The following is a 144,179-nucleotide window of genomic DNA, read 5'->3' on the forward strand; positions in this document are numbered from 1 at the left end:
ATCAGGTATTTCAACATAAAACTTATTAGTTTATAAATAACAGCTGGAATAAGTTAAATTTACTCACTTGAGTTTAAAAAGCTTTTTACCCCTCCTGTTTTTTTTTTTTAATTCAGTTTTAAATTCTACTAATTAACCCAAGGCCATAGTCTCAGGCAATGTGGGTTGTGTTTGCATTTCAAGGACATGATAACAGTTATAACCTTTCTCTTAGGAATACTTTTGTTCTCTTGGAGTCAGAGGTTTTTTTTTTGTTTTTTGGGTTTTTTTGGCTGCGTTGGGTCTTTGTTGCTGCATGTGGGCTTTACCTAGTTGCCGTGAGCAGGGGCTACTTTTCATTGCAGTGCGTGGGCTTCTCACTGTGGTTGCTTCTCTTGTTGTGGAGCATGGGCTCTAAGTACACGGGCTTCAGTAGTTGTGGCACATGGGCTCAGCAGTTGTGGCTCGTGGGTTTTAGAGCACAGGCTCAGTAGTTGTGGCACAAGGGCTTAGCTGCTCCACAGCATGTGGGATCTTCCCGGACCAAGGCTTGAATCCGTGCCCCCTGCATTGGCAGGCGGATTCTTAACCACTGCACCACCAGGGAAGCCCAGGGTCAGAGTTTTGAAAAAATATATATTTTTTTTTTTTTTTTTTTTTTTTTTTTTGCGGTATGCGGGCCTCTCACTGCTGTGGCCCCTCCCGTTGCGGAGCGCAGGCTCCGGATGCGCAGGCCCAGCGGCCATGGCTCACGGGCCCAGCCGCTCCGCGGCATATGGGATTCTCCCAGACCGGGGCACGAACCCGTATCCCCTGCATCGGCAGGCGGACTCTCAACCACTGCGCCACCAGGGAGGCCCTGAAAAAATATTTTATCAAGTCATTTTCCTCCAAAGTCTAAAGAATACTGTGGCTACATGGTGTTAAAAAGAAATCATCTTCTTTCTTTTCATAGAAGCATAGCTGAAAATTTCCCAATTTTGTAAAATACGCCCTAGGGGACTACAAGATGGAATAGAGATCTAATTTCCCATTTTTTCTTTCATATGGCTTGTATTACCAGAACTAGACAGACCAGCACCAGGCAACCCAGTGCTCAGCAGCCTCTCAAGGTCACACTTACCTAGTATGAGAATGAAGGATTTCCTACCTACTATTCCAGATGACAGTGCAGACGAGCCCAGGTCTAAAAGGGAGTTTCACTCGATGGTGCTGGATGACCGAGAAACTCCTTGGCCCAGAGAGGAAAATCAAATGAAAATGGTGCTCCACGGGGTCTTCCCTGGTAAAGGGGGCTTCCCTGGTGGCACAGTGGTGGAGAGTCCGCCTGCCGATGCATGGGATACGGGTTTGTGCCCCGGTCTGGGAAGATCCCACATGCCGCGGAGTGGCTGGGCCCGTGAGCCGTGGCCGCTGGGCCTGCGCGTCCGGAGCCTGTGCTCCGCAACGGGAGAGGCCACAACACTGAGAGGCCCGTGTACTGCAAAAAAAAAAAAAAAAAAAAAAGGAAAAAATAAAATGGTGCTCCACCTGGGGACCAGAACCAGATGACCAAGTCCTATGCCTTCTCCCTCTCAAAAGGAAAACTTCCAGTCAAGGCAACCCAGGAGGGAAGAATATCCTGGTGTCATCACATGTGAGGTTCCACCACTTACCACAGATGTCTTACAAAACAAGACCAGAACCTTGTTTCCTTCAACCGAAAATTGAAAGTGCTGTGGGCCAGTAATGCTTGTTTAGAAGCAAGTGCTCATTGGTATCCATGAGACAAAGGTGCTCAGGCAGCTGCTGGACAGGATCTGAGAGCTGCCACTGGCCGGACACTCACTTAGGTTGGGAGTCCCTTCATGGTTGCCAAAAGTTTTACCTAACTGAACTTGGGCCTGTTCGCCGGATGCACAGCAAAGCCAATTTACTGACACCAGGCTGTGGTGAAGGGAAGTACAGAGTTTATTGTAGGTTGCCAAGCAATGAGAATGGGCCATTTGTGCTCAAAATACACAAACTCCCCAAAGGCCTTTAGGGAAAAGTTTTTAAAGGTAACATTAGGCATGTATGTTGCAGAGTACCTGATCAGCTTGTGCACAGTTCTCTGACTGGTTGATGGTGAGGTCACAGGGTGATGATTCTGGAATCTCATTCATTAACCTCCTGGTTCCAACCGATATGGGGTCTACGTGCTGATGGTCAGCATGCAGTTAACTTCTTTCACCTGGTGGAGGTTTTAGTATCTGCCAAACAACTCAAGGATATGGCTCAGGATCTAATCTATAGCCCTTGAGGAGGAACTAAAAGTCCTTGACTTTGTTTTACGGCTAAACTATTATTATTTGGTCTTGCTTGATTGCTTTCCTTTGTTTCTGCATTTTCTTACTTCTCTGATTAAATTTGTTCTTTGGAACTTAGGAAGGCCTAGGAGGCTAAAGCTTTTCTATACACAAGAGGTGGGGGACAAAGGGGATCTCTCCCTGGGACGGCCTGAGACCTGCTCAGTTTCATTAGGACTTAGATTAAATCTACACTCTTTACTCGAGTCCACATAACCTCTGACCAAGCCCCAATCACCTCCCCTATCCCATCCATGGACATTCTCCCTTCTGCCAGCTCTCCTTCAGCCACAGTAGCCTCTTTCCCTGCTTCACACACCCCAAGCTTGTTCCAACCTCAAGACCTTTGCACTAGCTGTTTTCTTTGCCTAGAATGTACTTCCTCATAATCTTGGCATGAGAACTTCTGTCTTGGCCTTCAGATCTTAGTTTAACTGTCACTTCTTCATAGATGTTCTTAACTGTCCACAATGTATTTTTCACTAACTAATATTTTTGATCTTTAAAAAAATTGTCTAGTCTCATTTCCCCTCTACTAGAATGTAAGCTCTTTGGGAACAGGGATCTGTGTCTTCTATTTGCTGAATCATTAATACCTATAGAAGAGCTTGGCTTATAGTGGGTGCTCAATAAATATTTGTTGGATGCATGAAAGTTACTCAAATAATTTTTAAGCTGGTCTTCCTCAATATGTGGGTGAAACTAACATGTGAGCTTTAGGGATGCAAAACATAGCTTCCAACCTTGATGAGCTGGCTGGAGAGCAATGAAGTGAGGAGGTAAGGTGGCAGATCAAAGATAGATAGTCAGAAGATGGGAAAGGACCAGGAAACCAGGCTCATATATTTATGGAACCACCAAGTGATGAAGTTTGTGACTTTGGCAGGCAGCCCATGCTTAATCACTACATAAAGGAGTAGGGCGACACTGCCCTATTCTCTAACACTTCAGGTTGTCATTGCTTCCTTAAACAATTTGTGAGCACCTGTTATAGACTACATTAGCCTTTGGAGCCCCTGGATTAGGAACTTAGTCTTGCTTGACTGCTTTCCTTTGTTTCTGCATTTTCTTCCTTCTCAGATTAAATTTGCTCATACATATCTGTGTAGTTAAGTGAAATAATGTCTAGCACATAATAGGCATTCAATAAGGGGGAATTTTATTACCCCATTGCCCGGGTATAACCGTCCCTCTCAGGGTACCAGGAGAAAAGGGCCTTTCTGGATACTGGAAGGTGAGGGTGTGAGGTGTCAACAAGGTGGAGAAGGAATACTGACCAGCCAGGGCCACTGTGTTAGTTTTGTATGTCATGCACCACCTGTACTGTTTTCCTCAGTGTGTCTTGGCCCAGCAGGTGTTGGTGTTCTCTCTTCTCTAGTACATATTTAACCATGCAAGATCCAGAGTCTACAAGCCACTGCTAAGTGAAGGGCAAAATAAAAAGCCACAGATGTTGCCCTCTGTTTCTCAGAGAGCTGAGGCTATTGACAGGGGTCCTCAAGACTTAAGAGAACTTGGAAGTTTGTGCACTTTATTGACTGACTTGCTCTGTCTGAAAGAAACTATTAAGCCCCAGAATTTATATTTTCCCTTCTTAATTCACTCATATATTGAGTGCTTCCTGTGTTCCAGGTTCTGCACTAGGTGCTTGGGATACATCAGTGAATAAAATAGACAGAAGTCCCTGCCCTCATGGAGCCAGTATTCTATTGGAGAATCTCACAGTAAGCAGTAGCATAATGTATAAGTTAATTACATAGTATATTAGAAGGTAATAGGCTTATGATGAAAACTAATGCAGTTTAAGAGGGATCAGTAGTGCCTGGAGGTGGGATAGGGAAGGTTATGGTATTAAATAGAGTAGTCAGCCTCATTGAAAAAGGGAGATTTCATCAAAGTCTTAAAGGAGGTGGGTAATTAGACAGTGGACATTTGGGGGCGTGGAGAGAATTCCAGGTAGAGAAAACAGGTAGACTCTATGGTGGAATCATTCTTCGTGTGTTTGAGGAGCAGAATGCCAGTGTGGCTGGAGAATGAACGAGGAGGAGAGAAGTAGGAGACAGAGTTGAGAGGTAAGAGGGGACCAGATTGTGTAGGGCTTTTGTAAGCCATTAGATGGACTTTGGCTTTCACTCTTATGGAATGGGGAGCCTGTGAAGAATTTTGAGCAGAAACATCTCATGATTTGACTTATGTTTTCAAAAGGACCACTGCAGCTGCTATATTGAGAATAAGTCGTAGGGAAGCCAAGGGCCGGAGTCCAGGGACCAGGTTGGAAGTTGTTGTGGTATCCCAGGTGAGAGATGATGTGTGTCTGATCAGGGTGGTAGAAGCGGAGGTGCTGAGAAGTGGTTGGATTCTCAGTATACTTTAAAGGTAGAACTAGGGAATTCCCTGACGGTCCAGTGGTTAGGACTCAGCGTTTTCACCACTGGGGCCGGCATTCAATCCCTTGTAGGGGAACTAAGATCCCGCAAGCTGCACGATGTAGCAAAAAAATAAAAATAAATAAATAAAAAATTAAGGTAAAGCTAACCTGATTGCCTTTCTTTCTTTTTTTTTATTTAAATTTTCTTTCTTCCTTTCTTTCTTTCTTTGGCCGTGCCACGCAGCATGTGTGATCTTAATTCCTCAGCCAGGGATCGAAACCTTGTACCCTCTAGTAGAAGCATGGATTCTTAATCACTGGCCCATCAGGGAAGTCCTTAACCTGATTTCCTAATGGATTGGATGTGGGGTTGAAAGAAAAGGAGGAATCAAGTTTTTGGCTTGAACAACTAGAAGGATAAAGTTGCCATCAACAACGATGGGAAAAGCAGGCTTTTGCGGGGGGTGGGGCATTCAACAGTAAATAGGACTGAACTATATATACACACAATAACTTGGATGAATCACAAAGGCATTTTGTTGAATGGAAAAAGCTAGTCCAAAAAATTTCCATAGTGTATGATTTTTATGACACTCTGGAAAATATAAAACTGTGAAAGACAAACAAATCAGTATTTTCCAGTGGTTCAGGTTGAAGGGTAGGTTTGACTACAAAGAGGCAGTGTGAGGGAATTTGGTTGTGATTAACTGTTCTTTATCTTAATTGTGTTAGTAGTTTCATGAATTAATATCTGTTAAAGTTCATAAACTGCACGTCAAAGCAAAGTTAATTTTATAGTATGTCAACTTAAAGACAAATATTAAAACTTTTATAAATATTATGTAGGTGTTTCAGAAATTTATATTAGTTATCTCTATATAGTAATATTTGTGGAATTTTTCAGCTTTTAAAAATTATAATTTGATTTCTTATTTGAAGTATTCATTTTTGCACCTGATTTTTGTTCATAATATTTGTACTGTTTTTTTTTGTGTGTGTGTGGTATGTGGGCCTCTCACTGCTGTGGCCTTTCCCATTGTGGAGCACAGGCTCTGGACGCGCAGGCTCAGCGGCCATGGCTCACGGGACTAGCCGCTCCGCGGCATGTGGGATCTTTCCAGACCGGGGCACGAACCCGTGTCCCCTGCATCAGCAGGCGGACTCTCAACCACTGAGCCAACAGGGAAACCCCTGTATTGTTTTTCTTAAAGTGGTTGTTTAATTAGGTAGGCCTCAGGCCCCCCAAAACCATCATCTATCCCTGTGGTGCTGAAACAGACATCAGACTGGAGACCCTGTGCAGTAAGAGGTTCGTTATTGGCTTGTATTTCTCTGCTAGGGGCTGTACTTTTATCAGTCAATTTCACTGTCAATGACTGTGGATGCAGAAGGTGGATTTAGGGGATACTCTTAGACACTAGGACACAACAGGCAGAGCTCTGCTGGGACACATGCAATGAGAGCTTAGGCAAAAGGACAGGGTTTAGTGGTGACAGAACAGCGGAGATGCTGATGCCATACAACATCTATTTCTAGGAGGAGCCTTCCTTGGACATGCCACAGAAAGTGCCTCTCAAGGGCTTTAACCACAAGCATGGTCTGGGGGACATTCAGGGCTATGGCAGCACATATGGATGGAGGAAACTGCTAGGATGATTTCCATTTTAGGCAGGTGAAGTGTGAGATGTCTGTTAGGCATCAGAGTAGAAACGTTGAGTAGAGGGTTGAATATATTGTCTAGTTCAGGGGAAAGATAGGGCTTCAAATATAAATTTTGGAGTCAACCTTTATATGGTATTTATTTCTGATCCAGACCTTGCTCTGAACAGTGAGCACTGCCCTGTGTTGATTCTCTCTTTCCTTTCTGTTTTTTACTGTCATATGTTATACTTTGGCCTTTACTTCCCCATGCCTCCAACAATTCAGCCAAGGAAAGGAAAAGGACCCAAAGGAGAGACAAATGATTTGGAGGTACAGGATGAGCAGACTACACACTACTATACACTCTCCCTCCCCAGGTAGGAAAGGAAGCCTCAGGGCAGGGAAAGAGGTAAAGATGGGAGCGGAACCAATGAGAGCTTTCTTGTTAAGCAGGTTATGGAGACCTGATTTCCCACCAGACTGAGTTCGAAGGATGAGGTATAAGTTGACACCCCACCTCCCCAATAAATAGCTTTGTGAGATATAAGAAAAGGGGAGAACTATGTCTCCTCTTCTGGGTATAGCTGTTGGAGGTAGCATGACAGTATAAAAGAAATGGTTATGTGGTATACATATTAGATAAGATTTGAACAGCCTCTCAGAGTTCTCCGAGCCCCAGTGACTCCAGAAAAAACAGAATATTTTCAATGCATCCAAGAGTGCCCCTGAGGTAGACTGGAGTATTTAGAATGCTTCTGTATGGAAGTAATAAAAAATCCAAGTCAAACTGATTTAGACAATAAATGGGTTTTATTAGCTCAGTAATAAAGCTCAGAAATAGGGTGATTTGATCAGGCACTGGCTCCATTTCTGTTCTCTTATGGGTATTGGCTTTGTCCTCAGGCTGGCTTCCCTCCTAACAGCAAAATGTCTGTATCAGTTCCAGGCCTTACATATCTACCTGTTCAGAAAGAGAACTTCTCTTTTCCCAACCATGGAAAAATACTCCTGGACCAACCTCAGTAACATATTCATCCCTAAAAAACCACTATGGGGAATTCCCTGGTGGTCCAGTGATTAGGACTCGGTGCTTCCACTGCCGAAGGCCTGGGTTCAATCTGGTTGGGGAACGGAGATCCCACAAGCTGTCAGGCGCTGCCAAAAAAAAAAAAAAAAAAAATGAAAGAAAGAAAGAGAAAAAGAAGCACTGTGGCTATCGAATTGCCATCAAGGCAAGAAGGATGGGATTATGCCTGAGCCAGTCAAGATCTGCTAGTGGAACTTGTTGGGGGGGGTGGCTTATGTCAATCCCACCCCACTCACCTGGCTACTACATAATGGGGAGACATCACATGGATCCTGGAGCAGCAACCAAAAATGTACACCATGTAGATGGAGAGAGCCTTACTCCTAAAAGAGCTTTGTGGGTAGGAGTAAGGACCTGCTCAGTAGCAACTTTGTGGACAGTTGGCTGGGGACAAAAAGGGGATGATGGACATCTCAGCAGATGTCAGAATCTGTTGATAATGACTGAGGACTAGATTCCCTACCTATCCTATCCCCAACGCCTTGGCATTAATATTATTTACTTTATGGAACTTAGATACAACTATGGAAAAAGAGGGGCTCTCAGCAGTTACTAAAATTAAGTCTCTACTACCTCAGCATAGTGAGAACTTGGAGTAGAAATTAAAATATAGAAAGTAAGGTTCTGGGAATTCCCTGGCAGTCCAGTGGTTAGGACTTGGTGCTTTCACTGCTAGGGCCTGGGGTTCAATCCCTGGTCAGAGAACTAAGATCCTGCAAGCCATTAGGCGTGCCCCCCCCCAAAAAAAGTAGAAAATAAGGTTCCATTTCTTACCCATCAGAGTTTAAGGACTAAGACTCATACCTGCTGTGTCAATTAACACTCTGACCTGCAGAGACAACTTCTAACAAATCCAGGTTCACATGTTGGGCATGAAAGAGTCCTTCCTCACATTATCTATTGAGATTCTTCTTGTCCTTCAAGGCTTAGCTTAAATGAGACCTTTTCTGTGAAGGCTTCCCCACCCAGCCAACCAGAAGCCGTCCTCTGCACTTTATTTTTATCCCTCTTGTTGCAGGACATCTTTGGAAGCCCCAAAGTCTCTTACTGATATATGCCTCTGATCTTAAAAGGCATTGTGTTCAGAATATAGTATCTGAGAGCTTTCTGGAAATATCTCCACCTGTTATTTTTGTGTTTATCAAATGGCTGCAAAAATGTGAGTTAATGACTCTTAAAATATCTTATAGGCCATCTTGTAGTCTAAGAGCCAGAAGAGAAAATGCTTCCTTTGTAGGTCAATTGAGGATCTCTTTTGGGGCAGGTAGAGTTTCATGTCATCTTGCCCCCAATTTTATGATTTTCAATGCCTATACCTTTGACTGCTTTAACTTTCTCATTTCCTCAACTGAGCTCTGTGAGATATAGTAACTCTGTGAAACAAAAGATGTGGACCACTCATGGGGGCCATTCATGAGCAAACCCATTATCATTTTAGGAAAAATCAAAGGCAAAATTTTGAGCATGCCTTCAGATGTGAATATAAAATTTAGTTCTGCTATATGGGTTTTGTGTGTCCAGAGACAATCATAAGTAGTTAGCAAAATTCCAAACTGTGAATTGCCATTTTCTGTATTCTAGTTTAGTTTCTTTTGTACAACAAAATCAAGGGATTAAAATTTGGAAGACAAACAAGCAAAAAACAGTCTGCTATGTCCTGGCATTTTCTCTTTCAATTATAAAGTACATGTGTTGAAAGAAGATAGGGAAAATGCAACATATGTCTAAGAGCCAGAAAGAATGGTAAGAAAAGCAGTGATGTTTTTATTCCTTCAGAGTGAGCAAAGAGTTTATACACTGTAGGAAAAGAAGTGACTTAAAGCAGGATGGGTTTATTTCTTATAGGAAGGAAAGACTGTGTTTCTCTCTGACAGGTGATTGTGTGTGTGTGCACGTGAGCTCAGGTGGAAGTGGGTGGTTAGTACATGGAGAAATGTAAGAAGGGAAATAAAATTTATTAGCCATTATGTTCCAGTGCCAGATACTACTGAGAGCTTTATGTTATCTCATTTAATCTGTAAGCTGTCCTTTGAAGTAGGTGTTTCTTTTCATTCTCATTTTATATGTGAGGAAACTGAGCCTCAGAGAGATGTGTCTGAAGCACACATCTCTTGTGTACTTTGGTTATGGAACAAGATTCAAAACAAGATTGCATGTCTCCAAGACCCAATCTCCTCATTTCATCACTTCACGCCGCCTCTTTAAATATCCATATTTTCAGGAGTCAAGTATAAGGAAGCTATACCAAAGGAGCTTAGAAAACTAAAGGACATATTTGAAAGTTGCTAAGAGACTAGATCTTAAAAGTTAACATCAAAAGAAAAAACTTTTTATAACTATGTGTGGTGATAGGTGTTAACTAGACTTATTGTGGTGATCATTTCACAATATAAATAAATGTCGAATCATTATGTTGCACACTTTATTAAAAAGAAACAACAGGCCCCAAATAGAGTCACTGCGTTAAGGCCCTATGTCAGCAAAACAAACTTAATATCTAAACTAATTGCAGTTACAGCCTCTCCCAGGAAACTAACCTTTAACCAGTCAATCTGGAATTACCTAGTCAGCACTAATCAGATAGTCCACCCAATAGGCCCCTTCTTTTTCCCCTTAGGAGGGTGACCTTGCCTAAAACAACACATTCTTTGCTAATAATTTCCTTTTTTTCTGCTCCCTCTCTGCCTTTAAAACCTTTCGTTTTCTGCAGCTTGACGGAGCTTCTTTCTATTTGCTGGGTGAGATGCTGCCTGATCCATGAGTCATTTAATAAAGTCAATTGGATCTTCAAATTTACCTGGTTGAATTTTTATTTAACAGATTTGGTGGCAGTGGTGGGATCTGAAGCGAACTTGACAGCATTTGGGGACAATGAGAAACACAGGCATGGTACCCCTCAAACCCTTTGAGTTCACTTTCTTGCCATTTTTGAGGGCTGTGTGTAAGTCCCTCTCAGTTATGAGTTCTGCTCTCTTTGCACTGAGCTCCTGATCTAATTGGCTTTTCTTTACCGTGCAGGTCAGCTTGAGCTGGCAGACGGTTCTGCCAGGTGCCCCACTGAGCTGGTAGTTCTGCCAAAAGCCCAGTCCCTAGCCTTTTAGACTGCAATTCCCAGCGCTTGATTCTGCCCAAAGATCCCTGTGGGAATAGTTAGTGCCGGTGCGCAGTTCCCCATCAATGTGGAGCCCCCAGTTTGCAGTCCTCATTTGTTGAGGTCTGCTGGTTCAATCCTTTTCCTCAGTCCAGAGTTCCATGGGAATTGGTGGTGGTTACCAGCCGGAGTTGGACTGGATTCTACTTAAAAATCAGACTTTGTTGGTTTGATTTGAGTGGACTGGGTCTAGTGCACGATGTCTTAGGTGAATACAATTTTGTTTTAAGTAAAATATGGGATTCTTAAAATCCAAAGAGTTAAGCATACCATCTTCCTGCACATCTGCTAATTTTATGTCTAAGATCTGTGGTCCTGAAAGTTATGAATATCTACAAAAATGACAAAAATCTGCCCTGAGTGCTTGGCTTGGTAACCTCCAGGTAGGGGACCCTAAGATATGGCTGGACAGACATGTGGGTTATACCCCATTTGTGGCTAACCATAGCTGGACATAAATATGGATTGTGAAATAAAATTCATATTTTATAGCAAGACAAGAAAAATTTAAACAAAAACTTTCTCTCCCCTTTGATCTCCTCTCTCCCCTCACTGTGCACGTGTGTACCTGCATTAGGCATCCACCAAACCTCCCCCATTGGCAGAAATACCTGCTCATCCATGAAGGGAAACATTCTCCTAGCATCAACAAGACAACTCCTTAAAGATAACATTCCTTCTTGATCTTGTAAGGAGTCATATGGTACTTAGATCTGGATTGCATAAACTGTCAATAATACATCATTTGATGTAGTCCCCTGTCTCAAAAAACTTATATAACTGTGCCTTGACTTCTTTATTTTTGTTTTTTTGTTTATTTATTTGGCTATGCCGGGTCTTTAGTTGCGGCACACGGGATCTCTGTTGCTGCGTGCCGGATCTTCGTTGCGGTATGCGGGATATTTAGGTGTGGCATGCGAACTCTTAGTTCCGGCATATGGGATCTAGTTCTCTCACCAGGGATCAAACCCCGGCCCCCTGCATTGGGAGCGCAGAGTCTTAGCCACTGGACCACCAGGGAAGTCCCTGTGCCTTGACTTCTTTTTTAAAATTTATTTATTTATTTATTTATTTATTGGGGTATAGTTGTTTTACAATGTTGTGTTAGTTTCTACTGTACAGAGAAGTGTAGTTCCCTGTGCTATACAGCAGGTTCTTATTAGTTATCTATTTTATACATATTAATGTATATATATCAATCCCAGTCTTCCAATTCATCTTCCCCCCACCCCAACCCCCATCCCTGCCTTGACTTCTAGAGCTTTCTGAGTTCTCAGAGCAGTTCTCAGAGCTTTCCGAGATGCTCTTCCTGGCATATAATCCTCAAGTTTGGCTTGAATAAAAAGTTCCATTTCTTTCTTAGATTGATTAATTTTTTGTTGACAGGATTCAACTCCATTTACTACCAAACTGCTGCCAGCACTTGAAAATTACAAACTAGAATTACAATGACCATTATGAGGAACACTCTAATTAGATAACATAATTTAAGAAGTGCACTTAAAAGAAGAGATACCTATGACATGCAGAAGCTGCCACAAGGCTTCAAAATTCCAAAATAGTTTCTTTGAAAATTTTGCTCTAAAGGCTAATGAAAAATTATAGATATAAAAGGTACCCAAAACAAAAGACTATAGGACTGATGTAATTCCTACTTCTCCCCACTAGCTTCCTGTATTTGAGTATTCATTTTAGTAATCCTCTGTGTAAATTGCCTTTCCACTTTGAAGAGACTATTAAACAGTTCCTTTTTTAAAAATAAAAGCTTGGCTTGGCTTTCTGCCTGCTCGGGACATGCAGGCTGTCAGTTCTTTCTTTTGGTTTTCTTTGGGGGTGACTCTGGATCTTGGGAAGGTAGGAACTCTGCACCCACTTTGAGAATGCCTTTTGGGCCCATGGAGTTATTTACTCCTGCCAGGAATATTTACTGTTCATCCTGCCTGAAACCTGATAAGATATTGGAAGCTGATATTGGAGCCTAATAAGAACTTTTTCTTTTTAAGGCCTCCTCTTCTAAGACAAGTATCTGTGCTTTTGTGATGTAAATATTCTACAAACTACAGAAAGGTAATTCTTATCAGAAGGAGAACAAAAGGGGGAAAAGTTATTTGAAATTTAGGTGAATGAAAAATCATGTGTCTTCTCCACAAATATTAGTAGAAAAAGTTTTAGCCATCTGAGCGTATAAACTTAACTTATTCCAACTGTTCTTTTGTAACTAGTGAATTTTACATGATCATACCTGTCTTATGGCTAAAATTTAAAAACTAAACTATCAGTTTGTGCCTGTCTGTATATTCATGTGTGTCTATATATGTGTGTGTGTGTGTGTGTGTGTGTGTGTGTGTTGTAGCTGTGTGGTATTTTCTACCTCCAGACGATATTACCAAAATTAACCTGTAAAAGAGCTCTATGTAATTGGCTTAAACAAACAAGCGCTTATATAAATTTATTATTCATAAAAATTCTCAGAAATATAGTGAAAACTAACCCAAGTGCTTTTCGGGTTCATGTGATCTGGAAAAATATTTGGTACTGAAACTAGTTTAGTTTGTTGGTTTAATTAAAATAGGCATGTCTTCAAAGTTATCAACACTAAATATAAAAAAGATAAACAACTTTTATTCTACCTGAGTTTATTTAAAAATTTTTTTTATAATTTTTAGTTTTTTCTTTCTTTTTTTAGAATTGATTTATTTTTGGCTGTGTTGGGTCTTCGTTGCTGCATGTGGGCTTTCTCTAGTTGCAGAGAGCGGGGGCTACTCTTCGTTGTGGTGCGCATACTTCTCATTGTGGTGGCTTCTCTTATTGTGGAGCACGGGCTCTAGGTGCGCAGGCTTCAGTAGTTGTGGTACGTGGGCTCTGTAGTTGTGGCTTGTGGGCTCTAGAGCACAGACTCAGTAGTTATGGCACATGGGCTTAGTTGCTCTGTGGCATGTGGAATCTTCCAGAGTAGGGATTGAACCCATGTCCCCTGCATTGGCAGGCGGATTCTTAACCACTGTGCCACCAGGGAAGTCCTCTACCTGAGTTTATTAGTCAGATGAGTTCATGTCATCCCTTACAAAATTTGTCAGCAAAAAAAATTAGCTTGGGTTGATGGCTGACTTTGCCTAATGTTTCGTGAAGTTTTTGTGGGTAATCTAAATATGTGTTAAGAACAAATGAATTAAATAGATGTAACGTAAGAGTTTGTAGATGAAATTTTAGCAATGATTGTTTTATGATATTTCTACTTAAATAGTTTCCCAAATCTCTGTGGTAACTCATACCCTTAAAATTTTGCTAAGTGAAATGATGGGAATTTATTGAATGGCTAGATCATTTCCAAATAAGGTAAAACACTAAAACATTAATTACTGAATATAAGGTTATCCACTTTTGGCTTCTTCTTACAGAGAAACTAAAGATATTTGAGAGAGATATTAATAAACTCAGATATGACCAGACAGCTTTAAGCAACTGCTTGGAAAAATCGGCCTGTTACCTTGCTTACAAGGTTCCAGCAAAACAGTGTTTAAGAAGAGCTTATATGGTCATTCACAATTTTTGCTGCACTTATGTAAATAATCAGGCCAAGTTTAATGCAAACAAATTAGTTTCACTGTGATTACCCTTAGAAAAAAGAAATGGGAATAATTGTAGAGAGGAAAGTTATGTTTGCACCATTGTCTATATTAGATTCTAATCCTGTTCATTGTCTTTGAGGTTTTTTTATATACGTGTAAATTGGACTGGATCCTGAATTTTTCTAATTTCCTCAAATATTTGGCTATGACTCTCCAAACTAACATTTCCAATTTTCTCTCACCCTCCTGATTTGGAATCAGTAGGAATAAAGACTATCCTTAAATGTCTTTGGAAGGGGACTTCCCTGGCAGTTCAGTGGTTAAGACTCCGCCCTTCCAATGCTGGGGGCACGGGCTCAATCCCTGGTCAGGGAGCTAAGATCCCACATGCAGTGCAGTGTGGCCAAAAAAAAAAAAAAAGCCTTTTGAAGGAACTGTAGCAGGTCCTCCTCACTACTCAGATGGCAGCCAAACCTCAAGGACTTGAGCCTTGGCTACACATCTTACAGCTAAAAAGGCTCCACCTTACATCTGGTCTTGTACAAATTCTGGAGACCTCCAAATCCAATTGACTAGGAAGAAAAGTAGCTGACATCGAGGTAGACTGCTTCCTCCCAAGACACTGGGTCAAGACTTCATACTTTAAATATTATAAACCCTTTCTTAGTCCCCTTATTTTCTTTACTCTGGCATTGGCCTGGAAAGATAACACCATCATCCATATCTCCCAGTCTATTACTAATGAGGGTAACCTCTGGAATTTAGAACAACTTTTTCATTTCAGGCTAGGATAAAACCTGACTGATCCCTGGCTTGAAGAGACAAATGTAACAATGCCTGTGAATGTGTACCACCTTAGTGGAAGTTGTTTGTGCCTGAAAGGATTTATCTTAGTCTGTGGTGGTTATCATTCTCCTTGGGCCTGTAAATGACTAGGTAGGTAGCACACAGATGAGCCTTGTCCCTTAACTTATCTAACTGTGCCTCTAAATGTTCACAAATGAACTGGGATACCTCACTAGTCAACTTCCCTGAATTTACACGGTCAAGTTGTAAAGAACCTGCCAGGAGGTGTACATGATTCAGGATTCACTTCCTTTTGCAGGTCGTACTTCCCTGGTCAGGATTAATGTAAATGAGAATATGATCAGAAATCTCTCCTTAATTCTTAACGATATTACAGAATCTGTTGCTAAGACAGTAGCTGCCCAACATGAATCTTTAGTCTCTGGCCAAAGTTGTTCTTATTTATTTTTTTAAGGTACATTAATAAAAATTGAGGTATAGCTGATGTACAATATTATATGTTACAGGTATACAATATAGTGATTCACAATTTTTAAAGGTTATACTCCATGTATAATTATTATAAAATATTGGCTATATTCTCTATGTTGTACAATAGATCCTTGTAGCATATTTATTTTATACATAATAGTTTGGACCTCTTAATGCCTTACCCCTGTCTTGCCCCTCCCTCTTCCCTCTCCCCAGTGTTTACCACTAGTTTTATCTTTATATCTGTGAGTCTGCTTCTTTTTTGTTATATTCACTAGTGTTGTTTTATTTTTTAGATTTCACATATTAGTGATATCAAATAGTATTTGTCTTTCTCTGTCTGACTTATTTCACTTAGCATAATACCCTCCAAGTCCATTTATGTTGTTGCAAATGGCAAAATTTCATTTTGTTTTATGGCTGAGTAGTATTCCATTGTGTTTACATATAAGTGTGTGTGTGTGTGTGTATATATATATATATATATATATATATATATATAAACCACATCTTCTTTATCCATTCTTTTGTTGATGGACATTTAGGTTGCTTCTATATCTTGGCTATTGTGAATAGTGCTGCTATGAATATTGGGGTACATGTATCTTTTCAAATTTATGTTTTCATTTTCTGGAGATATATACCCAGAAGTGGAAATGCTGGGTCTTATGATAGTTCTATTTCAGTTTTTTGAGAAACCTCCATACTGTTTTCCACAGTGGTTGCTCCAATTTACATTCTCACCAACAGTGTACAAGGGTTCCCTTTTCTCCACATCCTTACCAACATTTGTTGGTGTTCTTTTTGATGATAGCCATTCTGACAGGAGTGAGTTTATATATCATTGTGGTTTTAATTTGCATTTAACTGATGATTAACAATGTTGAGCATCTTTTCATACACCTGTTGGCCATCTGTATGTCTTCTTGGGAAAAATGTCTATTTGGCTCTTCTGCACATTTTTTTTTTTTTTTTTTTTTTTTTTTGCGGTACGCGGGCCTCTCACTGTTGTGGCCTCTCCCGTTGAGGAGCACAGGCTCCATATGCGCAGGCTCAGCGGCCATGGCTCATGGGCCCAGCCGCTCCGCGGCATGTGGGATCCTCCCGGACCGGGGCACAAACCTGTGTCCCCTGCGTCGGCAGGCGGACTCTCAACCACTGCGCCACCAGGGAAGCCCCTTCTGCACATTTTTAAATTGGGTTGTTTATTTTTTTGATGTTGAGTTGTATGAGCTGTTTATATATTTTGCATATTAACCCCTTATTGGTCATATCATTTGCAAATATTTTCTCCCATTCAGTAGTTTGTCTTTTTGATTTGTTGATGGCTTCCTTTGCTGTCTGAAAGCTTTTAAGTTTAATTAGGTTCCATTTATTTATTTTTGCTTTTATTTCCTTTGCTTTAGGAGACAGATCCAAAAAAATATTGCTACAATTTATATCAAAGAGTGTTCTGCCAATGTTTTCCTCCAGGAATTTTACGGTTCTTTGTCTTACATTTAGGTGTTTAATCCATTTTTTTTAAAGCCCCGGGGTTCTTTTTTATTCTTTTCCTCTAAGTTTTTTTTTTAAATAGATCTTTATTGGAGTATAATTGCTTCACAACACTGCGTTAGTTACTGTTGTACACCAAAGTGAATCAGCCATATGCATACACATGCCTCCATATACCCTCCCTCTTGAACCTCCTTCCCATCCTCCCTATCCCACCCCTCTAGGTCATCGTAAAGTGCCGAGCTAATCTGCCTGTGCTCTTCTGCTGCTTCCCACTAGCTAATTATTTTACGTTCAGTAGTGTATAGATGTCAATGCTACTCTCACTTTGCCCCAGCTTCCCCCTCCCAACCCGTGTCCGCAAGTCCATTCTCTATGTCTACATCTTTATTCCTGCCCTGCAACTAGATTCATCAGTACCATCTTTTTTTTTTTTTTTTTAGATTCCATATATATGCGTTAGCATACAGTATCGTTTTTCTCTTTCTGACTTACTCCACTCTGTATGACAGACACTAAGTCCATCTACCTCACTATAAATAACTCAATTTTGTTTCTTTTTATGGCTGAATAATACTCCATTTTATATATGTGCCACATCTTCTTTATCCATCCATCTGTCAATGGATATTTAGATTGGTTCCATGACCTGGCTATTGTAAATAGTGGATGTTGTGGTACATGACTCTTTTTGAATTAATGGTTTTCTCAGGGTATATGCCCAGTAGTGGGATTGTTGGGTCATATGGTAGTTCTATGTTTAGTTTTTTAAGGAACCTCCATACTGTTTTCCATAGTGGTTGTATCATTTTACATTCCCACCAACAGTGCAGGAGGGTTCCCTTTTCACCACACCCTTTCCAGCACTTATTGTTTCTAGATTTTTTGATAATGGCCATTCTGACCAGTGTGAGGTGATACCTCACTGTAGTTGTGATTTGCATTTCTCTAATAATTAGTGATGTTGAGCATCTTTTCATGTGCCTCTTGGCCATCTGTATGTCTTCTTTGGAGAAATGTCTGTTTAGGTCTTCCACGCATTTTTTAAATTGGATTGTTTTTTTTTTTTTTTGATATTGAGCTCCATGAGCTGTTTGTATATTTTGGAGACTAATTCTTTGTCTCTTGTTTCATTTGCAAATATTTTCTCCCATTCTGAGGGTTGTCTTTATGTCTTGTTTATGGTTTCCTTTGCTGTGCAAAAGCTTTTAAGTTTAATTAAGTCCCATCTGTTTTTGTTTTTTATTTCCATTACTCTAGGAGGTGGGTTAAAAAAGATCTTGCTGTGGTTTATGTCAAAGAGTGTTTTTCCTATGTTTTCTTCCAAGAGTTTTATAATGTCTTGTCTTACATTTAGGCCTTTAATCCATTTGGAGTTTATTTTTGTGTATGGTGTTAGGGAGTGTTCTAATTTCATTCTTTTACATGTAGCTGTCCAGTTTTCCCAGCACCACTTACTGAAGGGCTGTCTTTTCTCCATTGTACGTTCTTGCCTTGTTTGTCATAAATTAGATAACCATATGTGCGTGGGTTAATCTCTGGGTATTCTATCCTGTATCATACATCTATATTTCTGTTTTTGTGCCAGTACCATACTGTCTTGGTTACTGTAGCTTTGTGGTATAGTTTGAAGTCAGGGAGCCTGATTCCTCCAGCTCTGTTTTTCTTTCTCAAGATTTCTTTGGCTATTCGGGGTCTTTTGTGTTTCTATACGAATTGTAAAATTTTTTGTTCTAATTCTGTGAAGAATGCCATTGGTAGTTTGATAGGGATTGCACTGAATCTGTAGATTGCTTTGGGTAATATAGTCATTTGCACAATATTGATTCTACCCATCCAAGAACATGGTATATTTCTCCATCTGTTTATGTCATGTTTGATTTCTTTCATCAGTGTTTTATAGTTTTGTGAGTACAGGTCTTTCGCCTCTTTAGGCAGGTTTATTCCTAGGTTTTTTTTTTTTTTTTTTTTTTTTCTTTCTTTTTGCGGTATGCGGGCCTCTCACTGTTGTGGCCTCCCCCGTCGCGGAGCACAGGCTCCGGACGCGCAGGCTCCAGACGCGCAGGCTCAGCGGCCATGGCTCACGGGCCCAGCCGCCCCGCGGCATATGGGATCCTCCCAGACCGGGGCACGAACCCTCATCCCCTGCATCGGCAGGCGGACTCCCAACCACTTGCGCCACCAGGGAGGCCCTATTCCTAGGTATTTTTGTTGTTGTTGGTATTGCTATCGTAAATGGGAGTTTTTCCTTAATTTCTCTTTCAGATTTTTTGTTGTTGGTATATAGGAATGCCAGAGATTTCTGTGCATTAATTTTGTATCCTGAAACTGTACCAAATTCACTGATTAGTTCTAGTAATTTTCTGGTGGCATTTTTAGGATTTTCTATGTATAGTATCATGTCATCTGCAAACAATGACAGTTTTGCTTCTTCTTTTCCAATTCGTATTCCTTTTATTTCTTTTTCTTCTCTGATTGCCATGGCTAGGACTTCCAAAACCATGTTGAATAAGAGTGGTGTGAGGACATCCTTGTCTTGTTCCTGATCTTAGTGGAAATGCTTTCAGTTTTTCACCATTGAGTATGACGCTTGCTGTGGGTTTGTCATATATGGCCTTTATTATATTGAAGTAGGTTCCCTCTATGCCCATTTTCTAGAGAGTTTTTATCATAAATGGGTGTTGAATTTTTCAAAAGCTTTTTCTGCATCTATTTTAATGATCATATGGTTTTTATTCTTCAGTTTGTTGATGTGGAGTATCATATTGACTGATTTGTGTATACTGAAGAATCTTTGCATCCCTGGGAAAAATCCCACTTGATCATGGTGTATGATCCTTTTAATGTGTTGTTGGATGCTGTTTGCTAGTAGTTTCCTCAGGATTTTTACATCTATGTTCATCAGTGATATTGGTCTATAATTTTCTTTTTTTGTGATATCTTTTTCTGGTTTTGGTATCAGGGTGATGGTGGCTTTGTAGAATGAATTTGGGAGTGTTCCTCCCTCTGCTATATTTTGGAAGAGTTTGAGAAGGATTGGTGTTAGCTCTTCTCTAAATGTTTGGTAGAATTCACCTGTGAAGCCATCTGGTCCTGGACTTTTGTTTGTTGAAAGATTTTTAATTATGGTTTCAATTTCATTACTTGTGATAGGTCTGTTTATATTTTCTAATTCTTCCTGGTTCAGTCTTGGAAAATTGTACCTTTCCAGGAATTTGTCCATTTCTTCGTGGTTGTCCATTTTATTGGTGTATAGTTGTTTGTAGTAGTCTCTTATAATCCTTCGCATTTCTGTGGTGCCTCTTGTGATTTCTCCTTTCTAATTTCTAATTTTATTGATTTGCATCCTCTCCCTTTTTTTCTTGATGAGTCTGGCTAAGGTTTTATCAATTTTGTTTATCTTCTCAAAGAAGCAGCTTTTAGTTTTATTTATCTTTGCTATTGTTTTCTTTTCTTTTCTTTTGTGGTATGCAGGCCTCTCACTGTTGTGGCCTCTCCCATTGCAGAGCACAGGCTCCAGATGCACAGGCTCAGCGGCCATGGCTCACGGGCCTAGCCACTCAGTGGCATGTGGGATCTTCCCAGACCAGGGCACGAACCCATGTCCCCTGCATTGGCAGGCAGACTATCAACCACTGCGCCACCAGGGAAGCCCTGCTATTGTTTTCTTCATTTCTATTTCATTTATTTCTGCTCTGATATTTATGATTTCTTTCCTTCTACTGACTTTGGGTTTTCTTTGTTCTTCTTTCTCTGGTTGTTTTAAGTGTAGGGTTATATGGTTTATTTGAGATTTTTCCTGTTTCTTGAGGTGAGATTGAATTGCTATAAACTTCCCTCTTAGAACTGCTTTTGCTGCATCCCATAGATTTTGGTTTGTCGTGTTTTCATTGTCATTTGTTTCTATGTATTTTTAAATTTCTTCTTTGATTTCTTCAGTAGTCTCTTGGTTATTTAGTAGCGCGTTGTTTAGCCTCCATGTATTTGTGTTTTTTTACAGTTTTTTTTTCCTGTAATTGATTTCCAATGTCATAGCGTTGTGGTCAGAAAAGATGCTTGATATGATTTCAATTTTCTTAAATTATCCAAGGCTTGATTTGTGACCCAAGATGTGACCTGTCCTGGAGAATGTTCCACGTACACTTGAGAAGAAAGTGTATTCTGCCACATTTGAGTGGGATGTTCTATAAATATCAATTAAATCTATCCCGTCTACTGTGTCATTTAAAGCTTGTGTTTCTTTATTTATTTTCTGTTTGGATGATCTGTCCATTGGTGTAAGTGGGGTGTTAAAGTCCCCTACTATTATTGTGTTCCTGTCGATTTCTCCTTTCATGGTTGTTTATGTTACAGGGTTTATCCTGTATGGGATTCTCTGTGCTTCCTGGACTTGGGTGACTATTTCCTTCCCCATGTCAGGGAACTTTTCAACTATAATCTCTTCAAATATTTTCTCAGACCCTTTCTTTTTTCTCTACATCTTCTGGGACCCCTATAATTCGAATGTTGGTGCATTTAGTGTTGTCCCAGTGGTCTCTGAGGTTGTCCTCATTTCTTTTCATTCTTTTTTCTTTCTTCTGCTCCTCAGCAGTTATTTCCACCATTTTGTCTTCAGCTCACATATTCTTTCTTCTGCCTCAATTATTCTGCTATTGATTCCTTCTAGTGTATTTTTCATTTCAGTTATTGTGTTGTTCATCTCTGTTTGTGTGTTTTTTAGTTCTTCTAGATCTTTGTTAAACATTTCTTGTATTTTCTCAATCTGTGCCTCCATTCTATTTCCGAGATTCTACATCATTTTTACTTCATTCCTCTGAATTCTTTTTCAGGTAGATTGCCTGTTTCCTCTTCATTTTTTTGGTCTTGTAGTTTTTTACCTTGCTCCTTCATCTGTGACATTTTTTTTGCCATCTCTCTCTCTCTCTTTTTTTTTTTACCAAAAAAAATAAAAAGTGGAATTGTGTCCCTGCCTTACTGGTTGCTTGGCCTGAGGCTTCCAACACTGGAGTTTGTAGGCTATTGGGTAGAGCTGGGTCCTGGTGCTGAGATGAGGGCCTCTGTGAAACCTTACTCTGATGAATATTCCCTGGGGTCTGAGTTTCTCTGTTAGTCCAGTGGTTTGGACTTGGAGGTTCCACTAGAGGAGTTTCAGCTTGACCCCTGGCTCGTGAGCCAAGAGCCTGCAAGGTGCATAGGGTGGCAAAAAGAAAAAAGAGAGAACAATAACAAAGTAAAAAGTAAAATTAGATTAGGAAACTAACAGATACGTTAGAAAGAATATAAAAATAAAAATATAGATGAATCAACAACTAGAAGGTACAACTGTATTACAGCAGTAAAAAGAAGGAGGGGGAAAAAGCGGGGGCGGGAAAGGGCTTTGCTGTGGAGGGCAGGGCCTAAGCAAGGGCGAGTTTTGGGTGGTGGGTGGGGCCTAGTCTTAGGACCCACATGGCTGGAAAAGGCTGTGGGGGTGGGGCTTAGGCTTAATAGAACAGAAGGGGCCCAGGTGTTCCCCCCACCCCTGGTCTCAGAGAATGGGGGACCTCACCTGGGAGCCCAGCAGGATTCCTGGGCTTGATTCGGCAGGGCAAATGCCCTCCTCTCCTCTCCTGCTTCTCCAGTCCTGTAGGGTCTCTCCCACCTGCCTCTCCTATTCTCCCCTTGGCCTCCTTCCTATGCCCCCAGGACCAATGTGGCTGGGGGGAGGGGGTGGACCTTGGAGGGCAGGGGACTGGCCTGGGAGCTCAGTAAGCTTGCCAGGCCCAAGTGAGCAGGGAAAACACCTTCCACTCCTCTCTCCCTCCTCCTTGATAGCTCCTCCCACCTGCTCTCCTGATCTCCCTGACGTCCCACCTATGTCCCCAAGGACCCATGCAGCCTGGAGGGGGCTTTGGAGGGCAGGGGACCAGCCTTTGAGCTCGGCAGGCTTCTTGGGCCTGAGTGGGCTGGGTGATCACCCTCCGCTTCTCTCCCATTCCTCCCGGAGGACCCCTCCCACCTGCCTCTCCTGATCTCCCTGGCCTCAGGGGTGCTGATCCTGTCTGGCTTCCACTTCTCCTCACCCCTCAGTCCCCGCACTTGGGGGTTCCTCCCATCTCCTTGGGCATCAGGGTCTTCCACCAGTGGCCGACAGGAGCGTTAATTTTGGGGAGGTGCTAACTAGGCATCTTCCCACACTGACATCTTGACTCTGCCTCCATTTAATCCATTATGAGTTCACTTTTGTATATAGTGTTAGAGAATGTTGTAATTTCATTCTTTTACATGTAGTTGTCCAGTTTTCCAAGCACCACTTATTGAAGATACTGTCTTTTCTGCCTTGTATATTCTTGCCTCCTTTGTCATAGATTAATTGACCGTAGTTTGTGGTTTTATTTCTAGACTCTCTATTCTGTTCCATTGATCTATGTGTCTGTGTTTGTGCCAGTACCATACTGTTTTTTTTTTTTTGTGGTACGCGGGCCTCTCACTGTTGTGGCCTCTCCCATTGCGGAGCACAGGCTCCGGATGCGCAGGCTCAGCGGCCATGGCTCACGGGCCCAGCAGCTCCGCAGCATGTGGGATCTTCCCGGACTTGGGTACGAACCCGTGTCCCCTGCATCGGCAGGCGGACTCTCAACCACTGCGTCACCAGGGAAGCCCCAGTACCATACTGTTTTGATTACAGTAGCTTTGTAGTATAGTCTGAAGTCAGGGAGCTTGATTCCTCCAGCTCTGTTCTTCTTTCTCAAGATTGTTTTGGTTATTCAGGTTCTTTTGTGTTTCTGTACAAATTTTAAAATTATTTGTTCTAGTTCTGTAAAAAATGCCCTTGGGATTTTGATGGGGATTGTACTGAGTCTATAAACTGACTTGGGCAGTATGGTCATTTTAACAATATTCATTCTTCCAATCCATGAACATGCTGTATATTTCCATTTATTTGTGTCATCTTCAATTTATTTCATCTGTGTCTTATAGTTTTCCAAGTACAGGTCTTTTACCTCCTTAGGTAGATTTATTCCTAGGTATTTTATTCTTTTTGATGTGATGGCAAATAGGATTTTTTCCTTAATTTCTCTTTCTGAAAGTTGTTCTTGACAATGGGATAGACCTTGACAATGGGATAGATTATCGTTTGGCCTAGTAGGGAAATGTCTGTGCTGTAGCCAACACCACTTGCTGCACCTGGATTAACAATTCTGGGGAAGCTGAAACTCAGTTACATAAGATCACTGAAGAACCCACTTGGCTTAAAATGGTGACTCCTTCAGTGAGGTCTTTCCTTGACTTATTTGATTTTCATTGGCTTGGGTCTTGGGGACCATGGTTCCAAAGTGTACTCCAAACATTAGGAATTATCCCATTTATTATAATCATAATAATCTCCCTTGTGCATTGTAGTCTCTCAAAAGCTTTCAATGCAAGCTTGCAGCGACTAACCACCAAGCAAATGATCTCCCTAAGACCAGAACATCAGAAAAGGAACAAAGAGAATGACAGCTTAAAGATTATGAACCTGAAGCTATGACCTGTGTATACCATACAGAGGATCAACAAAATTTGCAAGAACTACAGAGTGGTGAGAGTGGCACTAATGCCTTAAATTTTTTTTTTTTTTTTTTTTTTTTTTTGCATTACGTGGGCCTCTCACTGCGGTGGCCTCTCCCATTGCAGAGCACAGGCTCCGGACACGCAGGCTCAGCGGCCATGGCTCACGGGCCCAGCCACTCCGCGGCATGTGGGATCTTCCCGGACCGGGGCACGAACCCGTGTCTCCTGCATTGGCAGGCAGACTCTCAACCACTGCGCCACCAGGGAAGCCCCTAATGCCTTAAATTTTGATCACATCTCTCAGTTAAGCTGAGAGTCTGATCAAAAAGGGGAATTGTTAAAAAGAAACAGGCCACAAATGGAGTCACTTATGTTAAGGCCTTATGTTAGCAAACCAAGGCGTAACACCAAATTGTTAGTTACAACTTCCTCCAGCAACGTAGACTTTCACCAGTCAACCTGGAATTACCTGTCCAGTGCTAATGAGATATTCCACCCAACAGGTCCCTTCCATTCTCCTTAGGAGGGCAAACTTGCCTAAAACAATGCCTTCCTTGCTAATAATTTCCTTTTTTCTGCTCCCAGACCCAGGCCTGTGGCAAAGACTGATTTCCAATTTCAGCCAATTTAAAAAGTGATCAAACTATGTAATTAAGAGGAAAAGAACAAAATAGTCTGTTTAATATGATCCCATTTTTTTTTTTTTTTTTTTTTTGCGGTACGCGGGCCTCTCACTGCTGTGGCCTCTCCTGCTGTGGAGCATAGGCTCTGGACGCGCAGGCCCAGCGGCCATGGCCCACGGGCCCAGCCACTCCACGGCACGTGGGATCTTCCCAGACCGGGGCACGAAACCGTGTCCCCTGCATCGGCAGGCGGACTCCCAACCACTGTGCTACCAGGGAAGCCCCTATATTTGTATTTTTTTAAAAGTTCTCTCCCTGTCTATTAAGGTCTTGCTAAGGTTGGCCCAAGCTCCCATTCTATGAATTGAAGAAAGTCCAATGTTGGTCTCAAAGTTTCTTCAGATTCCTGAGACTCAGGGCCACCTTTGGTTCTCAGCACCTGCTTTCTCCAACAGTGATTATCTTGATATCCAAAACATGTCACTCTTTCCCTGTTCATACTGATTCAATGTGAAATTCAACTATTCTACCTAATTTCCACAAAAAAATGAGTTGCACTTAGTGTTATGTGTTTAGCAGACTTTATTAAATGTTCATGGAGATGGGGCATTTACATTACAGTGACACAAATAGTTTTAAATTGTATCTGTATTTCATCAATTCTAAGACATGCAACTTTTCACATTTTAATATATCTGAAATAAGAATACACCTGACAGTTGAAGGCATGTCATAGTTTAGTTGGCAGTGTCTTTTCTTTCTTAGTCGTACATGAAATAATGGTGCATTTTATAATCAATGATATCTTAGATTCAATGATCAAGGGAATTCTGCTTCTCTGTTCTTAAAAAGACCTTTGGTGATTTCTTTCTACTTGAGCTCAACCTTCTTGCTGTGGTGCTTGATCCAGTCTGGTGCCCTATGTCACATTGCTTTAGCCCACTGCTGATTTCCATAGTAACTGCAGTGGACAGTTCCATGCTAGCTCATACTAACAATATTGTCTTGAGTGTGCTGTGTGTCTTTTCACTTTCTGCCACAGGGAAATCTGCCTGGCCAAAAAGTGCTCAGAAATGTGGGGTTAACATCCTCAGGGGCAACCTTCAATTAATTGGTGTCTGGAGCTGGTGGATAAATGTCCCTGCTTCCCTTCCTCCAGGGGAATAATTTTGGGAGGACTTTTGTATGCTTCTCAAGTGGTTCTGGACAAATTAGGCCACAGTGAGAAACTTGATAGCACATCTTATACTAGCTTTTGCACCTTCCATTCTCACCATCCTAGCTTTCTCATTCTTGCTCCCTGGGATCACCTCTCAAATAAATTACTTGCACAAAAGTCCTTGTAGTAGACTCTGTTTTTGGTGGGGGGGGGCAGAGAACTCAAGTTAGAACTTTCATTGTACTCTCCCTTTCAGAACCCCCTCTTTCCTTAGGTAGAACAATTCCTTATGTCAAGACTCAGCTCAGGCTACCCCTTTGTATTCCAAGGTTTCAACTGCAGCTTTGAAAGATTATTGTAGAAGTATACCAGATTCTGTCTAGGTCAAGTGGTAGGGAGTTTTTTAGTTTTTCAGCTCACATTTTTATAGAAAGGAAAACTAAGGACCTATGTCAAAATGTGAAAAATGGTTGTCTGAAGATGGAAGGATGGGTGCTTTGAATTTTCTTCTTTCTGTTATATTGTATTTTCTAAAATTTCTGTAACAAACATGTCAATTTTATAGTGAGGAAAAACAATAAATGTTAATGTAAAAATTCAATCAAATTGACTTTTTTTTTTTTTTTTTTTTTTGCGGTACGTGGGCCTCTCACTGTTGTGGCCTCTCCCATTGTGAAGCACAGGCTCCGGACGCGCAGGCTCAGTGGCCATGGCTCACGGGCCCAGCGGCTCCACAGCATGTGGGATCTTCCAGGACTGGGGCACGAACCCGTGTCCCCTGCATCGGCAGGCGGACTCTCAACCACTGCGCCACCAGGGAAGCCCCAAATTGACTTTTTAAAAGTAACTTTATTGAGGTATAATTTACATACCATAAATTCACCAACTTTAAGTATACAATTCAAGGATTTTTAGAAAGTTTACCAAGTTGTGCAACCACTACCACATCCAGTTGTAGAACATTTTCTTCTCCCTAATATGATTTTTCATATTTGTTTACAGTTAATCCCCATTCCCACCCACAACTCTAGGCAAACATGAATCTATTTTTCTGTCATTATAGATTTGTCTTTTCTGGACATTTCATATAAATAGAATATCATATAATATATAATCTTTTGTGTTTGGCTTCTTTCATTTAGCATAATGTTTTTAAAGTTCATTCATATTGTAGTATTTATCTGTATTTTACTTTTTTATTAGTATTGATATTCCATTATGGCTATACCAAATTTTGCTTATCTCTTCACCAGTTGATGGAATTTGGGCTCTTTCCACTTTTTGACTATTATGAATAATGTTACTATAAACTTTAATGTATGAATCTTTGTGGGAACATATGTTTTATTTCTCTTTAGTAGACATGTAGGAATGGAATTGCTGGATCATATGAAAAAATTATATTTAACCTTGTAAGAAACTGCAAAATTATTTTCCAAAGTGACTGTACTACTTCACATTCCTTCCAGCAAAATTTGAGAATTCCTGTTGCTTCACATTTTTGTCAACACTTGTTATGTTTTTTTTTAATTGAAGTATACCTGATTTAAATATTATATTAGTTTCAGGTGTACAGCATAGTAATTCAGTATTTTTACAGATTATACTCTATTAAAAGTTATTACAAGATAATGGCTATACTTCCTTGTGCTATATAATATATCCTTGTTTCTTATCTACTTTATATATAGTACTTTGTATCTCTTAATCCCATACCCCTAATTTGCCCCCTCCTTGTCTTCCTTTTTGATCATAGTCATCCTGGTGGATGTGAAGTGGTATCTTATTGTGGTCTTAATTTGCATTTCCTTAATATCTAATGATGTTAAGCATCATTTCATGTGCTTATTAGCCATTCGTACATCTTCTTTGGAGAAATGTCTATTCAAATCTTGTGCCCATTTAAAAATTGGATTGTCTTCTTATTGAGTTGAAGAGTCCTTTGTATTTTCTGGATACAAGTTTTTTGCCATGCATGTGATTTACAAATATTTTCTCTGTGGCTTGTCTTTTTACTTTCTTAATGACATCTTTTGAGTAAAAAAGAATTTTTTTAATTTTAAAATTAGAAATAATATTCTCAGAAAGTTACAAAGATATTATCAAGAGGTCCCTGTACTGTTCATCCAGTTTAACTCCCAAATTTTGAGTTTTGATTAAGTCCAATTTATTAAATTTTTTCTTTTATGTATCATGCTTCTTGAGTTGTCTCTAAAAAAATCTTTTCCTAACCAAAGGTCTTGACATTTTCTCCTGTTGTATTCTAAAAGTTGTATAACTTCAGCTCTTACATTAGTGTCTCTGATTGAGTTTGAATTAATTTTGTATATAGTGTGAAGTAAGGATCTAGTTCATTTGTTTTTGTTTTGCATGAAGATATTCAGTTGTACCAGCACCATTTGTTGAAAACTCTCCTTTTCTATCAAATTGCCTTTGTCAAAAGTTAATTGGTCATAAATATAAGGGTTTATTTCTGGACTTTCAAATCTGTTCCTTTGATCTATATGTTTATCCTTGTGTCAGTACCAAACTGTTCTGATTACTGCAGCTTATATTAAGTTTTAAGATTAGGAAATGAAAGTTATCCAACTTTGTTCTTTTTCAAAAAATTTTGGCTATTCTGTGTCTTTTGGATTTCCATATACCATTCAGGTACAGTTTGTCAACTTCTGCAAAATAGCCTGCTGGAATTTTGATGGAGATTGAGTTGAATCTATAGATCAATTTGGGAAGAACTGCCATCTTAACAATATTGGGTCTTCCAAACTGTGAATGTGAAATGTCTCTCCATTTATTTAGATCATATTTAATTTTCCTCAGCAATGTTTTGAAATTTTCAGTGTTCAGGACTTGCACTTCTTTTCCTAAATTTATTCATAAGCATTTTATTCTTTTAAATACTATTGTGAATGGAATTGTTTTCTTATTTTTATTTTCAGATTGTTCATTCTTGGATATAAAAATACAATTTATTTTTATATATTAATCTTCTGTGACCTCGCTGAACTTGTTTATTAATTTTAATAGGGGTTTGTGTGCACACGTGTGTATATTCCTTGGGATCTTCTACATTTAGAATCATGTTGTTCACAAATAAAGAGAGTTTTACTTTTTCCTTTCTAATCTGGATGACTTTTATTTCTTTTTCTTGTGATTATACAGGCTAGAACCTCCAGCATGATGCTGAACAGAAGTTGCAAGAGCTGAAATTCTTGCATTTTTTTTTTTACCATTGAAGTATGATATTAGTGTTTGCTTTTCATAGATGCTGTTTATCACATTGAGGAAATTCTCTTTCAAGTTTGTTGAGAATTTTTATTATGAACTAGGTTTTGTTAAATGCTTTTTCTGCATTTATTGAGATGATTGTGGGTTTTTATCCTTTATTCTATTAATATGGTATATTACATTAATTGATTTTAGAATATTAAACCATCTTTACATTCCTGGATTGAATGGTACTTGATCAGAGTGTATAATCCTTTTTATATGTTACCGGATTCAGGAGCAATCTGACTTTTAAAGATATCCTGACTTTGGAAGAAATGCAAAAATTAGTCAAGTGAAGTGGTCTATTTATAAAATCTTTAAGGTTTAAAAAAAAAACTTCCAGTAACTATGATACCTTTTATTCATAACTTGAGTCAAAGCATTAAGTCTTGAACTGAAATACTCTTCCTTGTTTATTCCCTCACACAAATGCTTATGTAATTTTGCTTTACACATAATCTTTCTCTGCAACTTTATAGTAATTGAAAGCAATTTCCAGAAAGTCATATGATTTCTCACAACATCTCTGTGAAGTATATTTGGAGAGAGGTTGGAATAGTTTTTCAAACAAAAAGTAAAGGCAAAGGATGAGGTAATAGATTAAGACTACATGGTGTATCACTGTTTATAGCTTGAAATCATTAAGGTTTTAAGTATTTTCTTAAAAACTAGAAAATTCAAATATCAGTTTTATTCATCATTAGACCAATAACCCAAAATATTCAAAACACTTCTATTGAATATAATCTATTTTCCCATTAACACTGTAGAATGTGTTTTCAAACTATGCATTCTTTTTACATTATACAAATATTGTATTCACCTGGACAAGAGGAAGTCCATTCAATTTCATGAAAGCTTATTATTCATTTCTCAGTAGTATTTTTGAGATCATTATTCATTTTATTTCATCAGTATAATTGTAGGTTCGAACTCTTATAACCCTTTTGAAACACAAAAACGCAGAAAGTTCAAACTATGCAATTTTAATATCTAGTTCTTGTTTTGAACAGTGAACATTACAGATTTATCTCCATTTTCATCCTTTTTTTTCAAAATGAGTTTGAAAAGGTCGTTCTCTTTTTTACAGGCTAGAAAGTATCCTTTGTACAATGAAGACTCAAATTGTATCTTATCATCATGTCCTGGAACACTTCTCTGAAAGAATATGATGTCATTTCCTTCATCATCAATATTATCAGGAGGACTCATTTCCTATAGAGAAAAAAATTACTTAATTTTTTTAGGACATGACCAATATGAATATATGCAGTTTATTTTGAAATATATTACTACACAGAATTAAAGAGGTTTATATTCTCAAGAGTTAAGAAAAAAACTCTCTGATTATAGGAATACTGATCTCCTTTCCCTCTTAATTTCTAACCTCCCATTCTTCTTGTCCACTTTGGCTTTTCACACTATGGAATGCACATTCAGGTCCAGGCCTCTAGTTTTTTCCAATATACCCATCAGATGATTTCCTTCTCTCCTCTCCCATTAAGTGGAGTCCATATTTGCTTAAGATGAAGTAGAGTTCCAGCAAAACCCACAACCTTTTTAGGCTAATATCAGTTCCTGTCTTCTCCAGCCATTCACAGCTAAAGACATTGATGACCTCCACCCATAGGCCTAGGGTAGCTCCAGTTTGTGAACCAACAGTGAGAGAGGCAGGAAGTGGCAGTAATCTCAGCTGTTTCCTTCAGTGGAGCCTAGAACTGAAACTGGCTATAAATAGACCCATTACTTGTTCTAGGGCTTAGTTAGCAGCTTTTGGTGCTTCCCTGCCAAGCATTCCAGTTCCATAGTAGTCCTGAGTTTCTATCCTGAAAGTAGTCTGTCTCTTGGCTGGACCTTGCCCTGGGAGGCCAGATGGTGATTCCTATATCTCAGCTGCAGAGTAGGGATTTCCTAAGAATGGCTAGATCACTTGAAACTATAATCCTGCTGGTCACCTAACTGACAGTACTGCCTGCACTTTTCCTACTTTTGCATCATGCCTGATTTCAGGATGGACTAGAAAATGTGAGGACCACCTCAGGTTCTTTCCATGTTAATCCCAGAACCAGCAGAAAATTTAAACTTAATTTTGACCCTCTGGTAGCAAAGATCTTATTGATCCTAAGGACTGGCAGAGAGACCTTCAGACTCAAAATAGCATCCCAGCATCCTCCTTAGATACCGGAAAGAACCTGTTTTTTTCCCCCAAGCTTCTCAGTCAATTATGGAATTTACAGCCATAACTCTTGACCTTTGTCCTTTATCAACAAGTGTGAATCTTGAATTAATGAGAGGATAAATTAGTTCTCCCATTCTATTATTTGCCAAGCACTTTTTCCATCTTCTTGACACTCTCCCCAGTCTCTCAATAAGAATCTACTTATATATAGATCAGGCTTTTCCCAGTTTCTGACCCTGTCTCTGCAGCTGAATTAGTTTTCCTCTATCCCACATGGCTTGAGCTTGGCCATCTCCCTCTTTCCCTTCTGATTTTGTTGCCAAGTAATAACATGCTTAATCCTCTCCACCCTACCTGTCCACCTCCAGGCTTCTAACGCCATTACAATAACTGAGCTTCCTACCTGTCAGGTCAGGGAGCAGGGACTCCAAATTGTCACCTGAAGAGGTGGTACTCTGCTTGGAAGGGGATGGCTAAGGGATTTGTTTGGAGGCTCTGTTTGTTACAGATACACTGATCTTATCTGTATTATATTTTAGAGTGGCTTTTTCCTCCCTCCCAAGTTGCCCCTTGGCATGTCTATGAAAGTCATACTCTAACTTTCAGTGGGAACTGGGTGATCTTTATTGCGGTTTTTTATTGGCAAATCCCCACTCAGAAAGTCTTCAAGACATGGGATTCACCTTTGAAACACTGCCAATTTGTGAGCATACTCTGCCTGCTCTCATTGGGAGGAAAGTTTTCTGGGTCAACCCATATCTATAGTTAATGGTTGTTTATCTAATAATAATGGAAAAACTAGAGAAAAATAGTGATGGAGGATAGAGAAAAAAGCAGTGGCCAGAAGTAATTTATACATGGCTTTGAGATACATTACACCATTGCTTTTACAACAGATCCTACTAATTTTGTTCACTTAGATTTACATTAAAAATAACATACATCAACTGAAAGCTGAAGGTTGTAGCTAAGACTTAGGCTAAGAAGTAGGAACAAAACAATTAGGGATTAAAATATTATCATCATGATTTACAAAGTAGAGGGTTTACAGAAGAATGATTAACTTCATTCTGTGTAGCAGGACTTATTCTGGAAAGTCACATGCAGTTCTTAAACATGATAATTTATATATATATTCTGTATTATTATTTATCTATAGATTGATTATTCAGAAGACCTAGGTTATGAAACAAGTGTTGATCCCCTTCCTCCCTACGGCAGGCTCAGAAAAACCATGATGTTACTACAGTAGGTTAAAGAGCTTGACAATTTTTAGTAACTGTCTATTTTAATGGTTCTCTACTTCTTGCTATTCTTATTCTAGACAGAAGGTTGGACTGGGGATATTTTGGTTTTCTAATTTTGCACATCAATATAACTAAAACAAATTAAGGCTCAGTCTTACCTTAAAGGAAAGGATTTTGTTCTTACAGGAGAGAGTAGAAATTTTCTTAGAGTGCACGGAGATGGTTACTGCCAGACCTCTAGTGAGGCTGTCTTTATACATACATATGATAAATATGGTCTGGGGTGCATTATCTAAAATAAACATTCACAAATGAGAACACTAGTTAGAAAAATTTTTCCAAATAAGCATTTAGGGAAATTAATCAAAGGTTAATCCTTAATAGGCCCATTACCAATCCCACACTCTGAGATTCAGCCATGTAGCAGAAGGAGACTATACACAGTGACACACATATTCTTTAAAACACATTTAAATATGTATTATAATACAAATGCAACAACTTTTAAAGTGTTTTAGAGATATTCTGAATTCTAAAAGATTGTCTTTAGCTTTTAAACGCTAAATAGAATATTAAAGGTAAAAACTCAGCATTTTTCAAGAGTGCATTATTCACTTTTTCAACTCTGCCTAAACTCTGATACTTGAAATTCATTCCTTGGAAGGCACAGTAAAGTTATTCATTTTCTAAGGCACTCTAAATTTCTGGTGGAAGACAGACTTATTTGAAGTGCTTTTATATTTAATTTTGACTTCTGAAAATGTTATCAGCAATTTCAGCTATAACTAGCAGGTATTAAGGATCCAACTCAATGGAGAGCATATACAGTTAATGCAATTACAGTGAAGGGATTGTGATCCAAATGTAGGCTCAAAGATCATGACCCCAGCACTATCTTTATTGTATCAATTCTTCAGCCCAACTAAAAATTATGGATACCCTATAAAGTTTCTTGTAAGTGAAATTATTACTACCATGACTTTTCATGTAAGCATTAGGTCTATCACAGAAAATGTAGGCAGTTAAATGGAATGGGAAGAAGTAGCTTGTCATTTCCATGCTTACAAATGTATGTAAAAAAATACCTGAACAGTCAGAATCAGGCATATCCTCAAAGACGGGTTGACTTCCCTGGTTAATGAGAAGAACTTGGTCGTTCAAATTTCGTATGACTGAGAACTTAGGTTCAAGCTTGCCAAAGTAATCTGATTCCAGGTCTTCTACAACACACATGAAATCTCATTTAAAAAATAATCTTTTTTTTCTAAATTTACAAATAGGCATATTATATATTCCAGTTTTCAATAACAATCACAATCTTCTGTTATAGAAGCTAAGGTAAAGTTGCACAGTGCTTTTTAACCCACTTCCAGGGGCATACCTTGATTCTTATTATCACTTAGAACCACTCTACTTTTGAAATCTTAAATTCAAATATCCTACTTTTGACCACAATCTCCTATCTTTTTAGTTTTCTTATACTTTTCTTCCACTTTACTGAGTCTTCCTGATTCTTACATTTTCTTCCTATCTAACCTCTTCCTGTCTTCTCTTTCTTCTCTATGCAGCCTGGACCTCATGGTTCATCATTTTATCTACACTTTTGCCAGTATCTTAAATCCCAAACTCATTTGTCTTTTACTACAAAACTCTAAACCTGGCTGCTGAGTGCGCTGCTGGTAAACAATCATAAAAATGTTCAAATTGGTGCCATAACAAACACATCAATTGTCAATACTTCTTTTCCAGTTCAGCATTCTCTTCCATAGTACATAGCTTCAATTTCAAGCCTTCTTCATTCTCCTCAGGATCTCTGCATCATCACCTCTGCTTTCACTTTCAGCAAATGATTTCATGCTACTTCACTTACAAACTTAACTATGGCATCACCTGTTATTTCCTCTACCCTCTTGTCCCAAGAGAAATGTGAAAAAGGTCTCTCTTCTGCTACCTAAGGTTAACCCCATTTGTGCTCTGCATGTACTTTCAATTAAACCTTGATTTATCAATTATTCCCTCTCTTCCATCAACTCAGCAATTCTACTTCCTGGATTTTATCCTAAGGAAACATTAGAGAAATGTGTAAATATTTCTCTACAAGAATGTTTATGGGAACACTTTAATAATAAAAACAAACTGGAAACAACTTAAATGTCCATCAATTGGGAATTGATCAAATAAATTTTGATATGCCCTTACTATGAATTGTCATGAATTTAATATAATTGTAATTATTCATTGCCATGGAAGATGGAAAGATGTCCATGTGTATTAAAGTAGAAAAAGAAGCTTAGGTATAGTATTATATATATATATATATATATATAACATCAAAATGACAGCAATGAATATTTTGGGTTTTTTTCATATTTTAGTTTCTCATTTTCTTATCTTCATTGCCTGAATTATTTATAAAAAACAAATTCTTTTTATAATCAGAAAAACATAAGGCTTTACATTTTGAGATTTAAAACACCTCCATCAACAGAATCCCACTTTGTAGCTAGTATTATTTCTCTCCTCCTTTTAATGGCCAAGCTTCTGGCAAGAATTGTATGTATCATTTCCTTACTTTCCATTCACCCTTTTACTCATTGCAAGCTTCTCCTCACTGGCTGCATTTCTCCATCAAATTGCTTTCACCGAGATCACCAAACTCCCTGTTGCTAAATGTAATAGATACTTTCTGGCTCTTGGTTTTCAAGGCTACAAAATTCAACAGTTCCTATTATCTCTGTCTTGAAATGCTCTTCTGGGATTCTGTGGCATTCTCTGTTTTTATTCTTCCTCTTTGGTTGCTCTGTTCTTTATTAGCTTCTCTTTATACTGAATCCTTTAAATGTAGGTATTCCTCAGAGTTTAGTCCTTGGCTTTTACTTCCTCGTGCTACACATTTCCTCTGATTTGTCATGTTATTCTTATAGCTTCAGATGTAATTTCTATTGTATATATGTCTCCCACATCTGTATATCCAGCCCCATATTTTCTCCTGAGTTTAGAACCACATGTCCAAGAATCTACTGGACATCTCCATTAGGATGTCCCACAGATATCATCATTCATCATCAATAAATTCATCATCTATCTTCCTCTTTGCCCTGCAAACCTCTCTACTCTGCTCTTCCTCTTGCGTTTCTTATTTCACTGAATGGTACAAATTGCTTACATGAAAAAACATAGGCATCATCTTTTCTGTCTTTCTTTCCATCGCCTTCCAAATCCATGTCCTGTTGATTCTTCCAAGTTTTTCTAAAATCCATTCACAGCTCTTCAATGGCACCCCACTCTGCCTACCTTAATTCATGTCGCCATCATTTCTTATAGGGACTACAATAATAGCTTCTTTTTTTTTTTTTTTTTGCGGTACGCGGGCCTCTCACTGTTGTGGCCTCTCCCGTTGCGGAGCACAGGCTCCGGACGCGCAGGCTCAGCGGCCATGGCTCATAGGCCCAGCCGCCCCGCGGCATGTGGGATCTTCCCGGACCGGGGCACGAACCCGTGTCCCCTGCACCGGCAGGCGGACTCTCAACCACTGCGCCACCAGGGAAGCCCAGTAATAGCTTCTTAATTGGCATTCCCCTCCCCTCTTTTTTTGCCCCCACAGCAATTCTTTATACTGAAGCCAGAAGGAATTAAAATTCAATTTTAATTAAAGTTAACATTCAGAGATACGATCATGTTATCTTTGAATTTTAATGAATGACACTGCCACCCGGAATAAAGATTATATTTTCCATGTTTTCCTTGCAGTTGGTGCCATATGACTAAATTCTAGTCAATGGAGTATGAGTGGATTTGATGTTACAACTTCTAAATAGAACTTTTAAAAGGAGTGGGCCTGTCTTCCTCTTATTTTGAACACTTTCTTGCTAGCTGGGATATGGACCCAGGAAATGTAATGATGATTTTCAAGTATGTAAATGAGTTCAACAACTAGGGATGATGGAGTAGAAGAAGACAGAAGGAACTTTAGATTCCAACGTCATCAGGCTGCATCCAGCCATACTAATACTGAACTGCTTACTTGGATTCGTATTCGAGCGAAATATTTTCTATCTTATTCAGTTACTGTATTTTTGGATCTCTTTGATACAGCAAACTCATCTGTATCCTAGATCATACATATTGTGCTTAATGAATCCCCATTACCCCAAAGATAAGGTCCAAATTCCATATCTTGGACTAACAGAACCTTCTCGATCTGCACCCTATTTATCATTCTTCTCTCATCATTTTCCTACTCTTACTCTACTCCCATTCTGAATTACTCTTAATTCCTCACACATACCATGCTTTCTTTCATACCTTGATCTTTGCATGTGTTCTTCTCTCTGCATAGAATACCTTCTCTTGGCTAACCCCTATTTACTCTTCAATTCTGTTCCTCTTTCAAAATGCCCTCCCAGAATCTACTGGACTAAATTAGGTGCCCTTCTATGTGCTCCCATAGCATCTGTGCCTTCATAACTCTTAACATACCACATTCCATTTGCCTCCCTAATGTGCCTGCTTCTCCCTCTAGGAACTGTGTTTTGCTCACAATTGTATTGTAGGGCCTAACATAGTGCCAGAGATACAGATGCCAATATTTATTGAATCCAATAAATAGGAGTAGGGCAATCTTTAAGAAACATGAGGAGCTATAGGACAATAACATTTCAATAAATCTGGAAAAGAAACTGGAAGGAATAGCATTTTTCAAAAGTTCCTGTTGTATATTTCCAGTCCAGTAAGGATCACCTCAAGAATGGAGAAAGTGCTTTTTAAGGAAAAGTATGAGAAACTAATGACCTTTAATAATCTGGGGGTCCGTGAGAGCAGTGGTCCCAAACCTTTTTGGCACCAGGGACCGGTTTCTGGAAGACAATTTTTCCATGGGCTGGGGCCGTGGTTTGGGTGGCGGGATGGTTCAGGCAGTAATGCAAGTGACGGAGAGCAGCAGGTGATGCTTCACTTGCTCACCCTCTGCTCACCTCCTGCTGTGCGGCTGGGTTCCTAACAGGCCGCGGACTGGTACTGGTACTGGTCCACGGCCCAGGGGTTGGGGACCCCTGCGTTAGAGGATCATAGGCTTTATATGTGTATGATCCTCCCTGAATGCCAACAGGACAAGGAATGGGTACATCTACTTAGGAAGACAATGACTCAACCTAATAGGTCTGTTGCTCTACTTTCCCCCATCTCCTCTACTTCCAGAATTCTCTGAACCCTGGGAGCCTCCCAGGCTTCTTTTCAGAGCACTTCTGAGAGGGAAGGTTGAAGAAGGAAGATGTTCCTGATTTTGGACAATTCTCATGCTTCAACCCCTTTTCCTATGTACTCCAGAGAATCCATGACTTTCTGCTAATCTCAGGATCTATGTAACAGGCAAGGTCTATTTTGCAGATTCTAATAGCTGAGAATTTCCTAAGATGTAGAGAAGCGTATTTTATTAGAAATTCCCTTATAGTCATCTTTATTCCAAGGCAGTGCTACTGAGTCCACATTCCTTTGAGGGAATATTAGCTTCTCAAATAGATTGGTACCAGTTTTTCAGCTGAGAATGGTGATACGGATGTGCTGGTGGGATGCTTACTCAAGTAGCTATTTATTTTTACAAAGAAAGAGAAATAAATTTATACTTTACCATCATTTTCAGCTAAAGGGGAAAAAAGAGAAACAAAATATGTTAAATTCTATATTTCTATTAAATTTCCTCTCACTCTTCTCTTTTATTACTCTTTTCTGCCCCTCTGCATTCTCTAACCCCTGTCTTACTGGTGATGGCTTTTGTTGGCCCCATAAAAATATAACATAATCATCCAAAGGGTCCCATAAAATGAAGCTAATTAGACTTAGTGTGATCTCAGGTATGTTAGATATAAAACCTAAATCTAGGGTTTATAAATAGAAATTTGTAGCCAAAAAGAAATTTTATAAAATGATAGATTTTACTCTTAAATTTATTGCTTCAATGGAAAGTCACCTAAGAACTTTCTATGAAGCTTTCAAATGAAACCAAACTGCCCAAGGAAGTTCAATCATAAGAATCTGTTTTTATTTGTCAAATGTACTTACATAAAATGGTATAACTCACAGAACTCTAGATTTCAGATATGTATCTCTTACATAATTTGCCAGGTTGCTTTGGGAAATCATATATCCAATTTTCTGGGATTTTCATGACGTGCACCTGCAGCCACCTTGTGAGTGGGCTACTACTAACTAAGTGCCAGGACATGTGGCAGGACAAGGTGCTGAGACCTTGGACATGTTATGGTTAATTTCTAGAGACCTAATATTTTTTTTTCAAGAGAAGTGTGTCATTAGTGTTACAATGGAATTTGGTGACAAAAAACAAGTCACTTAATAGTTCACCTTACAACATCTTTTCTAGCTGAATACATTTATCTAAACCCTGTATTTGGTCTACGGTTTTGAACTTACCTACAAAGTAAAGGGTATTGTTAATAAATTTCATTTCCACAAAGCTGATGCAATTGTCTTCTACTAGTTCAGCAGCCATCTTTATTCCTAATGAAAGCAAAGAGTCATCTGTTAAAAGGTAGTGATTTTTCCTTTTACACAAAAGGAATCTTTTACCACTTATTGCCTTCTTCTACCTCCAATTTCAGAAATCCAGCATGCTGATGAACACTCTGGACATTTAATAAATGCCAGGAGTCTTCAGTTTATGAATGTATAAGTTCAAACATTCTTTTGCAAACCATTAGATATTCGGAATCTAGAAAGCATTTTCTCATTAAACAATGTTATAAAAGGTGGATATGTAGTCCATTATTGAACTGAATTATTGTTCCAGTATTTTGGTGGAAATATACATATATTATCAGAATAAATATAGGATGCCAGAAACACACCTAATCCTGTCCTTTAACTAGGGGCTGGTTCCATCTCTGTCTTACAACCAATGGGATCCTGTGAGTGAGAGACTGAAGATTGTGACTTCATTGTCAAAGTGCTAAAGGTGAGGCAATGATAAAAAATGGTGTTTCTGCCTGGGAGTGGGGGCTAGGTGGGAGGAGGCTGAAGGGCTCTGGCATCTGATGGCTCTCTTTCTCTCTGAGCAGTAGCAGCTTTTGGTCTGGAGTCTGGACTATACTATGCTTTTTGCACAAGTAATACATGAATACAATCTTCCTGTAAAACATCAAATAATACAGGATTTGAAAATGTTAACAATTCTTTTTGCTCTTCTCCTTTGTGCCACCCCACCCAACCCCACTCCAGTGTGGTGTATAGCCTTCCAGACCTTTGTTTATGGAGCAGGAGTTCTAAATCTGGGAAATCTGTGAACTTGGATGGGGAAAAAATTACACAATTATTTTCACCAACTTCTAACTGAAATTTAACAGTTCCTTCCATTATGGTGTAGGAAACAAACCACAGTATTATTCACAGTACCTGTGACTATCATTAATAGACATACATATTTCTTACTGTATTGTAATTGTTGCAGAGATCTTGAAATATGGTTTAAACTCATTTCTACTTTGAAATATATGGAAGTTATTAGTCCCAACAGGACATCTTGTTGTTAGTGTGTTAATAAGGAGGCACATTATACCTTATCAAAATGTGTTAAAAATCTTTTGATAACCTTTTAATTACAAAGGGTTTCCTTTCTAAGTATTTAATTTTATGCATATAAAAGCGTGATTCTGAGAAGGGGTCCACAGACTTCACCAGATTGTCCATGAGGGTCCATGCCACAGAAATGATTAAGAAATTCTCCTCTAGAGTTCAGAAGTCCCTTGGTTTCCTGAGGACAGTTTTATGGTTGGTGCTCCAAGGAAGGTGGTTGGGTCACAGTTGTCAATTGGTATATATGGGGGTGTTCATACGTCTATACTTAGAGGTTGAGAAATGACTCAAATTTTTTCTAGCATAGTTTGCTGAGGCCAAACATATACAGAGGAAGCAGGAAATTAAAACCCAGTAGAAAACACTTAATCCAAATTAAGCTAACACAAAATAAATGTTAGTTGATGGCTATTTTTTGTTTTGTTTTGTTTTACTTTTTATTATGGAAAATTTGTATACATTGTGAAATGATCACTACAATAAATCTAGTTACCATCTGTCACTGTACAGCTACAAAAATCTTTCTTTTATTGTGATGAGAACTTCTAAGACAACTTATTAGTAACTTTCAAATTTGCAATACAATATTATTGACTATAGTCTACATGCTGTACTTTACATCCCATAACTTATTTATTTTATAACTTGAAGTTTGTACCTCTTGATCCCCTTTACTCATTTTGCCCGCCCCATCCCCCTCCCCTCTGTTGACCACTAATCTGTTTTCTATGAGCTTTATTTTATTTTGTTTTGTTTGTTCATTTGTTTTGTTTTTTAGATTCCACATAGAAGTGAAATCATGTAGTATTTATCTCTCTGTCTGATTTGTTTCACTTAGCATAACACTCTCAAGGTGTATTCATGTTGTTGCAAGATTTCATTATTTTTATGAATGGTAGTCCATTATATATACCATATCTTCTTTATCCATTCATCCATTGATGGACACTTACGTTGTTTCCATATTTTGGCTATTGTGAATAATCCTGCAATGAACACAGGGATGAATACATTTTTTTTGAATTAGTGTTTTTTGTTTTCTTCAGATAAATATGCAGAAGTAGAATTGCTAGATCATACGGTACTTCTATTTTTAACTTTTTGAGGAGATTCCATACTGTTTTCCACAGTGTCTGCACAAATTTGCATTTCCATCAACAGTGCACAAGAGTTCCCTTTTTCCCACATCTTCGCCAACACTTGTCATTTCTCGTTCTTTTGATAATAGCCATTCTGACAGTTGTGAGATGATAAGTCATTGTGGTATTGATTTGCATTTCTCTGATGGTTAGTGATGTTGAGCATCTTTTTTATGTACATGTTGGCTATCTGTATGTCTTCTTTGGAAAAATGTCTATTCAGATCTTCTGACCGTTTTAAAAATATATTTTTAAAATTAATTAATTTATTTATTTTTGGCTGCGTTGGGTCTTTGTTGCTGCATGTGGGCTTTCTCTAGTTGCAGTGAGTGGGGGCTATGGGCTTCTCATAGCAGTGGCTTCTCTTGTTGCGGAGCACGGGCTCTAGGTGCGTGGGCTTCAGTAGTTGTGGCATGTGGGCTCAGTTGTTGTGGTTCACGGGCTCTAGAGTGCAGGCTCAGTAGTTGTGGTGCATGGGCTTAGCTGCTCTGTGGCATGTGGGATCTTCCCAGACCAGGGCTCGAATCTGTGTCCCCTGCATTGGCAGGTGGATTCTTAACCCCTGTGCCACCAGGGAAGCCCCTTCTGACCATTTTTAAGGTCAGGAGCAGTGCAGGGGTGTGGTGTGCCCAGTGGTGTTAGCAGGTTAAAGGGAGAGTGCAAAGATAGCACCCACCAGTGCCAGTGCTAGCAAGATAGAGGGAAAATGCAAAAATAGCGTCTGCCAGTGCCGCCATCCAGGTGGAGAGAGTCCCAAAAGGCTCCTGCATCTCCCTCAGATGCTTTAAGATTAGCAAATGAATCTCCTTCACATATGGTCTGGATGCTTTTCAGACTGCTACTTTTGTGATGGGTCCTGTGGTGAGTGAGTCAGCACACAAGCCCTTTAAGAGTGGAATCTCTGTTTCCTACAGCCGTTTGGTTCTCCTGGATGTAAACTCTATTGATTTTCAAAGCCAGATGTATTGGGGGCTCATCTCTTTGGTGCAGTTCCCAAGGGCTATGGTGCCTGATGTGGGGCACTGACCTCTCACTTCTCAGGTAGTAGCTCTGTTTTGTGATATCAATCCTGATTATGGGTTGCTGCATCATAGGTGTGGTTTTTGGTGAGACCATGTCTCTCCCTCTCCTACCCATCTAGATGTGGCTCTTTTTCTTTTTCTTTTTTTTTTTTTTGTGGAGGAGATTTCAGCTAGTTTTTAGGTCTTTTTCAGAGGGAATGATCCATATGTAGCTGTAGATCTGCTGTCTGTGGCAGGAGGTGAGTTCAAGATCTTCTCAGGGCACCGTCTTGAACCAACTCTTTATTTGGTGGCTATTTAAGAGTTTTATCTAGATTCAGTTCATATATAATATATAAGCATATATATGTATATATATATGTACACATATGTATGGTTTTTAATTTATTTTAAATTTGTTTTATATTTTAATTTAAACAATAGAGAGAAAGAAAGAGCTTTTGGAATATCTAAGTGCCTTGATGAAAGGGCATCATGGCAGGGGTGGGGGTGGGGATATTGAAAATAAATGGCTGAGATTCCCAAAGAAAAACTATACCTTCTTGACAATTTCATCAAAATCTGGCCCCAAATATTTTAACATGGTTTGTTAGCACATTCTTTATTATTTTATTATTTTTCCCCTGCTAGAATGAAGGTTCCATAAGAGAAAGAACCTCTGTTAGGTTCAGTTTTGTATTCCAAGTACCTAGAATGGTGCCTGGTACATAGCAGACATCTGATAAATGTTTGCTGAATGAATGAATAAATGAAAAAATATCTAAAATTATAATAGTAATAAATGTTAAAAAATAATACCACAATAAGCTGTTATGTCTCAAGAACTTCTGAGATATTTAAAGAATAGCTGAGCTTACATTATACTGTCATGAAAGCAGCTATTTCTACCAGGTATACAAGACACTTCCATGTGGCAATAGTGTCAACAGTTCACAACTCACTTGACCTACCAGCTTTGAAATTGTCATTCCGGATAAACTATTTCATGTGGAGCTCACATATTTCATTTTGCCTATAAAGTGAGACTATTATTTTTATATTAAATTAGTTTGATTCTGCCTAGTTCAATTCAGATAAAATGTAACTTGCAGTATAGTTGTTTGCCAAAAGCTTGTAAAGGTGAGTCAGATTATAAAGTCCTTGTTTAAGTAGGCTAAAGAGCTTGAACTTTTTTTCTGAAAGTACTGACTTACTTTCAGTAGGAGAAAGACATGGTCAAATGTATGTTTCAAAAACCTCACTCTGGCAGCAGTGTAGAGAACGGATTTGATGGGATAAAGTTGGACAGAGGCCAGAAAACAACCGCAGAAGCAATTTTAACAGTTAAGAGTTGATGAGGCTACAAACTAAGGCAGTGGCTGTGGGGATGATTCAAGAGAGCTTAAACAGCAGGATTTTTTAGCTGATTGGTTGTGGGTCAAATGGAAGAAGGAGGAACTGAGGGTGACTTCAAAGTTTCTGGCTTGAGGAATTTGTTGAGTGGTTACCTCATTAAGAAAACAGAGGATGAAAGACAGGCTTGAGTGGAAAATAATTCAGTTTTGCAAATCTAAGAGATATAACAGAAGTCAAAAAACAAAGGAGGGCTTCCCTGGTGGCGCAGTGGTTGAGGGTCTGCTTGCTGATGCAGGGAACACGGGTTCGTGGCCCGGTCCGGGAGGATCCCACATGCCACGGAGCGGCTGGGCCCGTGAGCCATGGCCGCTGAGCCTGCGCGCCTGGAGCCTGTGCTCCGCAACGGGAGAGGCCACAGCAGTGAGAGGCCCGCGTACCGCAAAAAAAAAAAAAAAAAAAAAAAACAGAAAAAAAACCCCAAAGGAGCTTCAAGAAGGAGCTGCTTGGAGTCTGAAGCTGCAGTCCATAATTTAGATACAAGCTGAAACTTGTTCATTGAATTTGGCAATCAGGAAGTTTTGGTATCAGTAGAACAGTTTAGGGAAAATGGAGGAACGGAAGGCAGGTGGACAAAGATCTAGGACAGAATGGGATGAAAAAGAAAAGTAAAGACAGTGAATATAAACTATTCTTTCAGGAAGTTTAGCTATAAAGAGAGAGGGTGGCGGTTACTGGGGGATACATAACTTGCAAATTTCAATTTCTGGCTCCAGATCCACGGTTCCAACTGTAAGATATACTAATGAATTACTTTCTAAAGTATGTCCAAATAACCTGTCCCAAACTGAAACCTGGGAGTCCTTCTAAACTCTTTTGTCTAACCTTCTCCTGTCTCAAAAATACTGTAGATTATAACTCAGAAATATGTCTAGAATTTGGTATCTCCTCTCCATCTCCACCAGCACTATTTTAAATCTAGCCCTTGTCACTTCTGGTATTTTCTATTTTCTATTCCTCTACTTGTTTTTCTTGCTTTCAGATTCTCACTCACTCCACGCGGTACTCATTTATTTCCCCTGCCAGGCCAGAACTTCCCCTCCCTTTTTTGCCTGCCAAACCCTTCTTCTCCCTTTATCCTTCAAGTCACAGCTCAAAAATCTCCTCTAGGAAAACTTCCCTGACTCCTCCATTCCGAGCTAATCATTCTCTCCCCAGTGTCCACATCCCCGTCCCCACGTTCATGCTTCTAAAATACCTCTTATTACCCTTAATTAAGATCACAAATAGGTGTGCCGACTTCCATCTGAGTTTCTCTAAGACAATGAGTTGTCTTGTTTTTTCAATCTTTTTAACACCTGGAAAGAGCTTATACAGAGTAGGAGCTCAATAAATGTTAAATGTTTGCTGATAAGCCTTGTCGCCATGACAACAGTGTGTAAAGGGAATGGCAGAAATTTTTTTCTGTCTTAAAACTTAAACTCCATCTGAAAGCCAGTGAGAAAGGGAAAGAATATGAAGGAAGTCTGAAAACAGATTTTTAAAAATAGAATAATTTCTCTAAAATTCTTCCTCTTCTTTCTTTTCCTAGTAGTTTCTTTACTTTCTCTTTTATTTCATGTGAGTGTTTATCTTGAATTCTTTATTTTCTTAGCACTTTTTGTTAGATCTCAATACATCTATGATTACAAGTATTGTGTTCCTCTTCCTCTCCTCCCCCCTAATTTTCCTCTTTTCCTTTCTCATCCATGTTCCTTTGCTTCTTAACTCTAATCTGTGAAAATTATAGTTCCCATTGGATAAAAATGTTTTGAATATTTCATCTAAGATTCTGAGATTATTGACTTGAAAGAAAAGAGTTATAAACCACCCCAGATAGATCCTCCCATGAGTAAGCAGCGATAATCGATTCTTTGCAACAACAAAAGTTTCAGTTATACAAGCCTTGGAAACTAGCCAGAGGCTAGTGAACAGTAGAAAATCATGATGGAGATTAAACCATATGTGTTCCAATCTTTCCTGGGGCAAGTTATTTAATTCTGAGGGTCTCAGTTTCCTCATTTAGAAAAGAGAGAGTTGCATGGTCAATATTTAAGTTTTGTTCCAGCTCCAGCATTCTGTAATTCTAGATTCTAGTTAAGACTGCAAAGAGAGAACTATTTATATGTGGCAAATGCCCTAGTAACCACTTCCTCATAACTCTAAAACAACACATATTGATGGAATATTTATTATATAACCAGCTTTGCTAAGCCACTGGGAGTTTAAAAGCATACTATTAGATTAAAAGTAAAAATGTCTTGAACTTGAAAAGCAATAATGATTATGTTTATCTTTGCTGTGGAACTCTCATTCTGTGGAATAGGTATGGGATGAAATGAGGAAGCACGTTGCCTAATTAATTCACTAAAATCAGGCAGGTAATCATCTCTACAGCAACAAGATCAAAATCTAAATTTTCAGTTCTATAAGTCATTTTGTCCTTCAAAATTTTGTCATCTTAGGAAGGTAAGTATGTGGGCATGGTACAGGTGGGGGTGGAAGAAGACTCAGGTAAAAATTTAGGTAAATAGTTAAAGATAAAAGGTGTATATAATCAACTGCTAAATACAGACTCAAAGCAAGAAGCCAAAATAGAACTGCTGGAATGGCCTTGAGGGAAAAGGAGAATTGAATTTAATCCTGATTGCTTGACTGAATAGATGGAGGGGAACATGGAAGAGCATTTATGTGACAATTAACACAAAATTATGGTGGGGAGTGGAACTGAACGGAGCTTTTTTTTTTTTTTTTTTTTTTGCGGTACGCGGGCCTCTCACTGTTGTGGCCTCTCCCGTTGTGGAGCACAGGCTCCGGACGCGCAGGCTCAGCAGCCATGGCTCACGGGCCCAGCAGCTCCGCGGCAAGTGGGATCTTCCCAGACCGGGGCACGAACCCGTGTCTCCTCCATTGGCAGGCAGACTCTCAACCACTGCACCACCAGGGAAGCCCTGGAGCTATTTTTTTACTGTAGTGGAACAATTCTGCTGTCTTGCAGTAAACACAAGGTAGGGTGGGGTTAGATTATGGAGGGTTTGGGAACTCACATAGAAGTGTTTGCATTTAATCTCACAGAAGATAGGAAAGCAGATTACTGAGCTGGCAAGGGTATTATGAAAAAGATTAGAGACAGGCTATGAAACTATAAGAATTCATGTAAGAATTCATAATATTCATGTAGGGATATTACGGACAAGCCAGATTTAAAAAGATATTTTGAAGAAAGATTTAATAGAACTTGAAATAGCTAGATATAGGCAAAAAGAAGAGTTTAAGAGTGTCCTAATTTTTGTTATTTATACTTTCAAATGGAGATATTTACTCAGCCCTTCCTTTATGTGAAATAAAATTCTCCTGGGGAATGCTATAATATTGTCCAACGTAGGCCAGCCTAAGGGTGCTGATGCAGATTCCATCAAGATTATCAACCTTTTGCAATTTTTTTGTTTGCTTTTAAAATAGTTGATTCAGAGTTGAGACTCCCTTATTAATAGAAGCTTATTTATTTTAGCACTCTAAAGCAGTGATTCTCAGGAGTTTACGAGGTCAAAGAGATTTTCATAATAATTCTAAGATATAATTTGTCATTTTCACTCTCATTTTCTCATTGAGTGTACAATAAAGTTTACCAGGGGCTACATTTTGAGTGATATTGCATAAACTGAATGCAGAAGCAGATGAGAATGCAGCTGTCTTCTACTAAGCCAGATATTACAGAGATTTGTAAAAATAAAAACAATGTCACTCTTCATAGTAGTTTTTTTGGAATATATAGTTATCCGTAATTTAAAATGTTATTTATGCTAACATGTTATGTGCTTATTGTTATCTTAAAATAAATTAATAGGTCACTATTTTTTTTTACATTTCTCAGCTTTAATTTCTAATACGGCAAATGACGGTACTACAGTAAAAAACCTAAAGAAACAAAAATTCTTCAGGATCCTCAATAATTTTTAGGAGTATAAAGAGGTCACGAGACCAAGAAGTTTGAGAACATTTCCTCTGAAGTGATACTCTCCAAGGTTGGCTAAAAGAGAGAAAAAGATTTTCCTCTGACTATGCTACGTTCCTTATGTTGTTACTGACTAGTCGCCCATCATAGTGATGTCAGAGAAGTTACCTCTCAATCGCTTTTCTAGCTTATTTATTTACCTCGGATTGCCATGCCTGGGTTTCTAAATAACGAGTAATGATATTTCTTACCTGTGCTCAATAATTTCCTAGGAGAGGACGTTATCTGAAAGGTTTGAAGTCTCTTTCTTTTCCCGATAGAAGGCAGCCCTTCAGCAGCCAAAGCAGACAGCCAGGAATGTGGAAAGCTTTGGGTAGCAGAACTCCCCGCTGCTTGTCCGGATCCAGCAGCCGTCTGGGGGAGGAGGGTGCCTAGCCCTTGGGAGAAAGGAGGAAGAAGGTGGAGGGAGGAGACTGTTCTGGCACGCCTCAGACCCGCCTTAAACGTGGGCTCTTTCCTAGGGCAATGGAACCTGAAATACAGTGTCAGAGAATACAGGAATTTCTTTTAATGTCAAATCACGGTATTAATGAAATCATTTCTTCTGTTGCAGTTCTGGCCCTTCAAAGCTTGTACCTCTTTCTGAAATACATCCAAGCACTTAAAAAAAAAAAAAAAAGCACCTGCTTGGTCAATTAGAAGCATCTTTTCTCGCATTAATCTTTCTCTTTTGAGACTTTCTACTCAGACTTCAGCACATTTTTTTTTCTTATCTAACACTGCTGAATAATCAGCCCTACAAGATAATTCCTATAATGTAATCACACCACCTAAAATGAAACTCTTAAAGAACAGAGCGTTACTATCACAGCTTTGAAAGTAACTAGCAGAAACAAAGTTTCTTAGACAATTTTCTCTTGAACATGTGCTAAATTGTATTACCTTGCTAGCAAGGGAATTAACAAGGTGATTTTTGTTTGTTTTTGCTTTTTTGCCAGTACAGAGACTGTATGGAAACAGAGGGGTTCTAGAGTTAGGAAACAAAATGCTTATATAAGCAGCTAGTTGAGGTGTTTTTGCTGTCGTTGTTTATTTGCTTGTTTTTGTTTTTAACAAGATAGAGTTTTCATTTCATAAGGTCATAAAACATCATGTCCACAGCAGTGATTACAAAGGAATTGTAAGATAGGATGGCTGAAGGTGCTTGGTACAGTGACTATCAGAAGAAAAAAAAAAGCACATTTAAGAAGTGCAGCAACTAGAAAAAGCCCGTTTGCAGCAATGAAGACCCAACGCAGCCAAAGATAAATAAATAAATAAATTTATATATATTAAAACAGTGTATGATAAGACTATACACGTGATTGAAACTGAAATGATAAGTTTTTATCCTCTGTGTTGTCCAATCGGGCCAATTTCCACAAAAGCATTAAGTAAACTGTGATTTAAATAAGCAGAACACTAAGCAAGTTAATTTTAAATGGTCCAGTGCCAATTATTTCTCTCCAGCTATAAAGATATATAATGCATAATTCACCCATTTCTTACTTTTGGGACATTTTTTCCTTTGACATAGAGCAACCCAAATGTCTCTATGTCTTACTTACTTCACAGGGTTGTTTGTAAAGATTAAATAGATGATGACAGCTCTTTGAATATTTTATTTTTTTGTGAGATCCTAGATAAGAGCATATATATATTTTTAACATCTTTATTGGAGTATAATCGCTTTACAATAGTGTGTTAGTTTCTGCAGTATAACAAAGTGAATCAGTTATATATATACATATATCCCCATATCTCCTACCTCTTGCGTCTCCCTCCCACCCTCCCTATCCCACCCCTCTAGGTGGTCACAAAGCACCGAGCTGATCTCCCTGTGCAATGCGGCTGCTTCCCACTAGCTATCTATTTTACATGTGGTAGTGTATATATGTCCATGCCACTCTCTCACTTTGTCCCAGCTCACCCTTCCCCCTCCCCGTGTCCTCATTCTTTGAATATTCTAAAGCACCAGACAACTATAACCCTGTGTGCCCTCTCACTTATTCTCACTCATGTAGCTTATACAACAGAGAAGAGATTTAAAAAATAAAATGTCTATGCTGTTCTCTTAATCTGATGTAAACATTTATGTATTAGGTGGAATCATTTTTTCCTGGAAATATTTTAACAACTAGATAACTACCTGTTTAGATATCATACAATGTGAAGGCTGGGAGAGGAATTAGGTCAGTATTTCTCAGACTTTCGGATTTGATGGACCATTAAGAATAATAACAACAATAATGACAGTAATGAAGAAGAGATAAACACTGAGTGGATAACTTTACATTTTACCAAGTAAGGGCATTAAAAATCTAAAAAATTTTATATTTTTTGTTTCTTGAGAGGACACGTTAACATCAAAAAATTTATGACATAGTAACAGAATAAAAGAATCTTTTAAAGTGAGTGCATTAACTTTAGGAAAAACTCATTACTTTTCCCTTCATTTTATCACAAATAGGGAACATTTCAATACAGATTGCTATCAGTCCTCAGATAGTGAGTAGAATCCTTTAAAGACTATCAATAACTGCACCATAATCACTAGTCTAGCTTTATTAAATGACTTACATTTCACAATAATGCCAACTCAAGTTAAACCGAGTACTTTTTTCCTAGGAGCTTACTTGAAACAATTGGCTTTTCCACAAACCAATAAATAAACATATACACACAATACTTACGTCTTGACAACTAACATTTAAACAAGCCAAAGGGAAAAAAATAATATGTATGTGTTAAACATAATTTGCTAAGGTGTAAGATTGTGGACCTGGAATTTATGGGAAGTGTTATTGACCTTTGTTTTATGAGGTGATATGCTTTTTATTTTCTTCCACAACTAACGGAGCATTAAGTGTGGAACGTCTGTCTTTCAAGTTGCAGGTCAAAGTCACCACATTAAAGCTCCCCATAAAGCTAAACCTCAAATACGTGAGCCACGTGTGTTACAAAATTTTTTTTTCAAAGCTTCCAATGAAGTTGATAAGTTATTGACACATCAAGAAGGGAATTTTCTCAACCGGTGTGATTCCGAAAGTTTGGTTGCACCAAAGAGAAAGAGGTGAAGGAACGGAGGTTCTGGATACAAAGTCTCGGTTTGAGGGCCAGGGGAACTCAGGTTTAAACCGTTGCTGCAGACCCACCACCTGGGACAGGATGTAACTTTTACTTGGAAAGTGGTGGTGGTGTGCTACTATTTCGTGTTCCTTTTCTGAGGTTCCAAAAGGCTGGGACACACCCGGCCTTCCTCTGGCAGTTCTTCCTTGGTCTTTCTTGAGGAACCAGTCTCAGATCTCTCCCTTCTTCCACAAACACTCACTCGGAGGTGGCGAGTTCTGTTTCACGGAGACTCCAAAGGGAGAAGCAAGGCGGGACAAATCCCCCCCTCCTTGGCAGCGTGGGAGGCGGGGCAGACGCCTCCCGTAATCTGCGCGCTGCACGCTGGGAAAGCCGCCTCCCCGAGCCTGCGCACTCACGTGTACGCGGCGCTTCCTCGTTCCCGTGCTTTGGCTGACGAGGAAGCTCCCGACGCCGCCGAGCCGCGGACAGCTCTTGGGCTGGTGATGAGCGCCCATGAGAGTGTGACAGGGTGTGAAGCAAGGCAGTGAGAGAGGGTGGACGCTTACCCCGCAGGGTCTCTAGTGGGGCTGAAACGCTAGTGGGGAGGAAAGGAGGGGCGCGGCGGGAAGTGAGAAGCAAGATAGGTGGGATGGCCTGGGAGGCCGAGATGGCGGTGGGAGGAAAGAGAAGGTGAGGAGAAAACGGCTGCACAAGGCCTGGGGGTAGTGCTTGGTAATGACGAAGGCACCAACGCCTCAGATTGCACAGCCGGGGTCGGTGGCTGTGAACGGTATTTGTCACAGGTGGAGGCCCAGCCTCTAGACCAGGCCTTGATTCAGCTGAGGGCTTAAACTATGACAGAAAATCTGTTTTTACAGAAGCAGAATTACCTAATGAGAAGAGTTTTGATTCGACATACATGCATGTTCTTTTACTGTGAGAGAGGCGAGAAGAGGTGTGAAAGGAAAAGGGAAGAGAAAAAGAGGAAGGGAGACGAGAACCACTCTCGTGTTCGCTTCTCTGAAACAGTCTCAAACTTCCCAAGGCAGAGTGAGCACTACTGTGCATGTGTAATATTTTCTACGTCTTACCGTTATAGCGCTTAAATTTATATGCTAGAAAGGTACTGACAGGAATATAGAAGCACTATATGGAATGTACTAGACAGACATCTTTATTATCTGTTGTTGCTGTCTTTCTATCATATATATGAATATTATACATGACTAAGCAAACAGATTCATTACAATTTTCCAGGTCAGCAGAGTTTCTCAAAAAGCAAGCAAAGTAAATGATAACTTGAGTGTAGACAGAGATCCTTATCTGTTAGGGTGTAGAGACTATACCATTCTAGGTTTCAACATTTTTCAAGTTTAAACTTAATCTTTCCCACTCCCAGGGAAATTATCTTAAGAATTTATGGGAAAGTAATTTAAAAGTAAAATGTGATGCTCTATGAAGGTAAGATAGGACAGTGGAAACAGAAGTCTCTTTTAGACTAGAAGAGATCTTGGTTCTAGTCTGGCCCAGTTTTACATGTTTGACTTTGGTCAACTATCTCTGCCTCTGTTTTCCCATCTGTAAAACTGAGATTGAATTAGATGAACTGTAAGATTTGTTTCAACGTGAAGATTTTGTGAAGGCTGAAAAATCCTGAATGAATCCTGAGACAAGGCAGAAAGTGCTAAAGAGACAGGCTTGGCTGACTGTATATAGCGGGAATAGAAGAAAATCATGGGGATGGTAGGCTGGCCCAGGTGATGTATGACTTTGGATGCTCTACCGTAGAATTTGAGCTTAGTCTGGAGCAATGAATGGTCAAGGGAAGGTGTTTTGAGTTAAGGGAATGCAGTCATCAGAGTTTTGAAAGACTGCCCAAACAGCAGTTGGTAGAATGAAACAGAGAAGGGAGAATTTGAGTAGGTTAGGTAAGTGACAAATAATGAGAGCCCAAACTAACAGTGGCAGGAGGAGTGGAAAGAAAGGGAAGGATTCAAGAGAGCTGCAGCATGAGTTTGTACCTAAAATTGACATTGCTCTAAACTTTGCAGCTCTTGCCTCCAGAATATGATGGCCAGTCACCTTGTAAAACCTGATACTAGAAATTGCAAGAGACCAAGAGAGTTGGAGGTAATCTTTGTGCTTGTGGAGTCTTACTCTTTTATTTTATGAACTTCTCAATTTTTTTTCATTTAAGATAATTCTACTGATAAATGGAATTTAGTGTCTTCATATTCCCAGAGCTGGGATTGTCCCAGCAGGAACTATGTTGACTCCAGCTGCCTTTTCACTAAGTATAGGCCTCCAGGAAACTATTGGGAGGTTTCTTTGTGGTAATTTGTGATCTAGAGACAGAAGTGGGTTCAAGCCTGTATAATACATAAGACTTTACATAATTATTTTGATATCTAAGTAGGATACCTAGGTACTATACTTGCTGATATTTTTGAAAAAAGCACTGTATCCTGCTCTTCTTCACCACTACCCCACCAATTGATCTGTTTACATTTGGAACATTGTTCCCTTAAAGATTATGTTATCTTGCAAAAATTTGCAAGCATATGGCTGTTATCCAAATGAAAGTCTTGCTCTTTTGCTATGGAAAACATCTGCTGGCTCAAGATACAGGAAACTTTTTCATCAGGGGATTAATACTATTTTCAAAGTCTAAACACATAATAAAATTATTACGTTGAACAAAGTTGTGCCTAAAAGTTTCCTGGTTAATAAAATTACAAATAACTAATCAGGACACAAGAGTATATAATTTCCAGCATGTTTGCTTTTTTCTGAAAGAAGTTTTATTTGCTTTTTTTTTTTTTAACAATGTATATATCTTAAGCATCTTGCTAGCAATTTACGTATTTTCTCTACTTTCTTCTATTAGCCTCAAATGCCAGCTAGTCCACAACTGTCCTCTCTTGGAAAATCAGATTCTTCTTTCTCTGAAAGCTCTGGACTATTTTATAAAGATGAAGCCCTGGAGAAAGATTTGAATGGTGATCTATAAAGTGCTTGTATTTCTATACATTGATACTATAATATGGAAAGTTTATTATAGTTAACTTAGTGATTTATTTTTGAACAGATATGAGCAAGGAAATTAATCTAATGTTGTCTACATATGCAGAGATCTTAAGGCAAGTACTTATAGTATATTCTCTTGAGTCTTTATTTTATTTTATTTTATTTTTTCTTTTTGCGGTATGTGGGCCTCTCACTGTTGTGGCCTCTCCCGTTGCGGAGCACAGGCTCCGGATGCGCAGGCCCAGCGGCCATGGCTCACGGGCCCAGCCGCTCCGTGGCATATGGGATCCTCCCAGACTGGGGCACGAACCCGTATCCCCTGCATCTGCAGGCGGACTCTCAACCACTTGCGCCACCAGGGAGGCCCTTGAGTCTTTATTTTAAACACAGAAGTTTTCTTCTGGAAACTCCGTAATGGGAAGTTTAGTGCATGGGCTACAAAACCTATCTAGTAATTATAATTTTGAAATTTTTTATTCTACCTCAGTTTCTTATAATAGATTAGTTGTTTAATTTCAAAGACTACCATTTCCACTAAACATCTTTTGTTTTGATACTCTCAGAGCTGAAACAAGGCTGGATATATTTTGTTCTCTAATTATCAATAGATGATAAAACACTTAAAATTTTATGAAAAAACTTTCAGAAAGATACCATTTGGTGAAGTTAACCATAATAATAGAGTGATATTAAAGATAAATATATTTATGAAATGTTTAAATGTTATCAATATACATTTGAAGGCTGAATTTAAATATTCTATTGGCCTGAGACTATCATGTTTTATAAGGTGCTTTTTTTTTTTTTTTTTCTTTTTGCGGTATGCGGGCCTCTCACTGTTGTGGCCTCTCCCGTTGCGGAGCACAGGCTCCGGACGCGCAGGCCCAGCGGCCATGGCTCACGGGCCCAGCCGCTCTGCGGCACATGGGATCCTCCCAGACCGGGGCACGAACCCGTATCCCCTGCATCGGCAGGCGGACTCTCAACCACTGCGCCACCAGGGAGGCCCTATAAGGTGCTTTTTAAAACTACTGGACAGTCACTGTATTTGAATAATAGTTTGTGTGGCTGTTAAGATAATGTATATAGTTTAATATTAGAATTATAATGTGTAAGATACACATTCTGCTGTGTCAAGGGACTTTGAGTAGTCAAAAATATTTGTGGAACTAATTTAACTTTTACTGAGCAGTGTTTATAAATTAATGAAGCTTTTTGATGTACAAAGCCATTTAAATGAAATAGCTAACAAATATAGCATAATAGAACACGTCACTATGATAGTGTGTTTAGATGTTATGACTATTTAGTTTAATGTAAAACTTTTTTTCCCCATTAGTGAGAGAGCAGCAGTAGATGCATCTTATATTGACGAGATAGATGGACTCTTCAAAGAAGCCAATACTATTGAAAACTTTCTAATACAGAAAAGAGAGCTCCTGAGACAGAGGTTTACAGTGATTGCAAACACACTACACAGATAAAATTGTGTACTTAAAATAAGCTGAGAATTTAAGCCCATTATTGTTGTGATAAAAGAATGACATTTGTGCTCTGAATGCTCTCCAGTTGTTAAGAAAATGTATACCTTAAATATAGAAGGGGAAACTCCTTAAATTTCTTTTCTCGATTTAAAAGGGGCATTAAGCTGGACATTAATATGATACATAGCTTTTCTTTTGAGAGTCAAATATTTGTCATATTTTATAAAAGTGTAAACTGTTTAAATTGTATATGGATCCTCTTCTTTTTTTTTCTTAAACCTCCTAACCTTTCTTAAATTTCTAAAAGAAGACTTAGTGAGTTAATTCGATAATATTTAACAATATTGCACTTTTTCTTTTAGAATATTTTGTTTAAATAGCAGATAGATAGCTTTGGAATAGTTTTAAGATGTTTTTCATGGTCAGCATTGAAAAAAATTAAAACCCAAAAGTAATTTGTCCAGTTTCTCAATATGTAGTTAAACTGTGCTATTGCTATTTAATATTACCATTTGATTATTTTCACTATTATTATTATACATTGCTAATAAAAATTTGGTTTAAAATTATTGTCTTGTGGTAAAATAAAAACCAGAAATTACTAACCAGAACTTTATGTGAATTGACTTTTTTACACATCAGCCATATCAATGGTACAGTTAATGAAGTATATTTAGAAGCCTTAGCAGCTAGCTGTGTGGTATAGGATAAAGATTAGTGGTCCAGAAGTAAAGAGATTGTTTAAACAAGTCAATCTCAGTGAGTCATTTCAATCCTATTATAATTCAGAAATTGAATTCGGACTAGGAAATCTCTAATATTTATCTAGCTGAAAAAATCCTCCCTTTGTTGGAAGGTACTGCTATGATTTTATTGAAAACTTTTTATGTTATATAATTATATGTGATAGCTATATTGATCAGATTTTTAAAAATCACAGCACCAATTGTTCAATCATATACATAATTCAATCTATTATTTGTATATTTTGCCTATATAAGCAATCACAAATTTGGACATATTTACAGGCAGTACTACAGGGAACTTGGTATTCCTCAGGTGGACAGCATGTTTGCCTTGATGCCTTCTAAATGTTAAAATCTCATTTCATCAAATTACTATTTTAAGGCATATATACCACATATAATAAATATTCATACAAGAAAGCACTGAAAACAGTGAAATAAAAGAATATTTACTAAAAGTATTGGTTATTAAGTGGAAAAAATTACTTGGTTTGTAGAGGGATATGTTAACGTCACAGGATAGGTTGGAGGTCAATGAAGCTTAGAAATGGGATTTTTAAAATTTTTTATTAAAAAAATTTTAAACATCTTTATTGGAATATAATTGCTTTACATTGTTGTGTTAATTTCTGTTGTATAACAAAGTGAATCATCTATACATATACATGTATCCCCATGTCCCCTCCCTCTTGCTTCTCCCTCCCGCTCTCTCTATCCCACCCCTCTAGGTGGTCACAAAGTACTGAGCTGATCTCCCTGTGCTATGCAACTGCTTCCCACTAGCTATCTGTTTTACATTTGGTAGTGTATATATTTCCATGCCACTCTCTCACTTCGTCCCAGCTTACCCTTCCCCCTTCCCATGTCCTCAAGTCCATTCTCTACATCTGTGTCTTTATTCCTGTCCTGCCTCTGGGTTCTTCAGAACCATTTTTTTTTTTTTTTTTTTTTTAGGTTCCATGTATATGTGTTAGCATACGGTATTTGTTTTTCTCTTTCTGACTTACTTCACTCTGTATGACAGAGTCTAGGTCCATCCATATAAATGAGATTTTTAAATACTGAGTGCAACAGGAAGACTGTCTCTGAGTTGATATGACAAATCAGCTTGATCTTGAGTTATTCTGTTACCTTAGAGTTATTTAATGTTTAAATACGAAGATGACTCTGCTGGCCCATCATCATTAAGAAATGTTCTTGAGTTATTTTTTTTCTAAGCATTTGTTATTAATGTGAAAGATAAGGCTAACATTGTTTCAGAGTGGATTTCGTATTATATTTGTTATATCTTAATAGTGTCACCATTGTTCAGCATCTGGTTTTTCCCTGTGCAGGTTAAATTTGATCATTTCATTGGGTGTGTATAAGACTAGGGAACTGATATTTAGTCACAGTGTGTTTACTGGTCAGAACAGCTACCTCCTGGGGAAAAAGTTCCTGAAAGCCTAATTAATGCTTATTTTTTAATCAAATTGGATGTCTTTGGTACCATCCACATGAGAATAATTATCTCACAACTGGAAATATGCTATTGCAGGAATATATTTGCCCTTTAATTTATACTTATCACTCATTTCAATAAGATTTCATAAGTTTATAAATTATTTTTCACTAATTACAAATCAAAATATATATTGAGTCTCTTTGTACATCATGATCTGCTAGACACTGTGGGGAGTACAGAATAGTTTAAGATACTCTGTTCTCCCTTCTGACAAGTTTAGCCACTCTTTTTTTTTTAACATCTGTATTGGAGCATAATTGCTTTACGATGGTGTGTTAGTTTCTGCTTTATAACAAAGTGAATCAGCTATACGTATACATATATCCCCATATCTCCTCCCTCCTGCGTCTCCCTCCCACCTTCCCTATCCCACCTCTCTAGGTGGTCACAAGGCACCGAGCTGATCTCCCTGTGTAATCATTCTTTTCTTGAAATACACTTACGTGTCTTTGCTAGGAAGACATGATATGTCAATGTTAAAAGTATTTCTGTGGCACTGCTATTAACTCCTAGTGGGAGTTAATAGAAGGCTTTGGCAAGGGGGTCAGATAGGTAGATTTTGAAATGGGTTTTTTAAAAAGAGAGGAGGATATTTCAGGCAGGGAAAAATTTGTTCAGAGGCACAGAAGAACAAAAACGTGGTAAGTCATTTTACTGGGCTGAGAATTCACAAAGGGGAATAGTGTATCATCTAAACTGCTAGAGAGCAGGACAGAATCTGTTCTCAATTTGTAGCACAGTATTTGATACATTGGAGCTCAGAAATGTTTGTTAAATTAATAAAATGATAAATGGTTATTAGTTTTTTAAGGGTATACCTTCACAGGGCTTTAGTCATACTAGATGATTAGAGAATGTTTTGCAAATTAAGTGAATAGAAAAGGAAAAGTGAAATGCTAGAAAGGCAGAGAGACAAAGGATGAAAGATACGTTGTGGGCAGATTGTAAAGTCCTTTGTTGACAGATTAAATTTGGACTTTATTCTGTAAAGGAAGAGGAGATCTGAATCATTCAGAGGAGAGGAGTGGCGTAATGAAATTGATCCCCTGGATCAACTGACTTAATTGTAGTGTGAGGACAGATTTGAAAGAGGAAAGTTTAGGGAGGGAGACCACTATTGGTGGTCCAATTTCAGTATTTCTAACAGCAACTTACTATAGACAGGTTGTTGGGATACTTGTTCTGGAAATGAGACTAAGAGTGGTTGCAGGCATTTTGAAGTCCTGCCCTTTAATCCCCACCCCCTTCTATTCTGTCAGTGAGCCAGGGACAACCCAGGAAGTGAATGTTTCACTGCCAGTCCGTGTGAGGATTTGGGAATCACAGGATCTGCTGCTACTGAACTCAATACAAAGATGTTTTTTCAAATCTTTCTACATTTTGTCAGCAAACTTTCTACCATTGTAACTGGTTTCCTTTCTGTGATAGTACACTGGATTCCAGGTAGGGGATTTGCCCCTTCCTCTTCCTCTTTCTCCTTTTTCTACCAGCCTGAACTTAGATCTCTGTGCCTCTTTCCTGAAGAATACTAGGGGCTTCTGAAGTTTTCCAATCTGTGTGGAGCAGATACAGGCGGCAGCACTGCAGAGCTGGGAGTTAAAGAAGATTGAGTCAGGATTTGTTTACTTGTTGTCAGGGAAACAGCCTTTCTGTTTGTATATTTTATACAACATAAAGGGGTGGAATTCAGGGTTTAGGAATTCTCTTGGATCTGCAATAGGAAGAATATTCACTATTTAGAATTTTCTCATTTGAAAATCACTGCTACATGTTCTAATGTAAATGTTTGGTTCTTCTGTTTGCATTCTGGGGGACTTCCTTAAAACCTCTGTTTATTGTTTTGTAGCTTTCTATTGTATCTACTAACTTACATGATTTTATTCTTGAAATTGGCTGATATAGAGCTATTAGACATCATACTGATATGCACTAAAAACTTTAAAATTATTTAATTCGGGGGTGGTGGTGATGAATTGGGAGATTGGGATTGACATATATACACTAATATGTATAAGATGGATAACTAATAAGAACCTGCTGTATAAAAAATAAAATTCAAAAACAAAACAAAACAAAAAACAAGAAAAAAACCTCATTGTCCTTCAACCACACATTCCCATTGTTCTTGAAACCTGCTTTATGGGAGGATGGCACCTGAAGAGGGAAAATAACAACTGCCCAGGCTGTTATATCTTTCTGATAAATATCAGGCTGCAGTCACTTGTGAACGTTTCCCTCATTAGGTTTGGATAATTAATTGCTGAGTCTTGCTGCTTTCTTTTGAGAAAGGGGCAGTATATAAAATATATTTTATTTAAAAATGCATCTGATTTCAGAATAAATGCTCAATTTCAGGGCTGCAAAAAAATGAAAAATAAAAAAATAAATTATTTAATTCAATAATGTAGTGCTTGCTCTATGTAAGGCAATGTGTTAGGTAATGGGGTGGAGACAAAAACAAGACCCTGTACTTAAGGAATACTTGTAGTAGAAGTCCTAAAGTAAATTCATCTTTATCACACTAGGTGAAGTAAGACAAATGCCGTAAGAGAGCTAAAAGAGATGCTGTGTGATTTCAGACTAAGGAGAATCAGTTCTTACTATATGAAATGGGGATATTGTGTTTATGAAGCTGGTGACGTGGGCACTGCATCTTGAAGGGTGCATCACCTTAAGTAGATGAGAAATATCCTAGGTGAAGACAGGTATACGGTTATGATGAGAAGAGATTGGAGAGTGGTCCAGTTTGGCTGGAGGAGAAGGTATTAGTGAGAGGCATTACTGGACAGGTAGGTTGGTGTGAGACTGTACAGTGCCTTCATCAATGCCTGGCCAAGTAGTTCAGACCTTATTTGGTAGACAGTGAGGAGTCATTAGTAAAGGTTTTATGGAGGAATATACAACACAATCAGATCTGTGCTTAGAAGATGAATTCAGTAGCAGTGCTCCCTAATGCTTTTACGTTATAGCTCACATAGAAAATGATAATATTTTTACTGCATACTGGAGTAAATTGGATGGGATTTGGAACCCCATGAGCTGCGTAGAGCTGGAGGTGATTGACATGGGGGCTCTGGCCATCCTAAGGGCTAAGGGGATCAAGAGGCCCACCAATTAGGAAGCTCTGGCATAGATGATAGCTTCCCTATCTAGTTTCAATTAAGAGGCTGTGATAATATCCATCTAAGAGGTTGTGAGGACCTAAATTATGACAGTAGAAAGGAAGTTACTGCTAGGCAAGAGAATATGAAGCATCAGTGCTTATGAGAACAGGTTCAGGCTGGAAGAAAAATTGGGGGAGCTGCCCAGGAGAGGTGGACTGGTAAAAATCTTTACAAGGGATTTGTCCCAGGCACCCTTGCAAACTTCTGAGCCCTAGTAATTTATAATGGCTACCCTATATCATCCCCTTGTCCTCTTCCTGGCATTGTGTGGGTATAATCAGCAGAATTTAACCACTTATTGAATGTTAGGGAGACAGTGAAGGAAGACAAATTCAAGGCCCACAGAGATTTTGAAGCTAGGTTATTTAGCAAGTGGGAAAATTGATTTGGAAGGGAGAAAATGAAAAATTCTCTTTTGACATGTTGAGAGTCACCTGCAAGAAGTAATTGGTGAAAATAAGGGACTAGATGAGATTACCAAGGGAGAGTGCTGAGGTTAAAGAGTAAAGGTCCAAGGTCAGACTTTAGGAACACATTCACGAGGTGATAAGAAGAGGAACCAATAAAGGGAATTAACTTTTGGAAATTATCTACTATTATTACATTTAATTATGATGATGGACTTGAACAGGAAGTGTTATCTGCCTTTTATTCTCATTATCCACATTTTATCATTGAAAAATCTGAGGCTCAGAGTGATTAGTAACTTGCCTAAGGTTGTTAGCTAGTAAGTAGGAAGCTGGCATAAAGCAAACAAAGAGGAAGCAGGAAAGTTAGAAAAGTGCAATGTCTCAGAAGCTAAGAATGGGAAAGGGTTTAAGGAGCTGTTGCCTACAATATCAAGCACTATGGAAAATATGAATAATATATAATAAACTGCCACCAGCATGCTATGGAGTACAGAACATATAAACATGTAAATGTTTTCTAAAATGTAAAATGTTTTAAGTTCATGAATCTCTATTAAGACAAATACCCAATCAGGGTATTCAGTTTACTTCTACTTAAGTAAGGGGAGTAAAAGATCTGACCTCAGGGAACTTATTTTAATCTAAGAGTGAAAATAGGATAAATATGCATAATAATAATAAAAGTAGTAAGAGAAATACCAGAGGGTTTCCTTTTCTACGTTTTCAAAGCATCCTCTTTATATCTCTAATCTTGTGGCTCTCAAATTTTATTGTAGTATGCCTAAGAATACCTGCTTGCCCTTACCTCAGAGATTCTGATTTATTAGGTCCAGAGTGGGGTCCATGAATCTGCACATTAGCAATAACACCAGGTATTTCTGTTACAAGTAGACCCCAGGCCAGACCTTGAGAAATAATGCTCAAACAAAACGCTGACTACAGTATAAATGATCTACTTGTATGTCTGTTTCCTAGGCAGTGAGTTCCTTTACATCTGAGTTCTAACACTTTTTATCCCTCAGCAGTGCCTATCACTTTGTGAATGAATAAATAATTCAAAGAAAGAAGATATTACATCTTGTTGATTGGTCATTGAAAGCTACATAAATAATAATAGGTTGGGAATAGGTTGTTTGAGGAACTTCCCTGGTGGTGAAGTGGTTGGGAATCTGCCTGCCAATGCAGGGGACACAGGTTCGATCCCTGGTCCAGGAAGATCCCACATGCCATGGAGCAACTAAGCCCATGCGTCACAACTACTGAGCTTGTGCTCTAGAGCCCGCAAGCCACAGCTACTGAGCCACTGTGCCACAATTACTGAAACTCAGGTGCCTAGAGCCTGTGCTCTGCAACAGGAGAAGCCACCGCAATGAGAAGCCCATGCACTGCAATGAAGAGTAGCCCCTGCTCACTGCAACTAGAGAAAGCCTGCATGCAGCAACGAAGACCCAATCCAATCAAAAAAAAATTTATAAAAAAAGACAAAAATTTTTTTGAGTATTTACTATGTTCTAAAAACTTTATATAACCTAACTTGTTTATTATTTATAGCCTTAGGAGCAATAAGGATTATTATTATTCCCATCCTAGAAGGAGGAAGCAGAACAGAGAGGTGGTCTTCCTCAAGGCTAATTATTTGGAAAATGGAATGCCAAGATTTGAACTCAAGCATTCTAGAGCCAGTCAGAGCCTGGGCCACACTCTTAAGTATTACACTATGCTGCCTCTTAAAGGAAATAGCATTTCAGGTAGACTTTGAACAATAGATAAAATTTCCTTAGGGATAGATTAGTGGGAAGGACATTCAGGGTGAAAGTGAATTTTCTCTGGGAAATCAGGAAATAGTTGGGTTTGACCAAATTGTTACTTATAGGAAAGTAGAAGGACTCAAGTGCTCTAAACTCAATTTTTGAAAGAGTTGAAAGAAGTGGGATAATAGGTACAATATTATAAAATGTTTTGCTAAAACAATAGTGTCCCTATGTTTTAGTTAGGTTTTCTAGTTTAGACTTCATCGCTGTTAAAGTTTTATGAAATAAAATAAAGGACTATATTTTATAGTATCTAATTAATTATGTACTTGACCACCCCTCTGTGTTAGGAAATACTGCCTGTGAACACTGAATAAATATGAAATAAAGGGATAATTTTCAGGTCTCTATTATAAAATAATAACTTTTTTGTGGCTTTTGAATTTCAGGTAATTTCAGACCAGGTTTCACTGCATAATTTAATTTATGATACCTTTTTCCTGGAAAATGCCATATTCATTCATGTGTGTACCATTAAAATAGCAGAAATTAGGGGCTCCCCTGGTGGCGCAGTGGTTAAGAATCCGCCTGCCAATGTAGGGGACATGGGTTTGAGCCCTGGTCCAGGAAGATCCCACATGCTGTGGAGCAACTAAGCCCGAGTGCCACAACTACTGAGCCCACATGCCACAACTACTGAAGCCCATGCTCCTAGTGCCTGTGCTCCACAACAAGAGATGCCACCGCAATGAGAAGCCGACGCACTGCAACGAAGAGTAGTCCCTGCTCACCACAACTAGAGGAAGCCCGTGCACAGCAACAAAGACCCAACGCAGCCAAAAATAAATAAATAAATAAAAATTAAAAAAAATAGCAGAAATTAAATTGCAGATCCTATTAAATTCTCATAAATCACTATGAAATCTTTGGGATCACATTCTGGTGTACCTAAAGTACTAAGGTCAATGTAATTATGATAATATTGAATGGTGGGTATTTTTTATTATAACAATGATGTGTAGCTATTAGTACATCTATGCTTAGCATGTAGATTCAGTGTTGTGAAAAGACCAGCATTGTTCAACTGTGAGAAATGACAATAGGGGTAACTAAAGTCCTGAGTTAATTCTTAGGCAGATTTGTACTGCAAGAACACAAAAAGGATTATTGTGGTTCAAAAATGGAGAACCAAAGAGTTGGTGGTCTGAGAATGAGGAAGGAGAGGAATTTGGGGACTATATTTGGTGTTAGGTTTATACTTCTCTTACCAGTAGATGAGTTTATTGTCTATGGAGAAACAGGAATGTTCATAGAAGATTGGTAAAATTTTTGTGCTTTTGATTTCCTCTTCACAGTGTTGAAGAAGTACGTGGAAAATACTCATGAGAAAAAAGTGATTTTCAGTAAGCGGAAGAGCCTTCCGTGTATTGCATCACTTTTAACCACGGTGGAGGAGACTCCGCAGATCATCTCTGCTCGAGTCCGGGGACATTTTCCTAAGTGGCTCAATGGCAGTCTACTTCGAATTGGACCTGGGAAGTTCGAGTATGGGAAGGATAAGTAAGCCTTGATTTTGGAGAACAATTTGGATTTCTTAGCATGGACTCGTTCTATGGAATGTGCATTAATATCTGCTTCCTCTCTGAGGCTAACATTGCCATGCAATCCCTTTGATTACAGATGAGGAAACTATAGTCTACAGAAAAAAAATGGAGATTTAATTCTTTTTTAAAAGTTTTGACTTTTCTGCTTTGCAGAATACTGTAAATTTTAAGTCATCTGAAAGTTTATGCTAAAAGAGAAGTGTCAGGAACTATCTATAGGACTAGCAAGCTCTATTTCATCACAAGTTCCTGAAGGAAGGGGCAATGTCTTCACCTCATACCACTCCCTTACCCAGTACTCCCCAGACACAATGGCTCTTTCAGTTCCTCAAACCAGGCATGTTTATTCTTGCTCAGGGTCTTGGCATTGGCTTGCTCATCTCTCTTCCCAAGTCTGATTCTTGTCATTCAGATATGAGCTCAAATTTCACATCCTTTGAGCCTTCCCTGATCTCCCAATCTAAAAATGCTACTATTTTTTACATTACTTATTTTAATTCCCTGCATTATCAATATCCAGTATATTTTTGTTTGTTTATTTATTTATTAGCTGTGTTTCCTCACTAGATGGCAGTCCCATGATGGTGGGGACGTTTTCTTGTTCAACCCATATCCCCAATATCTAGGATAGTGCCCTGTACTTAAATAGCACTCAATAAATATATGTAAATACTTGAAAAAAACCCAATAACTCTTTAGCGGATTGTTTCTCTGTGTGTCTACTAGGGACATGAAGTGATGTGAAGAAACCACTATGGTCAGGAAGAAATCTACTTTGCTTTAAACATTTAAAAATATTTGAAACTTTTTTTTCATTGTGAAAGTTTTTACCTGTATAAAACTTTTTGACATATAGAACAGAGTGTGGAAAAAGTGTGTACCACATCCTCTGTTAGCACTTCGGTGTATTTCCTGCTAATCTCTATAGATTTGCTTTAAATAATCACAATCATATGTAGAATTTTTTTTAGTGAAGTATAATTGACATATAACATTATACTAGTTTCAGGTGTACAACATAATGATTCAATATTTGTATGTATTGTGAAATGATCATCACAATAATTCTAGTTAACATTCATCACCATACATAGTTACAAAATTTTTTTCTTATGATGAGGACTTTTAAGATTTACTCTCAGCAACTTTCAAATATGCAATAAGTATTATTAACTATAGTCACCATGCTGTACATTACATCCCTTATTTATTTTATAACTGGAAGTTTGTACCTTTTCATCCCCTTCACCTCTTGCAATCACCAATCTATTCTCTGAATCTATGAGCTTGTTTTTCTTTTTCTTTTTTTTTTAAGGTTCTACATATAAGTGAGATCATATGGTATTTGTCTTTCTCTGTCTGGCTTATTTCACTTAGCATAATGCCCTCAAGCTCTATTCATGTTGCAAATGGCAACATTTCTTTCTTTTTTATGGCTGAGTAGTATTCCATTGTGTATATAGATGCCACAACTTCTTTATCCATTCATATGTCCATGGACACTTAGGTTGTTTCCATATCTCAGCTACTGTAAATAATGCTACAATAAACATGAGGGTGCATATATCTTTTTGAGTTAGTGTTTTTGATTTCTTTGGATAAATATCCAGAAGTGGAATTGCTGGATCATATGGTAGTTCTATTTTTAATTTTTTGAAGAACCTCCATACAGGTTTCCATAGTGGCTGTACTAATTTACTTTTTCACCAACAGTGCGTGAGTGTTCTCTTTTCTGCACATCCTCCCCAACACTTGTTATTTCTTGTCTTTTCAATAATAACCATTCTAACAGGTGTAGGGCGGTATGTCATTGTGGTTTTGATTTGCATATGCTTGATGACTAGTGATGCTGAGCATCTGTTCATGTACCTGTTGACCATCTGTATGTCTTTTCTTGGAAAATGTCTATACAGATCTTCAGCCCATTTTAAAACCAGGTTTATGTTTTTTTGCTATTGAGTGTATGAGTTCTTTATATATTTTAGATATTAACTGAATTTTTTTGCCCTCATTTTAAAAAAATTCATACTGTCATAAGCCTTTTTATCTGTGTTGCTACAAAATCTGAATGACTATTACTTTTAATGGCTGGATGATATTCCAGAAATCACTGCCCTTTAAAAAATATGATAAAATACACGTTACATAAAATTTGCCATCTAAAATTTGCCAACTATTTTTGAGCATACATTCATTAGCATTAAGTACATTCACACTGATGTGCTATCATCACCACGGTCCATCTACTTTTCATCTTGCAAAACTGAACTCTGTACCCATTAAACAGTAACTCCCCATGCTCCCCTTCCCCAAGCTCCTGGCAACCACCTAATTGTACCTTCTATTAGTTATATCATTCCTATGGGCCTGGTGGGGATCTGATTACGGTCCTACTGTGCTTCTCCAGCTGTTGTTAGAAACATATCAAGAATTAGGGTCATGTTTAAGATATATTTTTAATAACCCAGATATTTTAATTTGCTGAACCTGTTGCATATTGTCTTTACTGAATATTAGACTTTTAAAATGCCACTGCTAGAAGGGAAGAAAATGCAATGTTCTTCCACCGCCCTACCCCTCCCCAACCAGCTGCTGCAAGAAGCCCTTAAGAAGTTACTTTAAATGCTTAGGGTAATGGCTGGGGGGCTGGGAAAGTAGGGGACTGATTTGGAGGTAGAAAAAAAGAAAGTGACTGAACTGACCTATGGACACCCCCCATTAGCCCTAACAGAGTAGCTCTACATTTCTCTATTTTTATCTGGATTTCATAAAAGTTATAATTTGAAAAAAGATTATGAAGCAAAAAGGAAGAGGAGGAGGAAAAGAAAAATAAAACTACTAGTCCACTGCCCAGAGGGTAACAGCCTCTTACAAAAATCACATGGTATTTCATCTGCTACAGGAGCAGCTTTAGTCAATTGTAAAACCAAGTAGCAGAGCTACTCAGGGCCTGGGATTGCACCACAGGCCTCTTTTAAGATGAAGATCTTTGTGGGGGAAGGAAAATGGGCGGTGTGGTTGGTCCACATAAGTGTCTACTTCGTCCTTCAAATCAATTTTTTTTTTTTTCAGAGCCAGCAGTAGGCATTTATAGCAAGAACAAGGTCTTGCCTGCCTCTTGGGTGAGAAGTACAGGTATCTTCAAGTTGAAGAGAAGGCAAATTGAGGCTTAGTTTAGTGGTTTGGCTCCCAACTTAGATTTACTTATTTATTTTCATGGGAGACTTTTCTTTTTTATTTCTAAAAGGCATCCTCAGTTATTTTTGTTATCATAATATACAACTTTCTCTTTTGTGGACCCCTGAGTCTCATTCATATCTTTCATGTCTTTTTAATAGAATTCACTTGCAAACATTTTGGGGGGCATTTCTTTTTTTTTAACTTTTTATTTTATATTGGAATGTAGTTGATTAACAACGTTGTGATAGTGATAGTTTCAGGTGTACAGCAAAGTGATTCAGTTATACATTTACATGTGTCTATTCTTTTTCAAATTCTTTTCCCATTTAGGTTGTTGCATAATATTGAGCAGTGTTCACTGTGCTATATAGTAGATCCTTGTTGGTTATCCATTTTAAATATAGCTGTGTGTACATGTCAATCCCAAACTCCCTAACTGCCCCTCTTGCCCACCCTTCCCCCCTGGTAACTATAAGTTCGTTCTCTAAGTCTGTGAGTCTCGTTCTCTTTTCTCAATAAGTTCATTTGTTTTTAGATTCCACATATAAGTGATATCACATGATGTTTCTCTTTCTCTGTCTGACTTACTTCACTTAGTATGATAATCTCTAGGTCTGTCCACGTTGCTGCAAATGGCATTATTTCATTCTTTTTAATGGCTGAATAATATTCCATTGTATATATGTACCACATCTTCTCTATCCATTCCTCTGTCGATGGACATTTAGGTTGCCTCCATATCTTGACTATTGTAAACTGTGCTGCAATGAACATTGGAGTGCATGTATCCTTTTGGACCATGTTTTTCTCCAGATATATGCCCAGGAGTGGTATTGCAAGATCATATGGTAGCTCTATTTTTAGTTTTTAAAGGAACCTCCATACTGTTCTCCATAGTGGCTATACCATTTTATATTCCCACCAACAGTGTAGGAGGTTTCCCTTTTCTCTATATCCTCTCCAGCATTTATTGTTTGTAGTCTTTTTGATGATAGCCATTTTGACTGGTGTGAAGTGATATCTCAGTGTAGTTTTTATTTTCATTTCTCTAATAATTAGCGATGTTGAACATCTTTTCATGTGCCTTTTGGCCATCTATATGGTTTTTTTTGGAGAAAAGTCTATTTAGGTCTTCTGCACATTTTTTGATTGGGTAATTTGTTTTGATGATATAAGCTGCATGAGCTGTTTGTAAAGTTTGGAGACTAATCCCTTGTTGAGCACATCATTTGCAAATATTTCCTCCCAATCTGTGGGTTGTCATTTTGTTTTGTTTATGGTTTCCTTTGCTGTGCAAAAACATTTGAGTTTAATTAGATCCTATTTGTTTATTTTTGTTTTTATTTCCATTACTCTGGGAGATGCATCAAAAAAAAATATTGCTGTGAGTGTTCTGCCTGTGTTTTCCTCTAAGAGTTTTATAGTGTCCGGTCTCGCATTTGGGTCTTTAATCCATTTTGAGCTTATTTTTGTGTATGGTGTTAAAGAATGTTCTAATTTCATTTTTTTTTACATATAGCTGTCCAGTTTTCCCAGCACCATTTGTTGAAGAGACTGTCTTTCCAGCATTGTATAGTCTTGCCTCCTTTGTTGTAGATTAATTGACCATAGGTGAGTGGATTTATTTCTGGGCTTTCTATCCTGTTCCATTGACCTATATTTCTATTTTTGTGCCAGTACCATACTATTTTGATGACTGTAGCTTTGCAGTATAGTCTGAAGCCAGGAAGCCTGATTTCTCCAGCTCCATTTTTCTAACTCAAGATTGCTTTGGCTATTCAGGGTCTTTTTTGTCTCCATACAAATTTTAAGATTTTTTGTTCTAGTTCTGTGAAAAATGCTATTGGTAATTTGATAGGGATTGCATTGAATCTGTAGATTGCCTTGAGTAGTATAGTCATTTTCACAGTATTGATTCTTCTAATCCAATAACATGGCATATCTTTCCATCTGTTTGTGTCATCTTTGATTTCTTTCATCAGCGTCTTATAGGTTTCAGAGTACAGGTCTTTTGCCTCCTTAGGTAGATTTATATCTAGGTATTTTATTCTTTTTGATGCAATGGTAAATGGGATTATTTCCTTAATTTCTCTTTCTGGTCTTTTGTTGTTAGTGTATAGAAATGCAAGAGATTTCTGTGTATTAATTTTATAACCTGCAACTTTACCAAATTCACTGATGAGCTCTAGTATTTTTCTGGTGACATCTTTAGGATTTTCTATGTATAGTGTCATGTCATCTGCAAACAGTGACAGTTTAACTTCTTCTTTTGCAATTTGGATTCCTTTTATTTCTTTTTCTTCTGATTGCCATGGCTAGGACTTCCAGAACTATGTTGAATAAAAGTGGTGAGAGTGGACATCCTTGTCTTATTCCTGATCTTAGAGGAAATGCCTTCAGCTTTTCACCATTGAGTATGATGTTAGCTGTAGGTTGTCGTTTATGGCCATTATTATGTTGAGGTATGTTCCCTCTATGCCCACTTTGTGAAGAGTTTTTATCATAAATGGGTGCTGAATTTTGTCAAAAGCTTTTTCTGAATCTATTGAAATGATCATATGGTTTTTATTCTTCAGGTTGTTGATGTGGAGTATCATATTAACTGATTTGTGTATACTGAAAAATCCTTGCATCCTTGGGATAAATCCCACTTGATCATGGTGTATGATCCTTTTAAGGTGTTGTTGGATTCTGTTTGCTAGTATTTTGTTGAGGATTTTTGCGTCTTATGTTCATCAGTGATATTAGCCTGTAATTTTCTTGTTTTGTGGTATCTTTGTCTGGTTTTAGTATCAGGGTGATGGTAGACTCATAGAATGAGTTTGGGAGCTCTCCTTCCTCTGCAATTTTTTGGAAGAGTTTCAGAAGGATAGGTGTTAGCTCTTCTCTAAATGTTTGGTAGAACTTCTGAAGCCATCAGGCCTCAACTTTTGTTTGTTGGGAGTTTTTTAATCACAAGTTCAACTTCAGTGCTTGTGATTGGCCTGTTCATATTTTCTATTTCTTCCTGGTTCAGTCTTGGGATAATGTACCTTTCTAAGAATTTGTCCATTTCTTCCAGGTTGTCCATTTCTTGGTATACAGTTGTTTGTAGTAGTTTCTTATGCTCCTTTGTATTTCTGTGGTGTCAGTTGTAACTTTTCCTTTTCCATTTCTAATTTTATTGATTTGAGTCCCCTCGCTTTTTTCTTGATGAGTCTGGCTAAAGGTTTATCAATTTTATTCATCTTTTCAAAGTACCAGCTTTTAGTTTCATTGATCTTTGCTATTGTTTTCTTCATTTTTTTTTTTTTTTTCTTTTGCTGTACGCGGGCCTCTCACTGCTGTGGCCTCTCCCGTTGCGGAGCACAGGCTCCGGACACACAGGCTCCGCGGCCATGGCTCGCGGTCCCAGCCGCTCCGCGGCATGTGGGATCTTCCGGGATCGGGGCACGAACCCGTGTCCCCTGCATCGGCAGGCGGACTCTCAACCACTGCGCCACCAGGGAAGCCCTGTTTTCTTCATTTTTATTTCATTTATTTCTGCTCTGATCTTTATGATTTCTTTCCTTCTACGAACTTAGGTTTTGTTTGTTCTTCTTTCTCTAGTTCCTTTAGATGTAAGGTTAGGTTGTTTATCTGGGATTTTTCTTGTTTCTTGAGGTAAGGTTGTATTACTATAAACTTCCCTCTTAGTACTGCAGGATTGTTTGGAGCATTTAATTCATTTACATTTAAAAAAATTTTTATTTATTTTTGGCTGTGTTGGATCTTCGTTGGTGTGTGTGGGCTTTCTCTATTTGCGGTGAGTGGGGGCTACTCTTTGTTGCAGTGTGCGGGCTTCTCATTGCAGTGGCTTCTCATTGTGCAGCATGGGCTGTAGGCTTGCGGGCTTCAGTAGTTGCAGCACATTGGCTCAGTAGTTGTGGCACACAGGCCCTAGAGTGCACGGGCTTCAGTAGTTGTGGTGCGCAGACTCAGTAGCTGTGGCTTGTGGGCTGTAGAGCGCAGGCTCAGTAGTTGTGGTGCATGGGATTTGTTGCTCTGCGGCATGTGGGATCTTCCCAGACCAGGGCTTGAACCCACATCCCCTGCATTGGCAGGTGGATTCTTAACCACTGCGCCACCAGGGAAGTCCCTTAATTCATTTACATTTAAGGTAATTATTGATATGTATGTTCCTATTGCCATTTTCTTAATTGCTTTAGGTTTGTTTTGTAAGTCTTTTTTCTTCTCTTCCTCTTTTGTTCTCTTCTTTTGTGGTTTGATGACCATCTTTAGTGTAGTGTTTGGGTTGCTTTTTCTTTTGTGTGTGTCTATCTATTGTAGTTTTGGGGCTTGCTGTTCCCATGAGGTTTTGATATAGCAGTCTATATATGTACAAGGTTATTTTAAGTTTCTGGTCTCTGCCCTGACTAGAGGAGTTCCTTTAGCATTTGTTGCAAAGCTGGTCTGGTGGTGCTGAATTCTCTTGGCTAATGGCGGCCTCCAGGAGGGCTCACACCAATGAGTACTTCCCAGAACTGCTGCTGCCAGTGTCTTTGTCCCCACAGTGAGCCACAGCTGTCCCCTGCCTCTGCAAGAGACCCTCCAATACTAGTAGGTAGTCTGGCTCAGTCTCTTATGGGGTCACTGATTTTTCCCCTGGGTCCTGGTGAGAAGAAGACTTTGTGTGTGTCCTCCAAGAGTGGAGTTCCTATTTCCCCCATTCCTGTGGAAGTCCTGCAATCAAATCCCGCTGGCCTTCAAAGCTGGACTTTCTGGGGACTCCTCCTCCTATTGCTGGACCCCCAGGCTGGGAAGCCCAACGCAGGGCTCAGAACCTTCACTCAGCAGGAGAACTTCTGTGGTATAATTGCTTTCCAGTCTGTGGGTTGCCACCCAGCGGGTATGGGATTTGATTCTATTGTGATTGCACCCCTCCTACCATCTCACTGTGGCCTCTAATTTGTCTTTGGATGTAAGGTATCCTTTTTGTAGGTTCCAGTGTTTTTCCATCGATGGTTGCTCAGCAGTTAGTTGTGATTCCAGTGCTCTTGCAAGAAGGGGTGAATGCATGTCCTTCTACTCTGCCATCTTCGAGATCCCAAATTAGATTTAAAGGGAGAGGTAGAGACCTGAAGTCAATGTGACTCTTAACCTGTGGAAAAGAATAGCCTCACGTAGTTGTGAATCTCTGATCTCTTTGTTAGATGCCACTGAAAAGATCAACATGCAGACATAGTAGTGACATGACAAAGGCCTTTCTTTAATTAAAAACTTTTTATCAATGATTGCATTGAAGGCATGCTTATCAGTTTTTAAAATCATATGAATCTGGGCAGAATAGTAAATATCCTCAGCATTTTACTATTTACCACTCTTCTGGAATGACTTCAGGATCCACGATGAAGACACTCCAGCCTTGTAATTCCTTGACTGTCCCCACTGCAATGATTTTTCCCCCTCTTTGCCACTTCACTAAGGCCACGTACTGAGGCCACATCCTGAATCTTATTCCACAGAATTGCCCTACCCCTGAAATCGTGAACTCTGAAACTCCACTCGGTGCTCAAAGCCCCACTTTCAACACTCCTCCATTCCCATGAAACTTATTTTCAATCACATCAAGTTCTCTTCTCCTTACTCTTCTCCATCTTCTCAGTTTATCAGCTTTCATTTAGTTTCTTCTCCCAGGTGCAGATTCCATGATCAATCCCTTCAAATACACTCTCATCACCATCCTCACTTCCTTTGCCTTAACGATCTCTGCCTCTCCTCTGACCATTTCTGGTCCTATATTAGCCTATTTCTGGTTTCCTCCACTCAGGGCCCAGGCCTGCTTAGCACTTCTAGAGGAAACACAGAACCTTGTGGATTGATTCAGTTACAAAATTATGATTTCCAGCCCCAGCTGAGTCCTTGGTGCTGCCAGGAAATCTTTAGCTCTTTCCAGCTTCCCACAGGGTCCCTTTCCTGAAGCCTCCGTCACTCTCTCTGTCCCTTTCACTCTCAACAGGTAGACCTGCCTACTTTATAATGGATAGAGGGGTATTTGGATTTGAGCTCCTTCAGCTGCCGTCTTCCCCACCTCCCCGTCTCCCCACAGAGGTACCCACTCCTGCCTCTCATCATCATCAGAGGAAGCGGCCCTCTTCCCTCCTCATTCATGCTCCTCCCCTTGTATCTGTTTCTGCTTCACTAACCCCTCATATCAGCCTGCAAATGTCCTCTCATCCTAAAAAACCCTCATTCCTTCCCAGCTTCCTCACCAGCAAATACCCTCTCTCCTCCTCTCACTATTTGTTTTCCTCCTTCCTGAGGTCTTCTCAGTTCACTGCCATCTGACTTCACCCCACTGTGCATGCTATCAGTTCTCAAAAAGGTCACCAAAACCTCTTAAATGTAAATGAAATGGGTTTTCCAGTCCTCAGCCTGACTTTTCTATAACATTTGACCTTTTTGACTACCCGTCTTAGCATTCTCTGGTCCTGGATTCCCACATAACACTTTCTCTTGATTCTTCTTCTGTCTCTCTGATTGCATGTTCTAAAATAATTTCTTTTGCTGCTCACTTCACTGCCCCTTTAATGTTGATATACCCCAGCCTCTGACCTGAGCATTCCCTACTTTTCTCTCATTGTATGCTTTCTTTGCTATAGTAGAAGTAATACATTCTTTAGAGTAAGATGGTGTGGGTTCAGATTTCATTTCCACCACTTATCAGCACTATGATCTTGAGCAAGGTTTTCCACATGAAAAATGGGGCTAATAAAATCAATTTTAATGACTGGATATGATGATTAAAGGAGATAAAGCATACAAAGTGCTTCATTCGGTGGCTGACAAGGATGGGCATTCAGGGCATTTTCATTCTCTTCTTTCCCTCAGTGCCCTCTCTCTCCACTCCCTTTCCTGCCAAAATAACTTCTTTTGGTTCACCTTACTTTTGGGGGTGTTGTAGATCCCAGGATTTGGAGTCATCACGGGGTTGAGATCCTTGTTCTGCCACTTACCTGTCCTGTGACCCTGGACTTGTTGCTGCTCTGAACCATGGTTTCCACATCTGTAATATGGTAATAGTAGTTCCACATCTCTAATCAATGTGAAGCCGGGGGATAAATATTTATATATTTGACCCTTGAACAACTTGGGGGTTAGGGGCCCCAGCCCTCTGCATAGTGGGAAAACTGCATATAACTTATAGTCAGCCCTTTATACCCATGGTTGCTTCACATCTGTGGTTCTGCATCAACCAACTGTGGATCATGTAGTACCACAGTATTTACTACTGAAAAAATCTGTGTATAAGTGGACCCACGCAGTACAAACTCATGTTGTTCAAGGGTCAGCTCTATACACACACACACTATATATATATATGAAAAGATGTGGTGAAGTGCCTAGCACAGTACCTGGCATGTAGTAAGTGCTCAGTAGATGGTGTTATTATCCCATTTGCACCTATGGCTATGTCTGTCACACACAGATGCTCTCAAACATCTCTCTCCCACCCCACACCCATGTCTTGTGCTCTAGACCTGTATTTTGCCAGCTGGCTGCAGAACATCTCTACCCTGATGTTTTGCAAATGGCTCAGACTCTTGTTCAAAACTGAACTGTTTGCTTTTCCCCAATACTTGCTCTTCATGTATTCTCTGTCTCAGTTAAAGCATCACCATCCATTCAGGTGTGACTTTTTGGACTCTCTCTTTTTATCACTGCCTACCTCTTGTCAGTCATCTCTGACTTATTTCTGCTATTTGTTCCTTTCTAACTGTACTGCTTCAGTTTAGTCTCTTATCTTTCCTCACTTGTATTATTGCCTAAATGCTCCTCTTTCTGTCCCATCTTCTACTCTGTGTCCAGAGTGACCTTCTTAAGATACGAGTCTCACAGTTTCACTTTCCTGTTCCAAAACTTTATGCTTTCCTGTTGAAGTTCTTTAAGCCTTAAATTTAAGTGCTGGTAGGTCTTGTGCTGACCCGTTTCTCCATCATCATCGCCTGCCACTGACGGCTCTGTCTACACACTAATTTGTTTACTGGCTATTCCTCCAAGATACCATATGCCTTCAGGCTCTCCCTTTTTTTTTATTTTTTATTTTTATTACCTCTCACTAGGATACCCTTCTACTCTTCTCCAGTTGGCAAACATCCTTAAAGGACCAGCCAAATGTCTTCTTTCCTCTTGATCTTTCCCTGATAACCTCATCCTTCCATCCTGTTGCTCCTGTGCATAGATAACGTTTTTTAACACTTCTCCATTGTTGCAGTAATCATTTTGTATTATAGTTAGTTACATGCCTGTAATTGCTGGGCTTGGACAATGCCTGGTAGATAGTAGGGACTCAAAAAATGTTGGTTGATTTGAATAAATGAATGCATAGAATGACAGGGTCTAGAAGGATCTTGTGAGATGGAATTTAACAAGTTAAAATTTATTAAAGGTAAATATGGACCAACAAAACCAGTTATTACGAGAATGAAGATGGAAGAGATTGGTTTAACAGCAGAATGTATTAAAAATTAGGGGTTTTGCTTGACAGCTCAGTGGAAGTCAGCAATTTGAAGTGGTAACAAATAAAAACAAGAAAGAAAGAAAAGAATATGAAATATCTTAAATGAGGAAGCTGAGTGTCTGAGTTTATACACAGAGTATTGTGTTTGGCTCTATGTATCATGATTTTCTTGGGATTTAGACCAGAATAACAATAATTATTGAAACTAGTTTGTTTTAAATGTTTTTTGATAAAAAATTACCAAAATAGAGTGAGAAACCACTAGCTAATGTTATCAAGCAAAAAGGGAGAAAGCAATGACAATGAAGGAATTCCCTGGCAGTCCAATGGTTAGGGCTTTGCACTTCCATTGCAGGGGACATGGGTTTGATCCCTGGTCAGGGAACTAAGATCCCACAAGCCGCATGGTGTGGCCAAAAAAAAAGAAAAGAAAAAGAAAAATAGAAAAGAAAAGAAGAAAAGAAAGAAATGACAATGAAAAAGAAGCCATTGAAACAGATAAAAAATTATAGAAGATTCTGTGGGCCTCTATGCAAATACATTTGAAAACCTCAAGGAAATGGATAATTCCCTGAGGACATACAGATTACCAAAATTGATAGAGGTAGAAAGTTTAAACAGACCAATTTCTCTAGAAGAAAACAAGAAACTTATTGTGAAACTGCTTCTTAAAAAAGCAGTCAGCCCAGATTATTTCACAGGGAAATTCTACCAAGCCTTCAAATATCAGATAGTTTCAGTGCTCTATAGATTATTTTAAAGGATTGAAAATGAAGGGAAGTTTCCCACTTCTTTTTATGAAGCAAGTGTAATATTGATATCTATACATGATAAAGTTGTTACAAAAAAGAAGACAATTATTTATATTATTTATGAATATCCATAAAAATACAAAATATATAGTACTAATATAATACTAATAAATATTTTCTTAACAAACAGAATCCAACATTACATTAAACATATAATTCACTATAATTAAGTAGGATTAATTCCAAGAATGCAAGATAAGTTCATTATTTGGAAATCCATTACTGTCATCTACCATGTTAATAGATCTCAAGAAAAATAATCATAATCATAGTCATAATCATAATCTTCTCCATAAATGCTAATAAAATGTTTGTCAAAATTCAACATCCATTCCTCATAAAAATACTCAAGATAGTAGGACTTGATGGATACTTTCTTAACATGATTTTGTACATATATATATACACACATACATACATATTTATATATATTTTTTTTTTTTTTTTTTTGCCTGTGTTGGGTCTTCGTTGCTGCACGTGCGCTTTCTCTAGTTGTGGCGAGCGGGGGCTACTCTCCGTTGCGGTGCGTGAACTTTTCATTGCAGTGGCTTCTGTCTTTGCAGAGCACTGGCTCTAGGCGCACGGGCTTCAGTGGTTGTGGCTCGCAGGCTCTAGAGCGCAGGATCAGCGGCCATGGCTCACGGGCCCAGCCGCTCCGCGGCATGTGGGATCTTCCTGGACCGGGGCACGAACCCGCGTCCCCTGTATCGGCAGGCGGACTCTCAACCACTGCGCCACCAGGGAAGCCCTATATATGTATTTTATATATACATATATTTATATATGTGAGTATATGTGTGTGTATATATATATATACATGTATATGTATATATACATGTATATATCTACACACAGATATAAATTAAGATATTTTCATTTTAGTCCTAAAACCAGTAATATTAATTGGGAAACATTACAAGTTTTTTTCTAAAGCAGAAACAAGGAAAGGATGGCTACTATCTTCACTTCTATTTAACCAGATGTAGCCAATACAATTAGACTAAAGAAATTAATTAGAGGCACACGGATTAGTAAAGTAAACATGGAAAGCTGCAGAGAATTAATGACAAAGTAACACAAACAAATAAAAGGTGAGGTAACAGGATGTAAAATTAACATACTGAAATCACTAGCTTTCATATACACAAGTAATAACCAGTTAGGGGGCATAATGGTAGGAACAAACCTCATTTAAAATAGCAACAAAGAAGAGTAAATGCTCAGAAATGAGTTTAACAAGAAATGTGCAAACTTTCAAACACTCCTAAAAGACACAAATAGAAAGATCCTCTGTTCTTGAATAGGATGGATGATTCAACATCACAAACATGTCAGTTCTCCCTAAGTTAATTTTTAAATTTAATACAATCTTAATAAAAATTCCAGTTTTTAAAGGAAGTTAGACAAATGAATACTAAAGTTCATGTGGAAAAATAAATATGCAAGAATAGTCAAGAAAACACTAAAAAAGAAAATTCTCAGAGAGGGGTGGGGACTAGCCCTATCAGATGTTAAAATATACTATAAAGACTATAATTAAAACATTGTGATATTGATGCATGAATGGACAAATAGACAAGTGATACAGAATAAAAAGCCCAGAAATGGACCCAAGAACTTATGGAAATTGAGTTTATAAACTCAATAAAATTGAGGGAGAAAGCAGTGTAAACATCCTCTCATATCAAAAATGATAAAATTATAAAGATGTCATCTCAAATCACTGCATAAAGAGGGCCTTAAAAAACCCCCTTTATTTCCTGCAGTTTAAAAAAAATTGTGGTAAAAAACACATAAAATTTGCCAACTCAACCATATTTAAATGTACAGGTTAGTGTTGTGAAACAGATCTTCAGAACTTTTTCATCTTGAGAAACTGAAACTCTATACCCATTAAACAATAGCTCTCCATTTCCCCCTCCCCTGAGCCCCTGGTAACTACCATTCTACTTTCTGTTTCTGTGAATTTGACTACTTTAGATATCTCATGTAAGTGCTATCATATAGTATTTGTCTTTTGTGACTGGCTTATTTCATTTAGACGGTGTCCTTAAGGTTTATCCATGTTATAGCATGTGACAGAATTTCTTTCCTTTTTAAGGCTGTATAATATTCCGTTGTATGTTAAATTTTGTTTATACTGTTTTTGAGCTGATGGATGCTTGGGTTGTTTCCACCTTTTGGTTACTGTAAATAATGCTGCTGTAAGATGGGTGTACAAATATCTCTTTGAATCCCTGCTTTCAAGACCGTAGCCTTTTAAGACAAGCCTTTAAGAGAAGACCAAGCCTTTTAGCTTGTTATTCATGCTGAAGACATTAAGTGTTCAATCTGTCAAGCATATGAGAGAAAAGACTAAATAATATTAAACCCTTTTAAAAGCAAAGCACAAACTTTTCCTTACAGTGTTTTGATTTTCCATCATTTAGATACATCATTTCTATAGTGTAATTATATGGACAAAAATGATTATCCAGTAAGGATAGTCATCTTACTTGCTTACTTTAGCATAGTTTTGATAAATTTGAAAAAACTTTAAATAAATAGAAAACGTAATATGTATAAGATATGAAGATAACTATCTCTAAAAGTTTTGGAATCCATTTTAATTTGAGAAATGTCAAGCATTCCATATGCTGATATCTTGGCTATAGGTTAAAGACAGAATTATCTTAGGCGTCACCAGCTTTGGGTTTTTCTTTAGCCCTCTGATATGTGAGCTTTTTGATAAGGGTTAAGGGTCAAGAGAATGTAAGTTGCTCTTTCATTGTTGTACTCCAGGATATACTCAAAAGCTATCAACCCTTAATTTCAAGTTCTTTGACTGAGCAGGTTCTGCTGGGAACCCAGCCCATTTCCTTATTTCTGTATTTGAAATCTCTCATTTTGACCCCATGGTTATCTTCCTAACATTTATTTTTCTATTTTTGCTCCTGTTTAAAGGTACAATCACTGGTTTGATGGAATGGCTTTACTTCACCAGTTCAAGGTGGAGAAGGGCACAGTGACATACAGGAGCAAGTTTCTACAGAGTGATACATATAAGGCCAACAGTGTTCATGACCGAATTGTGATCTCAGAATTTGGCACATTGGCTCTCCCTGATCCATGCAAGAATGTTTTTGAACGTTTCATGTCAAAATTTGAACCGCCTGGTAAGCAGCCTTTAATATGCTCAGAATTTGCAGGGGATAGTGATGTTCTTTAAATTATTATTATATATGTCAAGCTATACAAATATGAATATTGAAATATATATATTTTTGATATGAGAGGATGTTTAAACTCCTTTCTCCCTTGAGAAAGTTGTGGCGTTTAAATAACTCTGGGGTTTGATTTCAGCAATTACTGACAACACCAATGTCAACTACGTGCAGTACAAGGGTGATTATTACATTAGTACGGAAACCAACTTCATGAATAAAGTGGACATTGAAACCCTGGAAAAAACAGAAAAGGTAAAATATAGGTTAAAAATGAACATAATAAACCCTAAAATTTCTCTCCATTCAAAATACTTTTTAGAGTAGCTAATATCTGAAGAAAATTTGGATCCTTACACAAAATCATAGTTACCCACTGATTCATGTCATTGTGTACCCTCTGTCCTGGTTAGAATGGCCTGTGGGGTTGGGGTTTTCCTTAAAGATAGTTCTAGACTTCTTCTTCCTTAGTCCTAATGTCTGAAGGCTAGGGCGAAGGAGAAATAGAGTAGTACAGACTTATTTTTTAAATCTTTTTTTAACATCTTTATTGGAGTATAATTGTTTTACAATGTTGTTTTAGTTTCTGCTGTATAACACAGTGAATCAACTATATGCATGCATATATCCCTGTATCCCCTCCCTCTTGCATCTCCCTCCCACCCTCCCTATCCCACCCCTCTAGGTGGTCACAAAGCACCAAGCTGATCTTGTGCTATGCGGCTGCTTCCCACTAGCTCTCTATTTTACATTTGGTAGTGTATATATGTCCATGCCACTCTCTCACTTCATCCCAGCTTACCCTTCCCCCTCCCTGTGTCCTCAAGTCCATTCTCTACATGTGCGTCTTTATTCCTGTCCTGCCTCTAGGTTCATCAGAACCATTTTTTAAAAATTTTAGCTTCCTTATATATGTGTTAGCATACGGTATTTGTTTTTCTCTTTCTGACTTACTTCACTCTGTATGACAGACTCTATGTCCATCTACCTCGCCAGAAATAACTCAGTTTCATTTCTTTTTATGGCTGAGTAATATTCCATTGTATATATGTGCCACATCTTCTTTATCCATTCATCTCTTGATCCATTAGGTTGCTACCATATGACCCAGCAATCCCACTACTGGACATATACCCTGAGAAAACCATAATTCAAGAAGAGTCATGTACCACAATGTTCATTGCAGCACTATTTACAATAGCCAGACTTATTTTTGCCAATTCATTTTCTGCCTAGCTACAGGTAGAACTGGACTGGAGATTATCTAGACCCATACTGCCTTCACGTTACACATTAATTAAAGATAAAATAAAACTTTGGGCCAGAATTTTAATTTTAATTCTTATTCTTTTGAACTTTCCTGTGATCTTGGGCAAAATAAAAAATTTGTACTGGCTAATCATTTTTGTCTATTTTTTGTTGGTGGTGGTGGTAGAGTTTTTGTTTGGTTTTGTTGTTCTTTGGTCTTAGTTTCTTTTTCTTTAGTAGGAAAAATAATTTTGATTTCTCAGAGGTGAGACATTAGGACTTAAACTGTAGCTTTATATCTTATTTTTAAAATATTTGACACATCCTTACTGTCTATGTGTCTAAATAGAGATCTTCCCATGTAACATTTAAGTCTCTGTATGGTCTGAAATTTGCAGGTAGACTGGAGCAAATTTATTGCTGTGAATGGAGCAACTGCACATCCTCATTATGAAAAAGATGGAACAGCATACAACATGGGGAATTCCTATGGGCAACATGGTAAAGTTGGGATGGGGGTCTTTTAAAAAATAATTGGGAGTTAACTATCTTCCCACAGTTCCATTATGGCCAAGATGTTAACATATATGAAACTTCATTTGAAAGGTTCAGAAAGAAATCTCCGAAGTAGCATTACTGAACTTAAAATATATAATTTATAATTAAGTTCTGTGGTCTTTTTGCACATATGCTTGGAAGCTAATTTTCTATTTGATCTTTTCAGTTTGACTCACATTTTTATGTTCCATTATGCTTTTTGGCTCTCAAACATTGTAGGGGTGAGTAATGTATTTCTCAAACTTGAATTTTTAGGATGTACCATATTGTAAGTATAAGAAATTTAGAATGCTACAGTAAAGAGATATAGAGAATGTATACTGTATATTACATAGGAAGGAATTTATTATTACCATGGGAGTAATACACTACAAAGTAAGTTAAGGTTAAAGTATGGTTGCAGTCACAACCACTTACATCACATCTCTTTCCTGCTCATCCATATACTTCCACAGCTGCCTATTAATCTGTTCCAGAAGGTTCTAATGGCTAATAATGATAACCAGCATTTATTGAGTGCCTAGTATGTGCTGGTGTTAACCATTTTTTCCATATATTTTCTCATTTAATCTTTATGAAAGTCTCTGAGAAAGGTACTATTATTTTTATTTTTTAAAAATTGAAGTATAGTTGATTTACAATGTTGTGTTAGTTTCTGGTATACAGCAAAGTGATTCAGTTACATATATATGTATATATATATTCTTTTCCATTATGGTTTATTACAAGATATCGAACATAGTTCCCTGTGTTATACAGTACAACCTTGTTGTTTATTTTATATATAGTAGTTTGTATCTGCTAATCCCAAACTCCTAATTTATTCCTCACCCCTTTCCCCTTTGGCAACCATAAGTTTGTTTTCTATGTCTGTCAGTCTATTTCTGTTTTGTAAAGAAGTTCATTTGTATCATGTTTTAGATTCCACATATAAGTGATATCGTATGATATTTGTCTTTCTCTGTCTGTCTTACTTCACTTAGTATGATAATCTGTAGGTCTATCCATAGCATTAAGAAAGGCTGTTATTACCCCCATTTTATAGACAAGGGCAGTGCACCTTGAGAAGATTTAAGATGCTTGCTTAGGCAAGTTTCAAGTGTCTAGTCTGAGTAGTACACAAAAACTTGCTACTAGTCACTCCATTAGATCATCTTAATTATTTATCACTGACTACAGAGGATTCTCTCAGGGCATGCACATTCATTATCCTGTACCCAAGTACACATCTCTCTCTGTTTGAAAAGGAATGTGTAAATATAAGCATTAGAAGTTTCTGACTATCTTAGCTGTCAATCTATCATCTATAACCTACGAATCTTTTGTATGGGTTAACTTTTGAATAGGTTAATATATACCTTTGGTAAGTAATTGACTTTGTGGGTTGTTCATCTCTACCTCTCCATATGTACACGTATGAGTATATATGAAAATGAATACTGCAGGTTTGTTTTTTACCAGCTCAAGAAGAGATAGGGTACCCTGGAAACTTCATCACTCAGCCCTCTCCTCTTTGTTACCTGACCTCGGGTTGGGATGTATTCCTCAAAGCTGTTATAGGAGACAGCAAACATCTTTTTAGGTAAAATCTTTCAGCAAATGGGTAAACTGACTCAGCAGTATTTTGTCCATACATCTTTTTTGATCATAAAAAAATTCATTTCTTAATAAATTAACTCTAATACCCAAGTAGATAACTTTGTAACTAGTTCATAATATGAGAAATACTGTTTAATCATTCTTAATTATTTTTCTAAAATAAATTTTCATTATATCAGTGATTCTCAGCCTTTAGAGCACCTAAAAACCATCTGGAATGCTTCCTAGCAATGTAGATCACTGGGCTTCATCTTCAGAGATTCTGGTTCACTAGACCTGAAAAAAGGTTAAGAATCTGCATTGTAACTACTAGTCACTCCATTAGATCATCTTAATTATTTATCACTGACTACAGAGGATTCTCTCAGGGCATTACCACTCCTTATCTTGGTACATTTTAACAAGATCTCCAGGTGATTTTGGTGCAAGTGGCCCATGAATCTTTGAGAAAACTTGCCACCAATCATCAGAGGCTGTGCTTGTTATTTTGCCTCAATTTGATGTTTATACAAAGTCCTGAAGAGTCTCCCAGAGTTAGGCTCCCAGTATTGGGCAGGTCATTCCTCTAGGCATTCAGTTCTCTGCTGGGTGTTTCCTGGGTGTCTGTCTGCTTTGCTCATGCCTTCAAGACTTGAAGTTAGGACAGTTCATTAACACATTAGCAGTGTTCAAATTTAGTGAATTGAGTAATTGTCACTTAATCCAGTTGCTGAGACAGGAAATTTTTCTCTTGATCTTCTAATTTCAACTAAAACTGGATTTACTTCTTTTTTCTTACTTGATTATTTGGTTTAGTGAGGAATTTTTAAACTGGAACGCAAATGTACATGTAGCTGCAAGGAGCTCTACTAGATAGTATGCATTTGGGGGAAATTTAGTGATTTTCTTTGTAAATAAAGTGCTTGCTAATAATTTCTACTTTTCCACGTATTTTAAAAAGGCTTTTTAAAATTAAAAAAATCCTCTAAACATTAATCCAGCTAGTTTTAAGTACTAATTTAAAATACATAAACAGTTAGACAGTAGTATGGTACTCTTAGAACTCTAGAGTTTGTCTTTCATTTCTTTTATAACTCATCACTGTATAAAGCATGGTGTTTTATTTATAATTGGTTCTCAAAACATATAATTTCCTAACCTAGACCTCCCCATCAGTTGCTTACTCAGTGTTTTCACTAAGATGTCTGATAGATGTTACAAAATTAATTTGTTTAAAACCAAACTCTTGATCTTTCCCCCTAAACTTTCTCTGCTTAAAATGTTCCCTATCTCAGTTGATGGTAACTCTGTCCTTCCACTTGCTTAAGATGATAACTTTGGAATCATTTCTTATACCTCTCTCACATCCACATCTAATGGGTCAAAAAGTAATTTCAGTAATGCCTTCAAAATATATCAAAAATCCTACTACCTCATATCACCTCCATTGCCACCACTCTGGTTTAGGCCACCATTCTTTCTCATTTGAATTATTGTAGTAGCTTCTTAACTAGTCTCCTTACTTCTCCCCTTGCCCCACTTCAGTTTATTCTTAGCATATCAGCCAGTTATCCTTTTAACCCACCCCACCTCATCTAGAATTTTCTCTTTGCTTACTATGGATAGGGCCACACTGGCCTCATTGCTCTTATTTGAACACTCCAAACTTATTCTTGGCTGAGAATCTTTGCATCTGATCTTCTCTCCACCTGAAATGTGTTTCTCCCAGATATCCTCCAGGCTCTCTTCCTCACTTCCTTCAGGTCTTTACTCAGATGTCACCTTCTTAGTGAAACCTTCCCAGACCACCATAATTAAAATTGCAAACAGTAGCCCCCATCCTTATACACTCACCTTTAATCCCCATTCCCTGGTTTATTTCTCAATATAGTTCTTCTCATCATCTGATGCATTATATTTTTACTTATTGTATGATTTTTTTTTAGAATTTGAGCTTTATAAATGAAGAGCCTTTTGTCTATTTTGTACACTGCTGTATACAAGTGTCTAGGATATGGTACTTAGGACTCTTACAAGAGTGCCTAGAACATAGTTGACCCTCAGTAAGTAGTTGCTGATAATGAGTAGGGAACTGTATGGTTATCTTGTTCCAAAGGAACCTTAGTGATTGCGAAGTTCTATAAGTTACCTAAGTTCTTCAGGACCTACACTGGCACTACTAACACCAGGAAGATAATTCAGTATGACCTCAATATTTGTTCATTCCTTGAGTGATTTAACAAACATATGTTGTTAGTTGATCTGTCAGAAGTTATTTATAGTGTACCTACTAAATGCCAAGTCATTGTTTGGTACTGAAGATGCAAAGATGTATCAGACACAATTCCTGCTCCAAAAGAGCTCAGCCTACTAGGAAACAGATAAATAAGCAGAAAATTATAGTACAATGAGATAAGTAATATGACAGTATAGGATATAATTAAAGCATAAAGAAGGGACACCAAATGCCTTTGGGTGGGGAAGAGTCAGGAAAGGCTACTTGAGGAGTGGGTAACTGAGTTCATTCTTGAGGAAGCAGTAATAGTCAGATGAATGACTGCATGAATGAATGTTGATGAGACAGGATGAGATGAGACCCAAAGTGACTCCAGGGATCTAGAACCCTGAAAGGAAGGAGCTGGACACGGGTACAAATGGAGATTGTAGTTTTTGGGTCTGGGGAGTGGGAAGAAGGACAAATAGAACTTGAGGATATTCCTGGCTGCTACCTTATCGTTTCCTATGAAGATGGGATTGAGTTCATCTTCAGAGAGCTAGAGGGGAGCCATTTGTGGACATTAAAATACAATAGCTGGAGGCAAGAATATACAGTGGAGAAAAGACAGCCTCTTCATTAAGTGGTGCTGGGAAAACTGGACAGGTACATGTAAAAGTATGAAATTAGAACACTCCCTAACACCATACACAAAAATAAGCTCAAAGTGGATTAAAGACCTAAGTGTAAGGCCAGACACTATCAAACTCTTAGAGGAAAACATAGGCAGAACGCTCTATGACATAAATCACAGCAAGATCCTTTTTGATCTACCTCCTCCTAGAGAAATGGAAATAAAAACAAAAATAAACAAATGGGACCTAATGAAACTTCAAAGTTTTTGCACAGCAAAGGAAACCATAAACAAGACCAAAAGACAACCCTCAGACTGGGAGAAAATATTTGCAAATGAAGCAACTGACAAAGGATTAATGTCCAAAATTTACAAGCAGCTCATGCAGCTCAATAACAAAAAAACAAACAACCCAATCCAAAAGTGGACAGAAGACCTAAATAGACATTTCTCCAAAGAAGATATACAGATTGACAACAAACACATGAAAGAATGCTCAACATCATTAATCATTAGAGAAATTCAAATCAAAACTACAATGAGATATCATCTCACACCAGTCAGAATGGCCATCATCAAGAAATCTAGAAACAATAAATGCTGGAGAGGGTGTGGAGAAAAGGGAACCCTCTTGCACTGTTGGTGGGAATGTAAATTGTTACAGCCACTATGGAGAAAAGTATGGAGGTTCCTTAAAAAACTACAAATAGAACTACCATACGACCCAGCAATCCCCCTCCTGGGCATACACCCCGAGAAAACCATAATTCAAAAAGAGTCATGTACCACAATGTTCATTGCAGCTCTATTTACAATAGCCAAGACATGGAAGCAACCTAAGTGTCCATCAACAGGTGAATGGATAAAGAAGATGTGGCACATATATACAATGGAGTATTACTCAGCCATAAAAAGAAATGAAATTGAGTTATTTGTAGTGAGGTGGATGGACCTAGAGTCTGTCATACAGAGTGAAGTAAGTCAGAAAGAGAAAGACAAATACTGTATGCTAACACATATATATGGAATCTAAGAAAAAAGACTGTCATGAAGAACCTAGGGGTAAGATGGGAATAAAGACACAGACCTACTAGAGAATGAACTTGAGGATATGGGGAGGGGGAAAGGTAAGCTGTGACAAAGTGAGAGAGTGACCTGGACGTATATACACTACCAAACGTAAAATAGATAACTAGTGGGAAGCAGCCGCATAGCACAGGGAGATCAGCTCGGTGCTTTGTGACCACCTAGAGGGGTGGGATAGGGAGGGTGGGAGGGAGGGAGATGCAAGAGGGAAGACATATGGGAACATATGTATATGTATAACTGATTCACTTTGTTATAAAGCACAAACTAACACACCATTGTAAAGCAATTATACTCCAATAAAGATGTTTAAAAAAAAGAAAAATGGGTGTCATGCATATTGTATAAATCTTTTAACTGCCTTTGCCTAGTTCACAAGTGCAAGGCTTATCTTTTTTCTTAAAGTGAATGTGAAACAGTTAAGACAGGACTTTCCATTTTCCAGGTTCTTGCTATAATGTTATTCGGGTTCCTCCAGAGAAAGTAGACCTTGGGGAGACAATCCATGGAGCCCAGGTGATATGTTCTATTGCTTCTGCAGAGAGGATGAAACCTTCTTACTACCACAGCTTTGGTGAGCCCAAAGATAAGGCAAATTTTAATGGGGGCTGCCTTAAAGTTACTGTTGCAGGGGGACTAATTTTGGCAAGTACTGTGTTAATACAGTTTATCAGAGTATGATGATAAGAGATGAAGGTTGCATTTTAATGCCAATTAAGTTTATTCTGTTTAGTCACCTACTTCTTACTCTAGCCACTGACTGATTGAAAAGATATTTTAATACAAGCAATTACTAAAAAAATTAATTGGAAACACCAATTAATTTTTAAGTTTTTAGTTAATTGACTGCTCTAGGAAATAGTTATCAGTTTAAGGAATCATTGATCCCTTCCCAGCACATTGAGTCAGGCTGAGATTTAGTCACCCAGCACTAACTCCACTTCAGTTCTCTATGGAGAACAGCCTCTCCCTTCAGCCCCCTGCTCCAGGATATCACAATGAGTAACCCCTAGTCATAGAAATCAGTCTCTTTTGTTTGTTTTGTATTATGTTGTATGTCATTGAATATCTAAATACAAAGGAAAAAAATACATTTATGCATGTTTCCACAACAGAGACTATGGACTTTGGGTGATTGTGATGTGTCAATGTAGGTTCATCAGTTGTAACAAATGGACCACTCTGGTGGAGGAAATTGATAATGTGGAGGCTGTGCGTGTTTGGAGAAAGGTGGTATATGGGGAATCTCTGTACCTTCCCCTCGATTTTGTTGTGAGCCTAAAACTGCTCCAAAATATAAAGCCTTAATTAAAAAAATAATTTGACCATAAAAATTGACAGAATTCAATATTTTAGGTAACTTTAAAGACCACAGATAATAACCATACAGGAAAGACCTTGATTATATTTTGGGGGAGGCAATTCATATTCCATGTAGATTGCTTCAGCTTTTTCTCAGAATATTTATCTTCTGCATCCTAAACCTTTATAGTCAATCTGCTCCTGGATTGTTACCTCCAGTATAAATAGCAAAAGGATTAAGGAATACAGGTCCAGATCATAAATGACACTTTAATATAATGCTTCTTTGTTCCTAAACCAAAACAATTTGAAAAGAAAGAAGGAAAAAAAAAAAACAAAAAGCAAGTTGAGGGCATTCAACCCAAGCTATTCTAAGCAGTTCCTTTTTTTATGTAGGAACAGAAAAAATATATAGCAAAGCTGGGAAATGATGAAGAATTATTCCTGACTGGCATTTGTTTAGGTCAGCAGTAATGTGTCCAGGCCTTCAGACAAGTCCCCAAACTGTCACATTTGAGACAACTCTAGTTTGCCAAATAACATTTTATTGTTTGCTTGAACCTTTTAGGAATGACAAGGAACTACATTGTCTTCATTGAACAGCCTCTAAAGATGAATCTGTGGAAAATCATCACTTCTAAAATTCGGGGAAAGGCCTTTTCAGATGGAATAAGCTGGGAACCCCAGTATAATACACGGTTCCATGTGGTGGAGAAGCACACTGGTCAGGTGGAGAATTTTGAGTGTATTTATTGTGAAAATGATTGGACATGAAGGCAAATTTCCATATGATTGACTTTTGCCTTCACTGGGCATTACTTGCATAAGACACTCTTAATCAAGGATATTACCTTCTTCCATAAGTAGGGCTAGTTATTTATTAATTAGTACAGTGGATTTTGCATATTAGAAAATTGTAGGAAATGGTTTTATCCTTTAACTTATCTGATTCAATTAAAATATCCAGGAAATCCTTTTAGCATTTTAGCATGGATTTTTCCATATAGTATTTGCTAAAGAGGATATTGTTCATGCAGAGGTCTTCTGTAACTTTTGCAGTGATATTTTTATTAGCTGCTTCTATGATTTCATGATATGTAAATATGATAATCCTACCAAAGTCTAAAGCATATTAGTTAAATATCTTTCTATATACTCCTGATTAATAGCACTATTTTATTTGTCTACTTCTTTAACCTCTCTAAAGAAATAGTATCCTAAATTTACTGTACCCTAATTTCATTACCAAAAAAATCCCATTTTAGTAATGAGTGCATTTTTCAAAGGATTAGTCACTTAATTTATCATAAATTCTTAATAGAAGTATTTTCTATTTAACCATGTAGTTAAGAGTCTAGGATTTATTTATCCTTCAAAATATTGGGCCATATTTCATGAGAACTTTAAAGTTAGTTGAAACAGTTGATTGGTCTATATCAAATAGCCCCAGTTCATTGATTAATATGAGATGAGATGATTTTAAATCAAAGCATATTTGCTTCTACATTCCAAATTCTGGTTTTTATACCTACCAAGCCTGTCACTTAAAGAGGGGGAAATCTTCTTAATTTGAGCTTTGTGGATCTGTACCCTAAAGGAAATAAAATAAAATATCTATTTTTCACTGTTTGTGTTTTCCCCTGCAGCTTCTTCCAGGGATGTACTACAGTAAACCTTTTGTTACTTTTCACCAAATCAATGCCTTTGAGGACCAGGGCTGTGTCGTAATTGATTTGTGCTGTCAGGATGATGGAAGAAGCCTAGAAGTTTACCAACTACAGAATCTTCGGAAAACTGGGAAAGAGCTTGATCAGGTAAAATTCTCTGATTTGTCAGGAGTTGTCAAAATATTTTTGATCTAGCCAAGTTCTGGCTTTGGGTTTGGAATTAGCTGTTTCTCTTGCCTCTTTTGTAAATAAGGAGGGAGAATGGTTTTAAAGCATTGAAGATACAGCTTCAATAAATATATTTAATATTTCAAAATAATTTGAAGTATGTATTTACATAATACCTAATATATAAAAAGTATGTTAAAGAAAGCTAAGAAATATGTTTTGAAGCACTTGTGATTAGTTCCTTATTACACTTGGGCACTAAACATACTTACATTTCCTGGAAGGAATATTAAAATGGACTATAATATTAATTCTTTGATTTAAAAAAAGTGTATCAGTTCATCTAGCTTGAAGGGATTTACTTTTTCCTGATAATCAGTTCAAGGCAGAATTTTTCCTTGGATTATGTAATGTAAATTGTTTTCTGCTATAGTTTTATTTTAATTAATTAATTAATTAATTTTTGGCTGTGTTGGGTCTCCGTTGCTGTGTGCGGGCTTTCTCTAGTTGTGGCGAGCAGGGGCTACTCTTCGTTATGGTGCACGGGCTTCTCATTGCGGTGGCTTCTTGTTGCGGAGCATGGGCTCTAGGCACGCGGACTTCAATAGCTGTGGCTCGCGGGCTTAGTTGCTCCGTGGCATGTGGGCTCTTCCCAGACCAGGGATCGAATCCCTGTCCCCTGCTTTGGCAGACAGATTCTTAACCACTGTGCTACCAGAGAAGTCCAGAGTTGCAATTTTCTGATTCTGTTTATGACCTTACCCAAAGTTTTGTGTTCTTCCGCCTTTTTGTTTCAGGTGGAAGAGCTCCTTTCAACCTTTCTTGAAAGGCAGGTTTAGTGGTGCTGAACTCTCTTAGCTTTTGTTTGTCTGGGAATGCCTTTGTTTCTCCTTCATATCTGAAGGATAACTTTGCTGGATAGAATATCCTTGGGTGACAGTTTTTATCTTTCAATATATTGAGTAAGTCATTCTATTCTCTTTTGACCTGTAGAATTTCTGCTGAGAAATCTGCCTGTAACATAATGAGGGTTCCTTTGTAGGTTATTATCATTTTTTCCCCCTGGCTGTCTTTAAAAGTTTTTCTTTGTCATTGACTTTTGACAGTTTTAACATAATGTATCTTGGAGAAGGTCTTTTTGCATTCAGATAATTAGGTGTTATCTTTGCTTCAGAGACTTGGATATCTAGTTGTCCAGGTTTGGGAAGTTCTCAGCTATTATTTCTTTAAATAAACTCTCTGCTCCTTTCTCCCGCTCTTCTCCTTCTGGGATACCCATTATCCTTACTTTACCCTTCCTAATGGAGTTGGATAGTTCTTGTAGAAATCTTTCATTTGTTTAGATCTTCTGTCTAATTTCTAGCTTTCTATCTTCAAGCTTGTTAGTTCTCTCTTCCATATGGTCTGCTCTATTTCCAGTGCTTTCTTTTTTTTTTTTTTTTTGCTGTACGCGGGCCTCTCACTGCTGTGGCCTCTCCCGTTGCGGAGCACAGGCTCCGGACACACAGGCCCCGCGGCCATGGCTCGCGGGCCCAGCCGCTCCGCGGCACGTGGGATCCTCCGGGATCGGGGCACGAACCCGCGTCCCCTGCATCGGCAGGCGGACTCTCAACCACTGCGCCACCAGGGAGGCCCTCCAGTGCTTTCTAACGTGTTCTTCATCTCATTTACTGAATTCTTCAGCTCCAGAATTTCTGGTTGGTTATTTTTCATAGTTTCAATCTCTTTGGTAAGGTATTTCTTCTGTTCTTTCGTTTTATTTCTGAGCTCATTGAACCGCCTTTCTGAGTTTTCTTGTAGATCATCAAGTTTCTTCAGGACAGCTATTTTGAATTCTCTATCGGTTGGATTGCAATATTCCATGACTTTAGGTTTGATTTCTGGAGATTTGTCTTTTTCTTTTTGTGATACTGTGTTACCATGTTTTTTTTTTATGGTGCTTAATGAGTTGATGTAGCCAGCACATTTGAAGTAGCAAACACCTTTCTTCTTTAGGCAAAGCTTTTTTTTTTTTTTTAACTAGATGCTAACAATTCAACAGATTAGTTATTAGAGGCCTTTCTTTTGTTCATAAGTAGATGGCACAAGTTTTTGATTTCTCTTACTTGAGCTGCCTGTGGCTATATTTGAAAATCAGCACTTTCCACCCTCTACCACCTCTGTGAGAGGTGTTGCCTGGTGCCCTCCCTCTCATACCTTATGCCTCCAGGGTCACTGGTGCTTTGCTGCTGCCGGTGTCACTGCTGCTGCTGGTGTTGCTGCCTCAGGCATCGGGGTGATGGGTACGTCTGTCACGTTGGGGTTGCCTGCGTTGCAGGCACTGATGCTGTTGGGGGTGGGTGGTAGTGGGGGTAGCCAGGGTGGCTGGGGCCTCTGCTGTGTCTGGAGTTGTTGGGTTCCCAGGCACCACAACTGTGGATAGGGGCCTGGGTCGTGGCCACCTCCATGGCTGGAGGGGTCACAGGTCCCGCTGCCACTGTTGCTTGATTCCCTGCGGCTGTGGGTGCTGCTGCAGCCAGGAGGCCAGAGTCATGTGTGCTGCCTCCCCTGCTGTTACTGGGTTCTCTGGGGCTTCAGACTCAGCTACGGTAGCTGGGACTCGGGATTATAAGCACCACCTCTGCTTTCCTCTCAGTTCTGCCTCTTCAGTGTGCTCAGTCCACCCATCTTTAGATGTACAAATGTGTGGAACTCTCCAGCCTTCCAGTGTGTTGAGCAGATGAATCTTTCTTGAGTTAACATTATGTTATTGGTTGTAGACTGAAGGGGAGAGACGAAGGGAGCATATCATGCACTATGATGCTGATGTACACCTGCTTATTTACTAATAATTTTTCTCATGAATGGATGTTGGATTTTATCAAATGTTTTTTTTGCACTGTTGAGATAATGACATGACTTATCCTTTCTTCTACAAATGTGGTGAGATACACTGATTGATTTTAAAACGTTTATAATAGCCATTGATTGATTTTTGAATGTTAAACTAACCTTCTATTCCTGAAGTAAATCCCAGTCGGTTGCACTGTATTTTTAATATATTTCTGGATTTGCTTTGCTAATATCTTATTTAGCATTTTTTGGCATCAATTTCATGATTAAGATTGACCTATGGGCCTCCCTGGTGGCGCAAGTGGTTGAGAGTCCGCCTGCCGATGCAGGGGATACGGGTTCGTGCCCCGGTCTGGGAGGATCCCATATGCCGCGGAGCGGCTGGGCCCGTGAGCCATGGCCGCTGAGCCTGCGCGTCCGGAGCCTGTGCTCCGCAACGGGGGAGGCCGCGACAGTGAGAGGCCCGCATACCGCAAAAAAAAAAAAAAAAAAAAAGATTGACCTATAATTTTTCTTTCTTATAATGTCTTTGTTAGTTTTTTAAAATAGATTTAATTAATTAATTAATTAATCTTAATTTTTGGCTGCGTTGGGTCTTCGTTGCTGCGCATGGGCTTTCTCCAGTTGCAGCTAGTGGGGACTACTCTTCGTTGCAGTGTGTGGGCTTCTCATTGCAGGGGCTTCTCTTGTTGCGGAGCACAGGCTCCAGGCACGCGGGCTTCAGTAGTTGTGGCACATGAGCTTCATTAGTTGTGGTTCACAGGCTCTAGAGCGCAGGCTCAGTAGTTGTGGTGCACAGGCTTAGTTGCTCTGCAGCATGTGGGATCCTCTTGGACCAGGTCTCAAACCCATGTCCCCTGCATTGGCAGGCGGATTCTTAACCACTGCGCCCCAGGGAAGCCCCCTTGTTAGGTTTTGTTATTAAGGTTTTGCTGATCTCATACAATGAGTAGGAAATTGTTCTCTTTTCTACCCTCTGCATGAAAAGTATAAGATTGGCATTATTTCTTAAACGTTTGGAATAATTCAACAGTAAGGTCATCTGGGCCTGTAAGTTTCTTTATAGGTAGATCTTAAATTATAAATTACATTTCTTTAATTGTATAGGGTTTTTCTGATTCTCTATTTCTTATCGTGTCAGATTTGGTAAATAGTCTTTTTCTAAGAAATTTATTAATGCCATCTAAATTTTCAAATTTGTTGACCTAATGTTATTCATGATATTCTATGTTTTAAAAAAATGTATGTAGGGTTAATTGATAGCCTCTGTTTTTATCCCTTATATGGTTATTTTTGCTGTCTCTTTTGTTCCTTTAGGCTTGCTAGGTTCTCATCAATTTAATGAGGCTTTTCAAAAGACCAACTTTTTGGCTTAGTTGATCTTCTTTAATGTGTGTTTGTTTTCAGTTTCATCAATTTATGCTATTATTTTCATTTCCTTTTCTACTTTCTTTGTGCTTAATGTGCTCCTTTTCTAACTAAGAATATAAAACCTTAGTTTGTTATTTTTCTACCTTTCCCTCCTCAACATATATACCTTTGGGATGATAAATTTCTGTCTAGCAGAGCATCCCACAAGTTTTGATATGTTTTATTACTTTTCAGTTAAAGTATTTTCTAACTTTCACTGAGATTTCTTCTTTGAAAAAATTTTTTAAACTTTCAGAGAAATGGAAATCTTTCTAGTTATTTTCCCCATTGATTTCTAACTTAATTTTACTGTATGATTTGAAGTTTATGAAATTTATTGAGATTTGCTTTATGTCCCAGAAAAGATTATTTAAAAAAATGTTTTATGTGCATTTAAAATAATGAATTTTGGATGTAGTGTTTTATATATGTTGATTAGGTCATATTTTAAAATAATATTATTCAAATCTTCTTTATTCTTATTGATCTCTATCTATCAGTTATCATATAACATGAAATGTATATCAAAATCTTTTGCTTGGAGTATAGATTTTTCTGTTTCTCCTCATAGTTATGCTACTTTTAAATTTACATATGTTGGTGCTCTGTGTGCATACAAATTTAGAATTGTTTTACCTTCCTGGTTTATTGAATATTTATCTCTAAGTAATGCTTTTTGCCTTGATGTTTGCATGCTATAACTTTCCCATCCTTTTACTTTTAACCTTTCTAAATATGTACCATGTAAGCAACATATATATCCATTGTGCTAATTCTTGACTTTTGATTGGGACATTTAGTTAAACCAGTCATTAACATTTTGAGGTTTAAATATGCCATCTGACTATTTGCTTCCTATTTGTCTCACTAGTTCTTGTTTTCTCTCCTTCCTTGCCTTCTCTACATTAGTTGAGCATATTTTATTATTTCATTTCCACCTCCCCTCCCCCAAACATCACTCCACCCTCTGACCATTAGCTTGGTAGTTATACATTCCTTTAGTTGTTATTTGAGAGAATACAATATGCATCCTTGATTTAACACAATATATTATAAATCAGGTCTTTTAATTCCTTCCAGACAATGCAAGGACTCTGGAACACTTTAACTTCATTTACTCTACTCCTAATTGATATGCTACTGTTCTTATATATTTTAATTCTCTCTATATATTAACCCTTATAAGGCATTATTATTAATGTTGTTTTATGTAGTCATAATTACCCATACTACCCATTTACCCACATCTGTATCTTCTCTTTTTTTTGTGTGGTACACGGGCCTCTCACTGTTGTGGCCTCTCCCGTTGCGGAGCACAGGCTCCGGATTCGCAGGCTCAGCGGCCATGGCTTACGGGCCCAGCACCTCCGCGGCATGTGGGATCTTCCCAGACCGGGGCATGAACCCGTGTCCCCTGCATCGGCAGGTGGACTCTCAACCACTGTGCCACCAGGGAAGCCCTGTACCTTCTCTTGCTCTTAATTCCTTTTAGCCTCTCTGAGCATCCATGTGGAATCATTTTCTTTCTGACTGAAGAACATCTTTTAGTATTTCCTTTAGTTCAGATATGCTGGTGATGAAATCTCTGTTTTTGCTTGTCAGAAAAATGTCTTTATTTTACCTTCTTTCTTGAGGGATGTTTCCACTGGATAAAGAATCTAGGTTGTTATTTTCTTTTGACACTTTGAAGATATCATTTCATTGTCTTCTGAGTTCTGTTAAGAAATCAGCTGTCAGTCTAAAGCTTTGCTCCTTTGAAGTTGAAATACCACCCCCCGCAAAGATTTTCTCTTTGGTTTTCTGTAGTTAGTACTATGATATTTTTTAGTATGAGTTCCTTTTGATTTAGGTTTACTTTTTTTTCCCTTAAGGATTCTTGAATCAATGGTTTGATGTCTTTCATTAGTTTTGAAAAGTTTCACCTATTGTCTCTTCAAATATTGTATCTGGTAAGTCTTTTCTCTCTTTTCTTTCTGGGATTACAGTACACATATGCTACCCCTTTTAACTCTAACCCTCTGTTGCTTATGTTCTTTTTAGTATCTTCTATCCTTTGGTCTAAGTATCTTGCTTTGGATATTTTCTTCTTATCTATCTTACAGTTCAAACATTCTTCTTCTTTTTTTTTTTTTTTTTTTGCGGTACGCGGGCCTCTCACTGCTGTGGCCTCTCCCGTTGTGGAGCACAGGCTCTGGACGCGCAGGCTCAGTGGCCATGGCTCACGGGCCCAGCCGCTCCGTGGCATGTGGGATCTTCCTGGACCAGGAAACAAACCCATGTCCCCTGCATCGGCAGGCAGACTCTCAACCACTGCGCCACCAGGGAAGCCCCAAACATTCTTCTTCAGCTGTGTATATTCTGCTGTTAAATCTAGGCACTATGTTCCTAAACTCACTGCATTTTTCAGTTCCAGAATTTTGATTCCCTTCTCTTTTATAATTTTAGTTCTCTGCTACGATCCTAATTTAAAATAATTTCCTCCAACATATTCAGAATAGTTAAAGTCTGATAACTCTATTGTCTGGATCACTTGTGGTTCTGTTTCTATCATTTGTTGTTATCTTCTTGTTGTTGTTCTTTAAATCATGCTCTCTTGTCATCTCATGTGCCAACTAATTTTTATTCTATACAGAATACTGTGTTTGAAAAATTGTAGGAGGGATATTTTGAGACTGTTATCTTCCTCTAGGGAAGATTTTCATTTGCTTCTGGCAGATGGCTAGGGTACATTATCAATTGAAGATATTCTTAATCTAGTTATAGGGATTGAGAAAATTTGAAACATGATACAGTCGCTGCAAGAGTTGTACTATTTTTGTTTATTTTTACTTCTAGGGTACAGCCTAAGGGATCCTGACCCAAAGAGCTAGAGGTTTATCAGGGCTTCCCCTTCTTGGAGACTTTGAACTAAAACTTTTATTTCTCTAGCTCCTCAAAACTATCAAAATCTCTTCTCAGTAGGGCCCAGTGATGGGGGAGTTGGTATGGCAATATCCTTATAAAACGGTAACATGAAGGATCCTTGTGGTGATGGAACTGTTTTGTACCTTGAGTATGGTGGTGATCATATGAATTTACATGTGATAAAATTGCATAAAACTAAACACACATACATACACACACACATACAAATACAAATGAATGTGTGTTAATTTGGTGAAATCTGAATAATGGTGGTGGATTATATCCATGTAAGTTTCCCTGTTGTAGTGGTGTTATGTAAGAGGTCATCATTGGTGAGACTGGATGAAGGACACATGGAATCTCTCTGCATTGTTTGTTTTTTTTTAATGTGGTAAAATATACATGACACAAAAGTTATTATTTTAACTATTTTTAGGTGTATAATTCAGTGACATTAAATACATTAATGATGTTGTGTAACCAACATCACTATTCATTTCCAGAACTTTTTCATCATCCTAGACAGAAACTCTGTACCCATTAAATAACAGCTCCCTATCTCCTCCCTCTCCCCAGCTCTTCGAAGCCATTATTCTACTTTCTGTTTCTGTGAATTTGCCTGTTCTAGGTACCTCATATAAGTGGAATCATACAAGATGTTTTTGTGTCTGGCTTATTTCATTTAGCATAATCTTTTCATGGGTTATCCATGTTGTAACATGTATCAGAATCTCATTCCTTTTAAAGGTTTAATAATATTCCTTGTACGTATATACTACTTTTTGTTTATTCATCTGTTGGGGGACATTTGGGTTGTTTTCAGCTTTTGGCTATTATGAATAATGCTGTTATGAACACTGGTGTACAAGTATCTGTTTGAGTCCTTGTTTTCAATTCTTTTTTGGCATATACCTAGAAGTGGAATTGCTGGATCATATGATAATTCTATTATATCTAACTGTTTGAGGAACTGCCAAATTGTTTTTAACAGCAGATGCACCATTTTACATTCCCACCAGCAATGCACAAGGGTTCCACTTTCTTCACATTCTCACAAACACTTGTTGTTTTCTGTTTTTTTTGTTTGTTTTGTTGTTTTGTTTTGTTTTTTGTTTTATAATAGCCATCCTAATGAGTGTGAAGTATTATCTTATTGTCATTTTGATTTGCATTTCCCTAATGACTAATAATGTTGAACATCCTTTCATGTACTTATTGGCTATTTGTATATCTTGGTGAACTGTCTAGTCTAGTCCTTTGCCCATTTTAAAATCAGTTGTTTGCTTTTCTGTATTATTTCTTACAGCTGCTTGTGGGTCTGCAATATATATCTCAAAATTAAAAAGTTTAATAAAAAATTCTTTTATATTTTCTCAGCCTTTCAGCTACCTGTTCGTAAAAGCAGCTGATGTCCTTAGTGGAAAATTTGCCCCCAGTATGTAGTTTCGGTGGGTTTCCTTCTCCTTCCAAATCTATGTCCCATTGTTCTTCATTACCTTTTTTAGCTCACCAGCGCCTTCAAATAGCTGTTTTAAACATTTTGTCCAGTTTTTCTATCTGTTCTCAGGGAAACAGTTGATCCATATTGCCTAACTCACCATTATTGGCCCTCTCTTTTTGTTCACCTATGGTTTTGCAAAAGACAAAAATGTTTAAATTAAAAGTAAATTTTTAAAAGCTAATTGTTTATGAAGCTTAAAAATAGCACTAAGTGTTTACTTAGTAAAAACATTTCTGCATGTTATAGAGATGATATGGGCTAGGTATATGGGGGAAAATGGCATAGTTTGTTCCCCATCTTACAATATTTCAAGAGAGGAAGATGTGCTTAAGCCATTCTAACTGTCATAAAAAATACACTTATTTTATTAGGGTCTCCTGCTTAAGCATCATCTCTGCAGAGATGCTGTGTTGGGGGTCCCCAAAACCACTCTTTGTTTTGATGATTCACTAGGAGGGCTCATGGGTCCCAGAATAATCAGAAAAAAAGAAAGGTACGTGGGGTGAAGTCTGGAGGAAACCAGGTGCGTGTTTTCAAGAGCCCTCTCCCAGGATGTGCTTGATTCCTCCAGCAACTCGTTGTGACAACACGTGTGAAATGTTGCCTGCCAGGGGAGCCCACCCAAGCTGGTGGTCCAGGGTGTTTGTTGGGGATCAACACATAACATATATGACCCCTACATGAGTAACCTCAATTACTGAAGTTCTAGAGCCCCATAGAGAAGGCAGGTGTTCATTATAAATCACGTTGTTAGCATAAACTATAAGAACAAATTAGTACAGTACGCCTCAAGGCCTCAGGCATGCGAACATACTCTTATCAGACTGAACATTCAAAGAGCTCCGTCCCCAGGTGCTGGCCAAGGACCAGTCATGAAAACAGGGCTTTCCTGAGAATATGCAGGGTCTGAGCAACCCAGGCCTGCTAAGTTAGCCCATTTCCACACAGAGTTCTTCCCGGACCAAACCTGAGGAAGGAAGCACCTATTTTACTCTCTAGTCCCTCACCCTTCAGTGTGTTTCTTATTGGCACTTATCACTCTCTGACTTTGAGCTATATAATCATTTATTTATTCGACACTACTTAAGTAACATATATTTCTTATCTGTTATCATTCTTTCTCCACTAGAAATATAAGGCCAGGGACTGTTTTGTTCACTGTTGTATTCTCAGTGTCTAAAACAGAGCTTGGCCTCTTGTAGGTACTCAACTGATATTTGCTGAGTAAATGAATGAATGAAAATGATAATTTATGCAATTACTTAGAAATGCCAATAATACTGACTGGATCTCAGTTATTGGGACATGCTGTTATTCTATGAATGACAATTTTCTCAACAGTTTATTTCTCTCTCCTAAACAGGTCTATAATTCAGTAGCCAGATCTTTCCCTCGAAGGTTTGTTTTGCCCTTACATGTCAGTTTGAATGCCCCTGAGGGAGAGAACCTCAGCCCGTTGTCCTATTCTTCAGCCAGTGCTGTGAAACAGGCTGATGGAAAGGTATGCTATGAATGGATATTAGACTAAGACTTTGATCCACAGTAGTGTTTCTTCATTCACTAGTAAAGTAGTGTGGCTATGTAGTGTGGCTGTTCTCCACAATGTTTGGTGCCCAGTAAGTTTTATTAACATTTATTAACATTCAGCTGAGCAGGGTAAGGTGATGGAGCATGGCTTGCAAAAGAGCCACAGAATTCTGGGTGGGAGTGAGCAGTGTATTTACCTATCCCTTTTGTGTTTTGAAACAAATATATGAAACTTTCTAATAGTTGTGGAATGTCTAAGTATTTGAGATAGGAATTGACCATCCCCACCTTTTAGCTAATTTGCACTTACATATCATTGTGTAGCTAACAATGTCTCAGCTTTAGTAGAATAAAAGCCCACTTCTACCGCCTATGCCATTTGACAGCTTAGTCACAAAACCAGATAATCTTTTATATGTTCATACACACGATGAAAAGAGGAACAATATTTTAAAATGACAGAACCTCAGTTTTCAAGCCCTGTCACAAACTCTTATAGGGTGTTAGCCCCATGCTGACCTACACCGAAGAAAGTAAGAATTAAGCAATCACTACAAATCCTTTTGTGCCCTCATTTAGATTTGGTGCTTTTATGAAAAGCTATATCCTGAGGAGCTAGAAGAGGAAGGAGGTGTTGAATTTCCCCAGATCAACTATGGCCAGTTCAGTGGCAAAAAGTATCAGTTCTTCTATGGCTGTGGCTTTCGGCATTTGGTGGGCGATTCTCTGATCAAGGTTGACGTGGTGAACAAGACACTGACGGTAATGAAATTCTCTTTCCTTTTCTGAACTCTTAAAAAACGTATTCTGGGGCTTCCCTGGTGGTGCAGTGGTTGAGAGTCCGCCTGCTGATGCAGGGGACACGGGTTCATGCCCCGGTCCAGGAAGATCCCACATGCCGCGGAGTGGCTGGGCCCGTGAGCCGTGGCCGCTGAGCCTGCGCGTCCGGAGCCTGTGCTCTGCAACGGGAGAGGCCACAGCGGTGAGAGGCCCGCGTAGCGCAAAGGAAAGAAAAAAAACAACAAAAAAACAGAAAACGTATTCTGCCTTTTGAATTAATTTGTTTTTTTTTTAAGGTAGGTCTCGAGATTTTTTAATATTTAAGCAGCTCAGCCACTTACTTTTATTAAATCTGAGAACCATGGAATCACATAGATTAGGGGTATGTTCCCTCTAGGGAATCTAAATGAACCACAAGCCCAGAGAAACAATTCTATGCTTGATAGTATTTTGAGAGAAATCATGGGATACCTCTATTTCAGGTTGATGGGAAACTGTAGTTACACCAGTTGTGTTTGATGATGATGGAATCTGCAGCTGCAAAAGCTCGCTGTCCTATATTTAACTCAGTAAGCCTGATTCTTCTACTGTTGGACCATTGCATTGACAGCCAAATTCATGCTGGGACTGATAATAACTATAGAAAGCTTCCAGCTCATAACCAGTCTTTTATCAAATACTTTTTTGGGGACTTACAGGTTTGGAGAGAAGATGGCTTTTATCCCTCAGAACCTGTTTTTGTTCCAGTACCAGGAACCAATGAAGAAGATGGTGGGGTTATTCTTTCTGTGGTGATCACTCCCAACCAGGTAAATGTATTTCCGTCACTCGTCAGAAAGAGAAATAGCACTGGGCCTTCTGAGGGTTATATTTAGTGATGCTGTTGATGGTTTATTTTGATTGCAATTTGGCACCTTCTCCTTTTTCTTCCTCTCCTTATTATTTGGGTACCCTTTTTATCATAATCAGTACTTTATTACTGTTTTAAAGTTCTATTTTAGAACCATAATAATAATTAACATTTGCATAGGAATTTATTTACAAACCTCTTTCATACATATTATCTTATTTAGTCATCAAAACAACTTTGTGGGGTACCATTTTACACGTAGAATTTGTAACTTAAGGAAGTTGAAAGAGACTTGCATCAGATCTCATAGTGGTAAAGCCAGTATTTAAATCCCAAACTTCTGAATTCTAGTCTAATATTTCATACCACCATCTGTGCTGCCAATTTAAATTGAGTGACCCAAGGGACTTCCCTCATGGTCCAGTGGGTAAGACTCCGTGTTCCCAACGCAGGGGACCCAGGTTCCATGCCTGGTCGGGGAACTAGATCCTGCATGCATGCTGAAACTAAAGAGTCTGCATGCCTCAGCAAAGACCCGGTGAAGGCAAAATAAATAAATAAATAAATATTTTAAAAAAAACCTAAAATATAAAACAAAATAAATTGAGTGACCCAAAAATCTAATGTGATAGGCCCTGACTTAGTGTCTCAAAAAATGTTGATATCTTTTTTTAAAAAATATTTATTTATTTATTTATTTGGCTGCACTGGGTCTTAGTTGCAGCACATGGGATCTTTAGTTGTGGCATGCGGGCTCTTAGTTGCCTGACCAGGGATCGAAACTGGGCCCCCTGCACTGGGAGCACGGAGTCTTAAGCACTGGACCACCAGGGAAGTCCCAATAATGTTGATATATAACTTCTTGTCTAGGGCAGTCTTGTGGCAGGAGGTTCACTTTGAGTACCAGCTTTGATCGATTATTACTGGCTACCTGGGATGTTGGATTCTGAGGCTTTTTAATGTTTAGGTGAGGAAAGTGCTGTGATCAATTAATAATGCCTGCCATGGGCTTAGGAGGACTTGGTCCTCATGCCAGGTACTTGCCACTCCTGTAATTAGACCAGGGCAAATCTCAGTCTGCCTTGCAATGCTACCTTTTGAACAGCTCCAAAGTAACACAAAATGGAGGCATTTCACTTTAGAAGAATTTTTATGTCTCTTAGGAGATGGAAAAGGGGCAGGTAAAAAGATCCTTAAACCCAAAGAGATTCTATGAAAGTGATTGATATAAAGAACTTATTCTTTGCTCTAGATATGTACTTCTTCAGCTGTAATTTCCTTTTCTGTTCAGTTCAGCATTCTGCAAACATTTAGTGAATGAATAGGCAAGGCACTGTGCTAGATGCTGGGGGTGGACATGAAGATGAGTAATATGTAGTCTCTCTCTTAGGAATTTTACAGCCCACTGGAGGAAACAGATTTTTTAATAGAAAAAAAATAAGAGAGAATATTCAATATTTGCTTTCCTTTTCTAGAATGAAAGAAATTTTCTCCTAGTCTTGGATGCCAAGAACTTTGAAGAACTGGGCCGAGCAGAGGTGCCTGTGCAAATGCCTTATGGGTTCCATGGCACCTTCGTGACCATCTGATGGAACATCCACAAGGTCTGGGAACTAGGTTTTAAATGAATGTGCTCTGTACAAAAGAGAGAGCAAAGGTGCACCTTACCTTCTAAACCATAGACACCTGGTTTTAAAGTTTCTACTAAAAATGGAATTCATGAGACAATTGTGGTTTTATATTTTCTTAGGGATCATCCTTGAAAACATTAAGCAAGTGTTGATACAACCTTTTGAAGAGAGTTTTAAATTTATATTTACTGGATATACTTATAGGCAATAAGAAACATGAAAGAAAAACTAGACCTGATTATCACCACCAGATAAGTGGGTGACAGAGGTTCCCACACTTGGGAGAAGAAATACAGATAACCATAGCTAGTAGAATACGAATATAGGTCTGAAAAGCCCCTTGTTTTTTCCATTACAGCCTGCCTGTTGCTGCTGGTCCTAAGGTACTCACAGAGGATGTCATGCTTGGAGGCTCCTTCTAAACTGGCTATTTCTCTGCTGTCCAGAGCAGATGCCAGTGAAGTTGAACCACCAAGTACCACCTCCTACCCTGCCCCCAACTCAGCCTTGGGAGGCTGTTGTTTTGAGGGATGTTGTTAAAATCAGGCATTCTTTTCCTAATCTCCAGGTGTCTAGTTCTCCAGAGAACGATGAAAAGTTGGTAGTTCTTACCATACGACTCAGCAATCCCACTACTGGGCATACACCCTGAGAAAACCATAATTCAAAAAGACTCATGTACCAAAATGTTCATTGCAGCTCTATTTACAATAGCAAGGACATGGAAGCAACCTAAGTGTCCATCGACAGATGAATGGATAAAGAAGATGTGGCACATATATACAATGGAATATTACTCAGCCGTAAAAAGAAATGAAATTGAGCTATTTGTAGTGAGGTGGATGGACCTAGAGTCTGTCATACAGAGTGAAGTAAGTCAGAAACGGAAAAACAAATACCATATGCTAACACATTTATGTGGAATCTAAGAAAAAAAAAAAGATCGTGAGGAACCTAGGGGTAAGATGGGAATAAAGACACAGACCTACTAGAGAATGGACTTGAGGACACGGGGAGGGGGAAGGGTAAGCTGTGACAAAGTGAGAGAGTGGCATGGACATATACACACTACCATATGTAAAATAGATAGCTAGTGGGAAGCAGCCGCATAGCACAGGGAGATCAGCTTGGTGCTTTGTGACCACCTAGAGGGGTGGGATAGGGAGGGTGGGAGGGAGACGCAAGAGGGAAGAGATATGGGAACGTATGTATAACTGATTCACTTTGTTATAAAGCAGAAACTAACACACCATTGTAAAGCAATTATACTCCAATAAAGATGTTAAAAAAAAAAGTTTGTAGTTCTTCATTTAGTTGGGCAACAGGTGGCACTAGAGACCATATAATCTTTGCATGTCTAAACCCCGTTAGTTTTACCAACAGCCCAAATCAGCCTAGATCTGTCACTTAAACCACACGTCAAAATTCCGTGTTCCCTTTTCCTTCAGTTATACTCCAAGCCCAGGCCAGTTAAACTGTGCATGTTGAATGGTACTGGAGAAGCCCCCCAAACATGTAGTTTGGGGGAGGGTGAACTCATTAGGCTCACTGCACAGTCCTGGACCAACATAGTCAGTTTCTTCTCAGTTTTCCTTGAGAGTTATTATAAACATCACAAACCCTATTCACCTTAGCAAAGGGTTCCATACATACAAATGCCACATGTCAGGGTTTGCACTGTGGCAATAAAATAAAAGTTCTAAGTTTTGTGTTTGTGTTGGTGAGATACAGAGCAATAGCAATAGGTACAGAATAGAAGATGCCTAAACAGAACTAATATAGCAGATGTGGGAGCTTAGAGGCTGAGATAACCATAAGAACATAAATCCCTTGGTATTTCACAGATGTCTTCAAAAAAGGCATTGTACTCCCCCAGATAAGATGTGGAAGTTTGATCCAGATCTTATTTGGATCTGAAAGGTGAATAAGACTCCAGTGGACATTTGGGAGGTACATAGGTCTATCTGATCATGTCTTTCTTCTGTTTATAAACCTTTACTACACAGAGAGTAAAGCTCAAACATATAAAGTTTAGCAGTATAAAAATAAGATTTTGACCCAAGGATACCTGAATTCTGCCTTGGCCCTGCCATCTATACGGTTCTTGAAGGAGAAGACAAAAAAGGATCAACAACATTTTATAATCTAGGTGTATATGCCTGGTAATCCAATGCAGAAAGTTCTGGAAATTGAATGAGCATATGACTGAGGCTCAGAGCCTAGGCAGGGCCTCTTCCTTTCCCTAAGTCCAACTCATCACTGGACAGTGTCCAGAGACTCAAGGAAAGGAACTATGTGGTGCACAAGTGAGGGGAAAAGGGATTAGGGTGCATCCTAGTGACCTTATCTTAGTTACATCTGGAAAGTCACTATTTCCAAATAAAGCCATATTCTGAGGTACTGGGGGTTGGGACTTCAACACATTTAACTTTGAAGGGGACACAATTCAATGCATAACAGGATGACTGAGGGTGAATTTGGTGAGTACCTTTACATAGAATTAGCTTTAATAAAAGAGCAAGAACTCTGCAAATGCAGTGACATATTTTACTAAAGCAAATAACTAAAGCAATTTCTCAGAAATTCTACCTTTTACCTTTTATTTTATTTTGATTCTTTAAACTGAATTGGGAACAAGGGAAGTGTTTGTGTAACCATTGACGGTTATAGTATTTATCTCTGATGCAGTCAATGCCTGGGAAACATTGTTTATAAGTGATCCTGGGTAAATAATTCACTTATCTGGGTCTGTGTTTTCTTATCTGTAAAGTGAGAGGACTGAACTAGATTTTGAGTTTCCATCTCAAAAATCTCTGGTTTATAATTATTTAAAAAGTTCTTTCATTACAGCCCAATGGGGGAAAGGAGAAAAATATTTGAAAACGTGTGAGGAAGTTTGCGACACATTAATAATTTAATGCACAACAAACAGCATATATAGCTGGAGACAGGAGACATCTGGGAGAAACCATCATGGGGCTTATATTTCCACCACGCCCATGATTTTATCCCTCCTTTCCAGTGCCTGGAACAGTGCCAGCCACAGTAGGTATTCAGTAATTAATGAAAGAATGAATGTAGGCGAGAAATGCACTGGTGCGTACTGGGAACTATAAGTAGTTTGGCCACCGCTTATGAGTAGATGGCGAGGAAACAAGATCCTTTCACTCTGGAGGTGTCTACATTGGACAGAGAATAGCTAATGTGTGTGTGTTCATGGGTGCATGTGTTTATACTGCAGCAACCCAGTGATAAACGGCTCCATGCATGCATATGGATGATAAGGACAGCTCGAGAGTTTCCCTTTGTAAGAATCTTTACAAATAGTCCAAAGGTAGTATCATTTCTTAAAGCCACGTGGTCCCACACATGCACTCAAATTTCTGCTCCCTTTAAGCTATAAGTAGGCTGGCCCTGGGACTCGTCGCAGAGTAAGCAGCGACTGGAGGTTTCTACAACCCAGGGCTTTCTAGAAGGGAGTAGGAGGGACCTCATTGAGGAGACATAAAAATGAAGGACACTAAGACCCCACCCACCTGATTTGACCACTCTAAGGCGGGCCCAGCTCTCTGAGCGCTTGCTCTCCCAAGACATTGAGATAGCAAGGAACGCCTGTTACGGCCTCCAGGCCGGCAGAGGGAGCCCAGTAGCAGGGTGAAGCAGAGAGCACTGCTGCCGGGCGCCGTCCGCACTGCGCAGCCGCGGAGGGAGGCGCCCACTTTCTCAGCCTGGCGGCGGACCTAGGGCGGGAGGGGCTGGCGGGGACGCGGGCTTGCAAAACCATGAACGCGGCGGCTTCGGGCCCTGGCCGGCGGGCGCGAGTGTCCCGCCTGGTCTCCTTCAGCGCGACCCATCGGCTCCACAGGTGGGGTGTGCCTACAATACCAGTGGTGGGGGCAGCACTTTCGAGCCCCGGAGCTGGGTCCCGGGTGCGGGAGGGGCACGGGTGCCCGCTGATGAGTGGGCGGGGGGCGCGGTGTACTCCTGCGGCCACCAGGCTTGGTTGATGACGTCAAACAGCCGCGACCGGCGTCGACCAGCCTCCTGGGGACCGATGTGACGTTGAAAGGTGTTCAACTCGCCCAGGTTACACAGTGCCAGGCATATCGTAAACACTCAGCACATGTTAGCTACCCATAGCTAATGTAGTTACAGCAAGGCGGGTTTTGTCCACTTTATACCGAAGGGAAAATGAACCCAGATATTCACTTTCCTGAGAGCAAGCAGCACAGTTGGGATTTGAGCCCGGAGTACTCAGACTGCTTCATCGCGCCGAAGAGGTGATTTTGAGCAGGGTTTTGTCACTCATTAGCAAGCTCCACTCTCTGAGCATCTGTTTCCTCGTCTGCAAAATGAGGATAATAATTTCTACCTAACAGGATTCACCTATCCATTTATTCCCTGGACAGGTATTTGTTGTCAGGTCTTGTGCTAAGTAACAGGGATGCAGCAGTGAGCAAGACCTGTCACAGTTTTCTATCTGGAGAGTACAAACTGGCCAATTTTGTGGAGAGTACAGTGAGATAATTTTGTGCAAAAGCTTTGTTAACTGTAGTACTCTAAATGTAAGAAGTAAATGAGCAGGAGAAAGGAAAGTAATAAAGAGAGTCTCAAAAAGAAAGGGGTTATTTAATAAGCTCAAACATATGAGAGTGGTAAGGCCTCATTGAAGATGCACAGTTGATTGGACAGGTATAGGTATACAAATCCATTAAGAAAATGGATCTCTGCCTGGAACAACGACTGAGTATTGTAATTTTAAAATTTAACCTGGTTTGAATACCCCTGAATGGATTGAAGTTATCAGTAGGCAATAGTTGAGGGATAATGAAGCAAGATTATAAAGAGAAGATGTACTAGGTCATGTAATTATTTTTCTGGGGGAATGAGATTTTAAGCCACTTGAGGATAAGCATCTTTTTTTTTAATCACCATGTGCCCTTGCTTCATTCAGCCCGTGCCTAGTATGTAGTAGGTGCTCAGTAAATGTTGAGTTGAAAAATGGAAGGGCCTTGAGCAGATCAGTTGTTGAAGTCTTGCTGTGGAACAAGGATGTTGAATTTACTTAAGCTAATTTGTATGGTATAGTAGTCTAATTAGGGGGCATATACTGGTTCCTGACATAAAACTGAGTAATGAAATCAAATTGATTTATGACTCTCCATTTGATGAGCTAAAGAATAGTAAGTTGTGAAGTTTTTCAAAGGCTAGAGCAAACAATAAGTGTAGGGAACAGAGAAAGTATCTAAACATGTATCATGTTGACTTTTTTTTTTTTTTTTTTTGGTCAGCAAATCTCTGAGTAATGAGGAAAACTTGAAACTGTTTGGGAAATGCAACAACCCAAATGGCCATGGGCACAATTATAAAGGTGAGAGAAAAACTGGTGAAATTTTAGCCCTTTCGGTAATGATGAAAGAGTGTTCAGCATATACAGTCTAAATGAATAAGAAACCTTATGGACAGAACATGAGTGCTTTGAGCCTTGAATGAGAAATTAAATGGAAGTTCAAAATGAAAAGATCTGTTGCCTTAACTGGATGTATCTTAAGTTTTACTATGCAGTTGTCTGCTGTTATAGATCAAAACAATGAATGGCTTAAATACTTTTTTCCTTGGCCTTAAGAGTACATGACATTCTTTTGGCACCATGTTTCCTTCTAATTAGGTATTGCTGAGGCCAATGTTAAAATTAGATTGTATTCATTGAGTAAATAATGACTGACAAAAGGAACATACTGGCTCAAGATAATGCGGCATGGCAGGAAAATAGGTTGGGTCTAAAACTTTGACAGTCGTGTTCCAAGAAAATAATTAATTTACGCAAGGACAAGGGACTTGATTATTTGAGATACAGATGATATCTCACAAAACAGCTATGTAAGCCATAGAGCATCACAGCATATGGTATGATGGAGGAAGAAGACCAGAAAAGATGTCAGAAGTTTGGGATTTCTAGTTTAGTTACTGCCTAACTTACTTGACCTATGATATCTCTCATTCTCAGTTTGCGCACTATCGCATAATACCTAATGGTGTTTGTATGGAGCTGAAAAAAGTATGTAAAAGTCATTAATTTGTAGAACACTCTGATCATCAAGATTTTGCAGAAGTTTCATACAAGTACTTGTTAATTTACAAAGCATTACTATAAACTGTGTTTACATTCACATGAGTAAAGAAATAAGAATTTTAGGCCCAGTAGTAGTTTTGCTTGCTCAGAAAGGTACTTGGACCAGCTCAGTGTGTAGCTGGATTCCTTCCTGTATATTTTGTACTTTTACAGGCAGTGATCAAGCAGCATCTTGATCTTACCTAGTGGAGATTCCTTCCAAGTGCATCATAAACAGAATTTATACCCCTTTTGGCCTTGGCTAAGCACCTCTAAGTTCCTCTGCCTTGGTTGAGTCTTGCTTTAGTTGATAAAAAGATCTTAACTAAAAGATGTTCTGGGGGAAAATATAGCTTTGTGGGGTGAGATCTAATAATTTATGTTAGTAACTTGTGTTTGGATGTTACTCTGTTGAAAGTCATGGTTTTTTTTGGTATTTTGTTTTCTTCCCCATAGTTGTGGTGACAGTACATGGAGAGGTACGTGCTGAAAATGTCTCTGTGGTTTGTGCACATTGCTGGGCCCTCTTTCAGCCAACGTGATGGATTCTATGTTGAAAAATTCTGTTCAAATCAGTATTGCTTCACTGTTGGTCTTTGTGTATGGTGAGCTGCTGCCATTTCAGGCCTTTCCTCTCCCAAAAGGTCCTCTTTAATGTGCCGTATGTGGACAGATAGAAGAGCAGTACAGTGAAAAGGAAGCCTAGAGTACTTGGTGTTTCCATGCTGAGATGGATTGTCTCGGGGATGAAGGCCAATGTGGGGACAATTTCTGCACATTGTGCAGCCTTTAATAATTTACCAGAGGTTTAAATATGAAGAGCATGTTATAGTAATATTCACCTTTGTTTACTTTTTAGATTGATCCTGTTACAGGAATGGTCATGAATTTGACTGACCTCAAAGAGTATATGGAGGTAATGGCATGTTGGATGCTTGTTTTGTGCTGTCTTCTGAATATAATATTTGATGGGCCCCTTTTCACTTCCCCAACCAAGTACCATCAGAGGTCCTGTGACCTGGCGAGTGGAATTGGGTGAGGGAGTGGGGTAGTAGTTGGAGGAACTTCTCTCAATGTTCTCCTAAGAGGGTTTGGATGACTTAATGGAAATTAGTCATGGTTGTCTTACAATGATAGGAATAAACGTAGCGTGCTCATCTTGTATTTTTTGTTGGTGTATCCTGATTTTCTCTGTTTAACAAATTCTGCCCTTCTTTCAAGACACAGCTTTCTCCTTGAAACTTTCTACTTCTGTGAATTTTCCTTACACCTTTGATCACAGATTTTAGTACTACCTTGTTTTATTCACTTTAGCTTTATTATAAACTCACTGGGGCAGTTCATCATAGGGCTAACAAAAAAGAGGTTGTTCAGTAAAAGACTTACTGATTATATCATTACAGAATTCTTGGATTGTAAGAGACCTCAGAGGTTATCTAAGCCAACTTCTTCATTCCATAGATTGAGATTGAGAGATGCTGAACAGTTAACCAACTGACTTGCCCTAGGTCATGTAGTTAGTCCTTTACAAAGTTGAGATTAGATTTTCTTCCATCCACCTTAGTTTTTATTATGCCTTCATTTCACCTGTTTACTTTGCTTCAGCTTTGCTCCTTATTGACATTTGTTTCATACAAATGCTGTTATTAATAATCATTACTTCTTTCACGTTACTTATCTCCCATATATTCAATAAGTATGCCTGCTTTGCATCAGTCTTTGAGCTGAGTACTAGGAATCCAATGACGAATGAGACATAGCTGTTAGCCACAGAGTGCTCACATGACTTTTTAAACTTTCTTTTTTTCCTTAAATTAATTAATTTATTTATGGCTGTGTTGGGTCTTTGTTGCTGCATGGAGGCTTTCTCTAGTTTTGGCAAGCAGGCGCTACTCTGTGTTGTGGTGTGCGGGCTTCTCACTGCGGTGGCTTCTCTTTGTTGCCGAGCATGGGCTCTGGGCATGCGGGCTTCAGTATTTGTGGCACGCGGGCTTTAGAGCACAGGCTTAGTAGCTGTGGTGCATGAGCTTAGTTGCTCCGTGGCATGTGGGATCTTCCCGGACCAGGGCTCCAACCCGTGTCCACTGCATTGGCAGGCGGATTCTTAACCACTGCGCCATCAGGGAAGGCCTCACGTGACTTTTTATAGCAGGTAAAGAATAGTAAGTGCTCAATAAGTGTTGCTTGAATAAATGAATAGGAGAATGAGTGAATGAACAAACAGTACTGTGCTCAAAGTACTGTAGGAAAGCTGTAAAGACAGAGTGCTTGCATTTACTGGTGACATAAAAAGAAAATATATACACACACGCGCGCGCACGCGCATGCACGTACAAATTCAAGACAACAACTTGAGAAATATAAGAGACACCCCAAGCAGGCATACAGTTAAATACTAAAGGAGAGGTTCTCTACACTTTTTCCCCATCTTTGCCTACCTGAAGGATAACACACACCACACACTTCAGTACTTTTACATCAGTAAAAGTGGCTGATCATAGCATACAGAGTCAAATTAGAAGGAGCACTGTAGAAGAGGCTTCAATGGAAAAGTTGAGATCTGAACTGGAATTCTCAATTAAAACAAAGATTAAACAAAGATTTATTTTCTTGATATCCATATGGATATCATTTGATTTATTTTAAAAGTTATTTGGTTTAGGACTTACTTTTTTTTATATGATTCTGATTTTGTTCAGAAAATGATTGTTATTGTTGTCATTAATGTACCTTTCTTGGAACCATACCATATGGAAACTTAGATTGTTTCACAAATGCTTTTTTTATTGAAATATAGTTGATGAGCAATATTATATAATTTACAGGTGTACAGTATAGTGATTGACAATTTTTAAAGGTTATACTCCATTTATAGTTATTATAAAATATTGGCTATATTCCCCATGTTGTAAAGTATATTCTTATAGCTTATTTTATACATAATAGTTTGTACCTCTTAATCCCCTACCCCTTTACTGCCCCTCCTCCCTTCCCTCTCCCCACTGGTAACAACTAGTTCTCTTCATCCGAGAGTCTTTCTTGTTATATTCACTAGTTTATTGTATTTTTTAGATTGCTTAGATGTTTTACAATAGCTAAAAGTAAAAATTTACAAAGAATAAGGCAATTACAATTCTTGCCATTGACAAAGAAAAACATTATGTTTAATATTCCTAATACAAGTGTTAGGAAGCAATAGCCTTTACATGTTTTTATTTTTTCTTCTAAGAGCCCAAGAACATTCTTAAATTACACCTTACAGCAGAAATTTAGAACTCCTTACATAATTTCAGTCTTAATCTGCTTTATAAATGTAGTACTCATTGGATGTTTTTGTCCTAATTAAATTGTGGCATTGTGCTGAAGGTGAGACTGTTAGGGAGAAGTATTTCTAGTAACATTTTGGACAGAATTCAAGAAGTATTAAACTAAATTCTGAATCACAATGGCTTGTTATGAGAAAGCTCCAGTGAATTCTCTATTTTTTGGTTTCTTACCTCTTTGCATTCAGTAATGAAGATATCCAGTCATTATGGAGAGCTAGGCCTTACTTTATTTTACAACTTTAAACTTTCTGAGATTGTTTTATAAGACACCAAGTACTTGCAAGTATCGAGTTAGTGACTAAGTGATAATGTAAGGTTTAGAGGCAAAGGTAGAGCACTTTGGAATATGAGTCATAAATGGAATTAGTGATGTTTTTCCTTTGTTTTGTCTATAGGAGGCAATTATGAAGCCCCTTGATCATAAGAATCTGGATCTGGATGTGCCGTATTTTGCAGATGTTGTAAGGTGAGTGACTATTTTACTTTATGTAAACAGTGAGAAAGAAGAATCGATTTTAACATTTTACTTGATTATTGTGTGATTTCTAAAGTTTTAGTGTAATATCTTTTAAAACTAGAATTTCTATTCTCTGTAAGTATTAAACATGAAGTTTCGTTTATCTGCCTTTTGATCTTCTTTCCTTTTCTTCTACAGCACGACAGAAAATGTAGCTGTATATATCTGGGAAAACCTCCAGAAATTTCTTCCTATAGGAGTTCTTTATAAAGTAAAAGTATATGAAACTGATAATAATATTGTAGTCTATAAAGGAGAATAACTCTTAGAGGTTAATACTATAGAATGATTTAATTTTTTTCCATATTTGAAGAAGATCTTTATCCCCTTGGACAATTAAGAAGTCATCACATAATTGTTGCATCTCCATATTGAGTTCTGGAGCACTTGATTTATTGGAATCATTGTGAATAAGACCTGTTTTAGACTCAAATCTATTTAAAAATCAAATTTGTAATGTATTCTGAGTATCATTTAAAGAGTCTTTCATCTATAGATTAAAATCGTTTCAGCAAAATGTTTGGTGTAGAATTATATGAAAGCAAAAGAAATCTGTTTTTGTTTTTCCATTATCTCATTTTTAGTATTCATTTTTTTTCTTGGTATAATATAAATGGCAAAAATGTTTATAAGACTTACAGTAGGTGAATCTTATAAAAAATAAAATACAGGTGATCACCGAGTCTAGAAACATAGACAACATTCTATTTCTTAGTAGATTGAGCTCCCTCGATCACTTCTAGAATATGCTAAAGGTGCAAGTTTATTCAGTGAAAATCAGTCACAAATCATCTGAGGCAATGCATTGTAAATAGATGTACAAGGACTGATGGGAATGTTGCTTTAATGCACATTGTTCATTGAACATTTGCACAGCTTATTGAACTATGAACTGCTAGTGAGGAATAGCACATTGAACATAATCATGGAAGATCAGTAAACTGCTTATGTATATTTGTCTGTGTTTCCAGACCTTGTGGCTACCTGAACAATTTAAACTCAGAAGGCTGAAGAATAATCACATGTATTAAACCCTGTTAAAATAATCAACGTGAAAAGGATATATTACTCTGTAAAGGATCTCTTTTATACAGTTTTTCCTAATTAATTCCATTTTGTTCTGATGACTAAATTTATCTGCTTAGTTGAACTATATTTTTCATCCCTGGTGTCTTTTTCTGATGCCTAAATCCACAAGAACGTGTTTGCTTTCTTTGCAAAAAGAACTGCTCTCACTTGTGTTCTCATTTGTGTTCTGAACTTCTTAAATATAGGGTTTCATTTTTCTCTCCGCATAGCAACTAGTACACAGTGGATTCTTAGAATGTTGCTGCCTGAAAATAGTAAAAGGACATGTGTGGCGATTACTATACTAAAAAAATTTTCAAAGGAGTACACTTTTATTTTGGAGAGTTATTAACTACAGGAATTTTATGGTAAATTTTGACAATAATACAATGCCCACTTGATTAAATTTAAATGTGTTTTAGTTAGCAACACAATTTTTATGTTACTTATTCATGTATATTTTGTATTGATTACTTGAAAGGCAGGATAGCTATAATTTGGTAAGGCACTTTATGTTTTAATTCCCACAGCTTCCATGCAAGGTATTATTCCCATTTTACAGATGAGAAAATTAAAATTGAACCGAGTTTAAGCTACTTGCCTAAGCTCACTCAGCAAATAAAGAGCAAACTGAGTGTTTGATACTCAGTCTGACTCCCAAGCACACACTTTTTTTTTAAGGAATTCTAATAATTTACTTGGCTCTCATCTAAAATTGTTAATAAATTCCCTTTGATACACCCCAGTAACACTTCCTATGTCTCTTTTTCTCTCCTTTTCAGTTTTCTGTAAACCCACATTACTCTGGAGCCTCTTATTTACAAACCACACCCCAATACAGTTCCCCTTTGCTCACCTGTTTTGCATTTCTGTCCGTGCCTCTTTGTCACTTATTTATTTATTTACTTTTTGGGCTGTGTTGGGTCTTTGTTGCTGCGTGCGGGCTTTCTCTAGTTGTGGCGAGCGGGGGCTACTCTTTGTTGTGGTGTGTGGGCTTCTCATTGTGGTGGCTTCTCTTGTTGAGGAGCACGGGCTCTAGGTGCACAGGCTTCAGTAGTTGTGGCATGAGGGCTCAGTAGTTGTGGCTTGTGGGCTCTAGAACACAGACTCAGCAGTTGTGGCTCACGGACTTAGTTGCTCCGCGGCATGTGGGATCTTCCCGGACCAGGTCTCGAACCCGTGTCCCCTGCACTGGCAGGCGGATTCCCAATCACTGCACCAACAGGGAAGTCCCTGTCACTTATTTTTAAATTACCCTACATCAATTAGCTTTTCTCTTCTTCCCACCTCTTCCTAATCTTGAACTGTGCATCTCCAAAGCCTATCAGTCCATCCTGGCAGAGTGACCTTTTCTCTGGAGGAAAAGATGGGGGGCTCGTCTTTTCTCTTTCCCCAGAAGAACAGCTATCCTGAAGTTGAAATGTATATTCTTCTTCTTTTTTTTTTTCATAGATCGTTATTGGAGTATAATTGCTTCACAGTACTGTGTTAGTTTCTGTTGCACAACAAAGCAAATCAGCCGTATGCATACACATGTCCCCATATCCCCTCCCTCTTGAGTCTCCCTCCCACCCTCCCTATCCCACCCCTCTAGGTCATCGTAAAGCACTGAGCCGATCTCCCTGTGCGGTGCTGCTGCTTCCCACCAGCCAACTGTTTTACGTTCGGTAGTGTATATATGTCACTGCTACTCTCTCACTTCGCCTCAGCTTCCCCCTCCCACCCCATGTCCTCAAAGTCCATTCTCTATGTCTACCTCTTTATTCCTGCCCTGCAACTAGGTTCATCAGTACCATTTCTTTTTTTTTTTTTAGATTCCATATATATGCGTTAGCATATGGTATTTGTTTTTCTCTTTCTGACTTACTTTACTCTGTATGACAGATTCTAGATCCATCCACCTCACTACAGATAACTCAATTTTTTCTCTTTTTATGGCTGAGTGATACTCCATTGTATATGTGTGCCACATCTTCTCTATCCATTCATCTCTCGATGGACATTTAGATTGGTTTCATGACCTGACTGTTGTAAATAGTGCTGCAGTGAACATTGTGGTACATGTCTCTTTTTGAATTATGGTTTTCTCAGGGTATATGCCCAGTAGTGGGATTGCTGGGTCATATGGTAGTTCTATTTTTAGTTTTTTAAGGAACCTCTATACTGTTTTCCATAGTAGTTGTATCTGCAACTCATTGTAGTTTTGATTTGCATCTCTCTAATAATTAGTGATGTTGAGTATCTTTTCACATGCCTCTTGGCCATCTGCATGTCTTCCTTGGTGAAATGTCTATTTAGCTCTTCCACCCATTTTTTTTTTTTTTAGGATTTAAAAAATATTTTATATAATGTTTTTATATACATCTAGTTAATGTATAAACACAGCCTGAATAAGTACTTTACATTAAATTTAACATTTTCTTTAAATAGACAAAATTTTATATAAAGAAAGCCATAAACCTTTTTTAAAAGCATTCAGGTATACAGAATTGTATTATGCATAATCCTTGGTTTATGACACGCTCTTGCCACTGAGCCATTCAGAACCTCTTTTCAGTCTGTTAGCTGGTTATTTTTAATAAGGTAATAAGCATCTCTATAAAGCCACAACCCAGTACAAAAACTCAGATCTTGACAACCGACATCTAGTCATATGTACTCCGTCCATCCTCCTTTTCCCTCAGCTAGAAGTAACCATCATCCAAAATCTGGGTTCATTATTCCTTTGATTTGCATATATGTATGTATATGTATACGTGTATACAATTTATAGGGAATATATATACACATATATTCCTTAAAACTATATATCTTTATATAACATATTTTTTTAACTTTTTCGCTTTGTAAATAGAACATTGTGCCCTGTAATGTTCTAGACTTAATTACTTAAATATTTTATTTGATATTAATATTATTATTATTATTGTCATTATTATTATTATTTGGGCCACACGGCGCAGCATGTGGGATCTTAGTTCCCCAACCAGGGATTGAACCCATGCCCCCTGCAGTGGAAGTGTGGAGTCTTAAGCACTGGACTGCCAGGGAAGTCCCTATTTGAGATTATTAAGCTATGGTTCATTCTTATTGTTGAGTGTAGCTTCCACCCATTTTTTAATTAGATTGTTTGATTTTCTGATATTGAGCTCCATGAGCTGTTCATACATTTTGGAGACTAATTCTTTGTCTCTTGTTTCATTTGCAAATATTTTCTCCCATTCTGAGGGTTGTCTTTTTGTCTTGTTTATGGTTTCCTTTGCTGTGCAAAAGCTTTTAAGTTCAATGAAGTCCCATTTGTTTATTTTTGTTTTTATTTCCGATACTCCAGGAGGTGGGTCAAAAAAGATCTTGCTGTGGTTTATGTCAGAGTGTTTTTCCTATGTTTTCCTCTTAAGAGTTTTATAGTGTCTGGCCTTACATTTAAGTCTTTAATCCATTTCGAGTTTAGTTTTGTGTATGGTGTTGGGGAGTGTTCTCATGTCATTCTCTTACATGTAGCTGTCCAGTTTTCCCAGCACCACTTATTTGTAGAGGCTGTCTTTTCTCCCTTGTATGTTCTTGCCTCCTTTGTTGTAAATTAGGTGCCCATATGTGTGTGGGTTTAGCTCTGGGCATTCTGTCCTGTACCATTGATCTATATTTCTGTTTTTGTGCCAGTACCATACTGTCTTGATTACTGTGGCTTTGTGGTATAGTTTGAAGTTGGGGAGCCTGATTCCTCCAGCTCCATTTTTCTTTCCTAAGATTCTTTGGCTATTCAGGGTCTTTTGTGTTTCCATACGACTCATAAAATTTTTTGTGCTAAAAATGCCATTGGTAGTTTGATAGGGATTGCATTGAATCTGTAGATTGCTTTGGGTAGTATAGTCATTTTCACAATACTGATTCTTCCAGTCCAAGAACATGGTATATTTCTCCATCTGTTTATGTCATCTTTGATTTCTTTCATCAGTGTTTTATAGTTTTCTGAGTACAAGTCTTTTACCTCCTTAGGCAGGTTTATTCCTAGGTATTTTATTCTTTTTGTTGCAGTGTTAAATAATTGAGTGTTTCCTTAATTTCTCTTTCTGATTTTTCGTTGTTGATGTGTAGGAATTCCAGAGATTTCTGTGCATTAATTTTGTATCCTGCAACCTTGCCATATTTATTGATTAGTTCTAGTAGTTTTCTGGTGGCATTTTTAGGATTTTCTATGTATAGTATCTTGTTATCAGCAAACAGTGGCCGTTTTACTTCTTCTTTTCCTATTTGTATTTCTTTTTCTTCTCTGATTGCTGTGCCTAGGACTTCCAAAACTATGTTGAACAAGAGTGGCAAGAGTGGACATCCTTGTCTTGTTGCGGATCTTAGTGGAAATGCTTTCAGTTTTTCACCATTGAGTATGATGCTTGCTGTGGGTTTGTCATATATGGCTTTTATTATGTTGAGGTAGGTTCCCTCTATGCCCATTTTCTGGAGAGTTTTTATCATAAATGGGTGTTGAATTTGTCAGAAGCTTTTTCTGCATCTATTTAGATGATCACATGGTTTTTATTCCTTAATTTGTTAATGTGGTGTATCACATTGATTGATTTGTGTATATTGAAGAATCCTTGCATCCCTGGGATAAATCTCACTTGATGATGGTGTATGATCTTCCTTTTTTTTTTTTTTTTTTTTTTCCAATACGCGGGCCTCTCACTGTTGTGGCCTCTCCCGTTGTGGAGCACAGGCTCCGGATGCGCAGGCTCAGCGGCCATGGCTCACAGGCCCAGCCGCTCCACGGCTCGTGGGATCTTCCCGGACCGGGGCACGAACCCGTGTCCCCTGCATCGGCAGGCAGACTCTCAACCACTGCGCCACCAGGGAAGCCCCCATCTTTGATTTTTTAAGTGATCTCTTGGTTATTTAGTAGTGCACTGTTTAGCCTCCATCTATTTGTGTTTTTTACAGTTTTTTTTCCTGTAATTGATTTCCAGTCTCATGGCATTGTGTTCAGAAAAGATGCTTGATACGATTTCAATTTTCTTAAATTATCTGAGGCTTGATTTGTGACCCAAGATGTGATCTATCCTGGAGAATGTTCCATGTGCACTTCAGAAGAAAGTGTATTCTGCCACTTTTGGGTGGAATGTTATATAAATATCAATTAAATCTATCTTGTCTGTTGTGTCATTTAAAGCTTGTGTTTTCTTATTTATTTTCTGTTTGGATGATCTGTCCATTGGTGTAAGTGGGGTGTTATAGTCCCTTCTATTATTGTGTTACTGTTGATTTCTCCTTTCATGGTTGTAGCATTTGCCTTATGTATTGAGGTGCTCCTATGTTGGGTGCATAAACATTTTTAATTGTTATATCTTCTTCTTAGATTGATCCTTTGATCATTATGTTGTATCCCTTCTTATCTCTTGTAACAGTCTTTATTTTAAAATAAAAAGTCCATTTTATCTGATACGAGTATTGCTGCTCCAGCTTTCTTTTGATTTTCATTTGCATGGAATATCTTTTTCCATTCCTTCACTTTCAGTCTGTATGTGTCCCTGGGTCTGAAGTGGATCTCTTGTAGACAGCATATATATGGGTCTTGTTTTTGTATCCATTCAGCCAGTCTGTGTCTTTTGGTTGGGACATTTAATCCATTTACATTCAAGGTTATTATCTATATGTATGTTCTTATTACCATTTTCTTAATTGTTTTGGGTTTGTTTTTGTGGGTCTTTTTCTTCTCTGTGTTTCCTGCCTTGAGAAGTTTCTTTAGCATTTGTTGTAAAGCTGGTTTGGTGGTGCTGAATTCTCTTAGCTTTTGCTTGTCTGAAAAGCTTTTGACTTCTTCATCAAATATGAATGAGATCCTTGCTGAGTAGAGTAATCTTGGTTGTAGGTTTTCTCTTTTATCACTTTAAGTATATGCTGCCACTCCCTTCTGGCCTGCAGAGTTTCTGCTAAAAAATCAGCTGATAACCTTATGGGGATTCCTTTGTATGTTATTTTTTGTTTCTCCCTTGCTGCTTTTAATATTTTTTCTTTGAATTTAATTTTTATTAGTTTGGTTATGTGTCTTGGTGTATTTTTACTAGGGTTTATCCTGTATGGGACTCTCTGAGCTTCCTGAACTTGAGTGACTATTTCCTTTCCCATGTTAGGAAAGATCTCTTCAAATATTTTCTCAGACCCTTTCTTTTTCTCTTCTTCTTCTGGGACCCCTATAATTCGAATGTTGGTGCATTTAGTGTTGTCCCAGAGGTCTCTGAGATTGTCTTCAATTCTTTTTATTCTTTTTCCTTTATTCTTCTCCTGAGCAGTTATTTCCACCATTCTGTCTTCCAGCTCACTTATTCGTTCTTCTGCCTCAGTTATTCTGTTATTGTTTCCTTCTAGTGTATTTTTCATTTCAGTAATTGTGTTGTTCATCTCTGTTTGTTCTTTAGTTCTTCTAGATCTTTGTTAAACATTTCTTGAATTTTCTCAATGCGTGTCTCCATTCTGTTTCCAATATTCTGGATCATCTTTACTATCATTACTCTGAATTCTTTTTTCAGGTAGTTTGCCTATTACCTCTTCATTTATTTGGTCTTGTAGGTTTTTACATTGCTTCTTCATCTGTGACATATTTTTTTGCTGTCTCATTTTTTCTTTTTTTTATGAGTGGGATTGTTTTCCTGTCTTACTGGTTGTTTGGCCTGAGGCTTCCAACATTGGAGTTTCTAGGCTATTGAGTAGAGCTGGGTCTTGGTGCTGAGATGAGGAACTCTGTGAGACCTCAGTCTGATGAATATTCCCTGGGGTCTGAGGTTCTCTGTTAATCCAGTGGTTTGGACTCGGAGCTCCTGCTGCAAGAGCGTTAGCCCGACACCTGGCTCATGAACCAAGATCCTGCAAGCAGCATGGGGCAGCAGGAAAAAAAAAAAAGAACAATAACATAGGAAACTAACAGATATGTTAGAAGGAATATAAAAATAAAAATATAGATGAATCAACAACTAGAAGGTACAAACGGTACCACAATAGTAAAAAAAAAAAAAAAAAAAGGAGGGAAAAAAAGGGGAGGGAAGGACTTGTCTGTGGAGGGCAGGGCCTAAGCAAGGCCACAGGGCCTTCCACAGGGCTGGAAAAGGCTGTGGGGGTGGGGCTTAGGCTTAATAGAACAGAAGGGGCCCAGGCGTGCCCCCCACCCCTGGTCTCAGAGGATGGGGGACCTCACCTGGGAGCCCAGCAGGTTTCCTGGGCTCAAGTGGGCACAGCAAACGCCCTCCTCTCCTCTCCTCTCCTGCTCCTCCAGTCTGGGAGGGCCCCTCCCCACTGCCTCTCCTTTTCTCCCCTAGGCTTCTTTCCTATGCCCCCAAGGACCCACATGACCTGGAGGGGGCTTTGGAGGGCAGGGGATTGGCCTGGGAGCTCAGCAGGCTCCCTGGGCCCGAGCGGGCAGGGCAAATGCCCTCTGCTCCTCTCCTGCTCCTCCCGGAGGACCCCTCCCGCCTTCCTCTCCTGGTCTCCCTGGCCTCCCTCCTATGCCCCCAAGGACCCATGTGGCGTGGAGGGGCCAAGCACAGACTCTTAAAAAAAGGATAGTTATACATTTCAAGATTTTTTTTTTTTTTCTGTACGTGCGCCTCTCTCACTGCTGTGGCCTCTCCCATCGCGGAGCACAGGCTCCGGACGCGCAGGCTCAGCGGCCGGGGCTCACGGGCCCAGCCGCTCCGCGGCATGTGGGATCTTCCCGGACCGGGGCATGAGCCCCCGTCTCCTGCATCGGCAGGCGGACTCTCAACCACTGCGCCACCAGGGAAGCCCCATTTCAAGATTTTTTAATACCACGTTATGCAGATCTGATTAGAAAAACATCATTTTTTTTATAGTAACAGGGCCACTCCAGGTGTTTGTTGTTCATGAGTTGCTTCAAGAGAACATTTTTTTTCCTACTTGCTCTCCTTAGGAAAGTGAGAATTCTATTTGTGTACCTACTGTCTGTCGGTCTGTCTAATTAGTGAATGAGTGAGTGAGTAGATGAGTGAAGGACCAAAGATAGGATATAGATGATTTCTTCTAAGTCTCCCTAGAACCTGCTATCAGAGACTTTAATAAGCTCTATTTTATTATTGCTTTACCTTTTGGCTTTTTCACTATGCCGATACCTTGTGGGCAAAATTATTCTAAGCAGAGTATCTGGTAAATAGTACTCAATAATTTTCACTGATTAAATAAGTGAATGGTATATTGGTAGAAACTGCTAAAATTTTACAGTGTCTTATACATAGTGGACATTTGGGAAATATTTTTAGAATTGAATAACATGAAACATTTGAGGCTTGAGTTCTAGTCCGAGTGCCATTACTGCTCAGTTGTGTCACTTTCATCTCAGAGCCTTAGTTCTCCAAAATGAATGTTGGACAGATGTTTTCTGAAGTTGCTTCTGCCTGTTCTTAGATTTTGTATCTCGATGATTTTAAATACCAAACGAGTAAATATTAATTTAGAGAAGGGAAAAAATTGTTATGGGGTGGTTTGGAAAAGCTTAGTGTGGACAAGGTTAGTCCTGAATGGTGTTTAAAGTGATGAGACAGGGAGGGTGTTGGTTTAGAATTCAGGAGAAAAGGGGAGAAAATACTGAAAGGGTAAAATTTCGTAAGTGAGGTTACCAGGGTGGGAGTGTACAAAATATATTTGGGATGTAATGAGTAGATTCATCTTAATAGAATGGTGATGTGGTGTGAGAGAGTCATGGGAAGTTAGCTTGGAAATACAGGATGCAGACAGCCTAGAGAGCCTTAAATATCTGTTTGATTTTTATTCTTTAAGGGTGTTGATGAAAATAATCAATAAACAGTCTATAATAGGAATAGGAAAGAGGTTTATTTGAGCCAAACTGAGGACTATAGTCCAGAAGACAGTCTCTCAGATAACTCTGAGGAGCTGCTCAAAGCACAGTTTTATGTCTTGTCAGAACAAGGAATGTCAAACAAGTCGGGGATACATTCCTTCAACGTTTGAAAAAAACCAGATCAGCATGTACATAGCGAGTCAGTATGGCCGTGGCACCTGAGAAGGGAGTCTTATCGAAGGAGTACCAGCATTGGCGTCCCAGGAAGGGAGGCATTTAATCTTTATTTTTAATATGGCTGTTCTTTACTTCTGGTCACCGTGCCCTTTTCCTTTAATAATTAAAGCAGATGTACAGTGCAGGTTTGGTAAGCCACAAACAGTCTATTTTAGTTAGCAATAACATTTGTGTTAACTCATGTATAAACCAGAATGACTTCCCCATACCTCAATATGTGAAATTTTTTTTTTTTTACCCAGGGGTAAGGAGCTGTTGAAGTTTTATTTGCTTGCTTTTTAAGGAAGATAGCCAGCTGTACAAAGGGAAGCAAAGAATCCAGTTGTGAAGTCATTACAGGAATCTAGACGTGAGGTGACGGTGTCATGAGTGTGGTGGTGGCAGTGAAAATAGAGTGATGGGAAGGAAAATGGAGCTGATGTTGTGCAGCCCTTACTGTGGTGTCAGGCATTTTGCTAATACTTTTTATGTTACCTCACTTTATCCTTATAACCACTCTGTGGGCTGAGCATACTAGTTACCTACTGCTGCATGACACATTATTCCAAACATAGGGGCTTAAAACATCATTTATTAAACATTTATTACATGAATGTTCACATTTATTACATATATTAAACATTTATTATTTCACATTTTTAATGTGCCAGAAATCTGGATGTGGCTTAGCTAGGACCTCTGGCTTAGAGTCGCTCACAAGGCTGCAGGCATCTCAAGGCTTGACTGGGAAAGATCAGCCTCCTTGCTCACTCGTGTGGTTGTTAGCAGGATTCAGTTCCTCACTGGTTGTTGGACTTAGGCCTCCATTCCTGCCTTCCTTTCTTGCCATGTAGGCCTTTTCATAGAGCAGCTTGCTTTATCAGAGTGAGCAAGGGAGAGTGCCAGTGAGAGTGAGAGGAGGGGGGCACGGAGGGAGGGCGAAAAGTGGGGTGTGTGTGTGTGTGTGAGTGAGAGCATGAGCGTTAGCAGGATGGAAGCCACAGTCTGGTAACCTAATCACTTTTCTGTTCGTTGTTCCTTAGAAGCAATCACCAGATCCATCCCACACTCAAGGGGAGGGGATTAAACATATTCTAGTGTGTAAAGTGATATGGAGAATAGCAGGAGATGAGGCTGGAGAGGTAGGCAGGGAGTGTGTAGCATGCCCTTTTTGACCCCAGGGGAGTTAAAGCACATTTCATTTCGCAAGAGTGAGAAAGATCTATGGTAAGTGTCCGTTTTGTTTTTTAAACTGCAAACTTTTACATTCCTCCTGGAAATGGAATTATCTTAAAGACGGGAAACAGACTGTGCTCATTTTGCTTTTGTTATGTCTGGGATATTTCTAGCCTCCCTTGCACATAGAAAAATCATTGTTAGTTTCACACAATTTAACTTTATAACAAGATTCTGTTGCAAGACAGACATTTTGGAAAATGCCCCGGATAAACACTATCTCTGCATAGCTACTGAGAGAACTGCTATCACCACAAAAGAAAAGTAGGGGAAAGTGATTCTTGCACTGCAAGATTTTCAAAGCAGCAGATATGCTTTCATCAGTTCGTTTGCTTCCTTCAAAATCCACCCACACACTCCTACCAGTATTCTGTCACCATCTAGACAGAAGTATTAATCATTAAAAAAGAGAATTAGAATTCCTTTCCCTTTCCTTTCCTGGTTGTTGGCTAAAGAAGTGACATCTCAGGCATGTATTCTTAAAGATGCCCAAGAAGCAAGTCATCAGTACTTAAGCCCAAGTTCACCCTCATACAACCAGTTTACTAGTCAATGAAAATTCCCAATTTAGTATGATAAGAAGTATGAACTAAGTTTAAAAACCCATTTTTACTTTTCACAAATATCTTAATAAATGTGAGTGCTATGTCTGGGGACAACCTGAAGAAATAGAACTAGTGTTGGCCTTTACCTTTTAAAGTTTTTATTTGCACAGATAGAACCGCATATGGGTGGTTGGGTGTCTTGTGGACATCTCACACTTAACATTTCCAAAACTGAATTTCTGAGTTCTCCTTCAGAATCTTCTTTTACTAGTTCCCTAAAAATACTCATGGGAATGAGTATGGACCACCATCCATTCATTTTTTTCAAGCCAGAAATCTGGGAGTTGTCCTTGATTCTCACTCCCCCTTTTCACCTCTTACCTCCAATCTATCAGAAAGTTCTACCTCTACATAAACAGTGATTTTTGCCTCTCTCTCTCCATTTCCAATGCCACCACCCCAGTCCAGATTGCCACCATTTGTTTGCCTGGATTACTGACATGGCCTCTTAACTGGTGTCCTGCTCCACTTTGGTTCTCTTCCACACTGTCATCCCCCTCATCCCCCATGTTACCCCTTGAAAGCTTCCTCTTGTTTTTAAAATACAACCCAAACTCCTGACATTGGCCTGCCAAGCCCCTTATGATCCAGCCACTGCCTACTTCCCCAGCCTTAAAATGATCGCTGTGTTTTGGTCACATTGGCCTTTGCTCATCCTAATGAGCACTCACTTCAATCGTGCCTCAGGATCTTTTTTTTTTTTTTTTGTAAGCGAGAGAAAAATTTATTAATTGCAGCAAGTAGGGAGAACACCGGGGATCTTTCCCAAAGCAGTGTCTCTCAGGATCTTTGTGTTTACTTCCCTTCTGCCTAGAATGCTGCCCCAGCCCTTGCCCCTGGCCCATTCCTCATTCCTTTCATAAAACCTAACCATTCTTCAGATCCCACCCTAAATATCACCCTCTTGAAGGCTTCCTTGATCACCCTGTATAGGTAGAAATCCTCTGTTATTTTCTATTATAATACCTATACAGTGCCCTTTCTTGCAGTTTTAAAATTACATATATGTTTCCTTTTGTCTTATTTATTTGCTTGTTAGTTTATTGTCTGTACTCACCTCAAGGATGTCAACTTCATGAGGGCCAGAGCCTTGTCTTATTCATTGTTTCCCCAGGACCTAGCCCAGTGCCTCTTACAGAGCAGGTGCTGAATAATTATTGCATGTATGAAAGTGCCCAAAAGTAAAGAACTGGTTGAAACTGGTTTGGTAAAAATTTTGAGATTTAACACCAAAATGTCTTTTTTTAATTGAAGTGTAGTTGATTTACAATGTTTAACACCAAACTTTAAAGTATACTTCAGATAGGTGTTATTTTTTACATGCTTCAGCTTAGAGAACAACCACTGCAATATGAAATAAAATCCCGTCTTCCTCCAAACTTGTTTGTCTGGCTAACTTTATCTTCCTGGGGATTTTCCATTCCCATTTGTGGGTAAAGTTTGTCTTAGTCCTCAACTACTAATTTAAGCACAGATAAGCTAGAATTCTGAATCACGGGTCTTAGTAAATTGCTGTCCTCATGACCACACCATCATTTGTTAGCAGCGCTCACTCAGGGGCTCACTAAGGTACTCCCTTTATGGCAGGACAGACAGTGAAGATTGGTGGGTAGTTTCTGTCCCAGCTCGTGGAGAGTGGATTTACCCCAGGCAGAGAGGCCTCAGCTGGTCTTGCAAAGAATGCCTTTTATCATTCCATCTGTTTAGCCCCTAGGAGCAGGGTTCCTTGTAGAGTGTAGATCTAACAGATCGGTGGCAACACTGAGGCAATATGTGGTTTTCAGCAAACTAGGGCTCAATGTGTTGCCATAATAACTTTCAGTAATTCCCAAAGAACTAGGGGAAACATCAATGTTCCTTTCTTGAAGGAGAAAACTGTGTTTAGAAAAGAAAAAATGCAGCCTAACCAGGTGTGGGGTGTGACGTCTTCCACCTTCATTTTTTTTTTATTTAGTTTTTATTTTTTTACAACTTTATTGGAGTATAATTGCTTCACAGTGGTGTATTAATTTCTGCTTTATAACAAAGTGAATCAGTTATACATATACATCTGTTCCCATATCCCTTCCCTCTTGCATCTCCCTCCCTCCCTATCCCACCCCTCCAGTCGGTCGCTAGTGGGAAGCAGCCGCATAACACAGGGAGATCAGCGCTCGGTGCTTTGTGACCTTCCACCATCATTTGAAGTTGTGTTGATGTCTGTGTAGTTAACTAACAGGTTTTTGGCATTTATTGGCTTATTGTGAATTAGCATTATGTCAGTCACAATGTGTCCAGTGTCTCAGTCATCAGGCCCTTTAAGGTAGGAGTCAGCTCTAGTTTACTAAAAGGAATCTGGGCTTTTAAGTAGATTAAGAGCTGGGATTTGAACCTAGGTTTGTGTGGCTTAAAAAAAAAAAAAAGATAAAAACCCCAACTCAACAATTATAATAACTATTTCAAAAAATATCCCAAGCTCTTTAAATATGCTTTGTCTACACATTTTATTTTCGCCAAAGGCTTTTTGAGTTTGTTGGACTCAAGCATCTGAGTCTGAAGTTATTTTTACATATAGGTTATATATGTATGCATCGATAAATATGCAGATACTTTTGCATATGTTAAATTATTTCCCGGTTATATTAGGTATATATATTTAACTTTATCTATATATGGATATAACTTGCATAAAAGCAGGGTGGGGTGGTACATGTGTCCTGGTTTCACTGCTGTGCCACATTCAAAGAAATACAGTCCAGCAATCAGAAGTAAAATAATTCTGATTTTCACTTGTATCTCTTGAAGGACATTGCCAGAACTGGTTTGTAACCAAGAGTAGTGCCTGGGAAACCCCTCGCCTCTCCTTTCAGTCCACAGAGGCTCCAAAGCTTCTTTCTATCTCAGCCCACACAATACTCAACCCAAACTTTGCCTTTGCTTTCTCTTCTCCCACCCTCTCCCTTGTCCCAGCTCTCTATTATGTAGAATAATTTAACCCCTTTACTCATTATTTAGATTCTCTATGAGAGAGCCTAGGAGCTGACCCAGAAAGCCAGAAGACATTCTACTTAGAATCCTAAGGGGTAGAGGTGAAGGTGGGGCTGGAGGGAGAAAGACGGTGAAAAGTCAGACGTTAGCCATTTCTTACAACAATTACAAATGAGACATTTTAGTCCTTGTTAGGGCACCATTTTATTTGTATATATTTATATTGTTATTTATATTATATATATTTATATTGTATTGAAATGCTTGGCTTACTTGTACATCAGTGTATCGTTCGTGGTGCCTTTTTAAGGCATTAAATAATTATATAGTGCTTAACTTTGCGCCAGGTACTGTTCTGGGTGCTTTATATATATTAACTGATTTAATTTCCACAACAGCCAATAGGTAGCTACTATTTTTCTCCCTATTTTACAAATGAAGAAACCAAGGTACACAGAAGTTAAGTAACTTATATGAGGTCCCACAGCTAATAAGGGGTAAAATAAAATGAAATTGAACTGTGCAGTCTGGCTTCAGAATTTATCCTTTAAGACAATTGCCAAAACTACCTCTCTTATGAAATAATAAAGTTTACTGAAAGTTTTCAACACTTACTTGAAAAAATAACTTGGGGGTTGATAGACAATAAGATACTGTCTACATTTTCTCCCTGTTCTGAGTCTTTTTCTTGCTCTGAATGGTTGGTATTGTAGTTGGACTGTTGACCAGGTCTGGAACCTTTCTGGTGTGTGAAAAATCTTTGAGGTAATGGGATTTGGAAGACATTAATTTTCTTTCCTACTTTCTCAGAATGAATTATCACTTCCCTTTCAATGGGTAGGCAGTTGCTGTTTCTGACACAGAATAGGAATGCATTGAATTTACAAAACACGAAGCTGCAAACAAGAAAACACACAAGTGGAAGAACAAGATTGGGCAAGGGAGTATGGGAGCGATAAATAGTCTGTCTCTTGTCTGTGCACGAGGTGCATGCAGCCTGTGGGCTTCCTTGCCATTGCTTGTGTGCCTTTTTTTTTTTTTTTTTTTTTTTTTTTTTTGCGGTATGCGGGCCTCTCACTGTTGTGGCCTCCCCCGTTGCGGAGCACAGGCTCCGGACGCGCAGGCTCCGGACGCGCAGGCTCAGCGGCCATGGCTCACGGGCCCAGCCGCTCCGCGGCATATGGGATCCTCCCAGACCGGGGCACGAACCCGTATCCCCTGCATCGGCAGGCGGACTCTCAACCACTTGCGCCACCAGGGAGGCCCGCTTGTGTGCCTTTTTTTTGTTTGTTTTGGTCTATCACTTCCCATTAGTCAAGGTCAGGATTAGCTGTCCCTGAGACTGTGAAAGTACATACTTCTTTAGCCCTTTACTTTTCTTCTGCTACTCACTGTGCTTGCCACTTACTGGATTCACTTAAGGAGTGACCAAGGATGGCAAATTTTTGGAGCCTGTTCTGCTTCAATTCCTGCCTCCTGAGCCCAAGGAAGATATCACTAGTTGAATATGAAGTATTTTTGAGCCTGGATTTTGCTTCGGAATCCTTCTCAACAGTGCCCTTAGGGTGTCCTGGTTAAAGTGCAGGCTCTAAAGTGGTATAGACCACTCTTCAAAACCCACTAGCTTCACTGTGTATTCACTGAAGACTCTGGGCAAATTATTTCTCTCTCTCTGCCTGAGTGTCGTCCTCTGTAAAATGGCTATATCTCATAGGGTTGTTGTGAGGATTACGTGAGATGACGCCTATAAAGTGCTGAGTATAACGCCTGGCAGATACCTATGGTGGCTACCAAGTGACATCACAGAAAATTGTGGAGTCAGGAGTGCCAAGAATTGGTCCCTCCACTGAAGCAGCCATTAAACTGGCAAAATCTGTCAGGGTCAACTTTTTCCGAACTCTAGACTCTAATAAAAAAAACCTTATAGTTGTTAGGGGAATGCTTAATGAGGAAAGAGGCTGCTAAATTTTGACATACATGAAAATCTGTCAGGTCACTGGCTGACCACTGAGAGAACAGAAGAGAGACTTCAGTGACCACATTCAACAAGGAACGCAGTCATTGCAAAACTAGTTTAGAAAAGTTACTAGACAAATGGATGATTGCAGCCCTCAACAAGCAACAGCAGCGTACCCTGATGAGAAGGGAGAATATGATTTCCAGAGTCACCATTATAATATTGAAAATGTTAAGTTTTCAACAAAAATTAGACACACAAAATAGGAAAGTATGGCCTATTCACAGGGAGAAAGAAGAAGTTGACAGAAACTGTCCCTGAGGAAGGCCAGCTGGAAGTTGGCATCCAGTCACTGAATGTTGGCATCCTGGAATTTAGCGTAACTACGAAAAGAAAATGCAGTTGCTTATTACAGGAAATACCATACTTACTTTTGGTTTTATATTGTATTATGAGTATTATAAATATTTTGCCCATTTCTCTTAGTGGAAGTTACCATTAGGGGAAAAATGACCAGTTTGCACCTGAGAAAAGTTAAAATTGAGAAAATTTTACTTTTATATCTGGCCTTAAAAATATATACACTCTCACCATTCTGTTGATTTAAAAAAAATTTATTGGAGTATAGTTGATTTACAGTGTTATGTTAGTTTCATGTGTACGGCAAAGTGAATCAGTTTTACATATACATATATCCACTCTTTTAGATTCTTTTCCCATATAGGCCATTACAGAGCATTGAGTAGAGTTCCCTTTGCTATACAGTAGGTCCTTATTAGTTACCTATTTTATATCCATTGATTTTTAAATGCTCACATAAATGAATAAAATTAGATGACATTTTCTGTATTTTAAGTTAATCACTCATTAAAGACATATTTGAATTTAACACATTCATTATTCTTGCTTGAAGCATAGCGTATTTGGTATGACAGAAAATAATGCCTTTATACCATAATCTTTCCCTATCCTTGGCTACTCAGACATGGTACATTCTTATTTTCTTTCCCTTCAAATACTACTGGTGTTGCATCTAAACAAAAGTTTAGATTGACTGTGGAATTGGCTGTCGACATGTTAAATTAAGAGCCAGAATTCCAAGTTACACCCAGACCAGGTTACAAAAAGCCTAATTTGTGTCCTGAGATACCCAGTTGAACAGCAGTGAGCGGACTGGCTACCCTCCACTAAGTGACCCTCAGGTCTCCGCTTGGGTCTGAAGCAGTGGCAGTAGAGTTGTACCTCTGAGAACACAGAGTCTTCATTCACACAGGTCAGAGCCCTGGCTTGGGACTGAACATAGAAGGATGCAGTGGAGGCAGAAGCAGTTGTTCCCCCAGCTTCCTTCTAGAAGAGGAGTTTGCTGATGAGAAAGACGAGCAGGATCTGAATGGCATCTCTCAAGGGGCTGAGGAAGGCTCTGTTGGCTAAGCTTTTGGCTGTGGTTCGGGTTGTGGTTAGCTTGTGGGTTGTGGTTATTTTGTGGGTGTGGGTTGTGGTTAGTTTGTGGGTCGGGGTTGTTATTTTGTGAGTGTGGGTTGTGGTTAGTTTGTGGGTCGGGGTTGTGTTTAGTTTGTGGGTCGGGTTTGTGGTTAGTTTGTGGGTCGGGGTTGTGGTTAGTTTGTGGGTTGGGGTTGTGGTTAGTTTGTGGGTCGGGGTTGTGGTTAGTTTGTGGGTCGGGGTTGTGGTTAGTTTGTGGGTTGTGGTTAGTTTGTGGGTCGGGGTTGTGGTTAGTTTGTGGGTTGTGGTTAGTTTGTGGGTCGGGGTTGTGGTTAGTTTGTGGGTTGTGGTTAGTTTGTGGGTCGGGGTTGTGGTTAGTTTGTGGGTTGTGGTTAGTTTGTGGGTCGGGGTTGTGGTTAGTTTGTGGGTTGTGGTTAGTTTGTGGGTCGGGGTTGTGGTTAGTTTGTGGGTTGTGGTTAGTTTGTGAGTCGGGGTTGTGGTTAGTTTGTGGGTTGTGGTTAGTTTGTGGGTCGGGGTTGTGGTTAGTTTGTGGGTTGTGGTTAGTTTGTGGGTTGGGCTTGTGGTTAGTTTGTGGGTTGTGGTTAGTTTGTGGGTCGGGGTTGTGGTTAGTTTGTGGATCGGGTTTGTGGTTAGTTTGTGGGTCGGGCTTGTGGTTAGTTTGTGGGTCGGGTTTGTGGTTAGTTTGTGGGTCGGGCTTGTGGTTAGTTTGTGGGTCGGGGTTGTGGTTAGTTTGTGGGTTGTGGTTAGTTTGTGGGTCGGGGTTGTGGTTAGTTTGTGGGTTGTGGTTAGTTTGTGGGTCGGGGTTGTGGTTAGTTTGTGGGTTGTGGTTAGTTTGTGGGTCAGGCTTGTGGTTAGTTTGTGGATCGGGTTTGTGGTTAGTTTGTGGGTCGGGTTTGTGGTTAGTTTGTGGGTCGGGCTTGTGGTTAGTTTGTGGGTCGGGCTTGTGGTTAGTTTGTGGGTCGGGCTTGTGGTTAGTTTGTGGGTCGGGTTTGTGGTTAGTTTGTGGGTCGGGCCTGTGGTTAGTTTGTGGGTCAGGGTTGTGGTTAGCTTGTGGGTTGGGATTGGGGTTGTGGTTGGCTTGATTGTGGAGATCTTGGTGGTCAAGTTTGAGGTTTTCCCTGGGAAAAAAAAAATGGCATCAGGACCTCTTTTGGGTGGTGAGTGGGCACTAGAGAAACGAGGCTAATGTGATGGAATGCTGGAGCCAGAGTTCCTGGCAGAATTCAGTGAACACTTCGCAAGGGCCAAGTGTATATAGAGGAGGGGAAACTAGGGGTACAGGATGTTAAGGAACAAAAAATAAGAAACACTCTGACCTTAAGATCTATGGAAGAAGGAATTTATACTGAACTTACATAATTGTTGAATTTGCTGTTGGGAAGGTAGTCTGCCTTCAAATGTCCTCATGTCCTTAATATTATATTCGATCAATCAGTGCAAATATGATCCAGAGTGGTACAATTTTATTTTATTTTTTTTTGCTAATTTCAAAGTTCCCATGTAAAGGTTTTAAGAACTAGACACCATCCAGGCTTGAGGATGGCTGACTCTGCTTTAAAGGAAGTGGAAGGAGGCCCTGTCCAAATGCTTGAATCCCTTTTTGTGGTGTCTGAGGCATTGGTCATTTTCACAGGTAGTGATCTGACCACATGTTGGTTCTCTGAGGTTGCCTTGCAGAGAAGCAGAGAAAGCCAGGCCTACATCCCTGGGAGGTTGTCTGATTCTGAAAAACTGGAGCTTGGCAATGATACTTCCAAGGGTCTGAGTGAACCACAGAGGGGACTATAATGACGAAGAAGGGAAATGCCAAGTGATTTGCGCAGACCTGTACATTCTGCCCACTTGCAGGGTGCCTTCCAGCTCTGTGGCATTGTCTTATCTCATTTAGCATTTCCTCAGGACAAATGTTTCTCTAGCGCACCACTGAGCCCAAAGTCTGAACAGAACCGCTTTCTTCTCCTTTTTAAAAATCTGGATTTTATTAGCATGGAGCTAAGGAGTCCTGACTAGAGACAAACTTTTTTTTTTTTTTTTTTTTTCCTTTCCTAGCACCTATACGAGTGTTCATTTCAAAAATGTCCTGGAGAAAGAAAATAACATACCAAACTTTTCACAGAGGGGAAGCCACCAAGGAAACAGTTAAGGCTTTCATATAATAGTTTCATTAGGCATAATCACTTTAATATTTGTTGTTGAAGATAGATATGCCTTTGATCACATTTGCAATGCTTGACTGACAGGAAAATGGGCAGCGTACTAGATGTATTTCAGTGTTTGGGGGCTCACGAGGAAGACCTGTTACCTGGACACTGAGAAAGACTAATGTTACTTGTTCTTGGTTGAAGCTTGTATTTAAAAACTTCATTAAAAAAAGAAGATTGTCTTTATAGTTTTAAAGTAAGTTTACGAAAAGTCGAGAAAAGTATAAGATGTGGAATTTGAGTCCTCGTTTTGCCATTTACTTTCTGTGTGGCCTTGGGCAAATTACCTATCTTTTCTGAACCTCAGTTTCTTGAATTTGTTTTTGCTTGGGAGAGAGAGATAAGAAAGAAGGAAGGGTGCCGAGAAGGGAGAAGGGCAGGGAGCCTCAGAATGGTTTGAGGTTGAGGACTACAGCCTGGGAAAGGCCAGTAGAAATTCCTGGTGGTTGTGCTGGAGGCCAGAGGCCACTCTGAGAACTAATGAAATTATTGGTTTTCTACGCTATCAACCCTGCTTTGTGCAAATCTCCCTTCTCATCCCTTAAACCCTCCGGTAAAGTCTGCTATACCAGTGAAGACTCTGTGTGAGGTGGTATTCTTGTGAAAATTGAGGAAGGAACCAACTTCCATATCCACGTCTGTGTGGTGTTGAATGGAAACAGCTCCTGAGGAAGCCGGCGTCTGGAGCCACAAGTGACCATGAGAATCGAAGGCCCCTTGGAATTGGCTTTTGTTTTCCACAGGGCACAGGATAAGGGGTTGAGCTAATCTTATGTAGACCTCAAGGTGCTGGGAGACTCAACTGGTATCTGGGTAACGCATGATTAGAAGACTTTTTTCTAGGGCACCCACAAGATAATTTTCTGGGCCGATGGATTTCATTGCCAGATATGTAAATAGACTGCAGAGGAACTTACCATTTCTTTTCAGTATCTTAATAGAAGCTCTAGCCATGTTGTGGAAATCGACTGTGAAGGCTCTGTGGAGGGCAAATTGATGAGAGATAATGGTGAGGAATTCGCAAGTTCAGCTCACATTGCTGCCTTCCCAGGGGACCCCAACCTCTTAGTTCCTTTTGTGCTTAAATTCTTTACAGCACAAGTAGCAGATCGTTCAGTACTGGCCTGCTGTATACTGTCTGGACCAAGATCTTCCACAGTTTTGCTCCAGACAAGAACAAGTCCATCCCTCTCCCCCACCAACACCAGCACCCTGAATTCCCTACAGGCTGGTATACACAGCTGGTCTTTGTTCAGGCTAGTCTTTCTGCTTGTAATACCAGTCCCGGGCACATCTGCCCACAGACTCGACAGTAGCCTCTATGAAATTGTTGCTCCTGGTTGTCATGGACCCAGACAGAGCTCCATCAGAGAGACATGCCCCTCTACTGCACTGCCTTGCTATGAGCCTCTCCCCCCGACTGGAGGGCCAGCTCTTCGAGGGCAAGTTCTTTTGTCAACAACGCCTGACACGTAGCGTCATAGGTGCTTAATGTTCATTAAATGATCTGTACAGCTTGGTCTGTTGTTCTGATATCATTGGGCCCATTATTATATCAGTCTCTTGTTCACACATTGAAAAATTCATGAGAGTGCACTACATGCCAGTCACTGTGCTTACTGCTAAGGGAACAGTGGTGAACACAGCAGGCGTGGTTCTTACCCTGGAGACTTTAAACGAATAGTCAACTGACAAGTAAGTGATTGCAGTCGTGATATGTGCTCTAATGAAGCAGTGGCAGTGATGAGAGTGAGTAAACAGGGAGCGGAGCTTGATCTGGGGGTTCAGGGATCTGAGGAAGTGCTGTGTAACCTCAGTAATTATTTCTGTATAGGCCCTGCCTCCCAACCCTCATTGTAAAGTTCGGTGGGCAGGAACCTCTTCATGTTGCCTTTTGTGTGCTACTCAGTGTAGTGGGCTTCCCCCATCGTATGTGCTGCTCCCCTCCCCTTGTCAGCCTCGCTGATCAGAGCTGTGTGTGTACATCGTAAACAAGCAGAGAGGCCAGTGCAACACAGCAGGTGCGAGTGAAGAGGGGTCTGGAGACCGCACTGTCGGTGGGAATGTGCTGTTTCCATTGAAGATTGTCACCACCATTTGGTGTTTTATCTGTTGTTGCATGGAGTGTGGAGGCCTTAAGGAGGTGAGATGAAAGGCAAACCATTGCCCTCATTAGCCCTGGCCGGCTTCTAAGGGGCTGCTGTCATCATGAGGCTGGGTTGTAGCAGCTCCCTTTGGATTTTACTCTTGCAGGTCTCTCTGTGGGCATAATAGCACCTCCTCCAGAGCCAGCTAGGTCCGACCAGACCCGGGCATGGTGGGAGAGGCTGGAGTGACTTGGCAGCATCACCATCACCGCTGTCTACAGAGACTTGGTGGCAGTTCATAGTGGACGTGGCCTGATAGTCAGACCTGCCCTTTCAGTACAAAGTGACAGTCTGAAAGTGTAAGGACCTCTCAACATTTGGTTCTTAAAGTGAACTTGAAAATAAATCCCTAGCTGGGGGGGAAGTTTTTTGGTTAGAGTCCCCAGGTGGCCTCACCTCAGAATCTGAGTGTGTCCATTTTGTACAACAGGAGGAAGCCAGTTTTATTGTACAATCATCACACTTTCTGCCAGCAAGCCATTTCCAAAATGATTCTATGTTTTAAAAAATGAGTCTCTGTGTCATGGTGAAACCGAGTCCCCCTAAAACTGAGATCCCTTGCTGAGTTTATGATTAACCACTCTATCAAAAACTTTATTCTCTTTCTTGTCCCACTCCCACCCCCATTCCCCTTAGGATTGAAGAGTATCAAAGAAACGGGGGGACTGAAACCAAGCAGGACCCTGGGGGCCCGCCCTAGTACAAAAGCCCCTCCATGTCCCCCCGTTTCTTGTTTGTAGAGAAAGGCTTTAGTCTCCTAGACCCTCCTTGAGTTCCAAAGAGCAGACTTAAGCAGTTAGTAATTAGGGAAGTGAGGGAATGCAGAAACAAAGGAAAGCAGTCAAGAAATAATACTTCAGTGATAAAACAGAGTCCTAGTTCTCCTCAAGGGTTACATATAACAATCTGATACATATCTGTGAGTTGTTCTGCAGAAACTAAGACCGCTGCCCAAGTGGAGGATGGTGACTACGTGGTGACCACAAGCACGTGGACCCCAGACTGGTTGGAATCAGAAGGTTGATGATTCAGATTCCTGAAGCATCACCCTGTTACCTCACACCACCAACCAATCAGAAGAAAGTCATGCCCCCTGAAAACTTCACCCCAAATGTGGCCTTTCAAAGACCTTCCCTGAAAGCCATTGTGGAGGCCGGGTCTTCTGAGTATGAGCCACCTGTTCTCCTTGCTTGGCGCCTGCAATAAACGCTGCACTTTCCTTCACCACAACCTGGAGTCAGTAAATTGGCTCTGCTGTTCGGCAGGCAAGTGGACCCAAGTTCGGTTTGGTAACAATGGGGACTGAGTACCCCTCCTCCAGGCTCCTGGCTACTGGCAGCTTCTCTGCACCCCCAGTTTAGCAAGGGCTCCTGGAGGACTGCCCTGGGCATTGGCAGAGAGGGGAACGCTCAGGTGGCCAGATGGTTCCAAGACGAGTGTCTTTATTTTTAACTATTTGCTGCTGCTTCCCCCAACCTGCCTGGCTGTGGAGTACTGTCTGCCCCAGACTAATAGGAGTGAATTGGGTGGGAGTAGGAGGGAATATAGAGAATCTGAAGCAAACTGGGTGCCAGTGACAAGGATTCTTTGCTTGACCAAAGTTTAGTCAGGCTCTGGAACCTTCTCCTAGGCCCATCTGTGCACTTCCTTGTAAAATCCAGTTTTAGCCAGAATCCTCATAAGTCAGTTTAGCAAGAGCATCCCACCCTTGATATCTGATCACCTTTATTATCTGATTGAATTCCTCATCCTCTACTATCCCCCAGGTGATATCAGACCAGCTTGGCCTCCCTTAAGCAAGAATCCTGTTAGGTCAGTTTAGGCAGAGCCCCCTTAAACGTCTTGATGTTTCCTCTTAGTGATTTTCCATCCACTGAGCCCTCACCCTGTTCCTGGGCTGTAAATTCCCACCTGCCCATGTTGTATTCAGAGTTTAGACTTGTTCCATACTGAGGTCTCTTTTCTCTTATTGTGATAGTCCTGAATACAATCTGTTTTTGTTCATTCATTCATTAGTTTTGCTTTAACTACTACCCAGCTCTGGTTTTCTTTAACACCAATTCTTTCTGTTTATGTTGAGCATACCTGGTGTGTGTGTGTGTGTGTGTGTGTGTGTGTGTGTGTGTGTGTGAGTGATATGTATAGACTTCTACAGATAAAGGTAGGACAAAGAACGGTGAGGCAGAAAAGGAGTACAGCTACTGAATTATCCACATCATAGCTGGATTGTATTTTGAGTCCACCAAGGTCAGTATAAAACTGTACAAACATAATATGAAATTGTAAAAGCCCAAAGCAAATCATATATGGGTAGGTTCTTACTGTAGCTTGACTGCAGTTATGTTCATGGGACTAGGAGATACCCATTTTGCCTTGAACTTGCTGTGTGGGTTCTTCACGTGGTACAAGACGCTGCCGTTGCAATACTTGTCACCTTTTTGCCAGGAGCCAATGACTGAGTTGTGCTGGTCCGTTGCTCGCAGGACCACAGAGTTAATACCATTATTCACAGCAACTGACACTAGGAGGAAATGAGAAGGAAACAATCAGTCATCTGTGCAGTAAGACAAGAGATGGGGGTCATGAACTCAAAATTAAGTGTGAAAAAAGAAAGTTACAAGTAGTATGTAAATATAGTGTGGTCCCATTTTTGTGAAATAAGTTGAAAAAAGTCTGGAAGGAAATTCATCAAGATATTAACTATGGGGATTTCTTGGTTGTGGGGTGATAGATGGTTTTTATTTTCTTCCTAGTTCTTCTTTGTGTTCTCCAAGTTTTCTACAGGAAAAGGTGAACAAAAGAAGACCTGTACTCTGGCCCTGGTTTTGCTACGTATCAGGGATGAGGTCCTGGCTGACCTTTAACCTCTTGAGCCCCGTTCCTATCTGCCAGATGAGAGTTCTGCCCTTCTCTCGGGAGGAGTGGAGTGTGGGGAGAGAGGGGGTGGATGCATGTGGAAGGGTCAAGTGGGCCTCCAGGGAAGTGCTTCAAGAAATAAGGAACTGTTACTGCCAAGTCAAAGCAAAGCCTATTTCCTGGTTCCAGAAATGCTGATGTTCTTGGTCTTTGTTGTTGAGAGTGAGGGAAGGGGGGGCCTCTGAGACCCAGAGGCCCTAATCCGGGTACCTAGTCCAAGTACCTGCCAAGGCCCAAATCCAAGTACCGCTAAGTAACCACTTAGGGTTCCCTGACCCCCTCCACTCAGGTGAGTCTCACCTGTTGACCTAGCCCAGCGTGTGCCCACAGGGACCCCACTGACACTTTTTAATTCCACCTGTTATTTTCAGCCTCCTGATGTGTAATAGGGAGGGAATTTCAAGAGACTATTTCAGTTTGTCCATTTCCTCCCTTAGAAGATCCCTTCTGAACAAATTTCTCAATGCTAGGATCCTCTCAGCCACCCCAAATTGTTTTAAAGGTTTCTCCTTTACAAAATAACGAAAATTGATTTTGTAGCACAGTAGGATTAGACAGTCCTGGATCTGAATCCTAGCCCTAACATTTAAATCAGTGGTTTCTTTCCTGTTCATCATTCACTCCACAAATATTTATTGAATGCCCGCTTTGCACTAGGGTTGGTTCTAGGTCTGAGGATAATGACATTATCTCTCATTGTATGGAGATCATGATACCTTATCTTGAAAGGTTCCTGGGAGACTGAAGAGAAGAATGTAAAGACTTTAATACTGGTGGGTGTTGGATAAGTTGCCATTGTTATTCTTAGCACGAAACACATTTCTCTGTTCTGTTTGTTTTTGCCAGTCAAAAACAAATCTGAGCCAGATCTCCACCCCCCACCTCCACCCCCCCACCCCCCCACCCCCCACCCCCCACCCCGCCCTGACTTGCTCAGCCAGAACCTGACATTTCTCCTAGATGTGTGTACTTGGTGCTGCGGTGGATGGTGATGAGCGACCGACCGTGTCATCCAGTCATCAAGCCTGTCAGCTCTCCCCTGGGCTTGCCTTTGTCTTTCCTTCTGTTTTCCACCCCCCTCTCTGGCTTACATCTGCCTTTCATCCCTCCTAGTTATCTGTATTATCCAGATTCCTGGCCTCCACAGTCCCCTCCCTTCAGGCTTCAGCCTGATCAGACTTCCACACTCAACACTTCCATCAGGACACACACCTGTCCAAAACCTTCAAAGTGCTCTTCTAGAGCCTCTAAACGTTTCTGGTTTTATATTTCTGCTTCTGTTGCTTGCAGTACCCAGCGCATGGCTCTTATGATCCTCATAACCCAGCTCACTCCGCTGTTTCCACCCCCACTCCAGGGCATCCAGGCTCCCTCTGCTTCTGCAGACACACCTGGCTTGCCTGCCCCTGGCCTTTGTTCATGTCTGGTGCCCGTCTGGAATCTTCCTTCCTTCTCATCTCACATCACATCCCCACTTACTCTCCAAGATCCTGCTGATGTCCCACTTCTGGGCTCTTTTTCTCTCACTCCTGAATCATGTATTTTTTTTTTTTTTTTTTTTACTATAGAGTTGAGGACTTAATTACATTCTGGCTTGTACTACATGCTGTAGTTTCACCTACGTATCTGGCCAGCCCAGTTCTGGGCACCTGGAGGGCACTAAATAAAGACTCATTGATTGGCTTTTAAAAAGTTGTGCATCCAGTGTTGCATAGTGCCTTAAAGCTGAAGGTTCAGGAAAAAAAGGCAAGCAAGTTACATTTCTCTTGCCCACGGAAGTAAAAAATGGAGGCAGATGCTTAGCCAGCACAGTTGTAATACAAATGCTACTACCTTATGAGTTTCTTTGACTGATACCAAGTCAGACTCAAGAGAACCTGTTCTAAGATATTGCCTGAGATGCAGTTGTGTCTTGGAACCAGCCAAACCATTTGTACATGTCTTACCAATGTTAACACAAACCCTGAAAATAAAAAAAATTTCAATATTAAAATGAGGAGAAGCAGTTGGCCTGTGTGGGCATTTACTCAGTCTCCCCAGAAGTTCCGAGTCCCAGCAAGTTCCTATGATGACCCAAGGAAACCACGGAGCCTGCTGTGTAATTTTAGGTGTGCAATCTGGTACATCACACCTCCGAGGGCATAGGATTTTGATTCTCAACTTAAATCATTCCTATAGTGAGTCAGTTTATCACAGAGCTTTAGCACGTTTCTGTTCTGAGATGAAATCACACGAAGTTTGGGGAAGTACAAGATACGTAGTGGGCATTCAGTGAGCCTTAGTTCCTGTTCTCCTTTCTCTCTGCTCTACCCGATGCCTCTGTAAATGCTGTGATGTCCCTCTCATCCAGCACGTTCCCTTTCAAGGGGTCTTACGGATCATCTTTTGATCCTTCTTTCTTCTGTCTTCCTACTTTCACATGGCTCCTCTGCCACCCCCACCTCCAACCCCTCACCCCTTGCATCTTCACAAGATAGGTTTCTTTTTCTTCCATTTCAACAGCAAAATTCTTCACCTCGTGATGTGTTACCTTAGGTCAGAGGTCTGAGATCTCTGACCATCCAGGTCCTTTTCTGTATACAAGGTCACACACATGCCCTCCTGGTCCTCATCTTGAATCACAAGATTACCCTCCCTGCCCTGTTTAGGACAAGATCTGCTGCCTGAGGGAGTGGGACATAGGGAGGCCCACCACAGCTGAGGCACTTAGTGACAGTCCCCAAGAAAAAATAGAGAAAAGGACTAGCCAGGATGAGTGTGTGAAGGCAGGCCATAGGCATTCTCCTGCTGAAGCCTGGAATCTGTAGAGCATGGGTATAGATATCACCCTGGTGTTCTCTGCAAAATTTGGTTAGAGTTCTAAGAGAGGCAGGATAACATGGTAGATGAGGAGTCAGGCTCTGAAGCTGGACGGCCTGGCTAGACAAAGCAGGACAAATCTTGGCTATTATTTAGGTTCAAATATTAGCTGTGCAACCTACTAGTGACCTTGGGTAAAACGTTAACTTTCCTGTGCTTCAGTTCTCATCTGTAAAGTGGGGAAGATAATAGCATTTACCCTTAGAACAGTACTCAGCACACAGTAGGACGTCTTAGCTCTCATTACCTTAACTGAGAGGCATATAGTGTAGTGGTTAAGAGCAGGGTCTCTGAAGCTAGAATGCTCGGGTCCACATCCCAGGTCCATCACTTAAGCGGCTCTGTGACCTGAGCAAGTCACTAGCATCTCTACCTCTGTCTTCTCATTGACACACAGGGAATGACAACAGTATCTACCTAGTAGGTCATTGTGAGGACTAAATACATTAGTATATGTCAACAGTCATATTAAATTTGTTGTTATCATGAAAGTTATTTGAGAGCACTTGCCTTGACTTGTAGGTTTGACTGATCCCAATATCTAGAACATAGTTCTAGGCACCTCAAAGAAAAGCACTGGATTAGTGATGAACAGACGAAGATTCAAGGGGCAGTTCTGCCACTGATTAGCCCGTGAGACCCTGAGCAGGTCGTTCAACTTCTCTCAGCTTCAGGCTCCTCGTTTATCAGATGGGATAGTAATACCTTCCCTGTCTAGCTCACTAGCTTTTCCACCCACAGACTAAAAGTGAACAGCGTCTCCTGGAGTTGTGCCCTATACAATCATCCATGGTGGCATTGTTTCATCAAGTGGATGGGAAAAGACTACAAACTGTGGTGCAATTTTTATCCCTTAAAATAATAAAAATGCCCCCCCCAATACAGACTGTTTTAAGTAAAAAAAAAAAAAAAAAAAAAGCCCAAATTATTTAAGTGAGAGAACTTGCTGCAGTTGTGCTTTTGCTGGGACTCGGTTAACCTGAGTGTTGGGATGTAATGACTCCCATGGCTCAGGTTCACACAGGGGACATGCAGAAATAGGAAATAGTCCCACCCAACCCATCCTCTCACATGTTCTCATTCTCCCTCTTTCTGCCTCTGTGTCCCAGACGGGTCAAAAACACATGTTTTGTTTGTGTTATTGAGAGCAGGGATGGAGGGGTATGTTCTGCAATTCTGGTTTTATCTACCCTCAGAGAACAGAGGACAGCAGAGAGAATGGCTTCTACTTACCTGTGTAGACTGTATTGCTTTTATAGACGTTTGGGTTGGCATGGATTCCTGAGGAAGTGATGACAATGACCTTACTGAAGAACTTGCAGTTGTCTTTGTGACTTATACAGCTGGCAGGAGAACACAGCAGTCCAAGGCACAGAAACAGCCCCAGTGGCAGCAGCAGGGGCCCGAGGATTGCCATGGTCTTGATCTGTTCGGAAACTACTGGGCCTG

At 39.3% G+C, this 144,179-nt stretch overlaps 5 protein-coding genes across 7 annotated transcripts; 3 read left to right on the forward strand and 2 right to left on the reverse strand.

The window, feature by feature from the left end:
* Positions 1-30,449: 30,449 nt before the first annotated feature.
* IL18 (interleukin 18) lies at positions 30,450-48,403 on the reverse strand. 2 transcript variants are annotated; one of them, XM_060104100.1, is made up of 6 exons: positions 48,228-48,403; positions 39,332-39,418; positions 38,532-38,543; positions 33,991-34,125; positions 33,064-33,197; positions 30,450-30,694 (listed from the first exon to the last, which is right to left on the reverse strand). In XM_060104100.1, exons 2-6 carry the CDS (start codon positions 39,408-39,410, stop codon positions 30,473-30,475), a joined length of 582 nt encoding a protein of 193 aa, XP_059960083.1. In that variant the 5' UTR covers positions 39,411-39,418; positions 48,228-48,403; the 3' UTR covers positions 30,450-30,472. The 2 variants fall into 2 exon arrangements, with proteins under 2 accessions (XP_059960083.1, XP_059960084.1); XM_060104101.1 differs by lacking the exon at positions 38,532-38,543.
* A 4,751-nt stretch (positions 48,404-53,154) lies between these two features.
* On the forward strand, positions 53,155-55,598 carry TEX12 (testis expressed 12). The gene is made up of 4 exons (XM_060103438.1): positions 53,155-53,217; positions 53,975-54,086; positions 54,176-54,227; positions 55,454-55,598. The coding sequence occupies exons 1-4, from the start codon at positions 53,155-53,157 to the stop codon at positions 55,596-55,598; spliced, it is 372 nt and encodes a 123-aa protein (XP_059959421.1).
* Positions 55,599-59,160: 3,562 nt separating this feature from the next.
* On the forward strand, positions 59,161-105,489 carry BCO2 (beta-carotene oxygenase 2). 2 transcript variants are annotated; one of them, XM_060103437.1, is made up of 13 exons: positions 59,161-59,291; positions 64,529-64,733; positions 80,192-80,403; positions 80,591-80,706; positions 82,098-82,200; positions 88,216-88,344; positions 89,641-89,801; positions 90,719-90,886; positions 100,918-101,055; positions 101,661-101,843; positions 102,560-102,670; positions 104,187-104,315; positions 104,701-105,489. In XM_060103437.1, the coding sequence occupies exons 1-12, from the start codon at positions 59,204-59,206 to the stop codon at positions 104,298-104,300; spliced, it is 1,728 nt and encodes a 575-aa protein (XP_059959420.1). In that variant the 5' UTR covers positions 59,161-59,203; the 3' UTR covers positions 104,301-104,315; positions 104,701-105,489. The 2 variants fall into 2 exon arrangements, with proteins under 2 accessions (XP_059959420.1, XP_059959419.1); XM_060103436.1 differs by having other exon boundaries at positions 104,187-105,489.
* A 2,566-nt stretch (positions 105,490-108,055) lies between these two features.
* On the forward strand, positions 108,056-115,768 carry PTS (6-pyruvoyltetrahydropterin synthase). The gene is made up of 6 exons (XM_060103955.1): positions 108,056-108,207; positions 109,634-109,713; positions 110,911-110,933; positions 111,314-111,370; positions 114,176-114,246; positions 114,436-115,768. The coding sequence occupies exons 1-6, from the start codon at positions 108,125-108,127 to the stop codon at positions 114,557-114,559; spliced, it is 438 nt and encodes a 145-aa protein (XP_059959938.1). The 5' UTR covers positions 108,056-108,124; the 3' UTR covers positions 114,560-115,768.
* A 16,725-nt stretch (positions 115,769-132,493) lies between these two features.
* Positions 132,494-144,156, reverse strand: PLET1 (placenta expressed transcript 1). The gene is made up of 3 exons (XM_060105248.1): positions 143,964-144,156; positions 139,278-139,476; positions 132,494-133,163 (listed from the first exon to the last, which is right to left on the reverse strand). Exons 1-3 carry the CDS (start codon positions 144,145-144,147, stop codon positions 132,494-132,496), a joined length of 1,053 nt encoding a protein of 350 aa, XP_059961231.1. The 5' UTR covers positions 144,148-144,156.
* Positions 144,157-144,179: the final 23 nt, after the last annotated feature.

The sequence above is a fragment of the Mesoplodon densirostris genome, chromosome 7, assembly GCF_025265405.1.
Source record: "Mesoplodon densirostris isolate mMesDen1 chromosome 7, mMesDen1 primary haplotype, whole genome shotgun sequence".
NCBI lineage: Eukaryota > Metazoa > Chordata > Mammalia > Artiodactyla > Ziphiidae > Mesoplodon > Mesoplodon densirostris.

Coding starts and splice junctions, on each gene's coding strand:
- IL18 (XM_060104100.1), bottom strand. CDS start 39,410: ATGGCTGCTGAACTAGTAGAAGACAATTGCATCAGCTTTGTGGAAATG. Junction 33,198..33,990: donor GCCTGATTCTGACTGTTCAG/GTATTTTTTTAC, acceptor TGTTTATTTTAG/ATAATGCACCCCAGACCATA. Junction 30,695..33,063: donor ACAAAATCCTTTCCTTTAAG/GTAAGACTGAGC, acceptor TTTTCTCTATAG/GAAATGAGTCCTCCTGATAA.
- TEX12 (XM_060103438.1), top strand. CDS start 53,155: ATGATGGCCAGTCACCTTGTAAAACCTGATACTAGAAATTGCAAGAGA. Junction 53,218..53,974: donor AGAGACCAAGAGAGTTGGAG/GTAATCTTTGTG, acceptor TTCTTCTATTAG/CCTCAAATGCCAGCTAGTCC. Junction 54,228..55,453: donor ACATATGCAGAGATCTTAAG/GCAAGTACTTAT, acceptor TTTCCCCATTAG/TGAGAGAGCAGCAGTAGATG.
- BCO2 (XM_060103436.1), top strand. CDS start 59,204: ATGTTTTTTCAAATCTTTCTACATTTTGTCAGCAAACTTTCTACCATT. Junction 80,404..80,590: donor GTCAAAATTTGAACCGCCTG/GTAAGCAGCCTT, acceptor GTTTGATTTCAG/CAATTACTGACAACACCAAT. Junction 101,056..101,660: donor TGAAACAGGCTGATGGAAAG/GTATGCTATGAA, acceptor GCCCTCATTTAG/ATTTGGTGCTTTTATGAAAA.
- PTS (XM_060103955.1), top strand. CDS start 108,125: ATGAACGCGGCGGCTTCGGGCCCTGGCCGGCGGGCGCGAGTGTCCCGC. Junction 108,208..109,633: donor GCGACCCATCGGCTCCACAG/GTGGGGTGTGCC, acceptor TTTTTTGGTCAG/CAAATCTCTGAGTAATGAGG. Junction 110,934..111,313: donor TGGTGACAGTACATGGAGAG/GTACGTGCTGAA, acceptor TTTACTTTTTAG/ATTGATCCTGTTACAGGAAT.
- PLET1 (XM_060105248.1), bottom strand. CDS start 144,147: ATGGCAATCCTCGGGCCCCTGCTGCTGCCACTGGGGCTGTTTCTGTGC. Junction 139,477..143,963: donor AAGCAATACAGTCTACACAG/GTAAGTAGAAGC, acceptor ATTTCCTCCTAG/TGTCAGTTGCTGTGAATAAT. Junction 133,164..139,277: donor ATAACTGCAGTCAAGCTACA/GTAAGAACCTAC, acceptor ACTAACCACAAG/CCCAACCCACAAACTAACCA.